At 44.5% G+C, this 144,179-nt stretch overlaps 1 protein-coding gene across 1 annotated transcript; it reads left to right on the top strand.

Moving 5' to 3' along the window:
* Positions 1-43,632: 43,632 nt before the first annotated feature.
* Positions 43,633-135,046, top strand: LOC140719310 (arf-GAP with dual PH domain-containing protein 1). The gene is made up of 11 exons (XM_073033850.1): positions 43,633-44,042; positions 72,982-73,112; positions 81,668-81,759; positions 82,997-83,079; positions 89,209-89,321; positions 96,277-96,423; positions 116,270-116,353; positions 118,223-118,285; positions 126,804-126,875; positions 128,909-129,140; positions 133,719-135,046. Exons 1-11 carry the CDS (start codon positions 43,952-43,954, stop codon positions 133,745-133,747), a joined length of 1,137 nt encoding a protein of 378 aa, XP_072889951.1. The 5' UTR covers positions 43,633-43,951; the 3' UTR covers positions 133,748-135,046.
* Positions 135,047-144,179: the final 9,133 nt, after the last annotated feature.

Genomic DNA, 144,179 nt, shown 5'->3' with positions numbered 1-144,179 from the left:
TTTGCAGGGGAAACTGAAGCCCAATGTCTGCAAGTTCATCTCCACTGGAAGCTGGGGAGGCTGGAGGCTGAAGGCCTGTCCTGGGGTTAAAGAGCTGTTCATGTGCATGAGTGGGAGGGAACAGGGTTTGTTTTGCTCTTGTTGCTTTGTTGCCTGCTGTGTCCCCTGTTGTACTACTGAGCATTGTGGGCTTGCGATGTTGGCACTGACACTTGTGGGCTGCCCCCAGCTCACCCTCGGGTGTGTTGGTTGTTAACGCAACAACGCATTTCACTGCACATGATGAAAATAACCATGAATCTTGAATCGAAATCTGGGGGGTCTACATAGAGCAGATAGAGGCAGCTTTCCTAGCAGCATAAGGATCAGTAACACATATTTAAAATAACCCACAGAAGAACCATGGGGAAAAAGAGATTATTTTCGCACCCAGGGAATTTCAGTGATCAAGAACAAACTGCTTGAAAGAACGCTGGAAGCAGTTTTAATGGGAGCTCCCAAAAGGGTGATTGGACATGTAAGAGAAATGTCTGCTGTCTTGTGGAGACAGTGTGAAGGCTCAAAGTTCAAAGTAAATTTATTATCAAAGTACATATATCTCACCATGTACAACCCAAGATTCATATTCTTCTGGGCATATTCAACAAATCTATAGAATAGTAACCACAACAGAATCAATGAAAGGCCACCCAACTAGGATGTTCAACTAGAAAGCAAAGGACAACAAACTCTGCAGATGCAAAAATGAAGAAAAAATAATAATAAATAAATAAGCAAAAACATTGAGAACATAAGATGAAGAATCCTTGAAAGTAAAGGATTGGGTCATGATCTTAAGAAACCAGCATAGCGACAATGGCGTGATTAAATTTGCATAGGATCGCAGAATCATAGAAGCAAACCATTCAACCCAATACACCCAGGCAGACCAATGGACGTCCTTCCATATTAACTCCATCACCCAACATTGGTCTACACCAGGGGTTCACAACCTTTTTTTGCGCCATGGACGAATACCATTAGGCAAGGGGTCCATGGTCCCCAGATTGGGAACCCCTGGTCGAGAACCTTCAATACCTAAAGAATACAGTTGTTCATCTAGGCAGTTCCTAAACGCTGCTAGCAACCCAGATTTCTAAGAATCCACCCACAACAAGTGGCTACCTATTTTAATTTGACTTCCCATTCGAACATGTCAGCCCATGGATTCCCCTACTGCCACGATGAGGCCACTCTCAGGTTGAAGGAGCAACACGTCATATTCCATCTGGGTAGCCTTCAACCTAGCGGCACAAACATCAGCTTCTCAAATTTCCAGTAATTTCTCTTCACCCTTCTTTCCTTTTTTATTCCCTGTTGTAGCTCAGCTCTCACCCCTTTTCTTCTGCTCACCTGCCCATCAGTCACCGCCTTCTGGTATCCCTCTTCCATTTCTCCTACCTCTCCTCTCCTATCAGATTCCTCCTTCTTCAGGTCTTTACCTCTTCCACCAATCACCTCTCAGATTCTCACTTCATCCCCTATACCACCCCCCCCCCCCCCACCATCTTCATTATCTGGCTTCTGCTCCCTTCCTTTCCAGACCTGGTGATGGGTCGCAGCCCAAAATGTCTACTGCTAATTCCCAAGCAACACACACAAAACGCTGGAAGAACCCAGCAGCTCAGGCAACATCTGTGGAGATAAATAAACAGACGACATTTTGGGCCGAGACCCTTCGTCAAGACTCACAAGAGGTGGTGCTTGACCTGCTGAATTCCTCCAGCATTTGATGTGTGTTTCCAAGAATACCTTTAATTAAGCAGTCTGCTAAACTGTCCTCCAAGCCCCTGCATGAAGCTCAGAGATGAACCAACAAGTAGGTGAGCTGGTGGAGGCAGTTGAGGATCACTGTCTACCCAGGTGGGCCAGGTGATGTTGTCACTGAGGTTCCAAAACTCTTTCGTATTACATTGTTTGTTTACACTGTCACCTCTGGGAAGAGCAAGTGAGCAGCGGGGATGGGAAGAGAAAATGGAATGTCACAAGTGATATTAGTTAAGCTACCCGGAGAGCAGCAGAGTCTGATTAAAGGAGACAACCAGAGAGAACCGAGCTCGGTCTCACTGCACTCACAGTCTCAGTGACCGGACATCGGAGTGGACGACCCACAGGACACAGCCAGAGGTCCTTTGCTCCAAGCCTCCCCTCTCCTTCGCATTTTCCTCCTCTCTCTTTTACCAGGCACTCCATCCTCTGCCCCAGCGTGAGATTCCCCCCTCCTCCAAAGAGGGATCGCTTTCCCAGCCCCACCCTGTCCAAACTTTTTGCAGTGATCATTCTCCTCTCCTTCCTTTATTCCATGTTCCACTTCCTCTCCTACTAAATTCTGTCACCTTCAGCCATTTTGACACTTCTACCTATCACGTCTGGCTTCTGACACCCTTCGCACCCTATCGTTCCATCACCCCCCCCCCCCTCACCTGGATCCATCTAGCACCTGACAGCTCTTGCTTCAAACCCCTTCCCTTTCTCTGAAGAGTATTGACAATGGCTGGGTTCACCCACCTTGTAAAGACACTGCCCAGAAGGAGAAAATTGCCACTCACTTCTGCGAAGAAATATGCCAATCATGGTTTTGGAAAAGCCATGATTGTCCACATCATGCGACACGGTGCACAATGAGCGAATTAACCTCTCCTCTATCATTTAGATTAGGTGAAGGGTCTCAATGCAAAACATTGACTGTCCATAGATGCCGCTAAGCTCCTCCAGGATGTTCGTGTCTCACCATGTCCTGCCTCCTCTCCGCCCTTCCCTACTCTAGGTTCTCCCTTCATCACTTTCCGCTACTTTACCATGCTGCTGACCCGCTCTTCCCTTCATTGCTTGTTCCATCACCTTTCCCAAAGAAAGGTGCTTTCTGTGCTGACTGTGCTTTCCACATGGACGTGGCATGGAAACCATGACTCCATCCAGATTCGGGTGAGGGGTTCTAATCCCATCCCTGAAACTTCCACAAATTGGGTTGACAAGTCTATAGGAAGTTCTACATTATCAGTGCAATGAGATGTTAAACTAAGATCATTTCTACCTCCTTGGATTGATGTTAAACATCCCTTAAGATGATCAAGTCTCTGCCATTTCATCAGGGCTGATCCATTTTCCCTCTCAGCCCCATTTCCCCTGCCTTCTCCCCATAACTCTTCACACCCTGACTCGTCAAGAATCCGTCAACCTCTGCCTGAAATGCACCCAGTGACCTGGCCTCCACAGCCACCTGCAGCAAGGAATTCCTTTGGATCTCTTTGGAGATGTTCTCTCTGGGGCTCCTGGTCAATACCAATCCAGCAATCAACAGCTCTGAAACAGCTCAAGGGAGCTTGGTAGGAAATGACTGGCAACAAGACTTAATTTGGAGTGGAGAACATTGGGATCTCTTGAGTAGGGTATTTTAGAAATGAAAGTCTTTCACAGTACCACTGTGTCACAGCTGGTAGAGCAGCAGCCTCCCAGCACTACAGATCCTGACGCTATCTCTCTGGAGTTTGCATGTTCTTATGGTGACCATATGATTCATCTGGTTGATCTGATTTCCTCCCACAACCACTGTACATTGCCACTAATGTATGTTCAACTGGTAGAATCTGGTGGGCGCTGATGATAATGTAATAAATACGGCTAATTTGGGATTCGTGTAATTGGGTGGCTGATGCTCAGTGTAGACTCGATGGGCTGAAGGGCCTTTTTGCCTGTTGTATCACTCCCTGACTATCTTCAGCCCTAATTTAGCTCAGCAATGGATCAGCCAGTCTATTACCTCAGTCACTGCACAGTAAACACTTCAAACTGCTTTTTATAAAGCTGTTTACATTGTAAATACATGGTGGCATTTATGTATTTATGCACATTTTATTCCATATCTGTACTTCTTACACTATTTTTAGATCATTCTCTATTCTGTATAATTGTTGAATGTTGACGTTTTTTTGTTACATGTCACGCCAACACACTACAGTAATTTCTTAATACAGTGGATTCCAGCTAGCTGGGACACATTGGGACCATAACAGCTTAGTCCAATTAAACAGCTGCCCCAATTAACCAAAGTCTCATGAAAAAGTTTAATAAGTTATAAAAAAGACAAATGACTGTTGAATTGAGCAACAATTTATGTATTTAAATTAAATACAGAACAAATTAGAACACTACCAATACTACTACAGTTCTATGAAACTGTGTACCAGTTCCTAATAATTATCAACCGGATGCTGTCGTGTTTTTTTTTTATTGACCATAAATTAACAAAGTCAGCACAGAGAATGGACTATCTTCATATAATGCATCCTCCAAATCTTCATCATCATTGCAGCATTCAAGATGATGGTTGATACCTTCAAATTCTCATAGTTCCTAACTTGATGAAATAGTGAAATCATTTCATTTTTATTCTTGTCCATTTTTCTGGCATCTCCAAGCCTGAATGCTTGAAACCACAGTGAACAAAACGGTTCTGAATTGTCTTACAGCTTATTTCTCACCAACTATCAGTGACAAAAATCACTGCTTTTTGAACATAAATACATGCTACTGATGCTATTTAAAGCTGTTCACTCTAAGCACAGTGTAATGTTTAATGGGTACACAAGTCCACACAAATGACCCAAGTTGGGCAAGTCTCCTGTCCCAATTAAGTAGCATATTGGCCCAAATAAACAATGGGAATCCTGGCTATTTTCTTGATCAGTTTTTGTTCTTTAAGAGATGCCCCCAAATAAGCGAATCCCTTGATTAAACGATCTCCCAACTAACCAGAGTCCACTGTACATGCAAATGTACAGTCAGTGGCCACTTTAAAAAGTACACCGGTAGACCTGCTCGTTCATGCAAATATCTAATCAACCAATCATGTGACAGCAACTCAATGCATAAAAGCATGCAGACAGGGCCATGAGGTTCGGTTGTTTTTTCCAGACCAAACATCAGAATGGGGAAGAAATTTGATTTAAGTTACTTTGACTGAAATAATTGTGGCTGCCAGACAGGGATGGTTTGAGTATTTCAGAAACTGCTGATCTCCTGGAATTTCCATGCACAACAGACTCTAGAGTTTATAGAGAATGGTGTTGAAAACAAAAAAAAAACATCCAGTGAGCAGCAGTTCTGTGGGTGAAAATGCCTTGTTAATGAGAGTTCAGAGGAGAATGGCCAGACTGTTACAAGCTGACAGGAAGGTGACAGTAACTCAAATGACCACGTGTTACAACAGTAGTGTGCAGAACAGCAACTCCGAACACACAATACGTCAAACCTTGAAGTGGATGGGCTCCAGCCGCGGAAGACCACACCAGGTTCCATTCCTGTCCCTAGTAAAGTGGCCACTGAATATATCACAAACATGAGAAAGTCTGCAAATGCTGGAAATCCAAAGCAACACACACAAAATGCTGGAGAAACTCAGCAGGCCAGGCAGCATCTATAAAAAAGAGTAAACAGTCGACTTTTTGGGGTGAGACCCTTCATCAGGACTAGGAACAGTCCCTTCCTGGGAACAGTCCTGATCAAAGGTCTCGGCCCAAAATCTCGACCATTTATTCATTTCCATAGATGCTGCCTGACCTGCTGAGATCCCCCAGCATTTTGTATGGTCACAGAATATGTATTAAAATCTAGCCAAATGTTGCTTTTCTTCTGAAAATGTTGGCAGCAACCCCAACAAAGCATCACAACCTGGGCTCCGCTCTGTAAGATCAGCCTGGGTTTATCTGTAGAGTAGGGGCCTGAGTCCACAACCCAGCTACTCCAGGGTCCAGTGTGTGCGAAATCAGGCAAGCGACTGGCTTTCGTCCGCATCACAGCAAATTCATCAGCAGTAAAATTCTTTGCTGTTATTAAGGGAAAAGGCGCCATCTGCTGGTGGCCAATGTAAGAACTAATTCACATGGAAAAATACATTGCAAGTGAAACCACCTGGTTTCCTTGACTAGGGGATACACACTCCAGTCCCGCCAAACCTTCGAGATTGAGGTGGATCTCCCACCCCAAACCCTGGTTTGTGTGGATGCTGTGTAGTTTGCTACCCTGTTACAACTCAATACCAAGAAATAACACAACACACTGCATATGATTCAAGGAATTATATTTATGAATCTTAACTAATGGTTTAGTAAAGAAAGAAAAATCAAAAAGGGCCCATAATAATTAAACAATCAAATGTGCACAAGTTGGAGCTCAACTCCTCCAAATGTCATACATAGTCACTGATCCCCAGCAGACCTCAGCACCTTGCTCCATCGAATCACGGTCCCCCACTGGGTCGAACCCTACGACTGGTTCTCTCAGTGCCTTCGCTCTTCATCTCCCACTCAATAAAGGACCCGCGCTCACACCGCTGTCAGGCACACAACACAAAAAAACACACTGTCCTCATTGGACGGCTCACATTCCAAAGCACCCTTTATCTCTAACCATAACCCAAACACTGCTTCTGCAGACAGACCATTACGTTAGCAGTGAAACCTTTCCCAGGGCATTACACAAGAACGTATCAGTCTCTAATCTGATGGCATGAACGTCGAGTTCTCCAACTTAAGGTAATTACTCCCCCTCCTCTTCTTTCCTTTTCTGTTCCCCACTCTGGCTGCCATCTCGCCCCTTCCCTTCTCCTCACCTGCCCATCACCTCCCTTCAGTGTGCCGTTCCTTCTCCCATGGTCAACTCACCTCTTCTATCAGATTCCTTTTGCTTCAGCCCATTTCCCTCCACCCACCTTCCCTCTCCACAAAATGACTCCAACCGTCACCTTCCAGCACATACTCCTTCCCCTCCTCCCACCTTCTTACTCTAGCTCCTTCCCCCTTCCATTCCAGTCCTGTTGATGTGGATGGCCATGGTCTCAACTATGATTGTTCTTGGCAGATATTTTCTAGAGCGACTGAGATCCCTGGAAGAGCGAAGATGGTGGAAAGATCCTTGTGAAAGATTTTGAGGATTATCTGGAAGAATAGACACACTAACACTTAGCCTACGTGAGTAGAACCTCCACCACAATAAGGCAACACCAACTCCAATGGGCAGGTCATGCCATCCAGATACCGAACTCACATCTCCCCAAACAGATCCTTTACTACCAACAAGCCCCTGGTGGGCAAAGAAAACACTTCAAAGATAATATCAAAATCAGCCTGAAGAAATACAACGTGACATCTAAAAACTGGGAAGACTTTTCACTCAGTAGATACACCTGGAGGAAATCTGTTCAGGATGGAGCTGCAGTACTTGAGAGAAACCTTGGTGATTTCATGTTCATTAATTACATGTTGAACTAAATCTAAATTCCTCATTGGTGAACTCAAACTCATGTCTAGAGGTCTCTGAATGTTAGTCCAGTCAAGAGCTATTTCATACCAAGCTTCCAATTTGCCCAATATTTGATTCTAATCTAAAAGCTGACTTCATCAATTCTCTCACTTCTATTCTTTGTTATATTGATGAGGACCTCCTATTGGTCACCCTTTGCTGTGAGTGACAATGAGTTGCTTAATATCCTCCAGGAACGGGAACCAATCAATGAGCCATAGCTTGGCAGATTGGGGGTGGGGGCAACAGGTATTGCTGAACATTTATTGCTCACCCCTAAGTGTCCCTCAGAAGATGCCAGAGAGCAACTACGTGGAACTACAGACATTTGAATAGCGAAAGTTCTCCCGTGAAGTTCCAGCTTCAGATCCATTTGTGTATTTTGTGTATAATGTTTCTCCAGCAGGGAGGGTGGGGGGGGGGGTGTATTGGTGGGTGCGGAGCTGAAGCACACCAAGCCTGTGCTCTCTGGAGTTTGAAGAAAGAGATGAGAATTTATTCGAAACATGTAAAACTCTTATAAGACAAGTTCTGATTTTCTTCTGGCTGTAGTGTCCAGAACTAAAGCTCACAGTCTCAAAGTTGTCCTACAGCACCTTCAAATCATGCAGTTCCTGCCACCAAAATAGAAAAGAACAACTAATATGGAGATATTTCCTTCCTTTCTACATAAAATACTTGGAGAAGTATTGTCTGTCCTTCATCGGAGTTGGATATAAACCTGGAACTCCCTGGCAGTTTTTCCTCCACCATCTTCCCAAGGACAACTTGACAATAAATGCCAGCTCTTGCCAACAATGCCTTGAAAAGAAATTTATACAACTGCCACAAGTCAGTGATTTCAATAGAGAAGAAAAATGTGTTAAATTTAAGAGGCAGTGTTGGATCAATGTAAAGACATCCTCTGAACTTTCAACTCGGTCTTTTAAGTGACAAACGCTTAGAAAAAGAAATTCAAGTTTGTGTTTAATTATATTTCTTTTTCTGAAAGGAACGTCCATCGCACAAAAGGACTGATAACATTTTATCAGTCCTGGATAAAAAACCAGGCAATCTTAATTGCACTTGGTATATTTAGCTGGGAACAATATATCTGGATGATCGTTAAGATTAAAGTTTAAATAATTTACCAGCTGATTGTCTGAGAAGTTTAAAGGCGAGTTAGAGATATGGTGTGGTTGGGACCTCGTGCTGAGCAATTAATGTGAAAAGCTCTAGCAACAGTGTCTTGAAATGTTTATAGTTTTCCCAAGCCTTGATGTTTTAAGAATTGAGAATCACTTGAGTTTTAACTCATTAGTTGTAATATATTACAGTTCTGTTGAGTTAAAATGAACTTTATAGATCATGTATTGGAGAGAGATCTAAAGGTTCAAAGGTTCATTCATTGTAAAAGTATACAACTCTGAAGTTCTTCTTCTCCAAATAGTCACAAAACCAAGAAAGAAAAGAATGGCAGCACGATCTGCAACCCCCAAATCCCTCCTCCCTGCACAAAAAATGAACAAAAATGGAACAGGCACATTGACCTCCAAATCCCCCTCCCCTGCAAGAAAGATTGGGTGAAAAACAGTGAATATAAAAAGCTATGTCTAAAAGAAAGTGTATAGTCTGTCTATACCCAAAATGTAGAAAACCTGGGTAATATTCTCCGGGCAGAGTGGCTGACCTTTCCCTCTCCGGGAAGACTGCCTTTTGATTGCTGGTGGCATTGCTCTGCTACGGAGAGAGAAGACTGACTTTTGATCGATGGAGGATCTCTCTGCTATGTGAAGGAGAGACTGCTTTTTGATCACTGTTGTGATCGCTCTGGTATGGAGAGGGGAGACTGTCTTTTGATAGCTCACTGGTGCGACTACCTTTTGATCGATGGGGGATCTGGAGGAATGTTGTCTCATTTTTTAATTGCATTGCATTTATGGTTTCTAAATGACAATAAATTGAAACTGAACTGAACTGAACTCTGCTATGTGAAGGAGAGACTGATGGGACTGTCTTTTGATCACTGGTGGGATCGCTCTGCTAAGGAGAGTTTTCCCTCTCCGTAGCAAGAGTGATACACCAGTGATCAAAAGGCAGTCACCCTATATGATTATAAGAGACAAGAAGTGAGCAATGCTTACTAAGATGGAGATATATGTATGGCTTTTATTGACCTAGAGATAGATACTTTAACTTCCAACAGAATTCTTCCATCATCCAGTTCTATTCATTTCTGTTGTGTATTTAGTATTTCAGTAATATTTTACAAATATTGTAAATATATTCTAAACATGAGAAAGTCTGCAGATTTTGGAAATCCAGAGTAACACATACAAAATGCTGGAGGAACTCAGCAGGCCAGAGAGCATCGATGGAAAAGAGTTTTGGGCTGAGGCTCTTCTTCAGAACTGGAAAGGAAGAGGAGAAGTCAGAGTCAGAAGGGTGGAGTGAAGGTACCTTCACTCCAGCCACAAGAAAAAGTGGGATCACTCAGTGGCCACCTATTTCAATTTTACTTCCTGTTCCTATTCTGACATGTCCGTTCATGGCCTCTGGTCCTGTCATGATGAGGCCATGCTCAGGATGGGGGAGCAACACCTTACATTCCATTTGGGTAGCCTCCAACCTGATGGCATGAACATTGATTTCTCGAACTTCCAGAAATTGCCCCCACTTCACCATTATCAATTCCTGTTTCCTTCTCACCTACTTTTCTTACATACCCATCACCTCCCTCAGGTGTTCCTACCCTTCCCTCTTTTCCATGGTCTGCTGTCCTTCCTGATCAGATTCCCCCTTCTCCAGCCTTTTATCTCTTTCACTAATCAACTTTCCAGCTCTTTACTTCATCTCACCCCCACTTCCAGTTTCACCTATCACCTTGTGCTTCTTCCTCACCTCCCCTCATCTTCTTACTCTGACTTCTCCTCTTCCTGTCCAGAGCTGATAAAGGGTCTCAGCCCAAAACATCAACAGTTTATTCTTTTCCATAGACGCTGCCTGGTCTATTGAGTTCCTCCAGCATTTTGTGTGTGTTGCCTTGTTTGATTAAGCATTGAATTGACTTTGACTTTATTATTTACATCCTTCATATACATGAGGAGTAGAAATCTTCGTTACATCTCCATCTATGTGCAATTTATAGTCATTTGTAATAAATAGTATGTACAACAGGACAGTCAATATAACATAGAAATACAATTGTATCAGCATGAATTAATCAGTCTGATGGCCTGGTGGAAGAAACTGTCCCGGAGCCTGTTGGTCCTGGTTTTTATGCTGCGGTAGCGTTTCCTGGATGGTAGCAGCTGGAACAGTTTGTGGTTGAGGTGTCTTGGGTCCCCAATGATCCTTCGGGTCCTTTTTACACAGCTGTCTTTGCAAATGTCCTGAATAGTGGGAAGCTCACATCTACAGATGCGCTGGGCTGTCCGCACCACTCTCTGCAGAGTCCTGCCATTGAGAGAGGTACAGTTCCCATACCAGGCGGTGATGCAGCCAGTCAGGATGCTCTCAATTGTGCTCCAGTTTGCTTGTTTTAAGTAATTTATTATGGGTGATATATAAAAGTACATGAATAGCATACATCATTATGTCACCACATCATAAGTGCGCACCTCTCTAAAGAAAAAATGCAAGTACATGCATTGTTTATTTTATTTATTCATTTATTTATTGACACCCACCTCCTCCCCCCCATTGTCTTGGTGTTAAGTATTGTCAGCAACAAAATATCAGCTGGAAGAACTCAGTGAGTCGAGCAGCATAAACGGGCAGGGAGCACAGTCCTTACTAATCAGGAACCTATCAATCTCTGCTTTAAAGATACCCAATAACTTGGTCTCTGCAGTTGTTTGTGACAATTAATTCCATGGAGTCATTAATCTCTGGCTAAAGAAGTTCCTCCTCCTCATTCTAAAGGGACGTCCCTCTATTCCTAGATTCCCCCACCATCAGAAGCATTCTTTCCACATCCTTTTAATATTCAGTAGGATTCAATGCAAACCTCACCTCCCCCCCCCCCCCCACTTCTTCTGTTTCTATTTTCTGTAAAGAAAAGACAGCAAAGAAATTTCTAGAAGGACATTGGAATGTCACTAACACAAGAAAATCTGCAGATTCTGGAAATCAAAGGCACCACACACAAAATGCTGGAGGAACTCAGCATGCCAGGCAGCATCTATGGAAAAGAGTCACAGTCGACATTTCAGGTTGAGACCTTTCTCCAGGACTGAGAAAGATGCCAAAATAAAAAGGTGGAGTGGGGGGGGAAGAGGAAAGAGGGTAGATGGAAGGTGATTGGTGAAGCCAGGTGGGTGGGAAAGGTCAAGGGCTGGAGAAGAAAGAATCTGGAAGGAGGGGAGAGTGGACAATAGGAGAAAGGGAAGGCCTTATGAGGCCATCCTCAGGGTACAGCAGCATTATAGTCCATCTTGGTACCCTCCAACCTGATGGCATGAACATCAATTTCTCCTTCAGGTGAACAAAAATTACCCCCCACCCCCGCCCTCCTCTATTCCCCTTTCTGACCTTTCACTACTTCTCACCTGCCTTACTTCCTCCAGGGTCCCCTCCCTCTTCCCTATTAACTTTTCCGCGGATGCTACCTGACCGGCTGGGCTCCTCCTGCATTTTGTGTGTGTTGCTCTGGATTGTCGCTGTTTCACTGCGCTCAACGCCAGCATGCACAAAGGCTGCACCCTTTCTTCTCACTACTACCATCGGGCGGGAGGTCCTGGGTCCCTCACCGCCAGGTTCAGGAGCAGTTATTGCACTCCAGCCACCGGGCTCCTGGACTGATGTGGACGGCTTCACTCACCTCGGCTCTGAACTGACTCCACATCCTGGAGACTCACTTTCAGGGACTCTGTCTTTATGAACGGTTTCTCATTGGTTCTTTTACATTTCTTTATTTTCGGGTATATGGAGCTCGTCAGCCTGGGAAAATCTAAGAGAGGGAAAACTCTGATTTCAAACCTCCGCTGCCTTGCGCCCATACCCGCTCATGAGAAAGGTTTTGGGAGTAAACCCTGAGGCCAAATCCGGAGCTGGAGTCCCTAAGGCAGTCCAACGTTGCCTTCAACCTCGTTCTGGCAACTCCCACGACGTCACTGGTACCAAGCTGCATCAGCCCTTGCCCTTCCCTTGGACAACATCGATTGCGTGGAGAGGGGAGACTTGCTGCATGGGCAACAGCCGGTCTTCCATACAACCTTGCCCAGGCCTGCGCCCTGGAGAGGTTGAAGCAAGACTTTCCAGGCACAGATCCATGGTCTTGCGAGACTAACGGATGCCATCCAATTTTCCAGTGAGTGTCAGCAAGAAAGTGAATCTCATAGTATAAATACTCTCTGGTTGGCAGGGTGGAGATAAGTTTCTACCAAGGGAAGTGTAAGAAACTCCTTCCCTCTGCTAGCTTGCAGGTCACCCTTGGACAAGTTTACACCTATCCCCCCCCCTCACCCGATCAGGGTCATGTGAAGCCATGGTAGAGGTGGTGGATGGTCATGTGAGCAGCAGGTGTATTTACCATTTTTGTATGTGCACAATTTGCTGTCTCTTGCACATTGGTTGATTGTCCTTTTTTGCTGTGTAAGGCTTTACATCGATCTCATTCTGCTTCTTCGTGTTGGCGGTGAATGCCTACAGGAAAATAAACCTTGGGGTTGTATTTGGCGACTTGTATGTACTTTGATAATAAGTTTACTTTGAACTTTGAACCCCAGTGGACCAATCAGCTGCAGATCATTCACCACAGATCATAAAATCCATTGCATCCCATTATACAGTGAGTGCTTGCACATTAATGAAGCTTTGCGATATGTGAACTATGGACATGCCAGATGGCTGAGATTAAATTACCAAAGCCTACGTAGATGTTCACGATGTACTCCTCAAGTGCACAGCAGCAACCAATGAACCCGGCCCAGCATGTCACATTTTAATATCTTTCCCACCAGCTGCTGCCAATCTGTAATATAGGCAGGCTGTTCTTTCACTTGGTGAAGTTAGTCAAGCTGAGCACCTTGCTGGCATTCTTCACTTCCAAACATCAAACCATAAGACATAGGAGCAGAATTAGGCCTTTCAGCCCATCAAGTCTGCTCTCCCATTCCATTATGGCTGATTTATTATCAGAATCTGGTTTAATATCACTTGCATATGTCGTGAAATTTGTTAACTTTACAGCAGCAGTACAATGAAATACATGAAAAATAAGTATACAGAAAACAAAAATGAGTTACATTAAATATATATTTAAGGTTGTCATAACCGGAGGGAGGTAGTGGGGATAAGCTCCCACTACCTATAAATTGCTCCAAATGGCGTGCGTCTGTAGCAACCTCTGACAACCAAGTCCAACTCTTGGCCTTCACATGAGGCTTAGCTACTGTGGAACTGCTTCTACTGACAAGCGGCAAAGGTGGACCACTGGCACCTCAAAACCAGTTGCTTCAGTCAGGTGGGCAGCCTGCCTGGGAGAAGGAAAACTCTGATTTTAAACTCCCGCTGCCTTGCGTCCGTGCCCACCCATGGGAAAGGCTTCGGGAGTAAACCCTGAGGACAAATCTGGAGCCGGGGTCCCTAAAGCAGTTTGATGTTGTTTACAACTTCACTCTGGCAACCTCTGCGATGACACTGGTGCCAAGCTGTATCAGCGCTTGCCCTTCCCTTGGACTACATCAGTGATGTGGAGGGGGGAACCCACTGTATGGGGCAACAGGCAGTTCTTCAAATCTTCCCTCCCTGGAGAGGACACCGTCCACCAGAGGCGCAAACCCATGATCCCTGGGATTGACTACTGCTATGTCTTTTAAATAGTTAAGTTAAAATAAGTAGAGCAAAAAACAGAAATTAAAAGAAGTAGTGAGGTAGTATTCATGGGTTCAATGTCCATTCAGAAATTGGATGGCAGAGGGGCAAAAGCTGTCCCTGAGCTGCTGAATGTGTGCCTTTTGGCTTCTCTACCTCCTTCCTGATGGCAGTAATGAGAAGCAGGCATGTCCAGGGTGGCTGGGGTCCTTAACGATGGACTCTGCCTTCCTAAGCTACCACTCCTTGAAGATGTCTCTGGTACTACGGAGGCTAGTACCTGTGATGGAGCTGACTAACTTTACAAGTGTCTGCAACTTACTACCATCTTATGCAGTAGTCCCCTCTCTTCCCTCCCCCAATACCAGGCAGCGATGCAGCCAGTTAGAATGCTGTACATGGTACATTTGTAGAAGTTTTTGAGTGTTTTTGTTGACAAACTAAATCTCCTCAAACTCCTAATGAAATGTCGCCATTGTCTTGCCTTCTTTATAGCTGCAACCAGGTTAGGTCCTCGGAGATATTGATACCCAGGAACCTGAAATTACTCATTCTCGCCACTTCTGATCCCTCTGTGAGGACTGGTGTGTGTTCCCCGTCTTACCCTTCCTGAAGTCCACAATCAGTTCTTTGGCCTTACTGATGTTGAGTGCGAGGTTATTGTTGCAACACCACTCAACTAACTGGTATTATCCCTCTCAACCCCATTCTCCTGCCTTCTCTCCATAATCTTTGATGCAATAACTAATCAAGAACCTAGCAATCTCCACTTCAAATCTGCACTGATTTTGTTCATTTACTGTCAAAAGAATGCAACGTGGATGAATTCCTTTGACAGTAACTATTAGGAAATAATACATAGTTTTATAGTACTGCAGTAGTATTGATAGTGTACTAATTTGTTCTGTATTTCATTTAACCACATAATTTACACCCAGTTTGTCTTTTTGATTCCTTTTTTACTATTTCCATGAATTTCCGTCTGATTGGAGCAGCCACTTAATTGAGCCAAAATGTACCGGTCCCGACGTGACTCAATTAACCAGAATCTACTGTATGTACTTAGACAACTAAATGTACTTTAACTTTTGAACTTTAATTCATTTAAGTTTTTTCACATTCACAGGATATGGGTAGTATTGGCAGAAGATTGTTCCATGCCTGAATAGCTCTGATGACCTTGCAACTTATTGTCAACCCACACTGCACTTTCTCTGTGGCTGTTACACTTTATTCTGCATTCTGTTACTGTTTTACCTTGTTCTACCCCAATGCACTGTGTAATGAATTGCTCTCTATGAACAATATGCAAGACAAGCTTTTCAATATATCTCAGTAGATGCAGCAATAATTAAACCAATTCAAATTCCAGTTCAATTGATGAGTGTGTTGTACAGACGCCAAGCTGGATAGGAGCACTGGAATTCCTTCTGTGAAGGGCATTAGTAGTCCCTGCAATAAGCTAATAGTTACTTCAAAAGTTTATCCTTGACTGGAAAGCAGTTCAAACTATCCTGTAAGGGACAGCACCCAAAAAAAACCATATTGAGAAAGAACATAGGAGGCCCTTCAGCCCATCAAGACTGTACAACCACCCATTAAAACTAATTCTACCCCAAGACATTTTATTTTCCCTCTACTCTCGTCGACACTACAGGGGACATTGACTGCGGCCAATTAACCCTCCAGCTGCACACCTTTGGAATGACCTGGAGGAAACACGCATGGTCACAGAGAATGTGTGTGAAACTCCACACAGATGGTAACCAAGAACATACACTCGGTGGTCACTTTATTAGGTACACCTGTACACCTGCTCATTAAATCAAGTTTCTAATCAGCCAATCATGTGGCAGCAACTCAATGCATAAAAGCATGCAGACACGGTCAAGAGGTTCAGTTGTGGTTTAGACCAAACATCAGAATGGGGGAAAAATATGATCTAAGTGACTTTGACCGTGGAATGATTACTGGTGCCTGATGGGGTGGTTTGAGTATCTCAGAAACTGCTGATCCCCTTGGATTTTCATGCACAACAGTCTCTAGAGTTTGCAGAACATGCCAAGAAAATTTTCAACAACATCCGTGAATGTCTTCCATGTGATTTTCTCCAGTCCCACTAGAAGTTCTTTGAATTCCGTCATTGATGACCTGTTTGACTTGCAGACCATCAAAAATGCCTTCCTTAATCTTGTCATCAGTTATTCTGACTTGAATTATGAATTGAAATAACAAATATAGGTGAATTTTTAAAAAAAGGTATGTGATAGAGAAATTTCATGGCGATTTTCACGATCAGCAACCCAAAATCCTAAGATTCAACCAAATGTGCTCAGGAAGTAAAATCTTTGTTGTGCAGCGTAAACTGCAGCAGATTATAGGATGCAAGGCCATAATGAGGTAGATTGTGAGGTTAAGAGTTCATCTTAATAATAGCCTTATAACAGTGGGATAGAAGCTGTCCTTAAGTTTGGTGTCTTGAACCCTTTGGACCAGCAAGGGCCACTGGCTAGTGACAGGTCTTGAAAGTCATTTATTTGAATTTATTAGAGTTGCTTGGAGTGTATGGGGTGTGCTCTGGTGAAGGGTCTTGTTGTGTCCATTCTGGGGCACCTCAATCACCTTCAGTCTGTTCTGAACACTCAGCTCTCACCTGTGGCTCCGAGTAGCTTTCTCCATGGGACAGCGGCCACACACCGGTAAACCTCTTCGACGGGTGGGCTACACCAGGTGAGATAGGGACAAAGCTGCCCTAACATGCTAAGCCAGCTCCAGCAGTCTGGGTGGATGAGATCTACAGTGAGATCCAACAGATAGGAAGGTGGTTCTGCAACACTCTTTGGAGAGCAAAGGACATGATGAGGCACAGAGGACATCATGGTCATCCACTGCAACCACGGAAGACCCCAGTTTGTGAGGCTTGTTTGTACCCGGACTTCTGAGGTCGAGAGAGTGGAACTGCCCCAGTGCAATGGCCTTCACATTTCAAATACTCTCCCGCACTGGTCTCCTGTCATCATCGGATACGGCAGACAAACAGAGTTGTTTAATGACTAGTTTTACCCTTAAGCTCTCACTGTGTTTTTTATGATGCTCGTTATGTGTATACAATTTCCTTACACTTCTCATTCTTTCTTAAGTGATTACAGACTGTATGTCTTTTCTGTGTTTCATGATCTTTTAAAGTTTATTCTGGACCAGCGCTCATACTGAGTCGTGGATTCGAGTTCGGTGTGAGCAACCATTCTGTGCGCTCTTGATTTGATTATTCGCTGTCTTACTCTCCGAATAAATCTTCTTCGTTAATTTCTACTATCAAGTCCTGAGTTTGTTCTCCACCTGGGTCAGCTCATCTGAAGAACATTACACCAGGTGATAATGTCCTTTCAGGCTTTTGTACCCTCTGCCCGTTGGGAGGTGGGAGAACGCCTGGTGTGGAAAGTGTCCTTGATTATGCCAGTTGCTTGTCCGAGGCAACAGAGGTTCATTTAATATAGGAGAATGTATACAGCATACAACTCTTACTCATCACAGACATCCACGAAACAAGAAACCCCATAGAATGAAGGATAGAAACATCGAAGCCCCAAAGCCTCCTTTCCCGTGCAAAAGCATCGACAGAGTTTGTTGAAGAGAAGCTGGTTTCCATGATGTACTGACCTGCGTCCACAGCTCCCTGCAGTGTCTTGTGATCTTGGGGAGAGCAGTGCTGGATTATAACATATGGACTGGCCAGATTTGTGTGATGCAGCATGCAAATTGGCTGTCATCCAGACATCAGCAACAATTCCTTTATTGCAAACATCCTGAGAACGTGACCAGGTCAAGTTATGTTCATCACCGTCTGCACAAGCACAATGAAGTCCAGGTAGAGTGAAAAACTTGCTCTCACAGAATACAAATTATACAGAAACTATTCTCTTTCGTTCTGAGATGGGTCATATGACTTCATCATTATGTGCCGGGTCATATGACATCATCATTATGTGCCGTGTTGTATGACATGGGTGAAATTTACTGTGCCTAACAACCAGTACATCTTTGGACTGTGGGAGGAAACCTGAGCACCCAGAGGAAACCCACACAGTCACGGGGAGTATGTAGAAACTCCTTACAGGTAAGTCCTTTCCAACCCTTTCAGCTGTGCTGCCAAGCAGTCCTAATCCTAATTTAATCCTAATTTACAATGATAATTAACCTGTGTGAGGAAACTAGAGCACTTGAATGGGGAGAATTGAACCCGGGTCGCCTGTACTGTAAACTGTTGTGCTAACCACTACACTACCATGCCAACCCAGTGGAACAGCAAATCATAAACACAAGAGATTCTGCAAATTCAGAACAACACTTACAAAATGCTGGAGGAACTCTGAAGATCGGGGAGCATCCATTCCTCTCTATAGATGCTGACTGACCTGCTGAGCTCCCCCAGTATTCTGCACATGTGCCTGGGTGTGTGGGGCAGTGTGTGGCAGAAAATCAGTTACTGAGTTTATTATCTGTTAACTCTCTCAGTCATTCCATGATTGTCACTTTAGCATTTCCCTTTCACACTGCACGCCAATCTTTATACCACTCTGCTGCTTTATTCCCATTATTGTATTTATTACTGCCTATGACCATAACACTGTTTACTCAGTGAGATTCATGCAAGCAATGAGTTTCACTGCACCCTGGTGTATATGACAATAATCTAAACTGAAGCCGATAAAAAGCGTGTTAGTTTTTATTACAAGAGGATTTACGAGTAATGTAACGATATGCTACTACAGTGATGTTTAATGAGATCTCACCTGGCATCTACAGCTCCTCTTTGGTCTCTTTACAGGATGCATTTGCAACTGAGTGGCTGTCATGAAGAATCGCCAGACTGCTCCTCAGGTGAGCAGTTCTGAAATAGATGCTGCTCCTCAGATGAGGAGAGATTGAGTAGACTCGGCCAGCCTTGGTGCCAGCTTACATAAATCTACTCAGCCATCAGTCTAACCAGTTCCTCCTTAACCCAAAACATCGGCAGATTATTAATTTCCATAGATGCTGCCTGACCTGGTAAGTTCCCCCAGCATTTTTTGGGTGTTGCTTTAGAGTAGCTCTTTGTTCTCTGGAGTTGAAAAGAATGAGTGAATCTGACTGAAGTATTTAAAACTCTTTGAGGACTCGATAGAGTGATTGTGGAATGGAGGTTTAGAAGATGAAAAATGACAGTCACAGTCTCAAAGGGAGTGGTCGACCATTCAAGAATGGAATGAGGATACATTTCTCAATAGGTGACAAACCTTTGATATTCTCTACTCCGGAGAGCCACAAAGACTCAATTGTTAACTATATTCAAACCAGAGAAATACTTCTGGATGTTGGAACAATCAATCTAACCATTCCCTCCTACACAACTCATAACCTTCCATTTTTCATACTTCCATTGCCTCTTAAATGTTCATTTTGGATCAGCGTCTACCAAAGTTCAAAGTACATTTATGATCAAAGTATGTATATGTTATACAACCTTGAGATTTGTCTACTTACAGGCAGCCACAAAGCAAGGAAACCCCGGAAGAATCCATTGGGAAAAAAAAGACTGGCAGACACCAAATCTGCAGAGAGAGAAAAAAAAACAAATTGTGCAAACAATAAGAGTAAGCAAATAGCACTTAGAACAGAAGTGAATCCTCGGGCATGGAGCCCGGAGCAGCCAGAGCAGGCCTCAGCCTCAGTTCAGCAAAGAGCGTGGGGCAACATTCAGAGCAGCGAGCAAAACCGTCCCCCAGAAGTGCGTTCCAGGCACCCACCACCCCCATGTGTAAAAACCCTACCTCTGACATCTCCACTAAACCTACATCCACTCACCTTAAACGGACGTCCTCTGGTACTGGTCATGGCTTCAGTGGGAAAAAGGTGCTGCCTGTCCATGCTATCTATGCCTCTCATAATCCCTATCAGTTCACCCCTCATCCTCCATCGCTCCAAAGTGTAAAGCACACGTTATCCTTGTTATATGCGTCTTCTGACTATGCGGATTCACGGTTATGCCAGGAACCTGTTTCTACCAACGTCTCCTTATATGCGTCCAAACCTCACAGTTATGCGAGGAATGCTGCTTTCCCACCAATACAAGTCAGGTGAGCACGCCTCACGGTCTCACTCCCGCCAGTCTCGCATTGGTTTTGACAAGGTATGGATGTGCGATCTTGCACTCTTAAACTTTTGTTGGTTTTATGTATGGTACAGTGATTTTGTGCTTGAAATATTTAACTATGCCTCTTAAACATCCGATGTCATGTCCTGGGCCATCAGCCGAGCGGCAGAGAACCGCTTTAACACTTGAAAAAAAGTTGGAAATTATAAACAGCGGCATCAGCTAAAGGTAACACAGCTCTGGGACGCTACTACTGGGAACAGAATCTTGCCTTTAAAGTTCTTTTGTTGCTTTCCTAAACACTTGGACAGCACTCATCCTAACATAACGGTGCGTTTCCTGCCGCATAACACAACATCGCTGATTCAGCCACTCGACCAAAGTGTGATCCATATTCAAGGCATTTTTTTTTATAGTGAACTATCTCTCAGATGCTGCAAGCAACAGACAATTTTCAAAATCCCGAGAGTTTACCAACAGTGAGGAAATGGTGGGAGTCAGAACATTTGGCACAAATGGCGATGGACGTGGAACCAAGTTTAGAACGGAGTCAGCATTTCCTTAATTCCCTGCCATCAACCCTTCTTCCCTACAAGCAAATTTATGCTGAAAACCAAAATGCTGCCAAGCAAACAACCTTCACCACTTTATTCAAACCGGTGTCATCTCCTGCTGCCAGGAGTTCTAAGAGTTCTGTGAGTCTTCCTTCACCCCTTGATACGATCCTGACACCACAACAACCACTCATCTCCCTGAGCGAACACACCTGCCACTGTTGGTGAGTACTGTACACCCTAGTATGTTAACTTTCTATGATTTATTATGTTGAATATTACCTTAAATTGGTGAAATATACGAACATTGCCTTGTGGTACTGCTTTTGTGTCGTATTGAAATGAAAATGTGAATAAATTACAGATAAAACATATTTAAGAAGCCCTCGGGAACACATCCCTATTTTGCTCATTTAAATAATTATTCACATTACGCATTTTCACATTATGCATCGACTGCAAGGAATGTATCCCCCGCATATAACGAGGATAGGGTGCACTTCAGTAGGTTCAACAGGTACATTTAATGTCAGAGAAATGTATACAACATACATCCTGAAATTCTTGTTCTTCGCAAGCATCCACGAAAATAGAGGAGTGCTCCAAAGAATGAATGACAGTTAAATGTTAGATTCTCAAAAAACCCCCACAGCTCCCCCTCCCATGCATAAGCAGCAGCAAGCAATGATCCTTTCTAAAAGCCCTATAAATGTCTTTTCTTCATGATACATGAGAATGAACCTTTCCTCATAGGACATATTTCTTAATTCAGGCAGCATCCTGGAAAATCTCCTCTGCACCCTCTCTAAAGTTTCCACATCCTTCCTATTATGTGACTAGACCTGAACACAGTACACAAATGTGGTCTAAACAAAGTTGCAGAGCTATAACATTAATTTGCAGCTCTTCAACATTCAAAGTATGTATACATTACACACCCTTGAGATTTGTCTCCTAATAGTCAGCCACAAAACAAGAAAGCAAAAAGGACCCATTAAAAAAGACTATCAAACACGTAATGTGCAGAGAGAGGGAAAAAATCATGGAGACAATAAACGCAAGCAAATGACACCGTAGAGGGAGCTTTACAGTGTCTAACCCACACTGTCTCTGCCCTGGGACTATTTGATGGGATAATATAAAGGGAGTTTCACTCTGCATCTAACCCACACCATCCCTGCCCTGGGACCATTTGATGGGATATTGTAGAGGGAGTTTCACTCTGTGTCTAACCCACACCGTCCCTGCCCTGGGACCGCTTGATGGGATAATGTAGAGGGAGTTTCACTCTGCGTCTAACTCACACTGTCCCTGCCCTGAGACCGTTTGATGGGATATTGTAGAGAGAGCTTGACTCTGTATCTAATCCACACTGTTCCTGCCCCGGGACCATTTGATGGGATATTGTAGAGGGAGTTTCACTGCGTCTAACCCACACCGTCCCTGCCCTGGGACCATTTGATGGGATATTGTAGAGGGAGTTTCACTCTGTGTCTAACCCACACCGTCCCTGCCCTGGGTCCGTTTGATGGAATATTGTAGAGAGAGCTTGACTCTGTATCTAACCCATGCTGCTCTTACCCTGAGAGTGACTGAAAGAACAGTGTAGTTGAGGAAGGTTTATAGTTTGTGCTGTTGTGGAACTGAGAAGGTTTAATATTAGTTTTAGGATCATTGAATGAAATAGTTGGTTTTCCACCACATCTTATCAGAAGAAAATAATAATCAAGAAACGCACTAAACCAAGACTTTTCTTTTGAGTGCACAGCATGGCAGAACAGTATTATTTTCCAGTCACTAACAGTGGCTTTTCACCTCACGAAATGAGCTCAGGTGATTTTAATAAGTAGTTTCATCATGATTTCTTTTTGTAACCTTGTGCACTCAACCTTGCTGTATAGGTTTCAGCCGCTGAGACTCTAATCTTCCCATTACCACAGAACAAACAGTGCTAAGAGATAATTAATATGATGGTGTAACCTTGTTGTACTCCCTGGCCGCTTCCAGCTGGATGGTACAGTGTAGGTGCAGTGAGTGTCTCCATCACAACCTTGTCAGGGGAGGGGATATTCCACCAAGACTTCAGCACGATCACCCCCCCCCCCCATTGGTCTGACTGCTCCCTTCTGCTGTTTATACTCCACTCCGCTCAAGTTCAAAGTTCAATGGTTCCATTTACTATCGGAGAATGTATACAGTATATAACCTGAACTTTGTACTCTTCACGGACGTCCAGGTAACAGAAGAAAACTCCCACAGAGTGAATGACAAAAAACATTAGAACCCCCAAAGCTCCCCTACCCCTCTCGCACACGAGCAACAGCAAAAGCATCAGCCCCTCCCCACTACCCACCATGCAAACAAAGCCCCCAAAGAGACCATGATCTGGAATCCGTCAAAAAAACACCGTTCACCCCAACATCCCACAGGCTCCCTCCCTCTCCCACTGATAAGGGAGAGAGAGAGATATCACTTCTGCCACAGCGAGGGGAGACCAACAACTCGCTGCTTCGATGTTACCGTCTGCAGTGCAACTTACCTCGACCGCAGCATGCACTGTTCCCTTGAGGTTCCAATCTCCCACGACGCTTCGGTCGGTGACACCGGTGGGGAATCGGGTTGTCCGCACCCTCAAGGCACAGGTCTTCCAGGCTGCTCCCGGAGATATCAAAATCACTGGGCCGCTCAGCGAGTCCGGGAGCTGGGAACGCACCGCCTTGAGTGCAGCTGTAGATCACCGACTCCAACAGGACCCCAGCCACCTTGAAAAGGAAAGAAGATATATTAAAGAGAAGAAATTAAACTTTATGCGGAAGAACTGGAAGAAGTCGCCCTCTGGTGCCAACTTTAGCTCCTCCTCCATCCTCCTCCAATGTTCAAAGTAAATTTATTATCAAAAAACCAGACACTACCTTGAGTTTAATTTTCTTGCAGGCATTTACAGGAAGAAAGAAATACAAAATACAAAATTGGGTTCAGTCCACTGAGACTGCTCTGCCATTCCATCGGAGCTGATTTATTATCCCTCTGTAACGGGCTGGGGTGATCAGACCCAAAAGACGTGAACAATTCAAGTGACCAGGAAATATTGTAATAAGCTTACAGGCAAAACTTAAACATTACTTATTATCATAAATAAGAAAGCACAAATAGACCATGCAAACTACTATGTGGTAGGTTACAAAGATTTCAGGCCTCACGGTTCGTAGTCTCCACTTGATTGTTGCTGTTGTCGGGGGAGCTCTGGTGTGTTATGGTAACTGCTCTGCTCAAGGTTACAGAAAACCGCAGAAAGTTGTGGACATAGTTCGGCTCGTGGACGGCACGGTAACGTGGTGGTTAGCACAATGCCTTACAGGACAGGCTACCCAGGCTCAATTCCCGCTGCTCTCTGTAAAGAGTTTGTACGTTCCCCCCCACCCCACATGACTGCATGGGTTTCGTCCGGGCGCTCCGGTTTCCTCCCACAAGTCAAAGACGTACCGGTTGTTAGGTTAATTGATCTTTGTAAATTATCCTGTGATTAGGCTAGGGTTAAATCAGGTGCTTTTAGGTGGCGTAGCTCGAAATGCCAGAACCGCCTATTACACGCTGTATCTGAATAAACAAAAATCAAAGAAAACAACCTCCCCTCCAAGAACTCTATCTGCACTTCTTGCTGCCTCAGGATAGCAGCCAACATAATCAGACTTCTCCTAACCTGGACATTCTCTCTTCTCCCAGGTAGAAGATACAAAACTCTAAAAGACTATACCACAGACTCAAGGACAGTTTCTATCCCACTGCTATAATTGAATTAAATTGGCTTTACATCCTCCATATGCATGAGGAGTGAAAATCTTTGTTACGTCTCCTTTTAATAAATAGAATGTACAACAGGGTAGTCAATATAACGTAGAAATACAATTGTATCAGCATTAATTAATCAGTCTGATGGCCTGGACTGGTGGACCTCTGAATGGACCTCCTTCAGTCCACCTTCTCATGTTCTTGCACCATATTTTCAGCCTGCACTGCACTTCCTCTGCAACTGTAACACTTTATTCTGCATTCCCTTGAACCACTTCAATGTACTGATGTGATGGAATGATCGATATGAATGGCGTACAAAACAGAATTTTTCACTTTACCTCAGTACTCTTGATAATAAAAAAATATATAATTTGCCGACTTATCAGTAATCCCAGCTTCCAACCAGTCTAACTTTGGAGCCAAACTCACTTATCCCTGGAACCATTCCAAAAAATCTCTACTGCATTTGCTTTGCAACCTTCAAATTCTTTCTGAAGTGTGGTGACCAGAATTCAAGACTATACTCCTGGCTGGATGAAGTTTCAATAAGATTGCAGCCTAATTTTCAAGCTTCTGTCCACATTCTATACCCCCTTGTCCCCACCTCAACCCACAATCACCCACACCCACTTTACAGTCAGTTATAACCATTTAGATCTGCTTTCTTTACAAAAGAGTAGATGTGGAGAGGATGTGGAGCAGTCTAGGACCAGAGGGCACAGCCTCAGAATAGCAGGATGTCCCTTTAGAACAGAGATGAGGAGTAATTTCTCAGGCCAGAGGGTGATGAATCTGTGGAATTCACTGCCACAGATGTCACTGGAGGCATAGTCATTGGGTGTACTTAAAGCAAAGGTTGATAAGTTCTCAATTAGCAAGAGTAGGCAGAAGGCTGGAGAATGGGGTTGAGAGGGATAATAACTCAGTCATGTTGGAATGTTGGAGCAATCTCGATGGGGCAAATGGACTAATTCTGCTCCTATAAAAGTAAATTGATTTTCAAAGTATGTATACAGTATACAACCCTGAGATTCGTCTTCACACAGACAGCCACAAAACAAAGAAAACCACAGAACCTGTTCAAAGAAAAGCATCTAACCCGCACCCCCAATGTGCAATAAAAAAACAAATCATGCAAATGGCAAAAAAAAACAGGTGAAAAACGCAGAATATGAAGCACAAAATTGAAAGAGTCCAGGCATATTCCTTTCAGCTCAGCTCAGATCAATCTAGTCTTGTGTTGTTCATTATCTCATGCCTCATCAACACAAATTGCACAAAACAGGAGGGACCAGAAACCAGAAACAGATCATAATGTGAACTACAGAGTCTGATCCACAAACTGCCTGATTAAACCCTTCCCAAGACCCAGAACGCCTGCAGCATTGAGTGAGAAGCTGGTAGATGGCGCTGAGCACTCACTCAGCTTCCACCCTCGCTTCTATAATTCCAGCCTTCCTTGACACTTCAATCGGCAAGCAATGGAGTCGATCATGGGCTCACACCCCGCCTTCAGGCTTCTTGGCCTCGAGGCCGTATGCTTCACTCGAAACCTCACCGAACCCCCTCAGACAGCAAAGCCTACGCCTTATGGTTTAAAGTTTCACACTGAGACTAGTTTTCCATTAAACCTGTCAACCCACGGAGTTTGCCCCCAAGGTATGAAAGGTAAGAAAAATTAAATTAAACCCCAAGCAGCATGAAATGTATTTGTAGCAAGGAGATTTGATAAACAATTTTTCGATTAGTTTCAAGCACTCCCTTAGGAAATCTATCTCGGCAAGATCTCTAGTCTTTTATAATTTAAATTATATTAACCACTTATGTCCAAAGATACATAATGCATATTAATATTGTATTTTTTCATTATCACACCATGTTACAATAGACTTCAAGTGCCTCTTGTTGGTCATGTTAGAAATCCTGGCAAGGTCAGGCAGAGTCAGGAACAGTAAAGTCAGCTGTGAGTTAACTTTGGAGCTGATGTAATGAATTTTCTTTGTGCTTCATTCCAGAGTTAGACCACACTCAGTAGGCACGTTATTAGGTACACCTGTAAACCTGCTCGTCAATGTAAATATCTAATCAGCCAATCATCAAAAGTTTCAAAGTACATTAATTATCAAAGTATGTTTACATTATACAACCTTGAGCTTTGTTTGCTTACAGGCAGCCACGATGCAAGGAACCTGAAATAACCCAATTAAAGAAAAGTAATATGAAGATCAATACCCGGTACGCAGAGAAAGGAAAAAAAATCAAATCATACAAACAATAGAAGCAAGCAACAACATTCAGAACCAAATTGTGTCCTCAGATCCGAATCCTGGAGCAGCTGAGAGTAGGCCCAAAGCCTGAGTATCAGTCATCATATTAGCAGGCACGGCAGCCGGGACAGTCTTCACAGCCTCAGCGCCATGGAGAGAGGAGTGAACATTGCGGGAGAGCGGGAGAAATCGGCTCTGGCCTCTAATCCCAATACCCTGTCTTTCCAATATATCATTTAAATTGTCCAAACAGTGTATCGTACCTCACACTAGGACCTGGGCGCTGCTGCAGCAAAAGGCTCCAGGCCTAGAAAATGCCTCCCAGCGACTTCCTCATATGGTAGCAACTCAATGCAAGACCAAGGAGATGGTGGTGGACTTTAGGAGATCTAGGCCTCATATGGAGCCAGTGATCATTAATGGAGAATGTGTGGAGCAGGTTAAGACCTACAAGTATCTGGGAGTACAGTTGGACGAGAAGCTAGACTGGACTGCCAACACAGATGCCTTGTGCAGGAAGGCACAGAGTCGACTGTACTTCCTTAGAAGGTTGGCGTCATTCAATGTCTGCAGTGAGATGCTGAAGATGTTCTATAGGTCAGTTGTTGAGAGCGCCCTCTTCTTTGTGGTGGCGTTTTGGGGAGGAAGCATTAAGAAGAAGGACGCCTCACGTCTTAATAAGCTGATAAGGAAGGCGGGCTCTGTCGTGGGCAAAGTACTGGAGAGTTTAACATCGGTAGCTGAGCGAAGGGCGCTGAGTAGGCTACGGTCAATTATGGAAAACCCTGAACATCCTCTACATAGCACCATCCAGAGACAGAGAAGCAGTTTCAGCGACAGGTTACTGTCGATGCAATGCTCCTCAGACAGGATGAAGAGGTCAATACTCCCCAATGCCATTAGGCTTTACAATTCAACTGCCAGGACTTAAGAACTTTTTTTAAAGCTATTATTAATGCTTTTTGAGTTAGTGATTTAGATGCATATCATATTATTACTGAGTTAAGTATTGTATGTAATGAGTTTTTGCTACAACAAGTGTATGGGACATTGGAAAAAATGTTGAATTTCCCCATGGGGATGAATAAAGTATCTATCTATCTATCTATCTATCTAAAAGCATGCAGACATGATCAAGAGGTTCAGACCAAACATCAGAATGGGAATAAAATGTGACCTAAGTGACTTTGACCATGGAATAATTGTTGGTGCCAGACAGGGTGGATTGAGTATCTCAGAAACTGCTGATCCCCTGGGATTTTCATGCACAACCATCTTAGAGTTTACAGAGAATGGTGTAAAAAACAAAAAAATAAACCATCTAGTGAGCGGTAGTTCTGTGGGTGAAAATGACTTGTTAATGAGAGAGGTCAGAGGTGAATAGCCAGACTGGTTCAAGCTGACAGGAAGATGACAGTAACTCAAATAACCACACCTTACAACAGTGGCGTGCAGAAGAGCATCTCTGAACACACAACACGTCAAACCTTGAAGTGGATGGGCTACAGTAGAAGACCATGAACATACACTCAGTGGCTATTTTATTAGTATCAGACCGCAAGACCTTACAGAGTATTAGGCACAGGAGGTACCTAATAAAGTGGCCACTCAGTGTGATGGTGGGGTGGAGATACAACTCCACCAAAGGAGGTGGAAGGTAGTCCTTCCTTCCGCTAGCCTGCAGGTCACCCTTGGGGAAGGTGTATCACCTGCTGAGCCCCCCCCCCCCCGCCCCGATCAGGGTCATGTGATACCATGGGAACTGGTGGTGGATGTTGTATGAGCAGCTGGTGCATATCACAAGTTCTGGTTATGTGACCACTGACGCCAGGCGGACAGTCTCTGAAGAGTATTGATATTGATTGGAGACACCTATCTTGTAAAGACACTGTCCAGAAGGCAATGGCAAACTACTTCTGTTGAAAAATTTGACGAGAACATTCACCAACTCTTCCAATATCATGAAGGTCGTGAGGTGCACAAATTCAACTGGGCATCAGTGAAAGTCATGGCGCAAGCAAACACAGAGCATGCAACAGAATTCCTAGAAGTGTGGTTTTCCATGAACAATTCTATAAACAAACATATAGACCTTGATCCGATTTATGAGCTGATGTGGGCAAAATTCCAGAGCACAGTGCACAAAGTTCGCTACACAGCCAATCAGTGACAGGATTTCCTCCCCACATCACAACTGAGTTTCTGTAATGACGACCAGTCAGCTGATTGATAAGTATATAAAGGCCAAGCATTCAGAGGACAAATGACAATTTTATCAGCACACTGATCAGCACTCCTCGTACGGTGACGACATGTTTGCAAAGTAAGTCGCCAAGATCGGAGAACAACTCGTCCCAGCCGTCGAACACCCAAGCCACCCATTTTCCAAGTTATTGCCAAAGAACAGTCGTGGTCAAAAGACCATGATCACCCATGTATCACGACACAGCACGTATTGATGGTGACTGTGGTATGAGATTGTCAGAATGCAAACATCAATCAAAAATACGGGCAGAAAGAGCTCGCGAAATCCAGAGCAACACACACAGAATGCTGGAGAGCCTCGGGTGGCACCTGTGATAATGTCGACATTTTGGGCCGAGAGCCTTCTTCAGGACTGAGAAGGAATGGGAAAGATGCCAGAATCAACAGCCGGGAACAAGGGGAATGAGCTCGGCACCCAGAGCAATCTAACCTCACCAGGGTGAGCTGAAAAAGCATCGGATCTCCTCTGCCCCAACTTCTCCACGGCACCCGGTCCAGTTGTACGGGTCTCGAATTTCCTCTGTCACGGCCCTGACTTCTCATCTCTAAATGACTCACTTGATCTGCATTGAACACAAAGTACACTGCAGATGCTGTGGTCAAATCAACACGTACAAACAATAAACTTGAATGTTGACCTTGAGAAGTCCCCCCTGAGACACTGGCACAACAGGAAGTTCAGGTCTGGGGCTTAAGGCAAGTGAGAAATAAAACAGGAGCAAGGGGAGGATAAGAGAGAAGTTCTGCCATTTCAAAATTGAGATTATTCAGTGAAGCGGACCCAATGGAAACAGGAAATGCAAACAAGGTGGATAATTTTAGAGTGTGAAGTGCAGCAATTTCTGTAACCTGGGTCAAGTGAGAGAGAGTTCAGTCCATCAGAATACATATCACAGCTCATCCATCTCCACCCAGCAGATGACATAACTTTGGTCGGCCTTATTTCCAGTCATTACAAGACAGCATACAGAGGAGAAGTTAACACCCTAACACAGTGGTGCCAAGTTAACAACCTCTCCTCAATGTCCAAAAAACAAAAGAGCTAACAGTGGATTACAGGAGAAATAGAGACAGGCTCGGCCCAATCAACATCAATGGGTCTGCAGTTGAGAGGGTGAGTAGTTTCAAGTTCCTCAGTATACACATCACCAAAAATCTCACCTGGACTGTACACACCGGCTGTGTGGCAAAAAGAGTACAATAGCATCTCTTCCACCTCAGGTGACTGAAGATGATCAGCTTGAGCCCCAAATCCTCAAGAGTTTCTACAGGGGCACCATTGAGAGCATCTTGACTGGCTGGTATAGGAACTGCACCAACCTTGATCGCTGGGCACTGCAGAGAGTGGTACCGACAGCCCAGCGCATCTGGGGATGTGAACTTCCCTCCAGTGAGGACATTTATAGCAGCAGGTGTGTAAAGAAGCCTGGAAGATCATTGGGGACACCAGTCACCCCAACTATAAACTGTTTCAGGTGCTTCCATCTGGCAAATGATACTGCAGCATTAAAGCCAGGAACAACAGGCTACGGGACAGCTTCTTTCTACAAGCCATTAGACTTTTAAATTCACATGTCCGTACAATGTGATGGAGTCATAATGCAAAGATTTTTACTCCCTCACATTGTGGGATGAGAGTGTGGAGTGTGGCCAAGTAGTTAAGGCGTTGGACTAGCGATCTGAAGGTTGTGAGTTTGAGCCCCGGCCGAGGCAGCATGTTGTGTCCTTCAGCAAGGCACTTAACCACACATTGCTCCAGTCCACCCAGCTGAAAATGGGTACCGGCAAAATGCCGGGGGTTAACCTCTTGATGGTGTCCTATCCGGTGCGGGGGGGGGGGGGGGGGAGCCTCGTACTCTCAGTCGCTTCACGCCGCGGAAACAGGCATAAGCACCAGCCTGACGAGCCTATAAGGCTCGGGACAGAATTTAACTTTTAACTTTAACATTGTGGGATGGTTGTAAGATTTAAATAAATTCAATTCAATTCAGTTCAGTTCAAAAAGGAAACAACCGTTAGAATTCCTTCTTTCTTCCCCTCCCTATCTGGACGGCACTGACTATTTAATTTATTTATTCCATTTAAAGAGCAGGCCCTTCCAACCCTTTGAGCCATGTTGCTCCAGCAACCCTGACGAACCCAATTAACCCTGGCCTAATCACAGAACAACTTACAACGACCAATTAACCTATCAAACAGCTCGTCTTTGGACGGTGGAAGGAATCTGGTGCACCCCGAAGAAAACCCTCACATTCTCTGGGGGGAAGAGGCGAACATACTATAGACGGCATCAAAATTGAACTCCAAACTCTGGAAGACCCCAAGTTGTAAAAACGTCGTACTAACCACCACATTACCATGGCGCCGAGTAGTTCCAACAAGTCTCTACAAGTCAAATGCCCAACAACCCTCAGGTAGTGATTCTTTATGCAGATATCCCACCTCTCCCAGAAGTTTTGGGAGTCTCCCGCATATTGATAGCGGCTTCCTGATGCCTGCAAATTATATACAATATCCCAGAAACTGATTTTTTTGAGAGCAAGCAAGCAAGAGAGAGAGAGAGAGAGAGAGAAAGAGAGCGTGAGAGAGCATGCAAGAGAGAGGAGGGAGGGGGAGAGAGAGCGAGAGAGTGCGCCACATGGCAGAGTGTTCCAAAAAAAAAGAAAATATAAAACGTACTTCACCCCAGACCACACTAAAGTGTACCCCTGCCTAACAGGGGTCAAAAATAATGGCAGTGTTGCTCGCTGCACTGTTTGCAACAGTGACTTTTCTATTGCCCATGGTGGGTTAAATGACTGTAAAAGGCATGTTGAGCTGAGTTTAACAGATGTCATTCATTCATTAGCATAGCTAACGTTATTTACACTAGCTGGCTAGAGCTACTCTATTGCAGACATCCCACCTCTCCCGGGAGTCTCCCATAAATTGATGGTGCTACCTCACTGAAATGAGTTTTTGCAGGCTGGGATGTCTGTTTACGTGGAATACTAAAGACAGGCGTGATCGACAGTAAATCAGCTGTAGCCACCTTTTACAGTCTATGGTAAGTATGCTTCCCTTCAAGACACAAGTACTGGACGGGAGAAAGTAGTAGCAGTACAACGCCAGTAACTCAGGTTCAATTCCCGCCCCTGCCTGTAAGGATAGACACAAAAGGTTCTATAGATGCTGGAAATCCTGAGCAAAGCACACAAAGTGCTGGAGGAACTCAACAGGTCAGGCAGCATCTATGGAGAAGAATAAATAGTCAATGTTTCAGGGCGGGACTCTTCATCAGCACTGGGCCTCAGCTCGAAACGCAACTGTTTATTTCTTTCCATAGATGCAGCTGGATTTTTTCACAGAGCTAGGGCGGGTGCCTGGAGTGCCCTGTCAGGGATAGTGATGGGAACAGATATAAGAGGCTGTTAGATAGACAAGTGAATATACTGGGATTGGAGACATGTGGATCATGAGCAGAAAGAAGAGATTTAGTTGAATCTGGCATCAGGTGGACAGAGTTAAGATAGCACTGTGGCTGCCTGTTTGAGCTCATCTGTGAAAAATGGCTTAATTTCTCTCTTTAAAATCTTTTTTTTTCCTTTTCAGGGTGGCTGGGGTCCTATCGAAGTCCTAATCTGCAAGTGGCGCTCAAACTGCATTTTTTTTACAGTGGACGAGCTCCTGTTCTCCGACATTCTCCAAGTGCAGCTCGGAAAATGTCACCTCCGGGGTGCGGCCCTGCAGATGACTGATTCCAGGCTGGTGTTGCTGACTGAGGATAGAGAGTTGGTTGGCAGACAGGAAGCAAAGAGTGGGAGTAAACGGGACCTTTTCAGAATGGCAGGCAGTGACTAGTGGGGTACCGCAAGGCTCAGTGCTGGGACCCCAGTTGTTTACAATATATATTAATGATTTAGACGAGGGAATTAAATGCAGCATCTCCAAGTTTGCGGATGACACCAAGCTGGGTGGCGGTGTTAGCTGTGAGGAGGATGCTAAGAGGATGCAGGGTGACTTGGATAGGTTAGGTGAGTGGGCAAATTCATGGCAGATGCAATTTAATGTGGATAAATGTGAGGTTATCCACTTTGGTTGCAAGAACAGGAAAACAGATTATTATCTGAACGGTGGCCGATTAGGAAAAGGAGAGATGCAACGAGACCTGGGTGTCATTGTACACCAGTCATTGAAAGTGGGCATGCAGGTACAGCAGGCGGTGAAAAAGGCAAATGGTATGTTGGCATTCATAGCAAAAGGATTTGAGTACAGGAGCAGGGAGGTTCTACTGTAGTTGTACAAGGCCTTGGTGAGACCGCACCTAGAATATTGTGTGCAGTTTTGGTCCCCTAATCTGAGGAAAGACATTCTTGCCATAAAGGGAGTACAGAGAAGGTTCACCAGATTGATTCCTGGGAAGGCAGGACTTTCATATGAAGAAAGACTGGATCGACTAGGCTTATACTCACTGGAATTTAGAAGATTGAAGAGGGATCTTATTGAAACGTATAAAATTCTAAAGGGATTGGACAGGCTAGATGCAGGAAGATTGTTTCCGATGTTGGGGAAGTCCAGAACGAGGGGTCACAGTTTAAGGATAAAGGGGAAGCCTTTTAGGACCGAGATGAGGAAAAACTTCTTCACACAGAGAGTGGTGAATCTGTGGAATTCTCTGCCACAGGAAACAGTTGAGGCCAGTTCATTGGCTATATTTAACAGGAAGTTAGATATGGCCCTTGTGGCTAAAGGGATCAGGGGATATGGAGAGAAAGCAGGTACAGGGTTCTGAGTTGGATGATCAGCCATGATCGTACTGAATGGCTCGAAGGGCCGAATGGCCTACTCCTGCACCTATTTTCTATGTTTCTATGACTGAGGCTGCGCGAGAGATGGAACATCAGGATTTCACTGCGGAAGATGTATGCAAAAGTGACACAGCAGGCTGTAAACGTCATAACGGCAACTGTCAGTCTCCCCTTTCGCTGTGAAATGGGTGTCATCTCTCTGTCCCTTGTTAGTGAGAGAAAGAGCCTGCGGTATGTCGAACTGTCGGGTAAACTACAGTATTTGCTGACCACTGACCATGGTCTCCCTCTGCGTGCTTTGCTGTTTCTTGGTGGGTGGTGGGCATGGATGCATTTTTGCTGGGATGAGTGGGGGAAGGGGGAGGTTGATGCTTTGCTTTGGGCAGGGGAGGGGGGGAAGAGGGACTTTGGGGTGGGATTCTAACATTTTATTGTTGCTCATTCTTTTGGGGTTCCTTTGTTATTTGTGGACATCTTTGAAGACAAGTATTTCAGGTTGCTTACTGAATTGAATTGATTTTATTACTTACATCCTTCACAGACATGAGGAGAACTTGAAATACTGTCCCAGGACAGACAACAACGAGCTGCTGTCAGAGGCCTATGCTCTAGCAGGGCTGATGGGCTGAAGGGATGTGGGGGGGACAGGAATGTAGGACGAGGGTAAAGGATCAACCAGACAGAATTCTCCTGTTCCCAAGAGTGGAATCAGGATCACGTTTTTAAAATCTCAGCCCTCCCACAGTGCAGTGTTCCCTCGGCGCTGCACTTGTGAGTGTCAGCCGGGACATTCCTACTTCGGTCTCTGGAATGGAATCTGAACCTATCTGATCCAACTTTCTGACTGAGCCCCGTGAAGAGCAAAGGTGGACTATAACATAACTGTGCCCTGCTCATCCTAACGCACCGCAGAGCAAAAGCCCCAGCCCCTTGGTCATTTGAAGAGTGGAACGATCTTGTCAAAGTGCTCATGAATATCTATTCAAATCGCAACGTGTTTCTCAAGAATCAGAAGTAGATGGTTCATTTAAAATACAGGATTTATTATTTTTAAAGCTGAATCATCATACAGCAAAGCCAGAACAATTTATAAATGTGAAATGGAATATTTCACTGACTGTCAAATGATACGAAAGCACTTTATATTATCAACCGCTCTAAAATAACCACTGACTCCAAGGTATGACTTGGAAATTGAAAGCAGGTGCTCAGGTGGTCTAAGACCAATATGTAGTGTATCTTTTAACAGGGAAAGTGAAACTCATTTTGAGTTTCATTTAGATATCCAATTCCGACCTGACACTCACTCGTATTAAGTCACAACCCAGTCTCCTTTCTGAAATCAGATCTCCAGACAGCCAATGCAAAAGAGACGTCCCATTATAAAATCATTACTCTGGTGTCAATTTTCCGAATGTTTGGCTGTTGATGGACAGCTGGAGGTGGGGATGCACATTATTTCAAGGGAAATATTAATATTTGTTTGGAAAAAAACAGCAGAGAAGAAGTTATACGTGATGGAGCTACTCCAGTGTACATTACGCATCAGAAACTTGAACTTACGTTCAGCGGCCACTTTATTAGGTACACTGGTACACCAGCTCGTTAATGCAGATATCTAATCAGCCAATCATGCGGCAGCATCTCAGTGTATAAAAGCATGCAGACATAGTCAAGAGGTTCAGTTGTTGTTCAGACCAAACATCAGATTGGGGAATAAATGTGATCTATTCAATTTCAATTTCCAAGTCATACCTTGGAGTTGGTGGTTATTTTAGAGTGGTTGACTTTGACTGTGGAATAATTGTTGGTGCCAGATGGGGAGGTTTGAGTATCTCAGAAACTGCTGATCTCCTGGGATTTTCATACACAACAGTCTCTGAGTTTACAGGGAATGGTGTGAAAAACAAAAAAAAAATCCAGTGAGCAATTCTGTGGGTGAAAATACCTTGTTAATGAGAGCACTCAGAGGAAAATGGCCAAACTGGTTCAAGCTGACAGTAAGGTGACAGTAACTCAAATAACCACACTTTACAACAGTGGTGTGCAGAAGAGCATCTCTGAATGCACAACATATCGAACCTTGAAATGGATGGGTTACAGAAGCAGAAGACCATGAACATACACTCAGTGGCCTCTTGATTAGGTACCTGAGGTAACTAATAAAGTGGCCACTAAGTGAATAATCTATACAGACAAGGCAATGCAGAGGGAGTACTGCATTGTTGAAGGAGCTGTCTTTTGGCTGAAACTATTCCCATCACAGGCAGACTCGGAACATAGAACAGTACCGCAAAGGAACAAGCCCTTCAGCTTACATTGTTGTTCCAAAGTAATTGACTGATTGGTTGTCCACTGCATCCGATGATGGCAGTTAGATTTGTGCAGTTTTTCTTTGAACTGCGTGAAGAAATCTGAGCAAAAGAGGGTTTAAAGTGCAAAAGTCCTAGAAAGAGTGCAGAGGAGATTTGTCTTGTCTTGTCCATACTACACCAACCACTGCCACTGTTAAACGTGCAGGAGCAGTGTGGTTAAGTGCCTTGCTCAAGGACACACATGCTCCCTCGGCTGAGGCTCGATCTAACGACCTTCAGATCGCTAGTCCAAAGCCTTAACCACTTGACCATGCACCAACACAAGGATTTACAAGGATGTTGCCTGGATTGGAGAGCATGCCTTATGAGAATAGGTTGAGTGAATTGGGCCTTTTCTCCTTGGAGCAACAGAGGACGAGAGGTGACCTGATAGAGGTATATAAGATGATGAGAGACATTGGTTGTATGGACAGCCAGAGGCTTTTTCTCAGGGCTGAAATGCTAACACTAAGGGACACAATTTTAAGGTGCATGGAATTAGGTACGGAGGGGATGTCAGGGGTAAGATTTAACACAGGGAGTGGTGGGTGTGTGGAATGCACTGCCAGTGATGGTGGTGGAAGTGGATACAATAGGGTCTTTTAAGAGCCTCTTAGACAGATACATGGAGCTTAGAAAAGTAGAGGGTGATGCGCTAGGGAAATTCTAGGCAGTTTCTAGAGTAGGAAACATGGTCGTCACAAAATTGTGAGCCGAAGGGCTTGTAATGTGCTGTAGGTTTTTATGTTCTATGAACCGAAGTATGCAAAGAAAGTCCGAGACCCACAGTGTCATGCAGAGCCATGCAGAAACAAGGGAACGTCGTGGAGCAGCGATCTGAACCAGCCGGTCCCTCGCCTCGAGCCCTGGCACCCTGGCCTTTTCAATCTGGCCCAGCACCAAAATTGATCTGAACATTGGGTTCTGTTGCTTCAATATGCTCTGGGGCCAAGACCCCGTCGCCTAGATTCAGCCTGAGGCAGACCTTTCTGATTCTGCAAGGCGCTCTAATCTCCGTCCAAACACCAACAGCCCTGGAAAAGAATCTTACCCCGAGAAACATTATTTAAAAGCTTATTTACACAGGATGCAAAGTGGCCATTTACTGACAGTGTCTAACCATCCTTGAGAAGGTGGGGATAAGCTTCCTTCTTCAACACCTGCCATTCCTCTGATACCGCAGATCCCCCAGTGTTAGGAGTTCAGCATTCTGCCCCAACAGTGTCACATTTGCAAGTTTTGGGTTTAGAAATGAAGGTCAACCCAAATGCACCGGCAAGTAAAGCAACGACACAAAGAACTGGAGAAGGACAGGGTTAGCAACTTCAAATTCCTGGGTGCTACCATTTCAGAGGACCTGTCCTAGGCCCAGCACATAATTGCAATTCCAAAGAAAGCCCAGCAGCACCTCTGCTTCCTTATGAGTCTACGGAGATTCAGCATGACATCTAAAACTTTGACAAATTTCTGTAGCTGTGTGGTGGAGAGAGTGTTGACTGGCTGCATCACAGTCTGATAAAGAAACACCAATGCCTTTGAACAGAAAATCCTACAAAAAGTAGTGGATTTGGCCCAATAAAGCCCTCCCAACCATCAAACACATCTACGTGAAAAGCTGTCAGAGGAAAACAGCATCCATCATCAGAGACCCTCGTCACCCTGCCATGCTCTTTTCTCGTTGCTGCCATCAGGTAGAAGGTACAAGAGTCTCAGGACTCACACCATCAGGTTCAAAAACAACTACCAGGCTCTTGAACAAAGTGGGGTAACTACACTTACCTGCTCCATCACTGAGCTGTTCCCACAACCAATAATCTCACTTTAAGGACTCTTTATCTCATTATCTCATGTTCTCTTGACTTTGAGAACTGGCTCTAACCAGACCGAACTGAACTAAACCAGACAAAGCATGGACACATAACTAGACTTGTTCACTTCTACCGCGCTCCAGCCACATGATATAATTAACGCTCAATACAGACAGACAGAAAATAGCTACTTGGCCCCTACTTCCCAGCCCCTATAATGATTACAATTACACACTACTAAAAATAGGAGACAAGAAATTTTCAAGGATAAGCATCTTAATATTCATACAAATGTCCTCTTTCTTCTTCCAAAGAATTCATGCAGCAATCATCTACAGCAGAGGTTACCAGCAGTTAGTGTGATCTTTACCTCCACTCTCTATCAATCAGTAACTCAAGTCAAAGTCATGAAGCTTTCAGAGCTGCAGGTCCTCAAACTTCTGATCTTGGTTATAGGCCTGTCCAGACAGTTGGTCTTAGTCTTGATGAGCACCTGCCATGCATATGCTCTTCTGTCTGGAAAAACTTGAATGACTCTTCCCATGACCCCAGAAGGCGCTGGTTCATCAACTACAATCACAATGTTTCCTGGGAGGAAATCGTGTTTTATACCTAACCATTTCTGATGTTCTTGTAACTCTGGTAAATACTCTTTGACACACCATTTCCAAAATAACTTTGACATGTATAGGACCTGCTTCCATCTACGATGAGAATCCTTTTGGAACTCTCCTGGTGGTAAAGATGATGAGGTCTTCAGAAGCAACAGATGGTTGGGTGTTAGTGTCCCAAATCATTGGGATTAGATGATGCTTTAGTAATTGGATAACCGTTGATAATAGCCTCACAAAGAACAGTGTGGAAACCCTCTTTGTCAAGATGCTGTACCTTCATGGTGGAATTGAGGACCTTTCAGACAGCCCTTATCAGTTTCTCCCATGTTCCTCCATGACGTAAACCAGGGGTGGGTGGGTGGTAAAATCCACTTAATTTCCAATTGCAAACTTGAGAATTCATCTGGAAACCTCTTTCTTTGGCAAAGCCCAATGATCTCCATTTCAGTCCTTCTGAGCTCCTCCACTGAGAGCCAACCTCAGCTGATCTGACATTTGGCCTTCTCAATCTCTCTCTCCAAAGAATCTTTTTGTTCTTCATCCAAGTCAGGCTGAACAAGAGCAATCTTCATGTGCTTCCTCCTCTGACTAAGATACAAGAGCTGGTTCTCAAATCTAAGAATCAAGGCCACCGTCTTCAACAAAAGGGTCCAAGATGAGAAATGATCTATTACATGTGTTACTGTGTCCACCTCCTCGTCAATCTGCCCGGCATTCATTGTAACACTCCTCTCGACTTCTGGATCATCTAGCAGAACAGTTGGGATTCACAGGCCATTCTCTTTCAGGCTGAAGAAGATACTGAGGCCCTGATACCATGTTTCATCCTTCAGGAATGCTTTCACCTTCAACTCTCTAGAGGCCACATCTGCTAGGTTGCTTGAAGTGTTTCCATACCTCCATCGAGATGCTTATGAGACCTTAAGAGTTTCTGAAACTCTGTTTGCAGTGAACCCTGCAAGTTTCATTCTGGATATACTTCAGTACAGATGAACTATCAGTCCAAAAAGCTGAATCCTGAAGCTGCAGGTACAACTCTTTCCTCCGTAATGTGTCCATATGACTTACCATTGTATCAGTGGTGAGCTCCATAAGAGGGGTGGATACTGACTTCATTGGAGCTACCTGAGATTTACACATGATAAACGCACTGTGCACCTGAGAGCACAAGTTTTGCAACAATTGGTAGGCCACTGCTCCGTAGCCATCTTCACTTGCATCTATAAAGTAGTGTAACTGTGCAGTAGTAACTTCTCCAAAATCCAGGGGTTTCAAACATCTAACAACTTTAAACTCTTCCAACTGGCAGAATTCTTTCAGCCAGCTTGTCCACTGGTAAGCAACTGATGTTGGTATAGTGTCATCCCAGCTAAGCCCTTTCTTACATAGATCTTATAGAATCTTCTTATCAGATAACAAGATTCCTAGGCGGAACATAGATTAAACTAATTGTGGAGAGGATCTGTCTTCTGGTAAATGGTCTATCCTGGATCATAATCTTAAACCTGAAAGTATCAGACTGAATGCACCATTTCACACCCAGTCCGCTCTCCACCAAAGGAATATATTGATTCAAATCTAAATCCTTTCGCTCTTCATTCTTATGGTATAACAGTTAGCACACTATGTCTGTTGCTTATCCACTTTGTGAGTCAAAAACCACCCCTAACATAAATGGATACAAGGTCATGCTAGAGAGACATCGCTTCTTCCTCAGAGGACACTGACACAAGGCAGTTGTCAACATGGCATAAATGCAAAACCTTGTCCACTGTCTCGCGGCTGAACTGTTCTTCATTGTCTTCTGCACATTTCCTAAGAGCAAATTGGCACAGTTCAGTGATTAAGTTGATTCAAAGAGATGCACCCCGATTCTAAAGCATATGATATCTTGGCTGAGGTCACTGCCAGGCCATCAAAGGAACCTCAGCAGATCTACATCTTCCACTAGTACTTTAACCTGATGAAATATTGACTCAATATCTGCCATGGTCAACACAGGTTCCTTTCTGGATTTGGTTATGACTCCAATCAGTGAGCTAGTAAGATCTGATCCTGTAAAAGCTGAGCATTAATTGATATTCCATGAAAGTCGCTCCACAGTCAAACACAACACAGAGTTCCCCTTTTCTGGGGTGGTAAGCACCATGATGCGGAATATACCAAACATTTCCATCACTGCATTCCAGATCTTCTGCTGGCACTCTTTTAGTACACCCTTGGAGCACAAAGATTTGACGCACTGTCGCTCGGGTTTATGTCATCCTGTGGGTCCTACTATGTCCCAATAGCACGACAGATTACCCATAATAAACATGCAACACAAATACAATACAGGCAAACAGAAAGTAGATACATGGTCCCTACACGTGAGATTCATTTTCTTGCCGGGATACTCAATAATTCCATTAACAATAATGGAATCAATGAAAGAAACACCAACAGGATGGACTAATAACCAGTGTCAAAAGATGCCAAACTGTGCAAATACAAAAATAAATAATAATAATAAATAAACAATAAATATTGAGAACATAAGATGAAAAGTCCTTGAAAGTGAGGCCATAGGTTGTGGGAACAGCTCAGTAACGGGACAAGTGAAGTTATCCCCTCTGTTCAAGGGCAATAACTGTTCTCGAACCTGACAGTGTGAGTCCTGAGGCTCCCATACCTTCTTCCCAATGGCAGCAGTGAGAAGAAAGCTGGGTGATGGCTGTCCCTGATGATGGATGCTGATTTGCTACAACACTCCATGTAGATGTGCAAATGGTGGGGATGGTTTACCCATGATGGACTGGGCTGTATCCACTACTTTTTTCAGGGTTTTCCATTCAAGGGATTGGTGCTTCCATACCAGATCTGCTCTGCTTCCTTCATAATTGCACTTAAGTGCTGGGCCCAAGGCAGGTCCTCTGAAATGAGAACACCGAGGAATTTAAAGTTGCTGATCCTCTCCACCTTTGATCTCCTGATGAGGACTGACTCATGGACCTCTGATTTCCTGCTCCTGAACTCAATAATCAGCTCCTTGGTCTTGCTGATGTTGAGTGAGCAGACCCCATTGGTTATTCTTGTGGCATCATTCAGCCAAATTTTCAATCTTCCTCCTATATGCTGATTCATCACCAGATTTGATTTGGCCAACGACTGGTGTTATCAACAAACTTGAATATGGCATTGGAGTTGTACTTAACCACACAGTCATAAGTGTAAAACGAGTAGAGCAGGGGGCTAAGCACACAGTCCTGTGGTGCACCTGTACTGATGGAGATTGTGGAGGAGATGCTGCTGCCATCCAAAATGACTTGAGATCTTTTAAATAAAGGGTATAATTTGCTACAGTACAACAAAGAAAGCATTTTGTAAACATTTTGAAAACATTTTGTAAACTTTGTCTAGCTGTGTCCAATTCCAGCTGTGTGGCAACAAAGGCTATGTGCATGGGAGCACTTAGTTACGGTGCAGCCATGCACCCACTCAGCTTAGAGGGATCAGTGGATGATGCTGTGTGTCTGTGATGCATAGGGCAATAAACTCAAGTTTGACTTTAAAACATGGACAATTCTTCTCCCATTCCAACCCTTCCCCGCAGAAGCTGCTCAACCCATTGATTTTCTCCAGCAGATTGTTTGTTGCTACAGATTCTGACATCAGGAGTCTCCCTGCATTCCCACTTCATTTATTCTCCCCACATCAATTCCCCGCAAGTTCTACCACTTGCCTATATTCTAGAGGCAATTTACAGTGGCCAAGGAAACAGAAGCACCCGGAGGAAACCCACACGATGCACACGGAGAGCCTGCAAACTCCACATGGAAAGCACCTGAGGTCCGGATTGAACCCTGGTCTCTGGCGTTGTGAAGGCAACTGCTCTGCTAACAGTGCTAAGAAACTCAGCCACTGACATTTACCCAGAGCAAGTTCCAACAGAAATTCAACAAAGCTAATTGAACGCTTGGCTGTTCAGCAGTAAATATGGAACTTTGTAAGGTATTATTGTACAGAGATAATATGCTTTTCATTACAGCACAGTACAGGCCCTTCAGCCCACAATGTTGTGCTGACCTATTAACCCACTCGAATATCAATCTACTCCCTTCCCTCCTACACCGCCCTCCATTTTTCAATCATCCATGTGCTTATCTAAGAGTTTCTTAAAGACCATATTGGTTCTGCCTCAACCACCACCACTTTTCCTTCTAAGCTCTGCAGGTGCACAGCCGCGCAATAACTGAAACACCCCCACACACTAGCCTTTGTTGCCACGCACCTGGGATAAAGACAAACGAGAAAAAGTTCATGAAACATGAAAGATTTTCTTTGTTGTACTTTATTTCATTATACCCTTTAATTAATATATAAAATCAAAAGAATAAGTTTTCAATTTTCATTTTAAATATTCATAGCACACATATTACAAAAAAAACATTTAAAGTGCCACACAGTTTTCAGGCTGTGTAAAAATTTCCTGCTCGGAGCAATACAGCTCAACGCAGCTGTAAAAAATTTAATGAGAGGGTATATTGTTACCCTTGGCAGGGTGTCCCATGCATCCATCACTATTTGTATTTAAATAAAACTAACCCCCCCCCCCCCCCGTACTTCCTTCAATCATCTTAAAATGATGTCTCCCTCATTTTTGCCATTTCAATCTAGGAAAAAAAGTCTCTGGCTGTCCACTCTATTTATGCCTCTTATCTTGTACACCTCTGTCAAGTCACCTCGCATCCTCTTTCCATAAGACGTAGGAGTAGAATTATAGGACACCAAAGAGAAAAGTCTCTAAGACCTGCCGCATCAAAAAGCATCTAGGAACCTTTCCAGAAACGCTGGAAACTCTTTGAGCGAGAAGGTGTTTGTCGCACCCGTGGCGGCCACGGGGAGGCGCTCTCTGCTCCATTACAGACCGAAAGTGACGGTTCTGTGCAATTGAGGAATGCGGAAAAACAGCTCCTAGCAGGTTTTTTTTGCTTCTCACCTCGCCTGCTTCTTCCGATAATCTGCTTTTCATTAATGCACACCATTTTGTTTTTCTTCTATTTTACAAACAACCGAACAGAGAGAGAGAGAAAAAATAAGTAGCCGTTCTTGGATTGACGAGACTGGGAACCCACAGAGCGGTGTAAATAAAGCGACGAGGAATCTGAGTTTACCGGAGTTTTAGAGCCGGTGCTTGAAGTGCTCTCGCTGTATTCAACCTCTGCATATCAGCCGCTTCTGCGATTTACACTGGGAGGAAAAATAATGTCAGCCGAGAAGGAGAGGATTTTTAGAGCATTGAAGGAGATAGTACAGAGACCCGGGAATGGGGTCTGCGCCGACTGTGGATTGCCAGGTAATGGTGCAACTTTTCACTTACGCGGGAGAGGGTCTGTGGGATGTTTTTTGGGTGGGACACTGAGTGTCAGCCCTACCTCGAGGGCACAGATCTCCAGCCAGGTACCCACCGTGGTGTGAGAAGAGGCGCGGTCTTTAACTCCTGGCTGATTGCAAAAGTTCCCGCGCTATCTAAAGCGTGCAATATCTTGATCGTTTGTTGGAGTTTACTGGGCATAAATTGATAGTTTGGATTAGCACGTAGATGGAAGGGGTACGGGAAATGCTCCTGCTGTAGGCAGAATAGTTCGGCACGGACTAGATGGGCCGAAGGGCTGCTTCGGTGGTGTAGCGCTCTAGCACTGTAGCAGGAGTGACACTGAAAGTACAGTATAACTCTAACATATAATTTAACAGATGAAATGTTGAACGGCCTAGGTTAGTGGACGTGGTGAGGATGTTTCCGATAGTGGAGGAGTCTATATAATCAGAGGACAGAGCCTCCGAATGGAAGATTATCCCTTTAGAACGGAGATGAGGGGGAATTGAGCGAGGAGGCGGTGAATCTGTGGATTTCATTGTCACAGACGGCTGTGCTGTGGAGGCCAAGTCGTTGGGTATATTTAAAGCAGAATTTGATAGGTTCTTGATTTGTAAGGGCATTAAAGATTACGGGGAGAAGGCAAGAGAATGGGGTTGAGAGGGATAATAAATCAGCCATGATAGAATGGCGGAGCAGACTCCATGGGCAGCACTGCCAAATTCTGTTCCTATGTCTTATGGTCTTAACTTTAACAGCTCTCTCTCTCTCAAATTGGCACTAGTTCAATGGAAACTTTATTAGAAAGGATTTCTGCCACAGTACCTTTCACTCTGAGGGTCCAGGCTGAGGATTTCCTTTAGGACATCCCAAAGCTCCTCAGGAGCAATTGAAAAGTTTTTTTAAAAGTTATGTCGGAAGAGACTTGAGGGAAATTGCACACATCAACCCCCCCCCCCCCCCCACAATCCGTTGATTGTATTATGAACCAGAGAGATTTATATATTGGTGAACCACTTCAGGTGGGATCTTGGCAGTATTTTCAGGTTCAAGTTTAAGTTATCATGTACATAGAAACACAGTGAATTATCAACACACCCGAGAGTGCGCTGGGGGGGGGGGGAGGCAGCCCACTAGTGTCGCCAGGCACTCCAGCACTAACATATGAGGGGTGATTGATAAGTCTGTGGCCTAAGATAGAAGGAGTCGATTTTAGAAAACCTAGCACATTTATTTTTCAACATAGACTCCTCCTACATTTACACACTTAGTCCAGCGGTGGAGGAGCATACGGATCTTGGACCTCCAGAAAGTGTCCACAGATGGGTGATTGATAGATTCGTGGCCTAAGGCAGAAGGAAATGGGTTATACAGCTCTCGTTACATGCACATGCAGTTCAACTCTTTGAGTGATTAGGCAGAAAGTTTGAAGTTAATAACTCATTTCCTTCTACCTTAGGTCAAGAACTTATCAATCACCCCGATGAGTTATTAACTGATGAGTTATTAATTTCAAACTTTCTGCATAATCACTCAGAGTTGAACTGCATGTGCATGTAACGAGAGCTGTATAACTCATCTCCTTCTACCTTAGGCCACAAACTTACCAATCACCCATCTGTGGACACTTTCTGGAGGTCCAAGATCCGTATGCTCCACGACCGCTGGACTAAGTGTGTAACTGTAGGAGGGGACTATGTTGAAAAATAACTGTACTAGGTTTTCTATAACTAATTCCTTCTACCTTGGGCCACGAACTTATCAATCGCCCCTCGTAGTATATTCTCAAAGCTCGGCAGGGCATGGTGAGATGTGACACATCAAGATGGGGCACAATAAAACAAGCCCCTGTTCCTCCTTCCAAACCACGTGCATACACAGTCCCCTAACCCAAGGGCAGGCTGTGTTCTTCAGCCCCCGCTGGAGGTTACATCAAACCAAGAGGGCAGGAGAAGCTACATTCTAACATCTCATCCGACAGCATTTCATTGTTACACCGGGGAGTCAACATCAGCCCAGATATTTACGCCTAAGCCTCTGGGCATGGATTTGAAACCAATATGCAATGACTCAGAATTGGGAAATGCCCGCAGCTTATTCACACCGAGTACATTATGTTTCCAAATCATTGGAATGGACCATTTGGCCCCTTAAGCCTGCACTGCCAATCAGCCTGATCGTGACTGGTGCTCACTGGTGGAGAAATTGAAAGACTTGGTGCAGACCACGAGCTGCCTGCGTCAGGGGTCAGAGGAGTCTGTGTGCAAAGGCTGAGGGCAGTCTAACAGTGGGTGATTGTCTTGGTCGCTTTTCTTGTAATCACAAGACCCTGTTGGATGCTGGTAATGTGGAAAGCCACAAGACTGAGTCACTGACTTAGTGGCAGACAGCAGCGGCGGGGGAACTGCGTGGCCTTGTTTGTAGTGAGGACTAGGCCTCAAGCTGTGGTGTCACCTGTTTACAGCTGCCCAGGAGAGAGGCTTTGGAGTCGCTATACTCCACCGGGGGCGCTGTGCTGCAGCATCCAAACTGGTGTTGGTGCTGCCCCCAGTGTTCGCTCAGCAGAAAACAAGCTGAATTGTGTTCGACTGCAGACTGCTGCAATATTCGTGGATTCAGGGACTTGGACTATATATTTTTTGTGACTGCATTTCACTGATATCTTTTATGTGCTGTATGTGATTGTTGGCATTGTGTTGTGCGCCTTGGCCCCAGAGTAACACTCTTTTTGTTTGGCTGTATTCATGTACGGTTGAATGACAATTGACCTTGAATTTGTTCTGAGAGTGTGCCTCCTCATTCTAGACTAATCGGGGGGAATGTCCTCCCAATATCTGCTCGTTTTGTGCAGCTTTGGTCATCATATTCTAGGGAAAATGTCATTAAGCTGGAGAGAGTACAGAGAAGATTTAAAGAACAAGAAAAGATTAATTTTATTTGCCATGTGTACATCAAAACACCCAGTGAATTGCATCGTTTGCGTTAGTGACCAGCACAGTCCACCAATGTGCTGGGGGCAGCCCGCAAGTGTTGCCATGCTTCTGGTGCCAACGTAACATGCCCACACAACTTACTAACCCCAACCAACTGGTACGTCTTTGGAATATAGGAGAAAACCCACATGATCACAGGGAGAAGGTACAAACTCCTTACAGGCAGAGGCAGGAACTGAACCCTGCTGACTGGTGCTCTAAAGTATTATGCTGCTAAGTTACAGTGTCACCCCTTTATGAGGGCACTGCCAGGCCTGGAGGGTCTTGAGTTACAGGGAGAGGTTGGGTAGGCAAGGACTTTATCCCTTGGTACGTAGGAGATTGTGAGGTGACATTACAGAGGTGTATAAAATCATGGGGGTATTGATAAGGGGAATGCACACAGTCTTCCCCCACCCCCAAGATTGAGAATTCAAAAACTAGAGGGCATAGGTTTGAGGTGAAGAGTGAAAGATTTGAAAAGGCCTGAGGGCAGACTTCTTCACACAGAGGGTGGAGAAAGTGGTTCAGGCTGGTATAATGACAACATTTAAAAGGTATTTGGGTAAGTACATTGATAGAATGGATTTGGAGGTAAATGGGCCAAACATGTACAAATGGGACTAGTTTGGTGGGCACCATGGGCATCGTGGTCGGCATGGAAGAGGTGGGCCAAAAAGCCTTTTTCTGTACTGTATTACCCTGTGACTCTAAACACAAGAGACTCTGCAGATGTGGAAATATTGAGGAATGCACAAAACACTGGAGGTACTCAGCAAGTCACACGGCATCTATGGAGGGGAATAAATAGACAATGTTTTGGGCCGAGACCCTTCATCTGGATGAAGTGACCACCTGCTATAGATCATTAGGAGTTTGAGGAGATTTGATATGTCACCAAAGACTCCAGCAAATTTTTACAAATGTACCGTGGAGAGCATTCTAACTGGTTGCATCACCTTCTAGCATGCATAGGATCATGGAAAAACTGCAGGAAGTTGTAAACTCAGCCAGCTCCATCATGGGGAAAAAAAGCCTCCCCACCATCGAGGACATCTTCAAAAGGTGATACCTCAGAAAGATGGCATCCAAAATTAAAGACCACCATCACATGCCCTCCTCTTGATACTACCATCAGGTAGGAGGTACAGGAGCCAAAAGTCACACACTCAACGTCTTAAGAGCAACTTCTTCCCTTCTGTCATCAGATTTCTGAATGGACAATGAACCCATGAACTATTTTTACACTACTTATTTTTTATATTTATATAAAAAATAATAAAATAATAAAAATAATATATTTATTTTTTAATATATATTTTATGTATTCCACTGCACTGCAACAAATTTAACAATATTCTGTATGTCAGTGATAATAAACCTGATCTGATTCTGAGCACAGTTGGAACAGGAGGGAGATGTTCAGCTTCAGACTTGTATCGCCCAATGTTCTCTCAACCCCAGGTTCGGCACTCCTCCCTTCTGAGGGTCGGTCTCAGGAACTCATGCTGCTCGGGGTACAGGAAGAAGTAACTTCCATCTCAAAGTTCAAAGTAAATTTGTCATCAGAGTACGTGAGATTAATTTCTACCTGAGATTCATTTTCCTGGAGGCATTCACAGTAGAACAAAAAATACAATAGATTCAATAAAAGATTACACATAAAAAAGATTAACAAACAGCCAACTTGCAAGAGACAAACTGTGCAAATACAAAAAAATGTTACTACTACGAATAATAAATAAATATTACTGAGAACATGAGTTGTAGAGTCCCTGAAAGTGAGTCCATAGATTGTGGAATAAGTTCTTTGTTGAGGTGAGTAAAGTTATCCATGTCAGTTCAGGAGCCTGATGCTTGAGGGGTAATATCTGTTCCTGAACCTGGCTGTGCAGGTTCTAAGGCTCCTATCCCTGCCTGATGGTAGCAGTGAGAAGAAGGTATGGCCTGGGTGGTGGGGGGTATTTGATGATGGATGCTATTTTCTTGTGGAAGTATTCCTTGTAAATGTGCTCAATTATGGGGAGGGATTTTCCTGTGATGGACCACACTGTATCCACCACTTTTTTTATAAGCTTTTCCATTCCTGGGCATTGGTGTTTCCATACCAGGCCACGATACGACCAGTCAGGACACTCTCCACTGTGCACCTATCGAAGTTTGCCTAAGTTTTAGCTGACTTGCCGAAACTTCTAAAAATGTAGTGGCACTGTAGTACCTTCTTTGAAATGGCACTTCCATGCTGGACCTGAGACAGATCCTCTGAAATAACACCAAGGAGGTTAAAGTTACAGATCCTCTCCTATTCCTTTTGTTCTTCAATGAGACGGTCCCAAGTTGATAGTCCTGGTCAAGTCTGACCCAATTCATCCTCATCCCCTTGCGACTACTTCCATTGAGATAATTAGATCCAGAGAAGGTGGAATAGATTGTTCCTGACAGCTAATACAAACGCCCCATCCCCTTGGGACTCTTGTGACCAAGAGCCATCATTTAGATACGTATCTATCTTCGCCCGGTCCTCTCATTATTTCTTATTGCTGTAGTAGCAGCCATCCTATTAAGTCCTCAGATGCCACGGGAGATGTCTTGGAGTAAACCTATTATTTTTTTATCTCTCTATAACCCGATGGCCTCTTCCCAATTAATTAGGTCTCTGGGACCTTGGGTCTTCGTAGGGCAAGTAAACTTCCCAATTCATCTTCGTCACTTTGGGAAACAAAGGGAAAGTTACAGTAAGCAGCAACGAGAACTCTTAACTCAAATGGTTCTGGTTTCAGCCTGTATTATATTGATTTTTTAGTTTTAAATGAGACCAATGGTTTCTCAAGGCAGTTCCTGGCTCAGAGAAAAACAAAGAATTCCTGGGGATCAATCAGATTCACTCATTTAATAAATCAGTTACATTTCATTAATGTTTACAAGGAACTTCACAGATCATTAACCATCCTTGTGTATGTCATCATCTCAAAATGGAAATACTGTCCCTCTTCTGGGATTGTTGCTTCTAACTGTTTAACAACCACTCCTCACCTGCTTAAAATGGTGACACTCTTCCTCCCGTTTCTGAGTCATATAATTCGGAGTTCAAGACCCATCCCAGGGCATATCATCCCATAACGTTAATCTCCTTGGTGCTATCGTATCAGAAGACTTGTTCTGGGACCTCACAAAGGAGGCACAAAAGTGCCTCTACTGTCTTAAAAGTCTGCGCAGATTCGGCATGTCATCTAAAACTTTGACAAATTTCTAGAGAGTATCCTGACTGGTTGTATCATGGCCTGGTAAGGAAGGACTTGAATAAAAAAATCTACAAAAAGTGGTGGATACGGACCAGTCCGTCACAGGCAAAGCCATCCCCAGCATTGAGCACATCTACGAGGAGCCACAAGGAAGCAGCGTCCATTACCAAGGGCCCTACCATCCAGGCGATGCTCTCTTCCCACTGCTGCATTCTTAAGGGAGGTACAGGAGGTCTCGTATCAACAGGTTCAGGAACAGTTATTACCCTTCAACCATTAAGTACCTGAACCCGTGCAGATAACTTCACTCAGCTCAACTCTGATCGATTCCATAACCCATGGACTCACTTTCAAGGACTCTACATCTCATGTTCTCAGTATTATTTATTTACTTATTTTTTATTGACGCGGTTTCTCTTCTTTTGCGCATTGACTGTTTATCAGTCTGTGTGTAGTTTTTCCATTGATTTGATTGTTTTTCTTAGTTCTGCAAGAAAATGAATCTCAAGGTGACGTATACAGTACGTGTTTTGATAATAAATTTTACCTTGATGCTAAAATCTGTGCTGATGGGGATACCTGTGTGTAACTCTGAGACATTCTCTGGGCAGGATGATAAGCTGAAGACCCTTCTAGGTGTAAAATACTCCGAAGGTCTCATTCTGAAACTAGAATCAGAATCAGATTTATTATCTCTAACTTAGATGACATGAAGCTTCTTCCCTTACAGCAGCAGGACAGAGCAATGGCATAAAATTACTATAAATTACAAAAATAAAAGGTGAGGTAAACACTACCTCATCGTTCCTTTTTTGGACCGGTCAGAAATCTGATGTGAAGGGAGAGAAGCTGTTTCTGAATCCTGTACCTCCTGCATGATGGTAGCAATGAGAAGGGTTACTACTGATATCCTTGACATTCCCTTCACAGCAAAGATTTCCACAGTCGTTTTTTGTTTCTGTAATAATGAAGGACATTCTGTAGCTAATTTACAGGCTTCAATAAACAGCAATATCGTGCCGTTATATTGGAGGAGAGGTTAAATATAGCCAAAGATATTAACTGGATTAATCTCTCTGACATAATTGCATGAGATTGCTATTTATTGAAGCTTGCAATCTAGTTACTGGATTTCCTCAATTATTGCAGAAAAACTTTTGCTCTGAAAGGAATCTAGCAAGAACTATAGAAATGCCAACATTTCACCCCCTCTTGTTTGTGTCCAGGCCTCCAAGAGGACCACAACCTTGTCATAAGGTTTGGAGGCTTATGTATCTCCATGCTATGTTGGCTGGAGCCGGGGCCTTGTGCTTTGCTTCTTGGTAGGGTCACCCATGCCAACCAGGTCAAAGGGTAGAAGCCAGACTAAGAGTGGTCCAGCGGTCCTCCAGGGTCGGGGGTTCAGCTCAGGATTTACAGCCCTGACTGGTCAGAAACAGCAATGAAGAATCCTCCTATACAGGCAGAGAAGGAGAACCTTTATCGCTGTCCTAAATGCTAGCAGTGTAACAGGTGGCAAGTAGGTTAGTGTTAGTGTCGAGGAGACTTCCGGTGGTGAGTCTGAGAGATCGGCGGCCAATGTTCCGGGTTCAATCCGGACCTCAGGTGCAGAGTGTTTGGTGTTTGAGTGTTCACTCTGAGACTACCTGAGTTTTCCCCTGATGTACTGATTTCCTCCCACATCCCAACATCAGTTGCCCCCAGTGTAAGGAAGGGGGCATTAGAATTTGTCAGGGGGAGTTCAAGGTTCAAAGCAATTTTTATTATCAAAGTACATAGATGTCACCATATACAACCCTGAGATTTATTTTCTCGTGGGCATACTCAACAAATCTATAGACTGCCAAAGGCTGCCAAACTAGAGCATTCAACCAGAATGCAGAAAACATCAAACTGCAAATTCAACAGGAAACCAATAATAATAAATAAATAAGCAATAAATATTGAGAGCATAAGTTGAAAAGTAGTCCTTTAGACAATCGAGAGATCTATAGATCATTAAGTTGATTTAAAAGTACGTTGCTTAGGGGGAAGTTTCATGCTGCAAATTCCTGAGCATAATTTGAAAGAGGTGGATTGAAAAGGATATCTGAACTATTGTCTACAGCTCACAGAACGTCACTGTTGATCACTGACACCATCTTGTCTCGTACCTTTTGGTGAATGTGGGGAAAATATAACGTTAAAGTAGGACGAGTTGTAGGGTAATGTAATGGGTGACAGGTGATATATATTGTTCATAATAGAAACTGTTCTTCATAATACAGTCCATCCACCTACACCAGGAACAAGGTCTCATCAGTCTAAGCACTAGGCCGATTTTGAATGACCGGGGACAGGCTGGAATGTGGCAGTGGGCGCCAGGCCGACAGCATATCAAAATGACAGGACTCGGGTCCAAGTGAAGGGAGTGCCCCGAGGTTTGGATGATTTAAATGTGGGGCCAGATGGATTGAAAAGGCAGCGTGTCAGGACTGGAGGGGTTGGGGAGGGATTGGATCCGTTCTGCTCGCCTCTCAGCCATGTTTGCTCCACTCTCTGTGGCGCTGTGGCCCAGGCAGTAAGCCCGCTCCGGGTTTAGGGTCTGTAAGTTCCGCGATGTTTTGCTTTGCTGTGTGGTGAACTGAGGCTGAGGTTGAGGCTGTGGGCCTGGCCCAGCTGCTCTGAGCTTCGCGTCGGAGGACTCACTTCCATTCTTGCGCAATCTATGTTTTTTTTCCTCTCTCTCTCTCTCTGCGCGTTTGGTGTTTGTTGGTGTTTGCCTTGTAAGGAGACAAATCTCAAGGTTGTATAATGTATACATACTTAGATAATAAATTTACTTTGAACTTTTGAACTTTAATTTACAGACACCGTAATTCAGTTGTGTTCACTTTAGGAGACATTGTTTGACATAATAGACAATAGACAATAGGTGCAGAAGTAGACCATCCGGCCCTTCGAGCCTGCACCGCCATTTTGAGATCATGGCTGATCAATTCCTATCAATACCCGGTTCCTGCCTTGTCCCCATATCCCTTGATTCCCCTATCCATAAGATACCTATCTAGCTCCTTCTTGAAAGCATCCAGAGAATTGGCCTACACTACCTTCCGAGGCAGTGCATTCCAGACCCCCACAACTCCCTGGGAGAAGAAGTTTTTCCTTAACTCTGTCCTAAATGACCTACCCCTTATTCTCAAACCATGCCCTCTGGTACTGGACTCTCCCAGCATCTGGAACATATTTCCTGCCTCTATCTTGTCCAATCCCTTAATAATCTTATATGTTTCAATCAGATCCCCTCTCAATCTCCTTAATTCCAGCGTGTACAAGCCCAGTCTCTCTAACCTCTCTGCGTAAGACAGTCCAGACATCCCAGGAATTAACCTCGTGAATCTACGCTGCACTTCCTCTACAGCCAGGATGTCCTTCCTTAACCCTGGAGACCAAAACTGTACACAATACTCCAGGTGGGGTCTCACCAGGGCTCTGTACAAATGCAAGAGGATTTCCTTGCTCCTGTACTCAATTCCCTTTGTAATAAAGGCCAACATTCCATTAGCCTTCTTCACTGCCTGCTGCACTTGCTCATTCACCTTCAGTGACTGATGAACAAGGACTCCGAGATCTCTTTGTATTACTCCCTTACCCAACTCTATACCGTTCAGATAATAATCTGCCTTCCTGTTCTTACTCCCAAAGTAGATACCTCACACTTATATAATGATGTCAGTGTAAAGCGACTGCCTTTGGTTGGCTCATAATGGAAGTGAAGGGCTGTAGCTTTTATTAAGCACATTAAAACGACTCTCGCATGTTTTATTCACAAGATCCTACATAGTGTGGAAGGCAGCTTGTTGATCATCGTGGACGAGGTTGGTTCCCATGCTGTGTGTCCACGAATTATCAGTGACATGGGGCAAGACATTTGACCGGTTTTCCTCCCCCCCCCCCCTCGCTCGCTGCTGTCAGAGGAAAATGCAGGGATCTTGGGATCCACGTTAGCAGAATTGAGACTGTGGGCTTGTTTTGAGGGACTTTGAGGTCCATGTTCGATGAGTTTCTGAATTCTGTTTGCTTTTTTTTTTGTTGTTTTTGAGCGGTTTGATCAGGGCGATCGATGCAGACTGGGGTGCTTCGGCGAAGAATGGCTCTGTGTCCTGCATTGGCTAGCAGTGCAGTGCTCAACGGAACTAATCTGGATTCCTCTAGTTTGACGTTTGATATTCTATGTGTAGTTCGCTCGCCTTTTGTTTCGCACAGTTTTTCTTTTCACGCTTTGGGTGTTTAATGTTTCCTTGAACGGGTTGATTGGTGTTTGTTTTGTGGATGCCTGCGCGAGGACAAATCTCAGATTTGTACTCTGTATGCACATTTTGATAAGAAATGTACTTTGAACTTCAAAAACAAGGCAACAAAGACAGAAAATGATGGAAGCACACAGTAGTATCAAGTCGAAGACATCAGTCCAGTTCTAATAAAAGGTCAACAACCTGATACATTCACACTGTCGCTTTCCCCACAGCTGCCTCCTGGCCTGCCGAGCATTGCCAGCAGGTCTCTTCTTTTATTTAGGACCTATAGCATTGCTGGTTTCTCCTCTTGCTTTTCAAACTAGGACAAAGTCTCAAGTGGTCTACCGAACAGTTCTGCGGATGAACAGTTCAATTACCAGTTGAACAGAAGGTGATGATCCTTGAATCACCACCTTATTGTGGTGGAGAGACTTGTGCGTTCCTGAGACCCTGAAAGCAAAGCTGTCTGGAGCTTGGCTGTTGGTAGGGTCACCCATGTTGTTAAGGTCAAAGGAGAGGTCCAAACAAAGAGCGATCCAGCCAAGATCTCAACACTGAGGCTGGAGGAAGATGATGACACATCATAATGGCAATGAAGGGGGAGGAAGGCTGCAGCAGTGGAGGGTCCCCAACTGTCCTGCATTCCATGCCACTGGACCCAGACACTGATCAGTCATGGACTGTGTGGTGGCTGCCCATGCATCAGCCCCCCAATGTTAAGCAAAATCTCACATATGCATTCTCCATTAAGGGAATCCACCCTTGGGAGAACATCATACTCGACTTTAGAGATTGCATTGCTACTGCTACTAATAGGCCACCCTCAGGGTGGAGGAGCTTCATATTCCATCTGTGTAGTCTCTAACCTGATGGCGTGAATATCGATTTCTCATTTTTTCCCCTTCCCACTTCCCTCATCTGTTCCCCACTCTAGCCTCGTACCTCTTTTCCTCACTTGCCTATAACTTCCCCCTGGTGCCCCTCCTTCTCCCATTTCTCCTATGGTCCACTCTCCTCTCCTATGAAACTCCTTCCTCTCCAGCCCTTTACCTTTCCCACCCACCTGGCTTCACCTATCACCTTCTAGCTATCCTCCTTCCCCTCTCCCCACCTTTTTATTCTGACATCTTTCCCTTTCTCAGCCCTGAAGAAGGATCCCAACCCAAAACGTGGGCTGTTTATTCAGTTCCATAGATGCTGCCGGACCTGTTGAGTCCCACCAGCATCTTGTGTGTGATACTCTAGAAGGACAGCTCAATGAGACACCTTGTACATCTCAGAAGCACTTAACAAAACACAACTTCTCTTTTTAGTAGTGTGCATTAATAGCGATAGAGGGCTGAGTTCAAAATAACTCCCGACTCTGCCGTTGGGGTTATAGATGAATGCACCAAATGATAAAGAGACACTATGCTGTTAAATATAAGTGCAAGATTTCTTGCAAGATGAAAAGCAGTTGTATTGTGCAGTATTTCACAGGATGTAGACATTGCAGGCAGAGGCCATATTTAAAGGACGTTCCTTCTTACCTCAAGTAATTAGAAATTCCCCGTCCTCTCCTGGTTCCATTCCAAACATTTTAACTACCAGGTCACCTCGCTCCTCTCAATTCCCTCTGTCCCTTGAATCCCCAAAACACTGGACAACAAAAATTTTCCTTCCTGAATACTTTTGGGTGTATCTTACAGATTAGGGGCTGTTGATCATGAAAATCACCATGAAATTTCCCTATCACACACCTTTTTTTGTTTATTGCCCATATTTGTAATTTCAGTTCATAATTCAAGTCAGAATAATTGACGCCAAGATTAAGGAAGGCACTTCTGTTAGTCCACAAATCAAACAGGTCACCAATAATAGGCAACTTGAAGAATTTCTAGTGGGACTGGAGAAAATTGCATGGAAGTCATTCAAGAATGTTTCTGAAAATCTTCTTAGCAACTACAGAGTACTAATCTACGTGCAGCTGGTTGACAACATGCCTCCGACTATCAGCCTCTCAAATCCACCCCTCACCTTTCCCCACTGACCTCAATCTGCCCATCACCCTTCACTCCTCCTTTCACCACCTATCACTTGCTGGCCTGTTCCAGCCCCTCCCTCTCCCCTCCTCTCTTAGAACATAGATCATAAAACAGTTCAGCACAGGAACAGGCCCTTCAGCCCACAATGTTGTGCCAAACCAATTAAATTAATGGCCAACTAAATATTCTCTTCTGTCTACACAATGTCCATATCCGTCCGTTTACCTCTCATTTATGTGTCCATCTAAGCATCTGTTGAAAGCCCCTTATGTACCTTACCAGCTATCTTCCCACTCTTAAGTCCTGACCTATCCTCCAACAAACCCCCCACATACACAGATTCTTCTCAACCTGCTGAGGTCCTTTAACCGTTTGTAGATGTTTTCTTGGCCTCAATTCTGTTAAGGTCCTCCCCGGTTCTGTTCTGGTGAACTCCTCATTAGCCACACCGTTCTTAAGTCCGTAATGAGGACGTGAACCAATTCCCATCCAGCAGAAGATGTCTGCAGCCAGGAATCCCATCCCATCAGCCTCCCAAAGCTACAACTGTACATAAGGGCTGAACATGCACTCAGTGTCCACTTTATCATGTAGCTCCCGTACCTAATAAAGTGGCCACTGAGTGTATGCTCATGGTCTTCTGCCACTGTAGCCCAACCACTTCAAGGTTCGACATGTTGTGTGTTCAGAATGCTCTTCTGCACACCACTGTTGTAATGGGTGCTCATTTGAGTCACTGTCGCCTTCCTGTCAGCTTGAACCAGTCTGGCCATTCCCCTCTAATTTCTCATTAACAAGGCGTTTTCACCCACAGAGCTGCGGCTCACTGATGTTTTTTTGTTTTTCGCACCATTCTCTGTAAACTAAGAGACATTTGTGTGTGAAAGTCCCAGAAGATCAGCAGCTTCTGAGATATTCAAACCACCCTGTCTAGCACCAACCATCATTCCACAATCAAAGTCACTCAGATCACATTTCTTTTGCCATTCTGAAGTTTGATTTGAACTACAACTGAACCTCTTCCATGTCTGCATGCTTTTACGCATTGAGTTGCTGCCACATGATTGACTAAATAAGGGTTTGAATTCACAATTAGGTGTGCTGGTGCACGCTTAATGAAGTGGACACTGAGTACATGCTGAAACCTTTTATACAGCTGAAGCTTTGGGAGACCAATGGGATGGGGTTCCTGACTGCAGACATCTTCTACCGATTTGGGAATCGATCCACGACCAAATTATAGACGTGAACAGAGTAGCTAATCAGTCAGGGGTTCACAAGCTGGAGGGAAGTTTGGGATGGATGTGAGAGGTAGGTTGGAAGGGAACCTGCAAGGTGGTGCTTTTCTGCACCCTCTCTAAATCTTCCACATCCTTTCTATAGTGAGACAACTAGAACTAAACACAACACTCCAAGTGTGGTCTAACCAGGGTTTTATAGAGCTGCAACATTACCTCAGGGCTCGTGAACTCATTCCCCATTACTAATGAAGGCCAACACCCCATATGTCCTCCTAACCACCCTATCATAATGACTGTTTGAACAAAAGACCTGCACTTATACAGCAGCTTTCATATACCCTGTCCGACCATTTCAATGTAATGTGTTCAGTATTGGCTACCTTATTTAATTAATAATGTGCATGCATCAGAACCATTTCAGATGCAGTTTATTAGACTCAAACCCAAAATGGCAAAATTATCTCTTGAGGAAAGGGTTGGAGCTGAATGCTGTCTTCTAGAGTTTCAAAGAGAGAGGGCTCGACTGAGCATTCTAAGGGCTCTTAATCTTGTTATTTCATGCTTGTTATTTATTGCTATTTATTTATATCTGCACTTGCTGTTTGTTGTTATTGATCCCGTTATAGCTACTATTGCTGAGTATGCCTGCTGGGAAATGATTCTCAGGGTTGTATATGGTGACATATACATACTTTGATAATAAAATTTACTTTCTACTTTGAACTTCCAGCTTTGGGAGGACCATGTTCACGATGTGGGTTGCTAGGACTAGGTAGAATAACAGTTTTGCTCCCACCAGATGGGCCAAAGGGCCTGTTTCTACGCTGTAGTGCTCTATTGTCTGTCTCACACTGCTTCCACTACCCTGTGAGAAAGAGAGTTCCAAACATCCATCACGATCTGAGAAAGAAAAGTTTTGAATCGTCACTGCCTTAAATGGGTGGCTCATTTTTAAAAACAGACGCCTAGCTCTAGATTCTCCCCCAAGAATGATCAGCTACACACCCACTGCTAGAAGATTTGGTTCAGGAATTGGGAAGTTATGCTGCAGTTATATAAGACTGAGATGAGGCTGCACTTGAGACCAGTGTAGAGTTTTGGTCACTCTGAGAGCAGAAAAGACTTACCAGGACGTTGAATGGACTTGGGGGGCCCTGAGGTAAAAGGAAAAGTTGTAGAGATTAGGATTTTATTCCCTGGATTTTAGAAGACTGAAGGGCGAACGAGTAGAGGTATATACAACCATGAGAGGTATGGACATGTTGAAAGCTCAGAGTCTTTTTCCCAGGGAGGGGGAGCTAAAAACAAGAAGGTTTAAGACCAGAGGCTAGAGTTTTAAAAGAAACATCAGGATGACTTGTTCTCACATTATGTGTCTGGAATGATCTGCCAAAAGTACTGGTTGAGTTGGGCACATTAGAACCATTGAAAGAACATGTACGAGGGGTGATTGATAAGTTCGTGGCCTAGGGTAGAAGGAGTCAATTTTAGAAAACCTTGCACATTTATTTTTCAACATTGTCCCCTCCTACATTTACACACTTAGCCCAGAGGTTGTGGAGCATACGGATCTTGGACCTCCAGAAAGTGTCCACAGATGGGTGATTGATAAGTTTGTGGCCTAAGGTAGAAGGAGATGAGTTATACAGCTCTCATTACATTCACATGCAGGCCAACTCTTTGAGTGATTATGCAGAAAGTTTGAAGTTAATAACTCATCTCCTTCTACTTTAGGCCACAAACCTATCAATCACCCCTGCTGTGGACACTTTCTAGAGGTCCAAGATCCGCATGCTCCACAACCGCTGGACTAAGTGTGTAAATGTAGGAGGGACTGTGTTGAAAAATAAATGTGCTAGGTTTTCCAAAATTGACTCCTTCTACCTTAGGCCATGAACTTATCAATCACCCCTCCTATATAAGCACATTGATAGTCACGAGGCTCTGCAGAAGCTGGAAGTCCAGAGCAACACACACAAATTGCTGGAGAAACTCAGCAAGTCAGGCAGTATCTATGGAGAAGTATAAATTATTATCGTTTCAGGCTGAAATGTCAACTGTTTATTCCTCTCCACAGAGGTTTAGAAGCCAAGCGAGTGCAGATATGACCAGCTCTCTGGGAAACACAATGAGTTGGGCTGAAGGGCCTGTTTCCGTGCTGCATGACTCCAAAACTTCAGAATCGGAATCAGGTTTAATATCACCAGCATATGTCATGAAATTTGTTGTCTTTGCAGCAGCAGTACAATGTAATGCGTAATAATCAGGAAAAAAATGTGAATTACAGTAACCAGAAATATAAACATGAATTATATATAAAATAGTTAAATTAAATAAGTAGTGCAAAAATAGAAATTAAAGAGTAGTGAGGTGGTGTTCATGGGTTCAATGTCCATTCAGAAATCTGATGGCAGAGGGGTAGAAGCTGTTCCTGAATGGATGAGTGTTTGCCTTCAGACAAATGATGATCATTTAAACCTCTTTATAAATGTTGGCTGACCTCCTTCCTGATGGTAACAATGAGAACAAGGCATGACCTGGATGATGGGGGTCTTAACAATGGACGCCGCCTTATTGAGACATCGCTCCTTGAAGATACCACGGAGGCTGGTGCCCATGATGGAGCTGACTGAGTTTACAACTCTCTGCAGCTTACTTTGATCCTGTGCAGTAGCACCCCCCGCCCCCCCCCCCCCCGGTACCAGCCAGTTAGAATGCTCAGTCTAACCATCTTAAAACTCACACCATCTTAAAAGTTCCTTCCCCCAGGTAGTTAATCTGATCAACCATTCTAGTTAGCACCCCACCAACCCCTTTATTGTCTCAAGTTCAAAGTTTGAAGTAAGTTTTATGATCAAAGTACATATACGTCATCATATACAACCCTGAGATTCATTTTCTTGTGGGCATGCTCAACAAATCTAGAGCATAGTAACTATAACAGGATCAGTGAAAGATCAACCAGAGTGCAGAAGACAACAAATGCAAATGCTGTACAAATGCAAATAAATAACAAGAACATGAGATAATGAGATAAAGAGTCCTTAAAGTGAGATTATTGGTTGTAGAAACATCTCAATGATGGGGCGTGTGAGTATAATTTATCTCCTTTTCAGGGGTAGTAACTGTGCTTGAACCTGATGGTGCGAGTCCTGAGGCTCTTGTATCTTCTACCTGATGACAGCAGTGAGAAAAGGTGGTGAGGATATCTGAAGATGTATTTATCCAACCCAATCCTAAATGTTGAAATTGGAACATTTGAATAAGTGACGTGTTTAAATATTTCTTTCAGCCAGAGGCAAAAAGGTCCTTGATAAAGCAAGGAGTGAAAAGTTGTGGCAGCTAGACAAAAATGTGAGGGTTGTGGTCATAATTAATTGAAACATAATACCATTGAAAAGAGAAGAGGCATTTGAGTCAAGTGACCAGCTCCTCCTGTTAATTTACTAGCTTGTAAGTATACAGTCAGTGGCCACTTTACCTCCTGTACCTAATAAAGTGGCCACTGAGTGTATGTTCGTGATCTTCTGCTGCTGTAGCCCATCCACTTCAAGGTTTGATGTGTTGAGAGATGCTCTTCTGCACACCAGTGTTGTAACGTGTGGTTATTTGAGTTACTGTCACCTTCCTGTCAGCTTGGCCATTCTCCTCTGACCTCCCTCATTAACAAGGAGTTTACACCCACAGAACTGTTGCTGAATGGATTTTTTTTTTGTTTTTTGCACATGGTCTGCTGGAGGAAGTTGGAGTCGAGCAGGAAAGGAATTGCTGAAACCCTTTATTTCTACCGTGCACAATCTGCTTGTCATCTTTTACCCCTCCTCAGTCCATCACGGACTCCTCTCTCACCATAACCCCACTTTATACTAACTAACTCACCTCTCCACTTTCAGTCCCATTGCAGCTGATGATTCCTGTCCTCCCACAGACCCTCTTCAGCCGACCGACTTCCTCCAGCAGATACCTTGAGGCTTCATACAATAATCCTGGTCCCCATTAGCAAAGCTGCCTCTACGACTCTGCATTCAGGCATTTACTTGAGTTTAAGCTCCCAGCTTGATGGGCTCTGAATGTGTCTATCAATGTCACTGGGCAGCCTGACAGTATCATGGTTAGCACAATCATTTTACAGTGCCTGCCATCAGGGTTCGAACCCCATCTCTGTAAGGAGTTTCTACATTATCACTGTGAGCACACGGGTATCCTCCAGGTGCTCTGGTTTCCTCCTACACTCCAAAGATGTCCTGTTGGGGTAAGTGAGTTGTCGGTATGCGATGTTGGCACCTGATGTGTAGCGACACTTGTGGGCTGCCTCCAGCACATCCTCAGACTGTTTTGGTCATAAGCAAGAACAACACATTTCACTTTACAATATGTTTCAATATTTCAAAGTGAATTTATCATCAAAGTACAAGTAAATTTATTATCAAAGAATTTCAGGATGTATGTTGTATACATTTCTGTGACATTAAATTGAACCCATTGAACATGTATGTCACCAAAAACAACCCTGAGTTTCGATTTCCTGCGGGCATACTCAATAAATCCAAAATAGAATAATAACCATAATAGAATCAATGAAAGACTGCACTAACTTGAGAGTTCAACCAGTGTGTAAAAGACAACAAATGGTGCAAATACAAAAAGAAAGAAATAATAAATAAACAAGCAATAAATATCAAGAACAAGAGATAAAGAGTCCTTGAAAGTGAGTCTATAGGTTTTGGGAACATTTCAATGATGGGAGCATGTTCCCACAACCTTTGGACTCAATGTGTGTGTGTGAGAGACAAATAAAGCTAATCTATCTTTAGTCTTTATACCTCTCTTACACAACATAAATATATGTTTCACCTAGACAACTGTGGTTTCCACCCTATCAAAAGAGTTTGTACACTCTCCCTGTGACTGCATGGGTTTCCTCCAGGTGCTCGAGTTTCTTCCCACGTTCCAAAGACATACAACTAGGGTTAGTGAGTTGTGGGCATACTATGTTGGTACCACAAGAGTGGCAACACTTGCAGTTGTCCCTTGCACAATCCTCAGACTCTGGTGGCCATTGACACACGAGACACATTTCACTGTATGGTTTGCTGCTTTGATATACATAGACAAATAAAGCTAGTCTTTAATCCGCCAGTGTTGCCACACTTCTGGCAGCAACAAAGCATGCCCACAACTTGGTAACCCTAATCCTAACAGCCTTTGGAATGTGGAGGGAAACTGGAGCACTTGGAGGAAACCCGCATGGTGATGGGGAGAACATACAGTCTCTGTACAGACAGCAGCAGAAATTGAACCCTGGTCGCTGGCACTATAAAGCATTACAGTAGCTGCTCTGTTCAGTGCCTAGTTCCAAACTTAAGAGAAAGTAATAGGGAAAACCCAGGGAAAGTGCAAGAGATACTCAGCAAGTCAGGCAACATCTGCAGAGAAGGGAATTGCCGTATACCATTCAGCTAAGTCTTCTAAATATACAGTAACAGACTACTACAAACTCAGAGTGGATCAAATTATAATCATATTCATTACTTGCAAGGGAAGTCTACCTCCATAAGTCCTGTCTTTAGAAAGCTTTGATCTTACAGCTCAAAACAGATCATTTATATGTTCAGAGTCCAGTGAGCTTCATACCTTTGAGGTTGTTCCATCCTCTAATTGCATTCCTGCCTTTTCTCGCATCTGTCTTATATGAGCCACATTTCTCTTTTAGGCTCCCCCCACCGCACTCCCCAACAGACATGTCCTGGTTTTCTCTGCTTTCAATCATGCAATGTCAAAACACTCCCTACTATAAATCACATAGCCTGCAAGCTTCCCATCCAAACACATCTACAAACCAGCAAAGCACTCTGGGGTCACACAGATTCCATTTTGTCACATTACATTTTACAACAGTTATAAATTCCTAGTCTTCAGGGTTACAGATGTATTTCCACAAAATGTAGCATTTAAAGAAAAATTCAAAGCTTGAAAGTACATTTATTATCAATGTATACAGTATAAAACTGTGATATTCTTCTCGCAGGCAACTGCAAAACAAAGAAACACAATAGAACCTGTTTAACAAAAAAAACCCACTCAACAAGACTGTCAAACACACAATATGCAAAACAAAAGGAGAAAGAACACATTGTGCAAACAATAAAAATAAACAAATAACATTAACCTCAGCACTGTGCTGATGGCCACAGGCCATAGCTGCACTCAGTTCAGTTCAGCACTGAAGCGCCCTGATCAAATCACGCAAATAACAAAAAAAAAGTAAACAAAGACATGAGGAACGTGAACTGTGGGGTTCCTGAAAGTGAATCGACAGCTGCGAAGCCAGTTCATCACTGAGGCGAGTGACGCTTGCACAGAAGCCAGATAGCTACAAGGCATCAGCCACACCCGAGCCCCAGCAGCATGGGACCCAAGACTCCTGCACCTTCTGCCCGCTGGCTGCAGTGAGTAAGGACTGGTCAAATGCAGGCAGACAGCACTGATTACCAATTCATTTTCCGCCTCCTACTCGATGATTTTAACCTTGGTCGACATTTAATCAGTGCGGAGCAATGAAGACATCCTTGGGTTAGTGGACTGCCATTAGGAACTGATGCAGTGTAAACCCCAATGTAGCTGTAGCAAATCCCCTGGAAGATGGCAGAAGTACCATGTCTTTCAGTCGATCCAAAAATACATTCTTAGAAGAATAATTACAGGCTGCAATCAATCGTAGTTCAGAAGAAATATAGCTAGAAGAAGAAGAGTTTCTAGTAGTTTTGTAAGCTGTATGCAAGATGTCACCATTGGTCACTGGTGCTATCTTGCCAGAAAATGGAGGGCTATGTGGGAGAGAAGGGGAAGTTTGATCTTGGATTAGGATAAAAAGGGCAACACAACATTGGGAGCCAAAGAAGCTGTACTTTGCTGTACTGGTCTATGTTCTATGTTAACTTCTGGCTTGTCAACCTCCCACCAGAACAGGAGAAAACAATTGTGCTAGAAGTGCGGAGAGGGACAGAGGGGTGGCTAGGACAAAGAGAAGGTCGATGAGAGGGTGGAGAGCACAGTTGTCCACGTGACACATGTTGGTGCTGTGTAGAAAAGCGTGATGAATGTCAATTCATTGGAGCTGATCTCTCTGAGGCGGGTGAATGAAGGCAGTGGAGAGAGGGAGATAAGACATACAACAGCTGAGGGAATTTAACGTAGCAGTAATTGTAACACTCTTACAGAGCTAGTGACCGAGTTCAATTCCTCCCTCGGCTGTAAGGAGTTTGTACATTCTCCACATGTCCACGTGGGTTTCCTCCAGATGCTCTGGTTTCCTCCCACATTCCAAAGTTAGTATATTAATTGATCACATGGGTGTAATTGGGTGGTGCAAGTTCATCGGGCTGGAGTGGCCTGTTAGCCTGCTGTATCTCTAAGCCCAGTGGAGAGTTTCCTGACTGGCTACATCACGGGCCCCCTATGGAAACACAAATTCCCAGGAATAGAGATGTCTACAGAAAGTGGTGGACTGAGTTCATCCCGTCACAGCAAAGGCCTCCCCCCATCATTGAGCAAGGAACACGCCAACGCATCCATCACCAAGCAGCCCAACGTCCAGTCTTTGCTCTCTTCGCGCTACTGCCTTCGGGCAGGATGTACAGGAGCATTGGGTGCCACACCACCAGGTTCAGGAACAGTTATTACCCTCTAACCATCAGGCTCCATAACTTCATTCACCACCACACCAAACTGATTCCACAACCTCTCATGTTTTGTAACTTCAAAACATGCAATTAATTCAAAAGAAGACACGGAAGTCTGGGAAGGTGGGTCTAACTTTGTGTTTACTTTAAGTAGGATACACAAGTATCACATGGTGGTGTGATGACATATGCAATTCACGTATTCACACATATAACCGGTAGTGTGTGTGCGCGCGCGTGCGTGCGCGTGTGTGTGTAAATAAATATATATACGATTACTGGAATATTAAATACACAACACAACCTACAGACTCACTTTCAAGGACATTTTATAGCTCATGTTCTCAGTATTCTTTTTATTCACACAGTTCGTCTTCTTTTGCACATTGGTTGTTTGTCAGTCTTTGTTTATGTATAGTTTTTCATAAATCCTATAGTATTCCTTTATTTTCCAGTAAATACCTGTGCGAAAATGAATCTCAGCATAATATGTGGTAACATCCATCATCAGAGATCCCCACCACCCAGGCCATGCTCCTTTCTCACTGCTCCATCAGGTAGAAGGTACAGGTGCCTCAGGACTCACACCACCAGGTTCAAGAACAGTTACTACCCCTCAACCATCAGGCTCTTGAACAAAGGGGGGGGGGTAACTTCACTCACTTGCCCATCTATTGAGATGTTCCCACAACCAATGATCTCACTTTAAGGACTCTTCAAATGTTCATGTATTATCAAAGTGTACAACTCGAAATTCTTCTCCCGGTAGCCATGAAACCAAGAAAGAAAGGAAAGGCAGCGTGATCTTCAAACCCCCCCCCCCCCGCCCCCACCAAAATGTCCTCTCCAAAAAATGAACAAAGACGGAACAAATTGACCCCCAAATCCCTCCTCCCACACAAAAAAGCAAACAAAGCAGAACAGGCACATCAAACCCCAAACGCCTCCTCCTGCACAAAAAAAAAACAAGAAAGATTGGGTGAAAAACACAGAATATAAAAAACTATAAGGCTGGAAAAAAATGTCCACATCCAAAATGCAGAAAACCTGGACAATAGTCTTCGGGCCCAGCGGCAGAACTTTCTCTCTCCATAGCAGAGCCATCAAGACAGGCAGCTGGCGCTCACCCTCTGCACTCGCCTCAACGTTTCAATCTCCCTCGTCACTTTCATCAGTGAGCCGAGCAGAAGCTTAAGCCGCATCCTGCAGGCTTCTCGCCACGAGGTTCGCGTATGCTGTCTCTGCCTCCTGGAATCCTGTGGGAGACTGCAGAGCACTGGAACACCCTAACGGTAAATCACTGGCTCCAACAGTCCCAGAATCACATCCAAGGCAAAAACATAAACGTAAAAGACATAAAGATGAGTGAAATATATGGTTTCATGACCTATCCAGGAGATGTTGCCTGAAGAAGCATTCATTGTATGTAGGTGCCATCTTGACTGAATGACCGAGTTGAAGGTCTCTATCTCATTATCTCATGTTCTCATTCTTTATTGCTATTTATTTATAATTTGCACAGTTTGATGTCTTCTGCACTCTGGTTGATCTTTCACTGATCCTGTTATAGTTACTATTCTATAGATTTATTGAGTATGCCTGCAGGAAAATTATATATGGTGATACATATGAACTTCCATAATAGAGTTTACTTTGAACTTTGAATCACATGTTGATAATAAATTTTGCTTTGACTATGACTTTGAAATAAATAATTAATTAAATTCGAAGAGGGTTGCTGAATCTACTCAGCAAATCAGGCAGTATCTGCAGAGAGGGAAATACCAAATAGTGTTACAGTTGGATGGCCATACATCAGAACTGCCCATTTCTAGCATAAACAGGAAAGAATGGTTACCATATTCTAAATTGGTTTTGACCCAATGCACTCTTGCAGATTATGTCCCACTACAGAAAGCTGACAGCTGTATTAAGATCTGTTAAGAGGCTCATAAAATTAAGAGAGGCATAACAGAGTAAAAAGGGTGGAAATGTCGAATACTAAGTGATATATTAACATAGTAGGAGGAAAGTTTAAGGGAGATATGCAGGGCAATCTTTTTTAACAAAAAAGAGGTACATGCTTGCACAGCCTACCAGAGGATATTCATAGTTCAAAATACATATCAAAGTACTAAGTTGATGTTCTTGTTTGAATGTCTTCCATAGTTTTCTTTGTTTCATGGCTATCTTCTGGAGAAGGTGAATCTCGGAGTTGTATGCTGCCACACTCTTATAATAAATGAAGCTTTGAACCTTGCACATGTTGCCATATTTTACTCTGAGATTCATTTGCCTGCAGACATTCAAAGCAGAAAAATAAATCTAATATTTACAGAAGGCGCAGTGAAATGTGTTATCTGTGTCAATGACTAACACAGTTCAAGGATGTGCTAGGGGCAGCCCACAAGAGTCGCCAACATAGCATACCTATCCAACATAGTGAGTTTAAGAAACTTTTAGGTAGACGTCTTGAACCCTACCACATATTGAGAGGTCTAAATAGAGTGATTTTTACAGTAGTGGGAGTCTAGGACCAGAGCAAACAGCCTCCAGAGTTGAAAAGGAATTTCTTGAGCCAGAGGGTGATGAAGCTGTAGAATTCGTTCCCACAGATGGCAGTGAAGGCCAAGTCACTGGGTGCATTTAAAGCAGAGGTTGACAGGTTTTTGATTAGTCAGGGTGCCAAGATTATGGGGAGAAGGCAGGAGAACGGGGTTGAGAGGGATAATAAATCAGCCATGATGAAATGGCAGAGCAGATTCAATGGGCCAAATGACCGAATTCTGCTCCTATGTCTTACAGTATTATAGACTGGAGGGGGTTGGATCACGTGCAAACAGAAGAGATTATTTAGAATTGGAATTGTACTTATTATTACTGACTTAGATGTTGTGATATTAGTTGTTTTAGAACAGCTGTACAGTGTGAAGAAGGTGTTATATTCGATACGAAAACGTGAACTGTTGGAGGTGCCATCTTTTAAATGAGTTTTTAAACAGTGAACCCTGCATGACTTTTCGAACATAAAGCGTTCAATTCCCCTCTGGGGCAACAAAGAGCAGGAGCCACGATTTGTCCCTGTCTGAAACAATTGTGAATGAGTGAGGCCCCCGTCGGTCAGGATCGACCGTGGACGTTGCTGTGCACAGACAGGCAAATGCATTCCCTGCATTGCAACAGTCACTTCAGAAGTATTTGGTGGGGTGTATACATTGAAGATGCCCGGGGCTATAAAAAATGCAAGCGTTTTTAAATATAATACTGTTGGGTGTGTCAATGTGCAGCCTGGAGGCAGCAAATACTTTTTGAGTGCCAGGTGCTTTTTAACATTCCTCTGCTCACTCGGTGCAGATTTAAGCTTGTGCTGCCCTGCTTTTTCCGCCTGCCTTTCGTACTTGCAGTGGTTAATGACTGGGTTCCAACCTGCCTGGACTTGGCCAGGTTCCGACAGAGCCGCCCCACCCTCCGCATGCTGCTGGGACTCATTCTTCACTGGATCAAAGCGCCCAGGCAGCTAAAACTGCAAAACCTGCACCCCACCCCTGACTGCTGGCTGAGTTACGTTATTTGTTATACCCCAAGAAGACTGGGACTGTTTCACAGCGTTTTCAGCATTAGAAAATGAAGAGCATAGTGTGGTGTTTGGTATTATTAAAGTAGCAAAATGGCGGAAGGTTCCATGATATCGTAGCATTTTGTGCTACGTTATTACAACTTGAGGCTTCAGAATTCAGAGTTCAATTCCAGCATCCTCTGTAAGAAGTCTTGTACAACCTCCCCGTGGTTTTCTCTGAGTCCTCCGGTTTCCTCCCACAGTTCAGAGGGTAGACGGAATTTCACTCCATATTTAACCAATACTGTCCTTGATCCTGGAATGTGTGATGGGACAGCGTAGAGGGAAATCCACTCTGTATCAAACATGTGCCGTCACTGCCCTGGGAGTGTGTGATGGGACAGTGCAGAGTGAGTTTTACTCTGTGTTAGTAGGTTAATTGGTCATTGTAAATCATCCTGTGATTGCGCCAGGGTTAAATCAGGGCTGTCGAGGGTTGCTGGACGGTATGGCTCAAAGGGCAGGAAGGGTTAATTCTGTGTTATATCTCTAAATAAATACAAAATTTTAAAAACGCTCTTGGATCACGTCAGACTTTCCAAGAGCAGGGATACTGTGGGTCAGATACAGAGTAAAACTCCCTCCACAGGGACAGTATGGGTTACATAGATAGCAAAACTCCTTCTATACCAAGGGTTCCCACCTTTAGGAAAGGTGCCAGGTGTGTCGAGCTGCAGCTCCTTAAGGACCGGGTTAAGGAACTGGAGATGGAGCTCGATGACCTTCATCTAGTCAGGGAAAGTGAGGAGGTGATAGAAAAGAGCTATAGGCAGGTAGTCACACCGGGGCCTCGGGAGACAAATAAGTGGGTAACAGCCAGGAGAGGAAAAGGCAAGAGTCAGATACTAGAGAGTACCCCTGTGGCTGTACTCCTTAGCAATAAGTACTCCTGTTTGAGTACTGTTGGGGGGACAGCCTACCCGGAGGAAGCAACAGTGGCCATGCCTCTGGTACAGAGTCTGGCCCTGTGGCTCAGAAGGGGAGGGAAAGGAAGAAGGCAACAGTGATAGGGGACTCTATAGTTAGGGGGTCAGACAGGTGATATTGTGGACACAGGAAATAAACACGGATGGTAGTTTGCCTCCCAGGTTCCATTGTCCAGGATGTTTTTGATTGTGTCCACAATATCCTGAAGTGGGGAAGTGGGAAAGTGAACACCCAGAGATTGTGGTACATATTGGTACCAACGACATAGGTAGGAAAAGGGAGGAGGTCCTGAAAACAGACTACAGGGAGTTAGGAGGGAAGTTGAGAAGCAGGACTTCAAAGGTGGTAAGCTCGGGATTACTGCCTGTGCCACGCAACACTGAGTATAGGAATAGAGTGAGGTGGAGGATAACTGCATGGCTGAGGGACTGGAGCAGGGGGCAGGGATTCAGATTTCTGGATCATTGGGACCTCTTTTGGGGCATGTGTGACCTGCACAAAAAGGACGGGTTGCACTTGAATCCGAGGGGGACCAATATCCTGGCAGGGAGGTTTGCGAAGGCTATTGGGGAGAGTTTAAATTGCTGGGGGGTGGGAACCGAACTGAAGAGACAGAGGAAGGCTGTTGAGTAAACTGACAATGGGACTTTGGAATTCAGTGTTAGCCAATGGAAGAGATGTTAATTTTTCTGTCTGTGTGAAAGCTATTAGTTTGCGTGGGCTTCGGGGAGAAGGTACGAGGAGGTGAAGAGAGAAGACATGGCTTGAGGAGATGGTGGGTTGCGAGACCCTCTGGGTCCTGGGCCCGGGGCGGGAGTCCAGAGTCAGCGATTATTGGAGGAGGATCAGTGAAGAGAAAAATCCATGAGCTCCAACGATTTGTGCACTGGACTGTCTAATGAGATTATTGGCGCCCTTTTATTTTATATTTTGTTTCTCTACTAACCCCATAGTCAAATATAAAATCTTAATCATTTAACTGCACGTGGTGACCTGCTGGTTATTTCGGGGTACTGATTTTACACAGGGGACACCACGCAGCATCCACCCAAACGAGAGTGCTAAGGTTTGGCCGGGCAGGGGGGTTATCACCCTGCGATCATGCCACTAGGCAAAACAAGTGTTACACATGTATCAATTAAAAAAAGCACAAAACTAAAGTTTGGAAGACTGGTGGACTGAGGTCTGTGGGGAACTGGCACAGAGGAGGAGCTGGGGCCTAGGGCACATCGGCGAATACATTGGAGGGAAGGGAAGGCCTGAGGGGCAGAATGGCCTTCTCCTCCTCCTCTTCGTGTTCTTGAAGTACAAAGGCCACAGGAGGTTAGATGCAGAGTAAATCTCCAAACTTGCCTCATGATAGACTTCAGCCCAGAATCTCATCCTTAACCTCTTGTCTGGGTTCGGACTGTGGTCAATACATCACAAGACACATCGGCCACAAGTACATGACTGCACCCATTTCATAGTGACATCACTTGGTCAAATTTGGCAGCAGTTTTTCAGACAATGGGTGTGAGCTGGATGGGGAGTTGAGGACAGCAACGTGCCATCTCATCTCCCCACCTCTAGATCAGTGGTTCTCAGCGTGGGTCATTCAGCTTCACAGAGGGCGTCGCCAGACTTCATAGGGCCCACATGTAAAAAAAACAATAACTCGGGGCAGCGGGAGCTTCTGAATGGGCCTTGATAAGTTTACTGTTGTAATGAAATATTACTCAAATATATAAATAAAAAAATTAAGATATGTAATTTAATTGAATGAAGAGAATGGGAAAATATGCAGGATTATGCAAATGAGGCAACAAAAGAGCTTAGCGTGTGTGTGTGTGTGTGTGTATGAGGGAGGGGGTTGGGGATGGGGATGGGGGTAATGGTATGGCAGGCACATCAATCGTTATCTGTCGCTCCCACTTGACCACACACAATCACCATTCACATTCTGCTGGACAGTCCGCTGAGCCCTGCTCCACATTCATCCCCCAAATCACAAACTGCAGATGGGGCAGGGCTGTCTCCAGCAAGGTCGAACAGCAACCATTCAGCAGGAGGCTGGTTTGTTTGCCTTCCACTGACCCATGCGTTTTGTATTAACAGCTTTGAAATAGTTTTGTTTTTCATATACACAGGAAACATTATATTTAACATATAAAAATACAGATAACATAAATATTAATTGTATATAAGAACAATAAAGGTTCAAAGGTTCATTTATTATCAAAGTATATATGCAGTTTACAACTCTTAAGATTTACCTTCTCCAGATAGCCACAAAACAAAGAAAAACCATGGAGGTGGTTTAAAGAAAAACATCAAACGCACCCTCCTCCCCACAAAAAAAGAATACCAACATGATTATCAAGCCCCAAACCCCCCTCCCCTCGCAGAAAATGTAACAAGAACGTCAACACCTAAACCCTCTGCCCTTCACAGAAAACCAACAGAATGCAACAAGAAGAGTGACCAGCAAACCACCCCTTGCAAAAAGCACAACAAGAACATCAACCCCCCAAACCCCCTGCCCTCACACAACAAAACAGAAAGGAATGGGTGAAAAACACGGAATATAAAAACCATACATCTGAAAAAATGCACAATCCATAAATTAGTACAAAGTAAATTTATTATCAAAGTGTCACCATATACAACCCTCGGATTCATTTGACCAAAAACCACTTTAACAGCTAACTAACAGAGACTATGTAGGGTGGAGGCCACAGAGTTAAGTGAAAGTCACAAGTGGCCCATAAGCAGAAGAAGTTTGAGAAACACTGCTCTAGGTAACAAGTAACTCAGAGTTCTCAAGAGCCCATCATTGGGAAGTTTGACTGATTCAGGTCAGGTGCATCCAAGGGGGAGGGGTCTCCTGAGTTCACCCCCACTGACCTTGTAAACTTCCGATTTGTTCTGTGAGCTCACGCTGATTCTCTTCCACAGAACCTGAATGGGCTTCGACCACGCTCGGAATCTTCATTTGCCTCAACTGTTCGGGGATCCATCGGAACATTCCGGATGTTAGTGTCATCAAATCACTCCTCCTGGACCCTTGGAATGATTCCCAAATTCAGGTAAGATATAACAGGACAATGTTCGCAGAAAGGGGGGAGAAATCTCTGTTGCCTCCCACTTCCCTTTTGAAGCCCCCTGTGTGTTCATTTACAGGGTGTGGGCTTCACAGCCAAGACCAGCATTTATTACACACCCCTAATTACCCTTAAAGCCAACTGGTGGCGTAGTGGCATCAGCTGGATTTCAGGGTGAGAGATCCCGAGTTCGAATCTGGCCGGCTCCCTTGCATGCTCTCCATCCGTGCTGGGTTAAGAGCTAGTGATCTCTTATAAAAAACTCACCTGGCAGAAGGCAAAGGCAACCACTGCTGTAACTTGCCATGTACACAATTTTCCAATATGTCAGAGCAGTGTGGAGGGAAATCATACGCCAACTGGAAATTCCAGATGCAACCTACCGACGATGAATTACCATTAGAAAGGTGGTGGTGGCGACATCCTTCTCAAACCACTGCAGTCCTTCTGGTAAACTTGTTCCCAGGGTATAAAATCGGGGAGGGAATTCTAGAATTTAGATGCCCAACCATCAAAGGAGCAGAATATTTCCAAGACAGGATGATGTGTGACTTGGAGAGGATTGTGTAGTCAATGGTATTCCCCTGCCCCAGCAGCTCTTGCCTTCCCCAGTGACAGAGGTCACAGGTTTGGAAATGGTTGCCTCAGACGTCAGTCATTGGGCATCGCTTCCCTATCAACTGCTAAGCGTTGTCGAGCTTCTTGAGGATTATCGAAGTTGAATGGAGGAAGTGGAGGACCTTCCTGTCTTCCTCTGTTTTATTTGATTGCATTTCTAAGCACTGTTCCCTTGAAGCTGCGTGGGTGTGTGGCCGCACAGTAAGTGAAAGGCTCCTGCACACATAGTCTATATTACCGTGCAGCTTTTATATAATATTAATATAATTTTCAAATTATGCTAATATTATTTTGAAATCTATGTTCATATAATTGTGCAATAATTATTTATATGTTAATGAATATAATCCATAAATTTCTAAATAATAAACATCACAATCTTTACTTTGAAATATTTTAAAACTTCGATGTATTTGCATTGTCAGTGTTTCAAGTAGTCCGTTGGGGGGGGGGGATTAATGTTATATTTGAATGGATTCCATGGTTTTCTTTGTTTCTTGGCTGTCTGTGGGAAGCAGAATCTCAGGGTCGTATACTGCATACAGCCGGTCGGTGGTGTAGTGGCATCCCCACCTGTCTTTGAGACATGTGGTCTTGAGTTCAAATCCGGCAGGTTCCTTGCACGCTTTCCATCCGTGCTGGGTTGAGCTTTGAGCCAGCAACTCTGCCTCGTAAAAAACAGACAAATGCTAAAGAAACAGCAAGTTTGCCACCCGATGCGCCACAAGGCACAGAGAGGAGCAACAGTACTGCATAAATGAGAGAAAATCTACAGACGCTGGAAATCAAAGAAACACACACAAAATGCTGGAGGAACTCAGCAGGCTAGGCAGCATCTATGGAAAAGAGTAAACAGTCGAGGTTTTGGGCCAGGACAAATTCTGCATACGTTCTTTGGTAATAATTGTACTTTGCATCATTGAATCTTTGCATGTTTGAATCTCGAATCTTGTGATACCGTGCAGTATCTCTAAATAAAATAAAAATAGCAGCAGAGACTCAAACAATCAAAAGGCCTGTTTCCCTTGTACAGCACAGGAACTTCAGTCCACAGTGTCTGCATTAAGCAGTTTGTCACGTTAAGCTATTTAGTTCTGCCCGCACATAAACCATATCCCTCCATTTCCTGTCCATTTACATGTTTGTCTAAAAGTCTCTTAAACACCAATTTCATATCTGCTTCTTCCGCTACCCCAACAGCCTGTTCCAGACACCTATCATAAGTGTAAAATCCACTCCCCCTTAAACTTTACCCCTCTCACCTTTAAACCTTGCCCTACAGTATTTGATATTTCTACCCTGGGGAGGGGGTTCCAACTGCCTGCACTATCTACACCACACATAAAGCTACGTTGTCTGGGCAGTGTGTGTTGCAGACGGTGGTCAGTACAGTCGGCCCTCCTTATCCGCGGATTCAACCAACCGCGGATCGGGAAAACCCACAAGTTCTCTCTCCAGCACTCGTTGCTTGAGCATGTACAGACTATTTTTCCTTGTCATTATTCCCTAAACAATACAGTATAACAACTATTTACATAGCATTGACATTGTATTAGGTATTATAAGTAATCTAGAAATGCCTTAGAAGTACAGGCAGTCCCTGGGTTATCAATGAGTTCCGTTCCTGAGTCCATCTTTAAATCAGATTTGAAGTCGGAACAGGTACATCCGGTACTATTTAGTGTCAGTTAGTCAAACGTTTTCCTAGTATATAGTACATATTTTACCTTTCTATGCATATAAAACACTTAAGAAACATATGTATTTCAATAATTTAACCACTGCGTTGCTTAGTAATAATTATAGCTTTCATCGGAGCAGTGCCTTTCATATGCTCCATTAAAGTTGTTCCGATCGTTGACCGATTGTAGCCTAACGCTTTTCCAATGACCGATGGCGTCTCACCTCTTTCTGATCGCGTTATTACTTCCACCTTATTTTCAATTGCGATCGTGATTATTTTCATGAACAGAAACACTGCCGATTCAGAGCTGCACCGCCAGGTTCTAATGTCCAGCACACAGAGACACATTAAATAAAGTCCGGGGTTCCGCTGGGTCCTAAAGACCACTGCACTGATACATGTTAAATAAGGGACTTGAGCATCTGCAAATTTTGGTATCCGCAGGGGGTCCCGGAACCAATCCCCTGTGGATAAGGAGGGCCGGCTGTATATGGAACGAGCTGCCAGAGGAGGTGATGGAGGCAGGTGGAATAAAACTGCTTTTACATTTGTACAGGTGCATGGAAAGGGGAGGTTTTGAGGATATGGGCCAAGCACAAGAAGGCATCTTTGGGAGTCTCATTTGCCTACCTGAGGCCGAGAGCCCAGTGCCATTAAGCTAAAAGAAACCGAATCTGAATCAGGTTTAATATCACAAGCATATGTTGTGAAATTTGTTAGCAGTACAGTGCAACGTGATAAATATAGAAAAAGACTGAATTTCACTAAGTGTATATATGTACATTAAATTGTTAAATTAAAAATAGTACCAAAACAGGAAAAAAAGTCAGGTGGTGTTCATGGGTTCAATGTCCATTTGGAAATCAGATGGCAGAGGGGAAGAAGCTGTTCCTGAATCACTGAGTGTGTGCCTTCAGGCTTCTGTACCTCCTCCCTGATGGTAGCAATGAGAAGAGGGCATGTCCTGGGTGATGGGGGTCCTTAATAATAGCTGTGAGGCACCGCTTCTTGATGATGTCTTGCATACTACAGAGGCTAGTACCCATGATGCAGCTAATTTTACAACTCCCTGTAGTTTCTTGCGATATTGTGCAGTACCCCATACCAGAAGGTAATTCAGCCTGTCAGAAGGTTAGCTTTATTTGAAGCCTGTACATCGAGACAGAGAGTGAAATGTGCCATTTATGACAAACCAAATCATCAAGGGTTGTGCTGGGCAGTGTGCGAGTGTCACCACACTTCCGACACCAATATAGCATGGCCACTACTCACCCACCCTAACTCACACGTCTTCAAAATATGTGATGAAACTGGAGCACCCACATGGCCATAGAAAGAATGTCCTTACACACAGCAGCAGGATGAGAATCCCGATCTTACAGCTATCACTGTAAAGTAATTACACTAACCACTATGCTTGCCACCATAATGGGATGGTATCATGATAACAACCTTCCCACAATATTGACAAAACAAAAGAGCTAGTCCTCCAAGGGGACCACAATCTTATCGTGGTTTGGAGGCTTTCATGCCTCAGTGACCCGGAGAGCTGTGTTGGCTGGAGTCAAGGCTGTATCCTTCTGCTGTTGGTCGGGTCACCCATGCCAAACAGGTGAAAGGGTAGAGGCCAGACTAAGAGTGATTCACTGGTCCTCCAGGTTCATCTGAGGGCTAACAACCCTGACTGGTCAAACAAAATTATTATGGAAACAGCAATGAAAAATCCTTCTACATCTGAGTGCGATGGTATTCCTGAGTCTCCACCTGGGACTTGCGTGACTGATGGTAGTGAAAACCGAGAGGAAGCTACTGACATGAAGAAGGAAGCCCTGAACACCATCAGAGATGGAGGACCTTCATTAATGCCCTAAATGTCAGTGGTGTAATGGACAGTAAGTATAAGAGCTGGTCATTGACTTCAGGAAGCAAAGTGGGTTACACACTCCTGTGTACATCCATGGTGCTGAGGTTGAAAGGGAGGACAGCTTCACGTTTCTGGGAGTGAACACCACCAATAGTGCGACCAGGTAGATGCCCAAGCCAAGAAAGCTCAACAGCTCCTCTACTTCCCCAGGAGGCTGAAGAAATTTGTTACGTCCCATCGGAGCCCACCAGTCTTTCCAGATGCACCACAGAAAGCATCCTATCCAGATGTGTTACGACTTTTTACGGTAACTGCTCAGCCTGCGACCGCAAGAAACTGCAGTGGGTTGTGAACACATCTCAGCGCTTCACAGAAACCGGACCCCCTCCGCTTCTTGGACTCTGCAGTTCTTGCTAGCAACAACCACCACCCCCCCCCCCCCAACTCCCACGCTCCCTGGACATTCTCTCTTCTCCCCTCTCCCATCGGGCAGAAGGTACAAAAGCTGAAAAACACATGCCTTCCGGCTCAAGGACAGCTTCTGTCCCATTGTTTTAAGAACACTGCTGTCTCAATTTACCTTGTCATTCCCTTGCACCTTATTGCCTGCTCCTTCCCTGTCACTTGTAGCACTTTATTTCCGCATTCTCTTATTGCTTTCCCTTATACTACCTCAATCTTCTGATGTGAGGAAGCAATTTCTATAGATGACATGCAAAACATGAAAAATAATAAACCAATTTAGTATGGATGAGTTAGGCTCAACATCCCCTCTATTTCTGTACAACCATTGCCAACCAACCATTGCTCTGAGCGGGATATTTTTACACAGCCTGAAAACTGTGCACACTTTAAGTGGTTTTTTTTTGCAATATACACATCAAACAAACACAAACCACAACTCACAACACAAGTAAACGACATCAGGCAGTTAAAACAACTGACAGGCACAATGGCAAAAGTAAAATGTTTGACTAGACGGCGTCAGCATTCAGTGGGCCAGCGGTTTATTAACAATGAGCTACCAGCTTCCAATCTGTGTTTATTGTTACAATTTGTAACTCCGAACACTGACAGTGTAAATACATTGAAGTTCTAAAATGTTTATTTAGAAAATGTATGGATTATATTCACTAACACAATTAATTACAGGATATTTCACAATTGTATTAGCATGGATTTGGAAATTATGTTGGCGTAATTTCAAAATTATATAGGCGTAATTTCAAAATTATATTAACATAATTTCTAACATTAACATTATATAAAAGCAACTTTTAGCTGCACAGCAACAAAGCTATGTGTGTGAGAGCATTTCAGTCACTATATGGCCAAGCACCTACGCAGCTTAGAGGAAACAGCAGTTGGGCTGAAGGGCCTGTGCCTGTTGCTTGGATATATGTAACAACCTTCTTCTGTTGTTGCTGGGTCAGACTCCAGGTTCTTCCCCCCCACCCCAACAGCAGTATGGGAGCACCTTCAACACACAGACTGCAGTAGGCAGAAACCTAGCTCGCCGTCCCATTCTCAGGGGTAACACTGAAAGGTTAATAAATGCTGGCCTTGCCCATGATGTCCATGTGCAGGACTGTGTTACACCCATCCAGAGGTTAAGCAGATTCTGACAATCCCTGCCACAAATGTACACCCTCCGTTGGTCAGAGTTGACCATAGACGCTGCGACCTAGCTCTCTTTGTGTCAGTACGCAATCCTGGGCGGTACAATATAGAGAGCAAGCTCCCGCTCTCTGTGAATCTCATAAACCCGAAGGAATGGCTGAGACCGGTACAGTTTGGTACCAGTGGCATTGCAGGAGCTGTCAGTCAACATTGAACTCAACCTAGCACTGCCTTAGAGACTCCAGCTCTGGAATTTTCTCCTCGGGGTTTAATCCCGAAGCATTCCCCATGAGTGGGTATAGCCACAAGGCAGCAGAGGTTTGAAGTCAGAGCTTTCCCTCTGCTAGGTGAGTTGCCAGCCATAGCTGACAAGCGCCATCTGCCTGAAGCAACTAGTTTTAAGGCACCAGTAACCCGCTTTTGCCCATTCTCCTTTCAGTAGAAATAGTTCCGTCGGGTTTAGTAGCTAAACCACACGTGAAGGCCAGGAGCTGGACTTGGTTGTCAGAGGCTATTTGAGACACACACCATTGGGAGCATTCAATAGGTAGTGGGGGTTTAACCCCACTAACCCCTCCCTGAGTATTTAATAGGCAATGGGAGCTTATCCACACTACCCTAACCTCCCCAGTTATGACAATTTTAAGGAACAAATGTACAAATTGTACATTTGTACGACGTGAGCATTAATGCAGCACATTGTTGAAATCATCGTCCAGAGTTTCCTGTCAGGAAGTTCTGTGTCAGCTTGGTTGAACGCTCTTGACAGAAGGTTGAGTTGCACGTTCTGCTGCAGAGACTCTAGCTCAGGGGCCCAGGCCGCCGACGCAGCGCCACAACACACTGAAGTGCATTCCACAATGTGGGAGTCCCCACACTGCCAGTGGTGCAGCCTTTCAGTTGAGGCATTGAACTGAGCTGCCATATTTGCCCTGCTCTAAAGATTACCAGCTCATTATCATGTCATCTGCAGGAGCTCTCCAAGCAGAGGACGGCTAAGGCCAAATTAATGGGTAGATTTAACACTGAGGTTGGCAGGTCCTTAATTAGTAAGGCGACAAAAATTAGAGGGAAAAGGCAGGAGAATGGGATTGAGAGGGACAGTAGATCAGCCATGAAGGAATGGTGGAACAGACCCAATGGGCCAAATGGCCTAATTCTCCTCCCATGTCTTATGGCTGCCAGGCTGGAACTGGATTTGGTTCATTATTGGTTTTTTCTGGGCTGAGATACAGTGAAAAGCTTATTGATGGATCTGGTGATGTTGATCCAGAGGTTCTTCAGAAGTCAAGACTGAAACATAAAACTTGTTGTTCACAGCCGTTTGATTAAAGTGTTACGATATCAAAGAACAAACAAGGGAGACGAAGAAAAAGAAGTGGTCATCTCACCTTCAGACTAGAGATAAACAACATTCTAGTAATAACATTTAACCTATGAAACAGCCAAAACCATAAAGGCCATAAGATATAGGAGCAGATTTAGGCCATTTGGCCCATCAAGTCTACTCCACCTTTTCGTCATTGCTGATCTATTTTTCCCCTCAGACCCAATCTTCTCCCTGTATCCCTTCATGCCTTGTCCAATCAAGAATCTATCAATCTCGGCCTTAAATATTCGTGAAGACTTGGCCTCCACAGCTGCCTGTGGCAATGAGTTCCTCAGATTCACCACTCTCTGGCTAATTAAATTCTTCTTCATCTCCGTTCTAAAAAGACATCTCTCTATTCTGAGGCTGTCCCCTCTGGTCCTCAACTCTCCCAGTATAGGAAACATGCTCTCCACATCTACATTATCAAGACCTTTCACCATTCAGTAGGTCACCCCCCCCACTCCATTTTTCTGTATTCTAGTGAATTCAGGCCCACAGCCATCAAATGCTCTTCATATAACAAGCCGTTCAATCCTGGAATCATTTTCGTGAATCTCCTTTTGAAAAAAGAGTGTGGCATGTGCTGCAGAAAAACTGAGAAGCTTCTAGAAAAATACAGAATCAGCCATACTACAATTACTGGAAAATTTACTGAACAATTACACATACAGTATATAGGTGATTGTATAAAAACTTTACGCAAATATTAGAGAATTAAAACTACAAGTAAAATACTAGAAAATAATAATTCTACACCCTAATCCACCATAGTCTGGTACACTGTTCATATAGATCAAAACATTGCACAGTGTAGTGAGGTAGAACAAGGTAAAGCAATAACAGAATCATGTGTAACAGCTATAGTGAAAATGCCATGCATGTAAGCAGTAAGATGAAAGATCATAACGAGGTTGATTGTGAGGTCAAGAGTCCAACTTATCATACTAAGGGCCATCAAGAGTCTGATAACAGTGGGATAGAAGCTACCCTTGAGCCTGGTGATATGTGCTTTCAGGCTTTTGTACCTTCTGCCCAGTGGGAGAGGGGAGAAAGGGGAATGTCTGGGGTCAGTGGGATCTTTGGTTATCCTGTCTACTAAAGCAGCAAGAAGGTCAGACCAGAAACCAAGGCATTCTAGTGAGGTGATTCCAGAATCCCAGCCCTATAGATGTGCCTCAGGTGTTGTTGGAGGGTTCTGGACAGAAGGTTGAAGGTAGTAGGATTTGATTCTCGAGACCATCTTGGGTTCCTGTCCTCTACGTCTTCTTAACAAGGTCTGTGCCTGCAGCTCCCTGAGCCACCTACGAAAATTCTGGAAGGATTTGTATGTCCATCTTGTCCTTTGTCCTATCCTAGTAACGAACGACTTCTTTTCCTTCCAGCACATGGCCATTCATGGAAATGAAGCAGCCAAGAACAAGTATGAAGCATTTGTTCCTGCCTATTATTACATTCCAACATACAAGGACTGCCAGTAAGTACAGAGCTCCACCCAGAGCTGCCTCTGTGTGCATCCTGATTGGATTGGGGACTAACTGGAGATGTAGAGAAAGACTCAGAGATATGTCAGAGTTGTGTGATGATCAGGAGAGTCAAGTCAAATTTATTGGCACCTTGGTATCGTAGCAGCTGGCGTGACACTGTTACAGCTCTAGAGTTCAGAGTTCAATTCCAATATCATCTGTAAGCAATCTGTACATTCTCCTCATGAAATGAGTAGGATTTTTCCAGGCAGTCAGGTTTCTTCCCATGGTCTGAATGCTTACCGGTTGGTAGGTTAATTGGTCATTGTAAATTGTCCCATGATTAGGTTGGGGTTAAATCTGGGCTTGCTGGATGTTGTGGCTCAAAGGGCCGGAAAGGCCTATTCTGCGCTGTATTTCAATAAATAAATGTTGTGATGTACACAAGTGGTGTAGGGAAAGACTTGAAGACGTGTCTGAGTTGTTGGTTCATCAACAGAGTTAAGCTAATTTCATTGTGATGTTCACATGTTCTGTCTGGTACAGTACAATGAAAATCTTGTGTGTACAGACAACACAATATAAATTGTACCTAAAACTATCCCATTCAAAGACACAGTCAAAGTACTGGAGGAACTCAGCAGGTCAGGCGGCATCTATGGTGGTGGGGGGGATGAAGAGGTGGTATTTTGGGCCGAGATTCCTCAACAGGACTCAGAAGTAAAAGCAAGACCCTGGTACAAAAGAAAATAAAGGCACAGTTGAAGACATGTCGATTATAGTGCAAGAGGTTGTCTGTATTTTCCATTGCTGACGTGCAGGTAATTTTCTCTTCTTGTGACCCTTTCACTGAGATCCCCACACTGGGCAACTTGGAGAACTCAGATGTTCACCATATTCCCAATGGGATGGATTGACAGAGTGAGGGGGAGGTGAGGGGCAACAATGAGTGGTAAATCTGTGGTGGGCGGAGATCGAGAGCAGTGATTGGAGAATTCATGCTGCATGGAGATTGAGAACAGTGATTGGTGAATTTATGCTGGCCGGAAATCAAGAGCAGTGATTGGAGAATTTATGGTGGGTGGAGATTAAGAGAAAACTGAAGATGTAATTAAGATTTGAGATTGGACTTGTGTGAGGAGAGGGTGAGAAAGAATAAATATCTCTATGTAGCAGAGGCAGTGGGAATGGGGGCACAGCTGAGCTCTGGAATCAAGGGAGAGAATTACTGATCCTTGTCTGTTTCAGGGTGCTGAGGGAACAATGGATACGAGCAAAGTATGAACGCAAGGACTTCAGCGAAGAGAACAAGAAACTGGCTTACGCCACTGGTACGTAGATTAATTTGTCTCGTCCCTCTTTATTTCCTCTGGAAAAAGCAAAATCCAGCAGATACAGGGCAGCTGAAATAAAAGAAAACACCACATGTTGGAAATTCCCAGCAGGTTAGGCAGCACCTGTGGGGAATGTAACAGAGTTAACGTATCAGATCTTTGATCTTTCACTCCAGAACTGGGAAAGTTGGTGATAAAATGAGTTTTAAGATGCTGAGAAGAGCTGAAGAAGAGAAGGAAATGGATAGAGCATGAACGATAAAAAAGCGATGGACCATCTGAAAGAGGCTAGTAATAGAAACAAAAGATCAATCTTAAAGGCAGAAGCATTGTTTGAAATTGCAAAAATGCTGCAGATGCCGGAAAGCTGCAACAAATACTTTATTATGTGAAACGGTTAAACTCATTGTTGAGGTTGGAAAGCTGTAGTGGACCCAGTCAGAAGATGAGGTGCTGTTGCTTCAGTTCATGTAGGGCTTCATTCAGTCATGTAGGGAAATAAGGACGGCGTGATCAGAACTCAATCTCTATCAAGTCCTCCTGGGCTTTGGAACATCCACAAAATGCTGGAGGAACTCAGCAGGCCAGGGAGCATCCATGGGAAAGAGTAAACAGTCGAGGTTTTGGGCCGAGATTCTTCATACGGTCCTGATCAAGGATCTCAGCCCAAAACGTCGACTGTTTATTCTTTTCCATAGATGCTGCCTGGCCTGATGAGTTCCTCCAGTATTTTGTGTGCATTGCTTTAGATTTCCAGCATCTGCAGATTTTCTCTTGTTTGGAACATCCACTTTGAGCAGCAGTTACAGCCATGTGGGTGGTGTAGAGTATTTTCTAAATCGGGAGTGCATTCAGAAATCAGAGGTGCAAAAGGACTTGGGAGTTCTCGAAAGGTTAACTTGCAGGTTGAATTGGTGGTAAGGGAGGCAAATGCAATGTTAGCATTCATTTTGTGGACTGGAAAAGCTAGGATACAATGCTGAGCCGATATAGTTTAGACCACATTTAGAGTATTGTGAGCAGTTTTGGACCACATATCTAAGAAAGGATATGCTGGCATTGGAGAACATCCAGAGGAGGTTCATGAGAATAATCACAGAAGTGAAACGGTTAATATATGAGGAGCGATTGATGGCTCTGGGCCTGTACTTGTTGGAGTTTAGAAGAATTAGGGGGAGATCTTATTAAAAACTTCTGAATATTGAAAGGTCTAGACAGAGTGCGACTGGTGAGGATGTTTCCATTAGTGGGAGAGTCAAGGACTAGAGGGCACAGCTCAATCAGAAGCCTGTCCCTTCAGAACAGAAGAATGTCCCTTTAGAATTTTTTAGCCAGAGGATGGGGAATCTGTGGAATTCATTGCCACAGATGGCTATGGAGGCCAAGTCATTGGGTATATTTAAAGCACAGGTTGATAGGTTCTTGATTAGTCAGAATGCTAAAGGTTACGGAGAGAAGGCAGGAGAGTGGGGTTGAGAAGGAAAATAAATTAGCCATGGTCATATGGGGGAGCAAACTTGATGGGCCAAATGCCCTAATTCTAATCCTATATTTTATGGTGACATCACTGAGGCAGGAAACTTCATCCATCTGCTGGTCATATAGACCAGCGTGCAGAAATGAGCAAGTATGCTGGCGTCCAGTGGTTCAGTACTCTGATCAGTGATCTGGAAGAGAATCACTTGTGGGTGCAGAGTAACAGAGGGAAGGCAGTAAAGAATTGACGCAGACATAAAACGAGAGACTTTCTCAGCCAATCACTATGAATCCTGTTGACCAGCTGGACCCCAGAAGCTTCCTTTGCTCTTTACAACAGAGAAGGCCATCAAGCAATGCCAGTCCCACTGTGGTGGAAAGGCTCTACAACACATAGTCAAAACTGCCCAACAAATCACCAGAATCAGCCTACCTTCCATCAAGGATGTATATACAGAAAAACTGCCAGAAAAGAGCCAGTAACATCGTGAAGGATCCCACCCTGCTCATGGACTGTTTGTCTCACTCCCATCGGGGGGTTAGGCTACACACCACCAGGACCAGGACCACCAGACTCAAAAACAGTTACTGTCTCCAAACAGTAAGGCTGACCAACACCTCCACACAACCACCACTACTTTATCACCTGATGCACAACACTCCTGTGCCTAGCATCACTTTACGGACAGACAATCAACCTGTGTACCTAAGCTGCACAATGCTGGAGGAAACTCAGCAGCATCTACGGAAAAGAGTAAACAGTCAATGTTTTGGGCCAAGACCTTTCTTCAGGACTTTCTTCTGTTTATGTACATAAGCCATCTTGTGTGTTTATATTTATTGTGGGGGTTTTTTTTTAACTATTGTGTTCTTTATCTTACTGTAAAGATAAGATCTTGTGCAGCATCAGATCCAGAGTAGCAATTGTTTCGTTCGCCTTTACACTTGGGTACAGGAAATGACATTAAACAAGTGCAAGCATGGTAGTGAAATGGTTAGCACAACGCATTACAGCACAGGAGTCTTGAGCTCAATACCCGCCGCTTCCTGTAAGGAGTTTGTACGACCTCCTCGTGACCGCGAGAGTTTCCTCAGAGTGCTCCGGTTTCCTCCCACAGTCCAAAGACGTACCGGTTGGTAGATTAATTAGTCATTGTAAATTGTCCTGTGATTTTTTTTATTGTGCCGCACCAGACAGTCAGCCATTCTCGTCTGGCGCGTGGTATCAGGATTGGTCTCCTTTCAGATTAACCGGGTCACAATATGAACATTCCTGACTCGACCCTTGTTTTTTATGAGGCCGAGTGGCTAGCTCGACGCTCAACCCAGCATGCATGGAAATGTGCTCAGTGGTGGCCCGACTTGGATTCGAACTCGGGAGCCTTCGCTCCGGAGTCCGGCGCTGAAGCCATTGTGCCACCAGCCACCAGCTACAGTTAAATCGGGGGTTGCTGGGGCAACTCCGCGCTGTATATCAATAAATAAATATAAATAACATCTTGAATCTGAAAGAAACTGTTCTCCCTTATCTGTCCCATCGCCTGCTTGCCATTAACTTGCGTTAAGAGGTGATTTACGACAGGCAGTCAGCCTCCCCGTGCGTCTTTTCGATGTGCAAGGAAACCAGAGCGCCCAGTGGGTGTCTGCGCCATCACGAGGAGGACATGTGGACTCCACGCAGCCAGCACCCGAGGTCAGATGTGAACCTGGTTCATTGGAGCCAAGCAGCAACAGCACTACCCGCTGATCCCAGCCCGCTTCCCAACGAGTCTGGCCTCAGTGTGGATTGCTCCAAATGTCAGAAGAAAATGGATCTGGGCTACGACAAGTCTTGCTGGACTGAAACCGGGACCTCATAGAGTCATTAACTAATGCAGCAGGGAAACAGGCCCTTCGTCCCAGCTTGTCCATGCTAGCCCAGGTGCCTATCTGAGCTAGTCCCATTTGGCTTCATTTGGCCTGCCACTCTCTAAACCTTTCCTATCCACGTACCTATCTAAATGTCTTTTCAAACTCAGTTTTTGGATCTAAGAGGGTCTCCTGTGCCGGGGAGGGGGGGCTTGCTGAATATGGTAGTGTGAGTCTATTGAGTGTCAGATGTTACTCTCCCCATCACTCTCCTCTGTTCTTCTCAGCCATCGAGGAGGGCTTGGCTTCACACTGACTTTGTAGATTACAGGTAGTCAGTGTGGGAAACTCTGCTCCCTCCACAAATACGGCAGTTAGTGGGTGACTAGACAGGAAGGTGAGTGGTTAGTGATCTGGAACGCATCAGTAGACACACAGAAGTCACCTCTCTGATCTTGGGCCACACACACAAAATGCTGGAGGAACTCAGAAGGTCGGGTAGCATCTATGGTGAGGAACAAAGAGTCGATATCTCAGGCCAAGACTGTTCATCGGTCCAGAATGTCCACTCTTTATTTCTCTGCATAGATGAATAAACCCACTGCGCTTTGTGTGTGTGAGTTACTCTGGATTTCCTGCATCTGCAGAATCTCGAGCGTCTTTAGTCCCATGCCAGGTTCAGTCTGGTGTTGGATTGGAGACCCCTGTCATTCCACTGGGTCTGCAGGTCCAAGGAACGGGTCAGTCATTTTAAAGTTACATCCCTTCAATTTAATGTTTTTTAAAATTATTTTTAATGCTTTAATTGAATTTATTTAATGTTTTAAATTATTTTTATGTTTCTAATTAATTTTTTTGAATGCTTTCCAAATTAGAACACAGGATGGGAACAGGTCCATCAACCCAAAAATGTCTATACTGAACATGATGTGCACCCCCCCTTCAGCCCATCAGCCCATCACCCCTATTGGGGCATATGCCACCCCCAGCAGCTCTCCAGAGTCCTCTGTCCTGGACCAGTCCTTTAAATTGTCCCCATATGTAGATCATCGAAGATCCTTCTTCTCCCAGGGATGAGGTGTTTCAGAGCCTCTGTTGGTGTTTCTGTAGCTTTGGGTTTTTTACGGGGTGGGGTTGCTAGCACCATGCCCAACCCTCCTCCTTTTGCAACTGAGCTTTGGACTGGCCAAGGCAAAATTGAACACAAGGCCAACTTAAACCAAACTTATTTTATCTCCACACAGTCCACTTCCTTCCATTCTCTACATAAAAGCCTCTTAGATGTCACGATTGTATCTGCTTCATCTCTGCCCTTGCAAACCCCTTCTCGGCACCTAACACCTACCATATAATTTTTCTTTTTTTGTAATTTATTTTTTATTGAAGTTCATCAAACAAACATTTCCATAAGATGTATTTCAAACATTGTACATATACATCATATAATCATATATATCACAAATCTCCACAAAGTATTTATCTGAGGTATACACTTATAGAGAAGATTTCGGAGTTCAACAAGCCCCAACTCAGTTGGTTACTTGTTGACTTCCATGGACAGCAGCCCCTAGCCAATTTTGGATTATTTTTAAGTCCAGCCTCCACACCAAGTAAAGAGGTCAGCTACACCTAAATGTTCTTATTTTATTGCAGTGTAAAAGGAGGCCATTCTTCCCATCAAATCTATGCCAGCTCAACAGCACCTCTCACACTGATATCAATATAACCCTGTCTCTCTCTCAAATGCCCTTTCAAGTGGTTCAAGAAGGTGCCCTCACCAGAGGCAGATCTACAGACAGATAAATATTGGCCTCCCAGAGAAGGCAGTAGGAAAAGTGTAACTTGTGATTGAAAACTGGGAATATCATCTGACTGCTCACAAGATCTTAGAAGCTCAATTTGTGTTATTTATTATTGTTTCAGGCTTTTCTTTTCTGAATCAATTCTCCTTGCCTGATTGAACTGACACAGTGTGGCTCAATATTTTTAGCCACAGCTTTTAAAAGCTGCAGCCTTTATCAGAAAATCAGCCTACCCAGCGTGTCTGAAATTAGCTCAGTTTTTGTAAAGAGGAACTGCATTCCCAAGAATTACCACATGATCTTTTCAAAAAAAAAATGCGATCTGCAGACTAGGAACTGCCTCACCAACAGGCTTTGGCCTGACCTTGGTGGTTTCCATCCCACTGAGGAGCTTGCAAATCTAACATTCCTAAATCTGATGAGGAATTCACACATGTGTTTCTTGTTTCTCAATGAACACTATCACTAATGTAGCAACAAGGAGAAACACAAGTTCACAGCAGATGCAGAAGGGGTTAATGTACGGGTCCTACATCAACTGCCTCTCTGTACCCCTCCCTCTTTGCTCCCCTCCCTCCCTTTGTACTTCCCTCCATCTATCAACCCACCCTCTGTACCCCCCTCAGTACCCCGCTCTCCCTTTACCCCTCTTCTATATCTCCCTCAACCCCAATTCTTTTCCCCTTCCCATTCTGTCCCCTCCCTCACCCCCTTTCCAAATGTGCTTCCCACACATCCAATGGTGTGAAGGAACCCCGATCTCTGAATTGGTGAGATGTCAATACTCCTGATTACACCTCTCTGCCCTCTCCAACCCTCAACTGTCCTTGAAATGGGCCATTTCAGGACCAATAGCCAGTGGATGCCAACACCAGTGATGGAAAGAAACATCAGTTGTAGCCAGGACATCCCACAGCTGGTGGCCAATGTGCTGTGTAGACACAACTAGTTTTCTCTCCTGTGAAGTTATATTCCTTCTGTCTTGTGTTTCCTTCTCCAGGCTACAGAGAAGGGTTTCTATGGAAGCGTGGCAGGGATAACGGGCAGTTCCTGAACAGGAAGTTTGTCCTGTCGGAGGCTGATGGTGTCCTGAAGTATTTCACGAAGAATGACGTAAGTCAAGATCTGTCCAGAGTTGTTCCTTGGGCATTGAGACAGATGTGGGGCGGGGACAATTCCATTCATTGGTCCCAGCATGTGCTGTTACTCTGGAAACACTCAGAGGGTCTTAGGGAAGAGAAACATTTCAGGTCAAAGATCCTCAGCCAGCATTGAAACTAAACGTTACCTCAGTCTATTTCCACAGAGGCTGCCAACCTGTTGAGTGTTTCCAGCATTTTCTGTTTCCGTTGTAGATTTTCACCATACGCAGTATTTTTATGATTTCCAGGCAGGGAATGTTCCCAGGACCAGTAACCCAGGTCCAGTTCCTGCCATTGTCTGTAAGGAGTTAATGCATTCTCCGCATTCTCTCCAGTAGGTTTCCTCCAGGTGTTCCAGTTTCCTCCCACTTTCCAAAGATGTGTGGGTTATTGGGAAGTGGTTGCATCCTCATTCGGCCAGAATGATGTGACGTCTTGATAAATAAAATAAAGTACCAGACAGGGAACGTAACACAAACGGGACATCTCACAGGTTATAAACATAAGAAAGTCTGCTGTTGCTCGACCTCCTAAGCAACACACACAAAATGCTGGAGGAACTCAGCAGGCCAGGCAGCATCTCTGGAAATGAATAAACAGTCAACATTTCGGGCTGAGAACTTTCTTCTGGACTGAGAAGGAAGGGGGAAGATGCCAGAATAAAGAGTAGGGGTAGAGGGAAAGAGGCTAGCTGTGGAAGGTGATAGGTGAAGCCAGGTGGGTGGGAAAGGTTAGGGGCTGGAGAAGAAGTAATCTGATAGAAGAGGAAAGTGGACAATAGGAGAAAGGGAAGGAAGAGGGGACCCAGGGATAAGTAATAGGCAGGTGAGAAAAAGTAAAAGGTCAGAGTGGGGAACAGAGGAAGTCAGGTGGGGGGAAATCTGTTTATCAGATGGAGAAGTCATTATTCATGCCACGAAGGGTACCAAGACACTTCACTCTTCACGTCACACTGAGGTACTTTATGCATAATCTTCCGAAAAGGTTCATCGGGCACCTCTCAGGGTGTCCAGTCTGAGTCCAAAGGGCTCAAGTTTGGGTTTCATTCCAGAGAGGTGAAATCTGCTCCGAGATGACGCCCTCACTGCAGGGGTGGGGGAGTACTACACTGTTAGAGATGTGGTTTTTTGGACTGTGCATTAACTCAAGGTCCTGCCTGCTGTGAAGGAGGGTGAAGGGCCATGGAGCGCTGTTTCGACGAAGGATTGGAGGAGTCTTTTCCCTTCTACCCTACTTCCCCCTAACCACCACCACAGCAAACTAGAGATTGTTTATCTCTCTGCCAATGTGACAGAACGGATTGTCAAGTCATTGAAAGGGTACAGGCACAGAAGGAGAGCATCCACACAGCCTAGTCCCACCCTCCAGTACTGCTGTGTATAAACATAGATTTTGGCTAATCAAGTATCACCCTATAAACATACAATCAATCTATGAATATAAGCTATTTTATGTATTTATAATTACTGTATTTTTTGTGCAGTATCAGATCTGGAGTAACAATTATTTCATTTTTTTTACACTTGTGTACTGGAAATGACATTAAACAACCTTGAATCTTGAAATTTAGCAAAGGGTTCTGCCTCCTAACCCTTTTAGGGTTGTCGGAGTGGAGATATGCCTCTACCAAAGGAGGTGCAAGGAGGTTCCCTCCGCTAGCCTGCAGGCCATCACCCTTGGGCAAGGTGTAGCACCTGCTTACTCCACCCCCCCCCCGTGAAAGTTAGGTGAAGCCAAGGGGACAGGTGGTCGTATGAGCAGCTGGTGCAGATCACAGGTCCTGGTTATGTGACCACTGACACCAGGCAGACAATCTCTGAAGAGTATTGATAATGGCTGGGGTCACCGGTCTTGGAAAGACACTGACTAGAAGAAGGCAAAGGCAAACCACTTCTGTAGAAAAATTTGCCAAGAACAATCATGTTCAAAGAATATGATTGCCTACATCATACAACATGGCACATAATGAAGGAATCCTTTCAGGCAGTGTGTTCTGGACCTGACATCGTCTGGGTGAGGGAGGAGGGTGCGGGAAGAATATTCCCCATCTCCTCTTTAAATTCCATCATTTACTATAGCCACTAAGATAGAGGAGCAGAATTAGGCCATTCAGCCCATCGCGTCTACTCTGCTATTCATTCAATAAGACCATGGCTGATCTGGCCATGGACTCATCTCCACCTGCCTTTTTCCCATAACCCTTAATTCCCCTACTTTACAAAAATCTATCCAACCTTGGACAAGGAAAACACACAAACGCTCACAGGACTGATTTGAATTGGTGGACTGGATGAGTATGCCACAGTTATTACCAACTTCATTAAAACATGTGTGAATGAGTGTGTGCCAATGAGAACTTGCTGTGCATTCCCAAACCAAAAGCCGTGGATGAACCAGGAGGTACATCATCTGCTGAGGGCTAGATCTGTGGTAGTTAAGTCTGGTGATCCAAGTCTGTACAAGAAAGCCAGGTTTAACTTGCGAAGGGCTAGTCCAAGAGTGAAGAGAGAATTCTGAGCGAAGTTGGAGGCAACATCAGATACATGTCATCTCTGGCAGGGTTTGCAGGACATTACTTCCTAAAAAGCAAACTCCAATAGCATGACTGGCAGAAATGTTTCACTACCAGATGAGCTCAAACCTTCTATGTCAGCTTTGAAAGGAAGACTATAACTACAGCTGTGAAGATCCCTACTGCACTGGGTGGCCCTGTGATCTCTGTCTCGAGGCCAATATCAGGATGAACCCTCACAAGCCAGAAGGCCCCGACAGAGTACCCAGTAAGGTTCTGAAAACTTGTGCCAACTAATTAGCAGAGTATTCAAGGACATTTTCAACCTCTCACTGCTACGGGCGCAAGTTCCCACCTGCTTCAAAAAGGCGACAATTATAACCAGTGCCCAAGAAGAGTAGTGTGAGCTGCCTTAATGCCAGTAGCAGTCACATCTACGGTGATGAAATACTTTGACAGATTGATCATAGCTAGAATGAACTCCTGCCTCTGGACCCACTGCAATTTTCCTATCACCACAATAGGTCTATGGCAGACACAATCTCAATGGCTCTTCACACAACCTTAGACCACCTGATCAATACAAAACACACTATTTTTAATCAATTCAAAATACATATATATACTTTTTTACTTATTTTTATGTTCTCTTTTTTTCTACATTATCATGTATTGCATTGTACTGCTGCTTCTAAGTTAACAAATTTCACAACACATGCTGGTGATAATAAACCTGGTTCTGATTCTGAACTACAGTCCATAGCCCAGCATGTCGGTATCTCAGACAGGCTTTCTCACACCAGTGAGGCAGAGAGTTTTATAGATGACAATTAATTCACCTTCAGCAACATCTTTTCGAAGGAATTCAATCCTAAATCACCCAGTTCCTCTCTCCACCCATTATGTTCCTCTGGAATCTGGAGATTAGATGCCACGCTTCAAAAGTAAGAACACATCTGTAAGTATTTATTAACACGAGGTCCTGCAGATGCTGGAAATCTAGGGAAGCACACCCAAAATGTGGAGAAACTCATCAGGTCAGGCAGCAGCTATGGAGAGGAGTAAACAGTAGACGCTCCAGGCCAAGGCCTCCTGATGAAGGGTCTTGGCCTGAAATGTTGGCTCTTTATTCAGACCCAATTTCTGTGTGAGTTGCTGAGGGAGTATTCATTTGGCTAACGGCTATGACTTAGCATCATGGGCTCGTTCCTGTACTGAATGACTTCAAGGGTTCTATCAAATTGACTTCCCTTTTAGGAAGGTAAAAGGATGAGTCATTGTTCCTCAAACCAGTGAGGTCAGAATACAGGAAGTCGTGGGCCCACAGTTCGAGTTACAGGCTTTTCTCTGTCTTCTCCCCAACCCCTGTCCCTATCACGTTATTCTCAATGAGTCATGGAGTCTTGGAGAGTGAAACAGATCCATAGGCCTATTGAGTCCACCTAACCATTAACCTCTTATTTTTATGCTAGTACACCAATCTAGTTTTATTCCCCTTGCATTCCCATCAAAGTTAAGTCCAAAATCAAAATTAGTTTGTTAACAAAGTACATCCCCAAACCTTTCAGCATAATTAAACAGCACTCAAGGGTGTTTTTGAAGAGCTATGATCTGTGGGGTTAGACACTGTGTTGGAAGGCGGGACTAGGCCACGTTGTCTAAGTTGAATGACCTTATGTGTTGTAACCTTCCAGTGGCTCATTGACCTGTTTTGCCTCACTGGTGGAGAGATAACGAACTCCTGAACACCGGTTTGCAGTGGTGGTTAGGGGAAAGTACAAAGTAAATCTATCATCAAAGTTCATAGAGTACTGTGCAAAAGTCATAGGCACATACTGTAGATATGCTGTAGCAAGGGTGCCTAAGACTTTTGCACGGTACTGTATTTCTCAACAAGGAGCGGAGAGCAAGTCTGTAAATCTGGTGAGGGCAAAGGATGTTGGGAATGGTGAGGGTGGAGTGTGGGACAGGTGGCAAAGAAGAGTGCCAGGGATGGGGGGGTGTGGTGTGGGTGCAGATACACCCAGCCCTGAGGCACCAGGCAAGGTCATTTGTTTCCAAATAATCGGTTTATAGATCTTTACAGAATATCTCTCTGATGCTTCCCTTTCCCTTCCCCTATTCCCAACCACGATTCCCCTCTCCCTACCCCCTTCCCACTCTCAGTCCACAATATAGACCCATATCAGAATCAGGTTTATCATCACTCACATACGTCAAGAAAGCTGTGGGTTTTTTGTGACAGCAGTACAGTGCAATACATAAAATTACTTCAGCACTGTGCAAAAGTCTCAGGAACCCTAGCTTCATAGACTTGCCTAAGACTTTTGCACAGTACTGTATATATCACCATATATAACACTGAGATTCATTTTCTTGCAGGCATACTCAATAAATTCATAATAGTATAATAACCAAAATGACCAATGATCAATAAAAGACCATACCAACTTGGGCATTCAACCAGTGTGAAAAAGACAGCAAATTGTGCAAATACAAAAATAAAGAACTAATAATAATAATAAATAAGCAATAAATATCAAGAACATAAGATGAAGAGTCCTTGAAAGTGAGTCGATAGGTTGTGATGGGGCAAGTAAAGTTCAGTAAAGTTATCTTCTTTGGTTCAAGAGCCTAAAGGAAAGGACTTGTCCAACGCTTCGTTGGAACAGTGACCTGCATCCTCGCTCCTTGAGATTGTAGACAGGGCTTTGAGTTAATGGTCATTTTAAAGGACCACATCTCTAACTATGCAACATTCCCCCATGTCTATGGTGTGGATGTCAGCATGGAGTACACATTCACCTCTCTGGCACAAGGTTGCAATTCAAGCCATTTGGATTCAGACCGGACACTCTGAGAGGTCAAGCCAAGTCAAGTTTATTGTCATTTAACTACATACATGTGTACCATCAAACGAGACAGTGTTTCTCCAAACCAGGGTGTAAAGCACGGTAGTACACATAACACACATATAACACAAAATAACTTATCAAAGTAAGGATCAAATGCATTACGCATAGATAAACAAAGTAAGATGCATAAATTTAATATTGTAGGGTACAGAACAGATTAACCAGCTCAGCAGTTCAGAAGCATAATAGCTTGAGAGAAAAAACTGTTTTCCTATCCTGACCATCTGGAGTCTCCTGCCTGATGGTGGAAAGTCAAAGAAGATGCTGGATGAATGGGTTGGGTCCTTGATAATACTAAGGACTCTGTGTATGCAGCACTCCTGATAAATAACCCTGAATAATGGTAGAGAGACTCCTATGGCCCTCTCAAACATTCTCACAGTCCTTTGTAGTGACTTCTGGTCTGATGCTTGATTGCTCCCATACCAGATGGAGATGCAACTTATCAGGACGTTTTCAATGGTATTCCTATAAAATGCAGTTAAGATGGTGCCTCAATCTTCTCAGGAAGTGGAGGTACTGCTGTGCCTTTTTTTTCAGGGAGGTGATATTGAGAGACCAGGTGATGCTATCCAATGTGCAGGATATACAACAGAATTTATGAAAAGCTATGCATAAACAAAGATTGACAAACAACCAATGAGTAAAAGAAAAAAAGACAAATTGTGTAAATATAAAATAAAAAATACTAAGAACAGGAGTTGTAGGATCCTTAAAAGTGAGTCGGTAGGTTGTGGAATCAGTTCAGAGTCGTGAAGAATGAAGTTATCCATGCTGGTTCAGGAGTCTGATGGCTGTAGGATCAGGTAACACAACCCCCTCCCACATATCTATATGGCAGTGATGCCCTACAGTAGCCAGTTAATCCAGCAACTTGTTCATCTTTGAGATGTGGGAGGAAAGGGAGACAGCAGGAAGAAACCTAAACAGTCAGAGGGAGAACGTGCAAACTCCGCACAGTCAGTACCCGAGGTCAATACCGAACCTGGCTCGCAGGGGGCTCTGAGACAGAATCTCTATATTCTCCTTGCCTGAGTCTAGCTTCCCCATCTCTGGGTAGCCATCGGTGGCCTCCCAAGGGCCCAATCCCAATACCGTGCACTGGATTGTACTGTACAGCCAGCCTCAAAGCATCCATGACCACAGGCAATTTTCTGACGTTGCCAATAGGGTGGGCAGTGATGGATTAACAGAGACAAAACCAGAGGGCTTAAAGCGAGGGGCTACAAGATATGAGGAAGAATATTTTCACCCAGAGGACAGTTGCAATCTGGTTGGAACACTGTCTGAGAAGTCGGTAAGGCAGAGACTCTCACAACATGGAAAGGGAAGTACTGAGACGAGCACTTGAATCACAAAGGCAATGAAGCCAATAAACTAGCAACAGTTCCCATACACTAACGGAGTGGTCCTCCCTTCATTCTGATGGTATACTCTTTGAGTCTTTGGTTAACATTGCGAATCAAGCTGAAATTCTCATGCACTGCCTTCTCCAACAGGCTAAAGAGCCCAAGGCTGTGATTAGAGTGGACAAAATCAACGCTACATTCCAACCGATCAAAATTGGAAATCCTAACGGCCTTCAGCTCACGTACCTGAAGGATAATAGCACGCGGAATATTTTTGTTTACCACGAAGAGGGAAAGGTAAGTTCCAAAGACCTACAGCACAGATATGAGCCCTTCCACCCACCAACCAACAGACACCGAGGTACACTAATTCCATTTTAAGCTCAGTAACTTTTTTAGGTACACCTGTACACCTGCTCATTAATGCAAATATCTAATCAGCCAACCATGTGGCAGTAACTCAATGCATAAAAGCATGCAGACGTGGTCAAGAAGTTCAGTTGTTGTTCAGACCAAATATCAGAATGGGGAAGAAATGTGATCTAAGTGACTTTGACCGTGGATTGATTGTTGGTGCCAGATGAGGTGGTTTGAGTATCTCAGAAACTGCTGATCTCCTGGGATTTTCACACACAACAATCTCTAGAATTTACAGAGAATGTAGCAAAACACAAAACTCACCAAGCGAGTGGCAGTTCCATGGGTGAAAATGCCTGGTTAATGAGAGAGGTCAGAGGAGAATGGCCAGACCTGTTCAACCTGACAAGAACTCAAATAACTCGGTGGTCAGTGGCGTGCAGAAGAGCATCTTTAAACCCACAACATGTTGAACCTTGAAGTGGATGGGCTACATCAACAGAAGACCACGAACACATCATCAGTGGCCACTTTATTAGGTACAGGAGATACCTTATAAAATGCCCACTGAGTCTGTTGTCTTCACGTCACAATCAACTCTCCCACCCATCCCCACCCCCAGTTCTATTGTTCACCCAACACACCAAGGGCAATTTACAACAGTCAATTAACTGACTAACTACCTCCCCACCATCTTTGGAATGTGGGAGAAAATTCACATGGTCTCAAGGAGAACATGCATACTCCACTCAGACAATGCCTGAGGTCAGGATTGAACCTGGGACTCTGGAATCGTGAGGCAGCAGCTCTACCCATTGTGCCAATCTCCAACAAGTGGGAATTCCCATTAGCCAAATATTTTAATTACGATTCCTATTCCCGTTCCAAATTGTCAGACCATGGCCTCCTCTTTTGTCAAGGTGAAGCCACCCTCAGTGGAGGAGCGACACCATGTATTCCATCTGGGTACCCTCCAACCTGATGGTATGAATATCGATTTCTCCTGCCGGTTAACAAATCCCCCTCCCACCACCCACCTCCTTTTATTTCCTCTCACCTGCCTATTTCTTACCCCAGGGTTGTCCCCTGCTCCTTCCCTTTCTCCTATGGTCCACTCTCCTCTCCTATCAGATTCCTCCTTATTCAGCCCTTGACCTTTCCCACCCACCTGGCTTCACCTATCACATTCTAGCAAGCCTCCTTCCCCTCCCCCCCCCAACCTTTTTATTCTGACATCTTCCCCCTTCCTTCTCTGTCACAGCATGAAACATCGACTCTTTATTCTTTGCCTTAAAGGTTGCCTGGCCTGCTGAGTTCCTCTAGCATTTTGTGTGTGTTGCTTTGGGTTTCCAGCATCTGCAGAATCTCTCATTCCTGGGGTGCGTAGGGTGTGGGGATGTAGAGAGCAGAGACACTGGGGATTGTCATTTAGAAGTTTAGAAGGAGTTGGACAAGGAGGGAGTGGATGGATCTTGGAATTGGATTCAGGAAGCAGAAGTTCAGTAGATGAGTAGCACGATAACAGGCCTTTTAGTCCGTCTCATCCATGCTGATCAAGATACCCGTTCAAGCTAGTCCCATTTCCCTGCACTTGGTTCATTTTCTTACAAACCTTTCCCATCCATGTACCTGTCAAAATGTCTTTCCAACATGGCTTCATCCACCTCTACCCATACAATATAGGAGCAGAATTGGGCCATTCAGCCCATCGAGTCTGCTCTGCCATTCCATCATGTCTGATTTCTTTTCCCTCTCAACCCCATTCTCCTGCCTTCCCCCCATCATCTTTGTTGGCCTTACTAATCGAGAACCTCTGCTTTAAATACACCCAATGACTTGGCCTCCACTGTGGTCTGTGGCAAGGGATTCCACAGATTCCTCACCTCTAGCTGAAGTAATTCTCCCTCATCTCTATTATAACCATATAACAATTACAGCACAGAAACAGGCCATCTCGGCCCTTCTAGTCCGTGCCAAACACTTACTCTCACCTAGTCCCACTGACCTGCACTCAGCCCATAACCCTCCATTCCTTTCCTGTCCATATACCTATCCAATTTTTTTAAAATGACAATATTGAACCTGCCTCTACCACTTCTGCTGGAAGCTCATTCCACACAGCTACCACTCTCTGAGTAAAGAAATTCCCCCTCATGTTACCCCTAACTCTCAACTCATGTCCTCTTGTTTGAATCTCCCCTACTCTCAATGGAAAAAGCCTATCCACGTCAACTCTATCTATCCCCCTCATAATTTTAAATACCTCTATCAAGTCCCCCCTCAACCTTCTACACTCCAAAGAATAAAGACCTAACGATCAACCTTTCTCTGTAACTTAGGTGCTGAAACCCAGGTTTCAAATGGACACCCTTGCTTTCTGAGGCTGTGTTTTCTGGTCCTAGACTCACCCGCTATTGGAAAATATTCTTTCCACACCCATTCTATCTATACAATACAATATTCAATTGGTTTCAAGGATATCCCCTCTCATTCTTCTGAACTCCAGAGTGAATACAGGGGCCCCTCCTGGGATCATTCTCATAGACCTCCTCTGACTCCTCTCCAATGCCAGTGGCTGTCCAAATGTCTTTTCAAGATGGTTGCATCCATCTTTACCAACAGCAGCTTAACCCTACATAGCCAATGTTTTCTTTCTTAGAAAGGGGCCCAAAACCGCTTGCAAAACTCCAAATGCGGTCTGAGCAGTGCCTTGTACAGCCTCAAATTTACATCCATGATTTATATTCCAGTCTTCTCAAAATGAATCTCCAAACCACCCCCCATGAGGAAAAGATGTTTCCGCTAAGAACCCCACAAATCTTTCATCTCTTGGCCTTAAACCAATGCCTTTGGATTCTCCTGCCCTGGTTCCTAATAGTTTTGAAGCAGCATTCCTACTGAAATATTCATGAAGAACTTGTGCTGATTGAACTCATTTGCATCAGCCCTCCAGGTCCGCTAAAAAACAAAGTTAGAGGCTGCAAACGAGATACAACCCCACATGGGGGGGGGGGGGGGGGGGGGAGAGTGAAATGCATATTAAACAGCCGATTAATTCCTCCAGCATAGTATTAATATAGTGATTCTCCCCTGCCAGTTTCCCTGCAATTTAAGTTAATTACATTTCCCTCTCTCCACCCACTTACATCCCTTCAAGGGCTATATATAAGTTGAGAGTACTGTAGTTAAACTGTAAACATGCGCAAAGCCACACTGGACTATCTGGGCTAGTTTCGTGTTGTATGCTCTAGACGCTCTGTACCATCACTCGTGTCGAGTATGGTGTTCTCCTAAAGCAGGAGTTCCCAACCTTTTTTAAGCCATGGACCCCTACCATTAACCGAGGTGTCCGTGGACCCAAAGGTTGAATACCCCTGTCCTAAGGGGTAGTCTATTTGTGCCCTCTCAGGTGGCTGGTCATCCATGTAGTCTGGTGCAGTGTGGGCAAGGGTAATGGTTGGGTCTTTTGCTTGTTCAGTCTCTCCTTTCACAGCTGCCACTTGTTCTCTGCGGCCCAGCAGAGGTCGTTCTCTTGTAGCGCGTCACCCTCTTGAACAGATTTCCTCCAGGTGTATCTATCGAGTGAAACATCCTTCCAGTTTTTAGATGTCATGCTAAATTTCTTCAGGCTGATTCTGATATTATAAGGCCATAAGGTATACATAGGAGCAGAATTAGAGCATTTGGCCCTTTGAGTCTGCTCCGCCATTTCATCAAATTTTTCCTCTCAGCCCCAATCTCCTGCTTTATCCCTTCATGCCCTGACCGATCAAGAATCTATCAACCTCTGCCTTAAGTATACCCAATGGCTTGGTCTCCACTGCTACCTGTGGCAACAAATTCCACAGATTCACCACTCTGGCTGAAGAAATCTTTTTTCATTCTAAAAGGATGCCTCTGTATTCTGAGGCTGTGTCCTCTGGTCTTAGACTCCCCCACATCCTCTTCACATCCACTCTATTGAGGCCTTTTTACATCCAATAAGGTTCAATGAGGTCACCCCTCATTCTTCTGAATTCCAGTGAATAGACGCCCAAAACCACCAAACACTTCTCATATGACCAATCTTTCAATCCCAGAATTGTTTTTGTGAACCTCCTTTCAAACCTCTCCAATGTCAGCACATTCTTTCTTAGTTAAGGGGCCCCAAAGCTGTTCACAATGCTCCAAGTGAGGCCTCACCAGTGCCTTATAAAGCCTCAACATTACATCCTTGCTTTTATATTCTAGTCCTCTTGAAATGAATGCTAACATTGCATTTGCCTTCCTCACCACCAACTCAACCTGCAAATTAACCTTTAGGGAATCCTGCACAAGAACTCTCAAGTCCCTTTGCACCTACAGATATCTTTGAAGCATTTCCTTTGCCCACCAGGGACTTGCTGTCTTTCCCTCAACTGTGAGTAAAGAATCTACTTGAGGATGTCTAGAAATGTTATCGAATAATACAGAGGTGAATACAGGCCCTTCAGCCCATCTCATTCACGCCAACCATGGTGCCCACAACACTAGTCCCAATTGTACATATTTGCCCCATATTCCTCTTAATTGCCCCTATCCATACACCTATCCAAGTTTTAAATACAAGTCTTTTAAATTTAGTTATTTTATTTGCCTGAAACACTTCCTCATTCCATGTGCACATTGCCCTCTGGTCTCTTTGAAATCTTTCACTTCTCACCTTAAACCTTAGACACAAGAGGTGATGCAGGTGCTGGAAATCTAGAGCAATACACACAACGTGCTGGAGGAGCTCAGCAGCTCAGGCAACATGTGTGGATGGAAATAAACCGTTGACTTTTAGGGCTTAGACCTTTCGTCCGGACCTTAAGCCTTTGCCTCAGTTTCCTTTTCCTGGGAAAGAGGCTGTGTGCATCTGACCTACCTACACCCTTCGAGATTATATATATCTCTGTAAGATCACCCCTCGGTCTCCAATATTCCAAGGAACTTAGTCCCAACCTGTCCAAGCATTTCCATGCAAAACAGGCCCTCAAGTCCTGGCAAAGAATGTTGCTGCATCTGCTATTGCACAGAAGAGATGATAACTGTAAACACGTCTAGCTTCATCTGAAGATTTAACATTAGACTCGGCACGACAGCCTAAAGGTCAGCACAGCGCTTTACAGTACCAGCGACCGGGGTTCAATTCCCACTGCTGCCTGCAAGGAGTTTGTACATCCTCCCTGTGATCACATGGATTTCCTCCGGATGCTCCAGTTTCCTCCCACATTCCAAAGATGTACTGGTTGGTAGGTTAATTGGTCATTGTAAATTGTGTGATTAGGCTAGGGTTAAATCAGGGGATTGCTGGGCAGCATGGATCGAAAGGTCGGGAGGGCCTATTTCATGCAGTATCCTAATAAAAAAAATTTTTAATAATCCAGGGAAGCATTGTTAGAAGTTTGTTCTAAAGTCACCACTTCCCTGTTTATCCAGGTGGGATTGGTGAAAGTGATTGGGGGAAGTCATGTTTGGATAATCCATTGGAGCTTTCCTTTTCGCCATGAAGAATCCTAAATAGAGATGAACTGATTGATGGGCATTGAAGGTGAGCTGGGGAGGGGAGGGAAATGTTCCTGGCATGTCATAAACCACTAGAACTAGGGGACATAGCCTCAAGATTTGGGGGAGTAGATTTAGCATGGAGATGAGGTGAGGAGGAACTGCTTTTCCCACAGAGTGGTGGATCTATGGAATTCTCTGCCCAATGAAGCAGTGGAGGCTACCTCAGTACATATATTTAAGACAAGGTTAGATAGATTTTTGCATAGTAGCGGAACGAAGGGTTATGGGGAAAAGGCAGGTAGGTGGAGATGAGTCCAGGGCCAGATCAGCCATGATCTTGAACGGCAGAGCAGCCTCGATGGGCCAGATGGGCAACTCCTGCTCCTATTTCTTATGTCCTTATGATCGCGGAACAGCAAAGCAGGAAAGTGCGGCCAAATGGCCTGCAACTCCTAATACCTCTGTTGTCATCAAGCTCCATCAATAACCTCATCCTGATCCAGACCTGAGATGAGGAAAGAGATGGGGGCGGAGACCCGTGGGAAGGAATCCACAACCGTAGGGCATCACGGTTAATATCATGCTTTACAGCGCCAGCAACCCCCGGTTCAATTCCTTGCCACTGAGTGTAAGGAGTTATACGTTCTCTCGGGTTTCCTCCCACAGTCCAGATACGTGCAGGTTAGCAGGTTAATTGGTCACACGGGTAGCGCAGGCTCTTTGGGCCGGAAGGGCCTGTTATCGTGCTGTGTCGCTAAATAAAATGAAATTTCTCTCATGAACTTTGGTGCTCCGTCTGGACAACCTCTCAGTTAGATACTGGCTGATTTGTGACCACAATTTGTACACCCAGATTTCACCCACATCCGTAAGTTCAGTTATTGATTTCTGGGTATTAGAATGGAGCTCATTTAAGGAGCTCTGTAAGGAGTTTGTACATTCTCCCCATGACTGCCTGGATTTCCTCCGAGTGCTCCGGTTTCCTCCCACAGTCCAAAGATGTACCGGTTGGTCGATTAGTTGGTCATTGTAATTGTCCCGTGATTAGGCTCGGGTTAAGAAGCTGGGTTTCTGGGTGGTGTGGCTGGTTGGGCCGGAAGGGACTGTCCCACACTGTATCTCGAAATAACAACAAGTGACATGAGCACAGGAGGGAAATGTTATTGTCAGCCACAGTAGTATGCAACGATGAAGTGGGCATAAGGAGCCGAATGGCCTACAGAGTTTAGTTAACAAAAATCTCTCAATTTCAGACTTAAGGGTGACTCATAACCCTGCTTCAAGGGAAGAGTATTCAAATATTTGCACTGTGGTTGTTCCCAACTTGTTAGAAGACTTGGGCACCATTTAATGTTCAACATTTCATGGTAGAGTATTCCAACTACTGAGTTGCTGAATGGCTAGGTTCTGATTATTGGGCCGCATTCCCTGATCCTACTCTCAGCCCCAGGAAACACTTCCTTCCTCAAAATTAACCAAAAACCATGAACCAACCACAACTCATGTTCCCAGAACCATACACCTTTCAGTTTCCATTCAAGCATATCTTGATTGATTTCCCTTGATACAAATCTTCCTAAGATTAAATGATGCCCAAATTTTCTAACAGTTTGGGAACAACCTCAGTTCAAATAGTCAAGTCCAGGTGGCATTCTGGTAAGCCTGGACTGTGCTCCCCACCGTGCCCCCCACATTCCCTCCCCCCTCCCCATGACCAATTTATCTTCCCAAATGTGTGATGTCCAGAACTGACCACAATGCACCAGGAGAGTTTAAAAGGGCTTTGTAAGTTGTGGCATAATCAGTGGTGTTGTAGCCCTGGACAGGCCAGTCTTTAACTCTCTTAATACCAAGTGGAAATGAATTCTTAAGTTTGTTTGGACTTCCTCCTTATTTGAGGAAGGATATACTGGCTTTGGAGGTGGTGCAGAGAGGGTTCAAACAGGTTGATTCCAAAGATGAGGGGGTTAGACTCTGAGGAGAGATTGAGTCGCCTGGGACTGTACTTGCAGGAATTCAGAAGGATGAGAGGAGATCTTATAGAAGCATATAAAATTATGAAAGCAATACATAAGATAGAGCCAGGACCCAGATCTCTGGTACTATAAAGCACTGGGCTAACCACTACGCTACCGTGCTATCTCGCAGTCAGTTGTCTTACATTTCCCAAACCAAAATTAGATGCAGTTGCTCAGGACTCTCTCAGTGGTGCTCCTGGAAAAAAAATATTTCGAATGTGGGGAACAATACAGGAACAGGCCCTTCGGCCCATGAGTTTTGGGCTGAACATGATGCTGAATTAAACTGAATCTCTTCTGTCTGCCTGTGGTCCGAATCTCTCTATTCCTTGTGTGTTCATATGTCCACCTAACAGCCTCTTTTAACCTTTCCCAGACACCAAGATTCACCCATCACCTTCCAGCTAGGCTCCTTCCCCTCCCCCCCCCCCCCCCCACCTTTTTATTCTGGCATCTTCCTCCTTCCCTCTCAGTGCTGAAGAAGGGTCTCAGGCCGAAACGTCAACTGTTACTTTGGATCTCCAGCATCTGCAGACTTTCTTGTTTTTATGTGTGGAGCAATTTTTTTTTAAACCATCAGCCTAGTATTTGACCTTTCTACCTTGGGAAAAAGATTCTGATTGTCAACTTTACCTCAATCAGATTTAATAACAAAATATGTTGCTTACTGAAGTACAGAATGGCTGTGTGAATGTGGATTTCAACTGTGGTAGTCCTAACCAGGAATATTTGAGGATTCCCTCTGGAGCTACATGCAAACTATTGCCACTTTCTGGCACCATCTTATGCCACCTGTGCCTCTCTAAATTTGATAAATTTGTTCTGTAGTTGGCACCAGAAAAGGATTTGTGTGCAGGTGAGCTGCTAACTAAATTTGCCTCATTACTCAATCCATTGGCTCTTTGACTACCATCTTAAACATTCAGACTCTCCACTACCCATGCCATCTCCATCATCCAAAGTCAATGGTATGGCTGGAGTTCATCAATGTTTCTGTAATCCGTTGTGTCCTCGGTGCAGGGAATTGGACTGTGCAGCTTCGCCAGAGCCCTGTTGCCTGGTCTTACCCGTTTCCACCTTTCATTTCGGGGATGCAGAGTTGAACTTTGAGAGGCATGATCAGTGTGTACCATCCACAAAACGTACTGTAGTCACTTTGCCAGCTAATTGGCCGACACCTCCCACGTAGTCTTCACTTTTCTATCATCCATCTGCTATCTAAGAGTCTCTAAAACGTTGCTAATGTATCTGTCTCTACCGCCACCCTGGCAGTGCATTCCACCTACTTATCACTCTCTGTAACAAAAAGCTACCTCTGACATCTCCCCTACACTATCCTCCAATAACTTTGAAATTACTCCCTCTTGTATTAGCTGTTTCTGCCCTGGGAAAAACCACCTCTATCCTGCAAGATGAAAGATACCATACTGTGCAAAAATCTTGGGCACATATATATATATAGCTAGGGTGCCTTTTGCACAGTAGTAATTTTATGTATTACTCTGTACTGCTATCCAAAAAAAAGCAAATTTCATGACATATATGAGCGATGATAAACCTGATTCTGTTATGGGTCTCTATTGTGGACTGCAGGGCAAGGGGGAATCATGGTTGGGAAAAGGAGAAGGGAGAGAGTGGGAAGGACCAGAGAGGCATTCTCTTAAGATCAATAAACCAATTGTTTGGAGTTAAATGATCTTGCCTGGCGTCTCAGGGTTGTCAGTGTCTGCACTCACTCACCTGTACCCCTGGCAGTCCTTCTCTGCCACCTGTCCCACACCCCTCCATCACCATTCCCAACATCCTTTGCTCCTATCAGATTTACAAACTCGCTCTCTGCTCCATGTTAGTGGTGTGGAGGAGCAGAGGAATCTTGGGGTCCAAGTCCATGGATCCCCCAAAGTTGCTGCACAAGTGGATGGAGTGGTTAAGAAGGCATACGGTATGTTAATTTGTCAGTTGATTGAGTCCAAGGGTGCGAGGTAACGTTGCAGCTCTATAAAACCTGGTTTGACCACACTTGGAGTACAGTATTGTGTTTAGTTCTGGTGGCCTCATTATAGGAAGGATGTGGAAGCTTTAGAGAGGGTGCAAAGGAGATTTACCAGGATATTGCTTGGGTTAGAGGTCATTATGAGGATAGGTTGACCTAGGGTTCTTCTCTTTGGAGCAAAAGAGGATAAGAGGTGACTTGATAGAGGTGTATAGGATGATTAAAAAGCATAGATAGAGTGGACAGCCAACACCTTTCTCCTTGGACATATACAAGAGAGGATACTTTTAAGGTGACTGGAGGAAAGTATAGGGGACTAATGTCAGAGGTTTTCTTTACACAGAGAGTGGTGGGTGCATGGAATGTGCTGCCAGGGTTGGCGGTAAAGGCAAATGCATTAAGTGACATTTAAGAGACAGTTAGGCATAAATTTACTTATTGCTGATTACACCGCTGGCATTTAGGGCAGCAATAAAGGTCCTCCATCTCTGTCTGTCCTCGGCTTCTCAGATGTAATAGCATTCTTCATTGCTATTTCCTGCAACAGTTTTGTTTGACCAGTCAGGGTTGTTAACCTTGAGTTGAACCCCCAAACCTGGGCCGCTCTTAGTCTAACCTCTACCCCTTGACCTGTTTGGCATGGTTGACCCTACCAAGAGCCAAAGCATAAAGCTCTGACTCCAGCCAACATAGCTCTCTGAGTCATCGAGGCACACAAGCCTCCAAACCCTACCACAAGGTTGCGGTCCTCGTGGAGGCTTAGAGGCACATGGAAGAAGGAAAAATGGCGGGATATGTTGGGGGAAAGGGTTAGATTTATCTTAGAGTAAGTTGGCACAACATTGTACTCCGCAGAACCTGTACAGTGCAATGGTGTTCCATCTTGTATGAGAGCTAACTACTCCCTGCCTCCGCTCGAGGAGACTCTTTCATGAACTGTGCTCACGGGGGTGTTTTTACAGACTTTTAGTTGAACATTATTGCCCTGAAAGGAACATGAAACATCTTGTTTTGTCTGTAGTTAGCCAGCCCGAGAGGCAGCCTCTGCCAGAGACGACATGCCCAGTCTGCACCCAATTGCTTGTCAGAAAGGACTCCACCCTGCTCACTAAGTGAGTCAGTCTAACCCTGGAGTTAGCTGCAGGCGGAGTGTGATCCGATTGGTTTGATCCAAGAGTTTGTGATTACTGGTTATTTTGTTCAGTGTGAACTTTAAGACGGGGGAGGAGGGGAGAAAACTTCGGCTTGGAGAATCAATTTTATAAGGCGTTGGTCAGACCGCACTTACAGTCTTGTGAGCAATTTTGAGCCCCTTATCTCAGAAAGCATGTGATGGCATTGGAGAGGGTCCAGAGGGGATTCACGAGTATGATACTGAGAAGGAAAGGATTAACATATAAGAAATATTTGAGGGCTCTGGGCTTGTACTCACTGGATTTTAGAAGAATGAAGAGGGTGGGGGGAGAATCTCATTGAAACCTATTGAATATTGAAAGGAGAGGATATTCCCAATAGTGAATGGCTCTAGGACCAGAGGGCACAGACTCAGAATAGGAGGAGGAATTGCTTTAGCCGGACGGTGATGGATCTTTGGAATCCATTGCCGCTGATGGATTTGGAGGCAAAGGCATTGGATATATTTAAAATAGAGGTTGTTAAGATTTTGATTAGTAAGGATGTCAAAGATTCTGGGATAAGGCAGGAGAATGAGGTTAAGAGGGAGAATTTAATGTAATTCTGCAGTACAGAGTGGATTGGCCCTGAAACCCCACAACTCTGATTAACCCTAACCTAATCACGGGACAATTTACAGTGACCAATTAACCTACCCGGTACGTCTTTGGACTGTGGGAGAAAACCCACCCACTCCATGGAGAGGATGTGCCCCGCGGGACTCCTTCAGCAGTTCAACAGTTGAACTCCGAAATCCAGAAAAACCTGAGCTTTAATAATGTCACACTAACCGCTAGGTTACTGTATAATAAATCGGCCATGACCGGATGGCTAAGAAACTTGATGGAACTAATGGCCTAATTCTGCTCCTATGTCTGATGGTCTTAATTTAAAAATTGGTTGTGATTAGCTGAAAGTTCAAAGTTAAATTATTATCGCAGTACACATGTGTCACCATATACAAACCCTAGATTCATTTTCTTGCGGGCATACTCAATAAATCCAATAGGCAATGAAAGACCACACCAACAGGGTGGACAAACAGTGTGCAAAAGACAATTAACTGTGTAAATACAAAAATAAAAAAAGGAAATTGAGTTATTATAATAATTAATTAATTAATGGATGAATGAATGAATAAATAGATAGATAGATAAACAAGCCAGCAAGCAAGCAAGCAATAAATATCAAGAATATGAGATGAAGAGTCACTGAAAGTGAGTCCATACATTTTGGGAACAGTTCAGTGATGGGGAAAGTGAAGTTGAGTGAAGTTATCCCCTCTGGTTCAAGAGCCTTTGATGTTTGAAGAGTAATAACTGTTCCTCAACCTGATGGTGTGAGTCTTGAGGCTCCTTTACCTTCTTCCCAATGCCAATAGCAAGAAGAGAGCATGACTTGGGTCCCTCATGAGGGATGCAGCTTTCTTGCAACAGCACTGCATGTAGATGTGCACAATGGTGGGGAGTGCCTTACCCGTGATGGACTTGACTGTATCCATTACTTTTGCAGCATTTTCCATTGAAGGGTATGGTGTTTGCATACCAGGCTGTGAAACAGCCAGTCAATAAACTCTCCACCACACATATGTACATGTTTGTCAAAGTTTTAGATGTCATGCCGAATCTTCACAAACTTCTATGAAAGTAGAGGCTCTGCCGTGCTTTCTTCGTAAGTCAATAATCAGGTCCTTGGTCTTGCTGGCGCTGAGTAAAAGGTTGTTGTTGTGGCACCACTCAGCCAGATTTTCAATCTCCCTCCTATATGCTGATTCATTGCCACAATTGATCTGGCCAGCGACAGTGGTGTCATCAGCAAACTTGAATATGGCATTGGAGCTGTGCTTAGCCACACAGTCATAAGTGTAAAGCGAGCAGAGCAGGAGGCCAAGCACACAGCCTTGTGGTGCTCCTGTGCTGATGGAGATCGTGGAGGAGGTGCTGTTGCCAATCCGAACTGACTGGGGGAGTTTGTGATGGTTCCTCTGTGGTTTGACAGTCAAAACGAGCGTAGAAGGCATTGAGCTCATCTGGAAGCGAAGCCCTGTTGTCAGCTTTGTTGCTCGATTTCACTTTGAAAGAGGTGATAGCATTCAAGCCCTGCCACAGCTTCATTGTTTCACCCGTGAGATGAGTTTTCGGAGATTGTGCCTGGACCTCTTGTAACCTTGTGGTTACACACTTCCAACCCAAGACCACAAAGCCCTCCGACTTAAATTGGCAGCAACTTAAAAATAAAACTGCAGTGCATACATACAAGGTGGATGGAGAACTGGTGCCTAGTCAGGCAGTGTGCACAGACTGGACTCTGAGGCTCCAGGAAGCAAAGTTTGCCAGACCCTTGATGAGATATTCCTTGTCAAAATCTTTATGACTGCCAGCGTTCTCTTGATTTATCTTAACAAGCTTTTCATCCTCTGCTGCATGATCTTCTCAACACCCTGTGCAACTAGATAGTCCAGAAGACCATAAGATATAGAAGCAGAATTAGACCATTTGGCCCAGTGAGTTTGCTTTGCCATTTCATCATGGCTGATCCATTTTGATCTATAGCAGAGAAGCAGGCCCTTTGGCCCATTGTGACGATACTAACCATTACCTATCGACATTAATCCCAGTTATCAGTACTTCATCCATAGCCTGCCCTTCCTCAGCAATTCAAATGATGTGAGAAGACCAGCCTCCACTGCCACCACCACCTCAGGCAGTGTGTTTGCCCCTGTGGGGGGAAAAGATTCTTCCTCGGGTCCCCTCTAAATCTTTTGCTCCTCAACTTAAACCTTTACACTCTGACCCTATGGTTATGGTGGAAGTTTCCTGCTGTTCACAGACAGTCTGTCTCTCATGATTCCGCTAAACCTTTACCAGGTCACCCTCAAACCTTTGCTTCTCGGTAACTGCAACACTTTATTCTACCTTCTGTTAGTGTTTTTCCCTTGTATTAGTTCAATACACTGACGAGATTAGATTATCTATGTGCATGCTAAACAACGTTCTCCACTGTACCTCAATACTTTTATTTTTTTTATCCAGAGATACAGCTTGGAATACAAATTTCCAGCCCTTTTGAGCTGTGTTGCCCAGCAACCCCCGATGACCCCAAACTAACCCTAACCTAACCACAAGACATTTTACAGTGACCATTTGCCAGTGGGTGCCATGGTCGCGTAGCGGTTACAGCTCGGAGTTCGGTTCTAGGTTTCGGGGTTCATTTCCAATGCCATCCTGTAAGGAGTCTCTGTACGTCCTCTCTGCGAAAAGCGCGGGTTTTCCCCGGGCGCTCCAGTTTCCTCCTGCAGTCTAACGGCATACCAGCTAGGTTCATTGGTCATTGTAAATTGTCCCATGATTAGGTTAGGGTTAATCATGGTTGTCAGGGATTGCTAGGGCACCATGACTTGAAGGTCTGGAAGGGCCTACTCCACACTGTATAGCTAATTGTTTAATTAAGCTACTAATTGGTTTGTCTTTGGAGTGTGGGAGGGAACTGGAGCACCTGGAGAAAACCTAAGCATTCCACGGGAAAGACGTACAGAGGATGCCAGGAGTGAATTCTGAACTCAAAGCCCCAAACTGTAATAGCGTTGTGCGAGCCACTAGCCTACCATAGCACAATGATAAATAATAATAAACCAATATGTGACAATATAAACCAATTTCCCAAATTTATTTGCTCAAGGAAGACATATCCTGCCTAAGCAGTGTCTCCTCAATTGAAGCATTGAACAAGTGAGCCCTCAACCATCAGGCTCTTGAACAAAAGTGGATAACTACACTCACTTGCCCCATCATTGAGATGTTCCCACAACCAATGATCTCACTTTGAGGACTCTTTACCTCATGTTCTCATTATTTATTGCTATTTATTTATATTTGTAGTTGCACAGTTTGTTGTCTTCTGCACTCTGGTTAATCTTTCATTGATCCTGTTACAGTTACTATTCTATAGATTTGCTGAGTATGCCCGCAGGAAAATGAATCTCAGGGTTGTTTGTGGTGACATATATCATAATAGCATTTACTTTGAACTTTAAACTTTCAACAGCTTGGTGACTCCGTTTGGTAATTCTTTCCACTACTGTACATCCCTTTACAACATAAAATTCCCATTATCATCATCTCTCTGTTGTATTGTCCACACCACTCCATATCCCCGTGAACATGATCCAGCCCTGTACCCTGTGATATCTCTGTGGTCTTCCAGTGCTGGCCTCTCAGACATCACTGAATGCTCCACCATTGGCGGCTGTGCCCCAATCTGCCAAGATGCTGAGCTCCGGAGCACCCTCTCTGCTGCGCTCTCCTCCTCTTCAGAACCGTCTGTCTCACCAAGGGGTTTGGTCATCCATGTGAACTACCTCTGCAATGGTTCAGGGTGAAATTTTGTTTGTTAATGGTTTCAGTTGTGAGACGTGAACCAATTTTTGGTTGTTGCATTTACAAGAAAGATATCATCAACCCAGGCAGGGTGCAGAGGGGATTAATGAGGATGATACTATAATTTATTTATTTATTTATTGAGATAGACTGTGGAATTGACCTTCCAGTCCTTCAAGCCGTGCCACCTAGCAACCTGTGATTTAATCCTAGCATAATCACAGGACAATTTACAATGACCAATTAACCTAATAAACAGTGCTTCTTTTGACTGTGGGAGGAAACCAGAGCACCTGAAGGAAACCCACGCATTCCACGGGGAGGACGTACAGATTCCTCACAGAGAATGTCGGAATTGAACTCTGAACTCTGACACCCCACGCTGTAATAATGCCATGAAGGTTACAGCAATGAGGAAAGATTGGATATGCTTAGGTTGTTTTCTTTGTAACAGAAGAGTCTAAAGGGAGGTGCGGACAACTATACCAGACCTAGATGATGGAGATAGAAGGACTTTATCGTCTTAGCATGGAGGTTAAAAATCAGGAGGCATAGATTTAGAGTGGGGAATTGAGGGAACGTGAATTCAACAAAGGAGCTGGTTGTGGATTACAGGAGGAATGGAGACAGGCTAATCCCCTATTGACATCAATGGATCTGGAGTTGAGAGGGTGAACAGCTTCAAGTTCTTTGGCATCCACATCACTGAGGACTCAAGTGGTCTTTACATACCAGCTGTGACATACCTCAGACAGTTGAAGAAGTTTGGTATGGGGCCCCAAATCCTTTCTACAAAGGCACAATTGAGAGCATCCTGACTGGCTGCATCATTGCCTGGTATGGGAACTGTACCTCCCTCAATCGCAGGACTCTGCAGAGACTGGTGCGGACAGCCCAGCGCGTCTGTAGGTGTGAACTTCCCACTATTCATGACATTTACAAATACAGGTTTGTAAAAAGGACCCAGAGGATCACTGGGGACCCGAGTCACCCCAACCACAAACCGTTCCAGCTGCTACCATCCGGGAAACGGTACCGCAGCATAAAAGCCAGGACCAACAGGCTCCGGGACAGCTTCTTCCACCAGGCCATCAGACTGATACAATTGTATTTCTATGTTATATTGACTGTTCTGTTGTTCATACTATTCATTATAAATTACTATAAATTGCATATTGCACATTTAGACGGAGATGCGACGTGAAGATTTTTACTCCTCATGTATATGAAGGATGTAAGAAATAAAGTCAATTCAGTTCATGGTGTGAAGGCAGACATGGTCAACAGACTGAAGCACAACTTGGATGTGGGCTCAGAGCTGCAGGAACACACCCAGCGCGATGAAGCTCTTTTTTGACTGGCACCGATAAGATAGGCTGAAAGGCCTCATCCTGTACCATACTACTGTAGAAGCCCCTGTGCATACACACAGCTCCCACCTGTCCGCAGTGAGCAATGGAGGTGGGACACGCAGGCAGGAAGACCTCCTCTGCTCTGACACATGGAGTTTATTTATTTACACTTAGACATACCGCACGGCGACTACGGGAGTGTAGCAATTAACGTGATGCTATTCTGGCCTGGGGCGTCGGAGATCAAAGTTCAATCCCGGCATCCTCTGTAAGGAGTCTCTGTATGTCCTTCCTGTGGTTTACCCTGGGTGCTCAGGTTTCCCCCCACAGTCCAGTGACGTACTGGTTAGGTTAATTGATCATTGTAAATCATCCTGCGATTAGGTTAGGGTCAATCGGTGTTGTTGGGGGGGGGGGGGGGGTTGCTGGGGCGATGTGACTCAGAGGGCCGGAAGGGCCTACTCCTTATGGTATTGCTAAATAAATAGGTAACTGGCCCAATGAGCCCGTGCCCCCTAATTGCACCCATGTGACCAATTAACCTATGACCCGTACATCTTTGGAATGTGGGAGGAAACAGCTGTAATATTTTGTCTAGTTAGTGACCTATCCAGGGTGTATGGGGGGAAAACCTCAGCCTTTGAGCAGTTTAGGGAGAGCTTTGAGGGGTGAGACAATTGTTTAGTATGTTCCAGTATTTTCTCGTTTTGCTGAGCGTCCATCACGAATCAATCCCAGTCGCAGAGCTTGTTCTTGTGTAAAGTGAGGCATCTGAGTTTATTCCCAGTAAGCTCCATACAATCTGCGGCATTCCATCATCAAGCAATTAAGAACAGAACAGACTTTAGTTGCAGACGAACAGTGTGACGAGCTCTGGATGAAACCCTCCATTGAACATAAAAATGGGACTCATTAAACCCCTGGATTGTCTCCCATTGTTCAACTCACGTTCTCCAACTTTCCCAGTGACCTGTAACCTTCCATTGTCTATCTTAGACACTTTCAGGAACAACATCACAGGTCAAGGGACCTGGTGTTCCCTGGGCTTCCAATGAATTTCAGAATTCCAAAGGGTTTCTTGCCCAAGAGACGACCCCGATGCCTCTTGTGCTCCATTCTCCATCATGAGGGAACACTGACATTGATCCTATCATCCCACCCTCAAACTTTCAAGTTTCAAATATGTCACCAGTTCTTCCTCTAAACTCCAGAGAGCACCAGTCTTAACAGTTTTGTCACAGGGCATCACAATCAGAACAGTAGGAATTATTGTGTTAAATGCTGAGCTGCAGTCAGTAAGCAGGATCCTGACATGAATATCATCCAGCTGATCCAAGGTCAAGTAAAGAGCCAGTGAGATAAGAACATAAGAAATAGGAACAGGAGTCGGCCATCTGGTCCGTTGAGCCTGCTCCGCCATTCAATAAGATCATGGCTGATCTATCCATGGACTCATCTCCAACTACCTGCCTTTGAACTTTTCTTAAGTATATTTACTGAGGTAGCCTCCACTCCTTTCGCCGTGTCTATACCTATTGTGGTAATAGGCAAATTGCAGTGGGTCCAGCTCCTTACAGAGATAGGAGGTAACTCTAGCCATAACCATCCCCTCAAAGCACTTCATCACCATAGATGTGAGTGCTACTGGATGATAGTCATTAAGGCAGCTCACCCTGCTCTTGAGCACTGGTATAATGGTCACCCTTTTGAAGCAGGTGGGAACTTCCGATGCAGCAAGGATTGAAAATGTCTTTGAGCTCACCTCCCAGTCAGTTGGCACAGGTTTTCAGAGTGCTACCAGCTACTCCACACTGGGGCCTGAACCTTGCGAGGGTTCACTCTGTCGAAAGGCAGTCTGACTTGGCCTCCGAGACGAGAGATCACGGGGTCACTGGGTGCTGCAGGGCTCCTCCCAGCTGTAGTTTTATTCTCCATTTCAAAATGAGCGTAAAAGACATTGAGCTCATCTGGGAGTAACGCATCGCTGTCATTCATGATGTTGGGTTTCACCTTATAGGAAGTAAAGGCCATCAACTCTGCCAGAGCTAAGGGAGATCCAATTCCTACTCTAACCCCGTTCAGAATTGCTCCTTTGCTCTTCAAACAGCCCTCCATGCCTGGTTTTCATGAATAGTGCTGGGTTACCAGACTTGCACAGCACATGTCTAGCCCCCAGCACATTACAAACCTCCTGGTTCATCCACAGCTTTTGATTTGGGTATGTACAGTTCATTCTCGTAGGCACACACTCATCCACACAGGTTTTAATGAAGCCAGTGACAACTGTGGCAAGATATGAGATTCTGCAGAAAGGTATCTCCAAGAGTTATACTATACATTCACCTTAGGTCTCACATCACAGTCCTTCTCCACTTTTATAACTTAGCTGTGGTTATTAACTGCCTTCTAATCCCTAATCAGGATGAGAATCTTGATTGATATGGGCAAGTTAGTTTGACAACCCGTTTCTGTTCTGCATGACTCTATGACTACAGAAATTGGTGATATCTTGAGCAACACACATACACAATACTGGAGGAACTCAGCAGGTCAGGCAGCATCTATGATAGATAGATAGATAGATAGATACTTTATTCATCCCCATGGGGAAATTCAACTTTTTTTCCAATGTCCCATACACTTGTCGCAGCAAAACTAATAACATACAATACTCAACTCAGTAAAAAATATGATATGCATCTAAATCACTATCTCAAAAAGCATTAATAATAGCTTTTAAAGTTCTTAAGTCCTGGCGGTTGAATTGTAAAGCCTAATGGCATTGGGGAGTATTATGGGGAAGAATAAACAGTTGATGTGTGGGGCCGAGACCTGCTGTCCTGATGAAGGGTCTCAACCCAAAACATTTTTCCATAGACGCCACCTGGCCTGCTGATTTCCTCCAACATTTTGAGTGTGCTGCAAGGAGAACATGCAAAAATCCACAGTGGAGGTCAGATTGAACTGGGGTAGCTGTCATTAACCCTGTCAGTTGCCAATGGCAGAGGGATATTTTTCTGGAAGGGTTGTAAATGTGCCCATCCAATTGCCCCACCCACTCTCGTAGCCATTGGCCGATTCCGATTCTCAGAAGGACTGCCTTCTGCAACCAATGGAAAAGGAGTTTTTGTTCCCAATTGTATTAATCCTGACTGTTTGTCCTTCTCTTGGACTCCAGGGACAACATACGAAAAGTATTCTAATGAAATGAGAAAGCACACACTGCTTTGTCCCAGCCTGTGATCAGTGGTGTCCGACAAATCCATCTCTGGTTCCCAGAGACTAGTCCAGGAGAGCTGACAGTCACCTTCCACACGAGGTTCAGGGCTCAACTCCAACAATCACGACTTTTGTTTCCCCCAACAGGAGATTGTGGACTGGTTCAATGCCATCCGAGCCATCCAGTTCCACTACTTAAAGGTGGCTTTCCCAGGGGCGAGTGACCATGAGGTAGGTGAGACACGGGAAGTACAGGTATGGCATGGACACACCTTCCTTCAGACTTCCTGATAACTAGCCCCGTGTGCGTGCCTGTGTGTGAATGTGTGCGTGAGATAGATTGGTACAACACAGAAACAACCCAACTTGTCCATGCTGACCCAAGTTGCCTTCTTGTGCCAGCTTAGAACACTAATGGCCCTTCAACCCTTGATCTTGTGCTGACCTTTTAACCTACTCTGAGTTCTATCATGCCATTCTGATTGCCCCACTATAGGAACGATATTGAAGCTTTGGAGAGGGTGCAGGAGAGGTTTACCAGGATGCTGCCAGGTTTAGAGGGCATGTGCTATCACAAGAGGCTCGATAAACTTTTGGGTTGCTTTCTGTGGAGTGCCGGAGGCTGAGGGAAGATTTGATAGAGATATAAGATTATGAGAGGCATAGATAAAGTGGACAGAGAGTACCTGTTTCTCAGGGTTGAAATGTCTAATGCCAGAGGGCATGACTATAGGTTAGAGGGGGTAGTTCAAGGGGGATATGAGGGGTAAGAGTGGTGGATGCCTGGAATGCACTGCTTGGTATCATGGTAGAAGCAAATACAATAGAGGCTTTTAAGAGATGTTTGGATAGGCACATGGATGTGAAGATGGCGGGAAATGGATATTGTGTAGGTAGGAGGGATTAATTTCTAGTAGTTTTTGATTTACTTTTTAGCTGGTACAGCACAACATTATGGGCCGAAGGGCCTGTTCCTGTGCTGTAGTGTTCTGTGTTGTATATTCTTTGATTGTTTATTCATTTCCATTGATGTTTATGAGAGAGAGAGAGAGTGTGTGTGAGAGGGGAAGAGAGAGAGAGAGAGAGAGAGAGAGAGAAATAGGGAGTGGGGAGGGGCATAGGGAAAGAGAGGAGGAGGGGTGGAAGACAGAGGGGGGAGAGAGAGAGTGAGAAAAAGAGTAAGAGTGAGAAAGAGAGAGTGAGTCAGAGAGAGAGAAAGAGGAAAGGGGAGAGCAATAATGAATCCCTAAGGCTGGAGGCATGTGAATGGCCATTTGCAATCTACATGTTCATACACGTCAGTGTGTACAATATACATATAGTGAGTGAGTGAGTGTGTGTGTGTGTGTGTGTGTGTGTGTGTGTGTGTGTGTGTGTGTGTGTGTGTGTGTGTGTGTGTGTGTGTGTGTGTGTGTGTGTGTGTGTGTGTGTGTGTGTGTGGTGAGAATGTGGAGAGACTGATATTGTGAACATTTTTTGAACAAATATACATAAGTTTATTCACAAAACATACAATAAACTTCTGACAATTTCAAATGAAAATACGCTTACTATTACGAATTAACTCTTCTTGGGCTTCAGCTGGGTACTGGTATCGATTATAACCAACGTTTCAGTGATCCTTGATGAAGATGGCAGAGTTTGCTATCAAAAGGTCAGTTATTATTGATACCTGTACCCGGCTGGTAGCCCAAGAAGAGTTCATTCATCACACACGCCAGGAAAGCACGAGATCCTTTTTCACGCTTTCCATTATCTTTCAAACCCTTCTCTGCGAGGTCCACCATTCCGGAACTCTCCCACTATGCCCATAGAAACCGTGGGCTCCTTCTCCAAGGACACCCAGGCACAGACATAAGTGGGACAGGCATTAAAGAGTGGTGAGGGGGTAGGGGTCCAGTGCCTACGTGGAGATCAGATGAAGAGCGACAGGTGCCTAGAGTGGCGAATGGCTCTGCACGGAGATGGTATGAACACAGACCATTTGGACTGAAGTGATTGCTGTATGTAGCAGCTACAGGGGCTGTGTTGGGACCTGATGCAGCAAAGGTCAGATTTATTTCTTCCTGGGGAGGCTAACACTTCTCTCATGTGTTCCAGCTGACGCACAAACTGACCCGAAATTTCCTAAAGGAAGGTTACATGGAGAAGACTGGGCCCAAGGTAAGAAAACGCCATGGAATCAATCGGTTTGTCATCTCTGAGCAGTCATACATCTCTCACTCAATGCCCGGGGCTAGGGTGTGAGCACCGAGCTCAGCCTGTTCCTGTAATCTGAACTGTGTGCTCATAACTTCTGCCAACATCCCTCACTGAGTGTTCTGGTGGTACAAGAGGCAACGTGTAGTGTATCAAGGACATTTCTTGCGAATTTCTGCAAACAGTGTGGTGGTCAATCACATGACACAGTCTTGAGAGGAATGGCAGCCTTAAAGTGACAATGATTGGTCTTCAGGGACAGGTTCATTCTTGTAGTTGGCTTTGCAGTCCTACTGAACATGAACCTTGGGCCACTTTCCAGAGTGCTCACTAATCTTCAAGAGCTAGGGCAGCAGGGTAGCGTAGTGGTTAGCACAACGCTCCACAGCACTAGTGACCCAGATTCAATTCCTACCACTGTCCATAAGGAGTTTGTACGTTCTCCCCATGACCACGTGGGATTCCTCCAGGTGCTCTGGTTTCCTCACACTTTCCAAAGATGTTTGTAGATAAATTGCTCATTGTAAATTGTCCTATGATTAGGCAAGGATTTAATTGGGGGTTTGATGGGTAGCACAGCTTGAAGGGCCCAAAGGGCCTATTCCATTCTGTATCTCAATAAAGAAATAAAGAAGGAAATAATATCTGGAAGCATACAAGGAAACATTGACAACATAGACCTCGGGGAAAATGATCCACTTCCCAATGTTCTCACCAATCTTCAGGACATAATATCTGAAAACATACAAGGAGAAGACATTGAAAACATGGACCTCAGGGAAAGTGATCCACTTCCTAATGTGGTCATTAATCTTCAGGAGATAATATCTAGAAACATACAAGGAGACATTGAGAACTTAATACAATTGAATGTCTAGAAGAGTATAGAAAGTCTAGATTAGAACGGACAGCTTCAGAGTGAAATGAAAGGGAACTTAGATAAACAAAAGATGTGGGGAAAAAAATCAGAAACTCCAGGGGTATTTTATAGGTACATAAAAAGTGAGTGGATAACTCGGGAACAAATAAGGCCAGTTAGGGATCATAAGCAACCTAGAGGCAGAGGATGGGGTGAAGGTTTGTAATGAATATCTTGTGAATATCTTGAGTAATTTGATGTTGTAATTAAGGCAAATGAGTGTGCGATGGGATAAACCCAATGAGAGGTGATATTTATAAATGTATCGATCACCATGAAATAAATTGCAGGCTGTTAAACGAAGCTAGAATAAACAAATTTCATGACATATGTGAGTGATGATAAACCTGATTCTGATATGGGTCTCTATTGTAGACTGAGAGAGGGAAGGGGGCAGGGAGAGGGAAGTCATTGTTGGGAAAAGGGGAAGGGAGAGGGAAGCACCAGAGAGACATTCTGTAATGATCAGTAAACCAATTGCTTAGAATCAAATGACCTTGCCTGCTGTTTAAAGGCTGGGTGTGTCTGCACCCACACAATCCCCCCCCCAAACCTTGGCTCTCCCTCTCTGCCACTTGTCCCACAACCCTCGCACGGCACTCCACCCTCACCATTCACAACATCCTTTGCTCCCACCAGATTTACAAACTCGCTCTCCACTCCAATTAGACAAATTCAGAACTGTGCAAAAGTCTTAGGCACCCTAGCTATATATGTATCTCTGTACCTAAGACTTTTGCACAGTACTATGTGTACTTTGCTAATGCATTTGCTTTAATTTCAAACTTCAACACGTGCAGATTGTGTGTAAAAAGTTTTCCAGAGTGAAATGTTTAATAATTTTTAATAATAAAATTAGTTAAATTAATTTTAAAATTATTTTTATTATTAAAATTAATAAGCCAATTTACCAATCTATTTACCTGAACTCGGTATTGATTCCAAAAGACCACAACATAACCACACAGGTGATAAAGCTTTGTTCTTCAAGCACAGGAGATCACAAATAAGTCAGTTGGATTGGGAAGGAGAATTAAAGTAGTGGGCAAACATTTCTCTGCGTTACCTCGGTGGACTGAACTCAGCAATCACTGAAGCTGCATCCACACACATGGGCAATTCGAGCTCCTTGGTTCCCCTGCCCCTGCCATGGTATGTAGTGGAATAGACACACCAGTCCACATGAGAGATGAAGAACTCGCTCACAGGGAACATGTTTACTCCCTGAACAGACTGTGTTTTTCAGAACCTTCTACAAACATTGTCGCGGGTCAAAGAGCAGTTGGTCACATGACATGATCTCAAATTGTTGACAGGCTTGGAAGTGAGAGCTCCTGTTCATAATCGCCCCATGGCCCCCTAACTGCTTCTCATTTTCCCCTTGAAAGCTTTGGTCATCAGCAAAACTTTTACATCTGGAAGTCTGCAGTTCTGAAGGGGAATTCTGGTGACTTCTTCCCATTAGTGAAGTCACTTCCCTATATAATTGGCAACTTGTTTCTTTTAGCATAAGAGGCAGGTGGTGGTTGCAACGTTCTTCATTTAGAAGGGAATGTGAGCATCCCTGCATAAGGTTCTAGCTCCAAGGTGACTTTCAGTGAACTAAGAGGTCAACTGTCTGAACTACTCTAGTCAGGGCTAGCCCAGACTCCAGTGCACAACTCAGGCAAGCAAGATGGAGAGACTCAGTGGGGGAATAGACACCGCACAGAGATCGTGGAAAAGACACTCAATCATAAACACAAATCTGCCAGGTACTGGAAATCCAGATCAACACACACAAAATGATGGAGGAACTCAGCAGGTCATACAGTACCTACCCATGGAGAGGAATAGACAGTCGAAGGTTCGGGTCAAGACCCTTCCTCAGGGCTGGGAAGGGGAAGATGCCAGAATGGCAGCAGGGTAGACGGCACCCAATTCCCCGCTTAATGCAAGTATACATCGTGGAGGTGATGGTCAGACCACATTTGGAGTGTCGTGAGAAATTTTGGGCCCTGTATCTTAGGAAAGATATGCTGACCCTGAAGAGGTGCCAGAGGAAGTTTGCAGAATGATCCAAGGAAAGAAAAGCTTATTAGCTGAGGAGCATTTAATGTCTCTGGGCCTATACTCAGTGGAATTTATTTAATTAATTAATTTATTGACCTACAGAGCGGAACAGGTCCTCTCCGGCCCTTCGAGACACACTGCCAGCGACCCCCCCCCCCCCCCCCCCGCTCCCTGATTTAATCCTAGCTTAATTACAGGACAGTTTACAATCACCAACTAACCTACTAACCGGTACGTCTTTGGACTCTGGGAGGAAACCAGAGCACCCAGAGGAAACCTACGCGGTCTCGGGGAGAACATATAAACTCCTTACAGGCAGCGGTGGGAATTTGGAAAGATGAGGTGGGATCTCACTGAAACATGCCATGGTTTTGTGGAGAGGATGTTTCTAATAGTGGGAGGGTCTAGGACCAGAACGCCCAGCCTCAAAACAAAGGGACACACCTTTAGAACTGAGATGAGGAGTAATTTCTGCAACAAGAAGGTAGTGAACCTGCAGAATTTGTCACTACAGATGCCTGTGGGTGCCTTTGAGGCAGAGAATGGTAGGTAACGGGAGGGGGGGGGGTTAAGGGTTACAGAGAGAAGTTGGGAGAATGACGTTGGGAAAAAATATCAGTTATAACTAAATGGCAGAACAGACGCGAGGGGCTGAATGGCCTCATTCTGCTTCCCCATCTTATAATCTTGTGGTCTTTCCAAATATAGGTTGGCATGCCCAATATCTGGGACTGTCGGCTTTTCCACTCCTCACCTCTCCCCCAGCCCCTTCCTTCAGCCACACTTGTTCACTCACTGGCTCCCTCACTCACCTGCTCTCACCCTCGGACTCACTCACTCTTTTTCACACTCAAACAATTATGTTCCAAAGAAAAATCGTTGTAGTTCAAACACTCAGGAGCAAATGGAGCGTGCACCACTACAACCCAAACTGCCGCGTGTTCCCACTGATTGTAGGTTCGATTCTGGCCTCAGGTATTCGGGCACTGTTCCCCGGTTCTCTCCCGTATCCACTGTGGGCAGTATGGTGGAATAGCAGTTAATGTCACACCATTACTGGGCAGTATGGTGGGGTAGCAGTTAGCGTCACACCATTGCAGAGCCATTGGCCTGGGTTCAATTTCCGCCACTGTCTGTAAGGAGCTTACACCTTCTCCCATAACTGTGTAGGTTTCCTCCAGGTGCTCCAATTTCCTCCCACATTCCAAATACGTACCAGTTAGTAGTTTAAGCAACACACACAAAATGTTGGTGGAACACAGCAGGCCAGGCAGCATCTATAAGGAGAAGCACTGTCGACGTTGATGGGTCTCGGCCCGAAACGTCGACAGTGCTTCTCCTTATAGATGCTGCTTGGCCTGCTGTGTTCCACCAGCATTTTGTGTGTGTTGTTTGAATTTCCAGCATCTGCAGATTTCCTCGTGTTTGCCAATTAGTAGTTTGTTCGGTCATGTAGGTGTGATTGGGCAGGGCGGGTTCATTAGGCTGGAAGGACCTGTTACCAAGCTGAATCTCCAAAATAAATTAAAGTCTTTTAGACTAATTGGTCGCTGTGAATTACCTTTCCGGGGGATAGTGGCAGTTGATGAGAAAGTGAGAGAGAAGAGGTCACGGGGATATAGTGGGAGAATGGGACTGATGGGTTTGGTTTGAGGACCAGCATAATGCAATGGGCCAAGAGGTCTCAGTCATTAATCAATATGAGAATAAAAATAACAATACAATCCTCTGCCTTACTCACTAGCTCCATCTAGTGATACATAATCAAATTACATAACCTACAACCTTAAGACAGACACACTTGATTGATCGCGAGGGAAATTGAGTTTCGTTACAGCCGCGCCAACCAAGAATAATGAAGAAATATAGCAATATAAAACCATAAATGATTAAATAAAAATAAGTTAATCATGCCAAGTGGAAATTAGTCCAGGACCAGCCTATTGGCTCAGGGTGTCCGACACTCCGAGGGAGGAGTTGTAAAGTTTGATGGCACTTCATTCTCCATATTTATGCAAAGTTCAGGTATAGGGTCTCAGGCCAAAATATCGCCTCTTTATTCCTCTGCATAGGTGCCGCCTAATCTGCTGAGTTCCTCCAACATTTTGTGTGTGATGCTCTCCTTTTCACTAAGCTTCATAGAACACTGTAGGGTGGTGGTTAGCATGACGCTTTACAGTACCAGGAACCTGGGTTCAATTCCCACCACTGCTTGTATGTTCTCCCCTTGGCCACAGTCCAAAGACAAAACTGGTTAGTGGCTTAATGGGTGGTTAATGGGTCCTGTGAATCGGCTAGGGTTAAATCGGGGTATTGCTGTGTGGCATGACTCGACGGGCCAGAAGGGCCTTTTCTGTTATTCTGTTATGTCTGTCTATTTATCTATCTATCTTGACTTCACCACCAGATTCCTAAATGTATATGCTGTGGTGTGACGTACAACAAAAAAACATTCAATAATATTCAACAACAATAAAGAAAGTGAATATATTTAAAAACTGTTAGACCTTAAATCAGATATGAAATAAAATGGCATAAATACACACAGTAAATACCAATGTGTATACACAATGTAACCAGCATTATAAAAAGTGGCACTTACAAAATGCAGGAGGAAATCAGCAAGTCATGCAGCATCTACGGAAATGGTTTAAAGTCTTTACTGTGTGGTGAGGAGGGGTCATAGAAAGAGGGGGCCAGGGAGACTAACAAGAATGGTTAGATTAGCTGCCTGAGGGAACGAAACTTCCACAATGAACACTTGAATCTGACCCACGTCTCCAATGTCCCAGCCCAATTCCACTTGTTTTAGGGCTGTGAGAGTGAATGTGTCTGAGGCCTGCCTTGCAGAAGTCAGGATGGGACTGAAAAGGACCGAGAAGTGACACCTTCGGGTAGTCCAGAGACAAGTGCTAAACCAGCAATGTCGGTTCAGTCTCCAGCGCAAGCCACACCACTACCTTTAACACTGAGGAGAAATGTGTGAGTTGGTTAATGCTGTAAATGTTGTCAAAAATATCTCACTTGCTTAGAGGAGAAGGGCTGTAGCATGTGTGGCTGCTGTACTGTTTATCAGTATGCATGGAAAGCACCCATACCTTCTGGGCCGTGCTGCCCCCAATGCTTAGAATTTACTGATGCCTGTATACCACCTAGATTTTATTTACTCTCTATGTGGGACGCTGGAGCTCTCACTAAAACCCAAAGTTTGAAATAAATGTATTGAGTGCCTCTTCTTCTAAAACATTTTCCCTCCCCGTCTCCTTTTCTAATTTTTTTCCCTCCACCTCTCCTCTTCTTCTATTCCCCACTCTGGCCTTTTACCTCCTCACCTACCTATCATCTCCCCCTGGTGTCCTTCCTCCTTCCCTTTCTCCTATGGTCTACACTCCTATCCTATTTCTTCCCCTCCAGCCCTTTACCTTTCCCACCCACCTGGCTTCACCTATCACCTTCTAGCTATCCTCCTTCCCTTCTGCCCCATCTTTTTATTCTGGCATCTTCCCCCATTCCTTCTCAGTCCTGAAGAAGGGACAGCCCAAAACATTGACTGTTTATTCCCTTCCATAGATGCTGCCTGTCCTGCTGAGTTCCTCCAGTGTGTGGTGTGTGTCGCTGAACTGCATATATGTCACTGTATACTATCCTAAGATTTAGTTTCTTGCAGGCATTGACAGTAGATACAAAGAAACACACTAAAATCAGTGAAAACAATGGTCACCAAGATGGACAAGCAACCAATTTACAAAAGAATACAAGCTATAAAATTTACAAATCAGTAAAATAATTTTGAGAACTTGAGTTGTCAAGTCCTTGAAAGTGAGTCCATAGGTTGTGGAGTCAGTTCAGGGTTGAAGTGAGTGAAGTTATCTACGCTGGTTCAGGAGCCTGATGGTTGAGGGGTATTGGCTGTTCCTGAATCTGGTGGTGTGGGACCTAAGGCTCCTGTACCTCCTTCCCGATGGCAGCTGAGGGAAGAGAGCATGGCCTGGATGGTGGTGGGCCTTGTTGATGGATGCTGCTTTCTTGTAGCAGCACTCCTTATGGATGTGCTCGGTGGCAGTGTGGCTTCCGTGTTCTGCATCAGTGGGTGTGGGAAGTACCCACACCTTCTGGACCATGCAGTGTTGGACACATAAACCCTACACACGCATTGCTGTCCCCAAGATGCAAACAGAACCTATACCTCATCCACCCACTTCTGAAGGACCCCAGGAGCCCTCAGTAAGACCCATTTATAATCAACTTTTACTCTCAGCCCACTCACTATCTCACTATCTACTTAAGGAAGAAAAACTTACAAGTAAGACAGTCTGTAACATTCATGACCCAAAGTGCTTTAGAACCAATGACATTTGGAAGTGTAGCTTCTGTTGTAAAATTAGAATCATGGCTGCCCATCCATGCAGAGCAAGATCCCACTGGCAATAAGGTCCATATCGCTGCTTTACATTGATTGAGGGATACATCTTAGCCAAGCATGCAAGGGAGAACAGCCTGCCACTCTTCAAAGTGGTGGTTAGGGGGATTTTTTTAAACTTCCCAAGTTCACGTCCATTATTGTGAAAGGCATGCATGCATGCACAAGGTACAAATGCCACGAAGGTAAGTTTATTGCAGAGGACAAGATGAGCATGGACAAGTCAGTCAATATTAAATTAACAAATTATGCATCATTTACATGGGTGCAAAATAATCAACAACAAAACATAATGATATTAACGTCATGAAAAAATAGGTAGGGTCTCATCTTAACATATTGTCTGAAACGGTGTGGCCTCCCCTGGTTCTTCACTAGCATTGTTTCTCCACTGGTATCACAGCACAAAATCACTCCCTATCTTTTGGTTTTCTGCCCGTTACACCGCTGGCATTTAGGACAGCAATGAAGCTCCTCCATCTCTGACGGCATTTACAGCTTCCTTCATCGTGTCAATGGCATCCTCTCAGTTTTCACTACTGTCAGTCATTCAGATCCCAGGTGGAGACTCAGGAATACCATCACGCTCCAGATGTAGCAGGATTCTTCATTGCTGTTTCCATAACAATTTTGTTTTACCGGGTCAGGGTTGTTAGCCCTGAGCTGAACCCCCAAACCTGGAGGACCAGTGGACCACTCTTAGTCTGGCCTCTACCCTTTGACCTGTTTGGTGTGGGTGACCCAACCGAGAGCCAAAACATAAACCCTGACTCCAGCCAACACAGCTCTCCAGGTCACTGAGGCACGCAAGCCTCCAAACCCTATGACAAGGTTGTGGTCCTCGTAGAGGATCTCTCCCCTAATACCGAGCGTCCAGCTCGAATTTTGCCCTCAGTTTCTGGAATGGGTCTTAAACTCACGACTTTCCCATTTGTCGTGTGTATTTTATTGGGACGTCACAAACCCTTCACCCTCCTAATGTTGACTCCAGGGGCTGACCTCCTCGCAGTGGCTGCGAGCCCTGCGTAGGCAACCCGACAGCTCCAGCAACAGACAATGAGCTACGACTCATTCAGTTTGTTCTCTTTCAGCAAACTGAAGGCTTCAAGAAGCGATGGTTCACACTCGATCATCGGCGCCTGATGTACTACAAGGATCCCCTGGTACGTATGTCCTCAAGATACGCAAACAGGCTTTCAGTATAGAAGTTATCTTTCCCTCACCTCTCTGTCTGTCTATCCCTCTCCATCCCCCCTCTTTCTTCCCACCTCCCCCCACCCTAGTCAGCCCATCTCTCCCTCCCCTCTCCATTCTCTCTCCCACCCTTTCCTCCTCTCTCTCCCTCCCCTTTACTCCCCTCTTCCCTTCTCTCTCCTCCTCCAATCTCTCCCTACCCCGCTTTCTGTCTGCCCTCTCTCCCTCTCGTTTCCTCTCTCTGTCCCCTCTTGCTCTCTCTCTTTCCCCTTCTTTCCTCACTCTCCTCTCTCCTTCACCTCCTCTCACTCTGTCTACCTCTCTCTCTTTCTCCCTCTCCCTTTCTCTTCCCCTATCTCTCCCCATTGCTGCCCCTCTTTGCCACACACACACACACACACTCTCTCTCTTTCTTTCTCTCTCTCTCCCTCCTCCCCCTGAGTGAGCTGGGCCTCTGGGCCTATACCCGTGCTGAGTAAACCTGTGACCCTTTGCCTCACGTTCCATTTCTACTCTCCCACCTCCATTCAGCTCCCACTCTCCCAATCTCACACACCCCTCTCTCTCTATGTATCTCTCTATTTCATGTGCACCCACTGACCCTCTGGATGGTCAGTATAGGGAGACTATATACTTCTTGGATTAGAGAGCATGCCTTATGAGGAAAGGTTGAGCAAGCTAGGGCTTTGGAGTGGAGGAGGATGAGAAGAGACTTGATAGAGGTGTACAAGATGATAAGAGGCATAGATAGAGTGGACGGCCAGGGCGGAAATAACTACTGCAAGAGGACATACTCAAGGTGATTGGAGGGAAGTATAAGGGTAAGTTTTTTGCACCGAGATTGGTAGGAGTGTAGAACACCCTGCCAGGGGTGGTGTTAGAGGCAGACACATTAGGGAGATTTAAGAAACTCTTAGGTAGGCACATTTTTTGATAGAAAAATAGTGGACTAAGTAAGAGAGAAGGGTTAGGTTGTTCTTAGAGTAGGTTAGACAGTGTACATGTCATAGGACAAAGGGCCAGTAGCAAAGGAGAATGAGAGGTGACTTGATAGAGGTGTACAAGATGAAAAAAGGCATATATGTGGACAGCCAGAGACTTTCTTCCAGAGCAGAAATATCTAATACAAGGGGAAAAGACTTTAAGGTGATTGGAGGAAATTATAGGGGGATTTCAGAGATAAGTTCTTTACAGAGAGTGGTGAGTTATATTCTATGTTCTATGATTGGGGCAAGGACTGTAGTATGAAAGCAAGCATATTGAAAAAGGGAAACCTTCCAACAATACGATAGTGTAGCCAGCAGGTCCAGCCCTTGCTGAGCGAAAGTGGAAGTTACATTGCTTCCGATGTTGGTTCACTGATTTCACAACAGATTGTGTGACTTTTCACCCATTGCATAGAGCGCCCAGGAGATCAGAGACATCACACAGGGTTGCCGCCCAAGTCCCTAGGCGTACAGTAAGTTAGCCTTCAGTAGTTAAGCGATTAAGCCCAAGAGCCATGTTGCCTCTCTGTAGAAGTCTAGTCAGACTGCACTTGGAGGATTGTGCTCAGTTCTGGCCACTCTATTAAAGAAAGGATGCGGAAACTTTAGAGAGGGTGCAGAGGAGATTTACCAGGATACTGCCTGGATTAGGAAACATGTATTATGAGGAAAGGTTGAGTGAGCTAGGGCTTTAGAGCCAAAAACATTTAGGTGTAAGGGTCTTGGCCCGAAATGTCAACTGTTTATACATTTCCATAGATGCTGCCTGACCTGCTGAGTTCCTCCAGCACTTTATGTGTGTTGCTTTGGATTTCCAGCATCTGCAGATTTTCTCGTGTTTGAAGGCAAATATTTTCTTTGGCATGGGGAGCGCTGCCTTAAAGCAGGTTCAGGAAGAAATTTCAAAGAGGACATGGACGCAGGGCTGCAGAAAGTGGGAGTATTCTTAGAGGTCGCTGATCGAGGAGCCACTGGCAGCAAGTGTTAAAGGGCCACTGTGCACATTATCCCCGTAGGATGCATTCGCCAGGGGTGAGGTCTTCATCGGCAGCAGCGACAATGGGTACATGGTCAAAGAGGGACTGCCGCCTGGCACACAGGGCAACGGGAGCTGGCAGTTCGGCATCACCATAGTAACACCGGACCGGAACTTCCTGTTCACCTGTGAGACGGAAAGAGATCGCCGGGACTGGATAGCGGCCTTCAATGGAGTGATGAATCAGCAAATGTCACCGCAAGAATACACAGGTATTCTCACTCAGTTCCTACGTCACAGCCATCTCCCCTTTTCCATCCCCCCTTACCTTTATCTGTTTATATCAGTGTCAGCCCACCTCACAGTTTTCTTCCCCATTCTCTTCTCACATCACTGTCTCTGCCTCCCAGATACTGACCTCCCTTTGTTCTATTTCCTCCTCCAACCCCTGGCCTCTTCCCCCTCCAGCCTCACCTCATTCGCTCTGCCCCACAAATATTCTTACTTCCATTTTCTTTTACCCCTCTATCTCTCACTCTCTCCCCTCAAAGCAGACCTAGCTCTTTCTCTCTCTGCCTCAAATATTCCCCTCTCTGCCCTTCACCCTCCAGCCTCACCTCATTCTCCTCCCCCTCAAGTATCCATTCCTGTGGGCATATTCACCAAATCTATAGAATAGTAACTATAACAGGAGCAATGAAAGATCAACCAGAGTACAGAAGACAACAAACTGTGCAAATGTAAATATAAATAAATAGCAATAAATAATGAGAACATAATGAGGGAGTCCACAGGTTGTGGGAACATTTCATAAGACTATAAGATATAGGAGCAGAAGCAGGCTATTAGGCACATCAAGTCTGTTCTGCCATTCAATCATGAGCTGATCCAATTCTTCCAGTCATCCCCACTCCCCTACTTTCATCCCATACCCTTTGATGCCTGGCTAATCAAGAACCTATCTATCTCTGCCTTAAGTATACCCAATGACTTGGCCTCCACAGCTGCTCGTGGCAACGTTCCATAGATTTACCACCCTCTGACTAAAGTAATTTTTCCGCATCTCAGTTCTAAAAGGACGTCCTTCAATCTTGAAGTTGTGCACTCTTGTCCTAGAATCCCCTACCATGGGAAATAACTTTGCCATTATCTAATCGGTTCAGGCCTTTTAACATTCAGAATGTTTCTATGAGATTCCCCCTCATTCTCCTGAACTCCAGGGAATACAGCCCAAGAGCTACCAGACGTTCCTCATACGGTAACCCTCTCATTCCTGGAATCATTCTCGTGAATCTTCTCTGAACCCTCTCTAATGTCAATTATGGGGCAAGTGAAGCTATCTCCATTGTTCAAGAGCCTGATAGTAACTGTACCTGAACCTAGTGGTGCGAGTCCTGAGGCTCCTGTGTCTTCTTCCTGATAGCAACAGCAAGAAAAGAGCACGACCTGGGTGGTGGGGGTCCCTGATGATGGATGCTGCTTTCCTACCAAAGCATTTCATGTAGATATGCTCAATGGAGGGGAGGGCTTTACCCATGATGGACTGGACCTAATCCACTGCTTTTTGTAGGATTTTCCGTTCAAGGGCATTGGTGTTTCCATACCAGGTTCATTTCACAGCCCACTACGTCCACACCAACCATCAGTCATTTCCAATAATAATCTAATTTTATTCTCAAATTCCCAACAAATTGCCCCAGACTCTGCCACTCAACCACACACTCGGGGAAATCTACAGCAGCCAGTCGGCCTACCTTTGGGACGATGGAGGAAACTGGAGAACGTTAGGGAAGCCCACACAGTCACAGGGAGAATGAGCAAACTCCACAGAGACAGCACCTGAGGTCAGGATTGAACTAGGGTCTCTGGTGCTGTGAGGCAGTGGTCCTACCCGCTGCACCACCACAGGGAGGAAAAAAAGATCTGTGGAAAGCAGGACACAGCAAGAGTCCAGGAACCGGGGGGAAGAGGGGAGGACCTACGATAAGGAGGAGATGGGGGCTAATCTGGGAGCGGAACTGAACCAAAGTAAACTGTTATATCCTGCAGATGATATCAAGTCTTATCCTTGATTTAACCAAGAGATTAACATTTAATTAACTGAATTCAGGGGCCAGCTGTGAAGATCCAGTGATGAGAACATAGAGAGATGTAAATTCAATTCATAGAATGGACTAGGAGACCATTCAGCCCATCTTGTCCATTCCCAGAGAACTTCATTGGTTCCATACCCTGTCTCTTTCGAACAAGGTGAATTCTGGAATTAAGCTCCCACAGAGTTGACAGTGGGAAGCAATTTGGAATTCTGTAGGAAACTGGAGCATCCAGGGCAAAACTACATGGTCAGAGGGTGGACGTGCAAACTCCGCACAGACAGTGCCAGAGCTCAGCATTGAACCCGGATCATTGGGGCTGGGAGGCGACAACTCTACCCGTTGCTCAGGTGCACTGCCATATCAGGGCCTGAATCATAGACACAGGAGATCCCTGCAGGTGCTGGAAATCCCAAAGTAACACACACAAAATGCTGGAGGAACTCAGCAGGTCAGGCAGCCTCCATGGAGCAGCTGGCACTTCAGGAATGAAGAAGGGCCTTGGCCCAAAGCGTCAACTGTTTATTTCCCTCCATAGATGCTGCCTGACCTGCTGAGTTCCTGGAGCGTTTTGTGTGTGTTGCTCGGGACCCGAGTCAGGAGGTTTCCCAGAGTCACTGCTTATTGAAGGCAGTGAGAAGAGAGGGCAAGGCAAAGGAGGGAGACAATGGGGACCAATAAAGAGTTTTTGTGTCCATTACTTCCTTGATTTAGACCATGAAACCATAAGATATGATGACGATGATGACATCCGTCTGTCTCAAAAGATAATGAAGTTATGTGACCTCTCCAGGGCACAAGCCTGGGCAGAAGGTGTAGAGATCCTGATATGCCCAGTTGTCAAGGTCCCCCTCTCAACCTCACCGGTGTAGTCCAGAGGAAAGTGAAGCAATACATTTGGCATCACCTTGGCTGCAGGAGCTGCCAGGACGATTTTTGGTCTGGGTTTACTCCCGTAGCCTTTGTCTATCTCCCGAGGCTGCCCACGTGGAGCTACTTACCCACAGCTGGGGATCTGGTTCACGTGCACCAGAGCGTGTGCACACACCAGTGGGCCTCTGTAGTTCAGCCTGAGTCTGAAAGGAGTTCAGTTTCTATGTGGAGAACACGAAGGAGGAGGCACGACATGAGACTTGCTGTTGGAGAGGCTATGTACTGGCAGGGAGAGACTTACGCATTCAGCTCTCCTTTTTGAAAGACTGTTAGCCACTGGTGGAAGCTGAAACAAGAGTAACGTGCTCTACCCTCTATCTATCACAACAACCACTTGATACCAACCATAAAACATAGGAGCAGAATTAGGTCATTTGGCCTATCGAGTCTGCTCTGCCATTTATCAGTATCTGGTCCATTTTCCCTCTCAGCCCCAATCTCCTGATTTCTCCCTGTTTCCCTTCACATGCCCTGACTCATCAAAAATCTATCAACCCCTGCCTTAAACTTACATAAAGGCTTGACTTCCACAGATGCCTGTAGCAACGAATTCCACAGAGTCACCGGTCTCTGGCTAAAGAAATTCCTCCTCATCCCTGTTCTGAAAGGATGCCCCTCTATTCTGAGGCTGTGTCCTCTATTCTTAGATCAAGTCAAATCAAGTCAACTTTTATTGTCATTTCGACCATAACTGCTGTACAGTGCATAGTAAAAATGCGACAACGTTTTTCAGGACCATGGTGTTACATGACACAGTACAAAAAACTAGACTGAACTGCGTAATAATGAAAATACAACACAGAGAAAGCTACACTAGACTACAGACCTACACTGGACTGCATAAATTGTACAAAAGCAGTGCAGGCATTACAATAAATAATAAACAGGACAGTAGGGCAAGGTGTCAGTCCAGGCTTCGGGTATTGAGGAGTCTGATAGCTTGGGGGAAGGAACTGTTACATAGTCTTGTCGTAAGAGTCCGAATGCTTCAGAGCCTTTTCCCAGACAGCAGGAGGGAGAAGAGCTTGTATGATGGGTGCATGGGGTCCTTCATAATGCTGTTTCCTTTGCGGATGCAGCGTGTAGTGTAAATGTCCGTGATGGCGGGAAGAGAGACCCCGATGATCTTCTCAGCTGACCTCACTATCCGCTGCAGGGTCTTGCGATCCGAGATGGTGCAATTTCCGAACCAGGCAGTGACGCAGCTGCTCAGGATGCTCTTAATACAACCCCTGTAGAATGTGATGAGGATGGGGGGGTGGGAGATGGCCTTTCCTCAACCTTCGCAAAAAGTAGAGACGCTGCTGGGCTTTCTTTGCTATGGAGCTGGTGTTGAGGGACCAGGTGAGATTTTCCATCAGGTGAACACCAAGAAATTTGGTGCTCTTTACGATCTCTACGAGGAGCTGTCGATGTTCAGCGGGGAGTGGTCGCTCCGTGCACTCCTGAAGTCAACAACCATCTCTTTTGTTTTGTTCACATTTAGAGACAGAGTAAGATTCACCCAACATAGGACACATCCTCTCCACATCCATTTTATCAAGGCTTTTCAACATTCAATAGGTTTCAAAGAGGTCACCCCTCATTCTTCTGAATTCCAGTGAGTAGAGGCCCAGAGCCATCAAATGCTCCTCATGAAACAAGCCTTTCAATCCCAGAATAATTTTCGTGAAGCTCCTTTGAACCTTCTCCAATGTCAGCTCATCTTTTCTTAGATAAGGGGCCCAAAACTACTCATAATACTCTGAGGGAGGCCTCACCAGTGCGTTATAAAGCCTCAGCATTACGTCATTGCTTAGTGAATTATTCTCGTCTCTCTTTCAGTGGAAGCTTACTTCAAGCACAGACGGTAGACGACGCTGGCCAACCTCTGACTTCCTACCCACCTTTACAGACAGACCACACAATGCTGCTGGAAGACATGGCGCCAACCCCTCAAACCATTACTGATGGAAGCAGATGCCCAGAATCCTGGCTCCTCCTATGGGCTGGCAGATGGGAATAGCCTGGGGACTGAAGAGGGACAAATACACTAGGCCTCATTAAGGGTTTCATTAACTGACTTACCAGAAGTGACCGCTCCTCTGCCTCTGACGTGGCAATGCTGTGATTGGCTCTTGGGGAACACAGTCAACAAGTCAGGTTCTCCAGCTGCCTATTCCTGGTGGGGAGCTCTTCAGAAGCTGGAATTGCATGCTGTGAGGCACAGTTCACTGAGATCAGAAAACCCTAGCAGAATTATATGCCCCGTTTAATTAATTAGGGAACAAAATAGAATAGGAAAAGGGGGAAATGATCAACAGAAGAAGAGAAGGGCATTCTTCAGAGGCTGAATGATAGGACAAGTGCAGACAGAGTACTCCAACCTATACACAGAAGAGCATAAGACCTAGGAGTAGAACTGGGCCATTTGGCTAATCAAGTTCACTCCATCATTCCATCATGGCCAAGTTATTATCCCTTTTAACCCCATTCTCCTCCCTTCCTCCTGATACCCTGATTAATTAAGACCCTACCAACCTTCATATATCCAATAACTTGGCTTGCACAGCCGTTTGTGGCAAAGAATTCCTCGGATTCACCACCCTCTGTATTTAACCAATACTCTAGCTCCCTGGAAGGCTTAGATTGGACAGTGTAAAGGAGTTTTCCTTTGTACTTAACCCTCAGCTAACCACCCTGGGAGCAAAAGGTGGGTCAGTATAGAAGGAGTTTTCCTCTGCATTTAATCGTTGCTCAACTTCCCTGGAAGAGATTAATGGGACCTGGTAGAGGGATTGATCAATCCTCATATTCTAAATTGTATTTAATTCACTGTGGAACAAGAAAACAGGGTACCCGAAACATGAAAATGTTCGATTCCTCAGTACTGACATCCCTAATTTGTTCAGCCCTCAAAACTTCAATGAAATTTCTCCTCTCAGTTCAGAGACTCTTGCAGCCACTCAAGAAGAACCAGGGCTTTAGGCCGTTTGAATACCCACCCCATCGGTGGTCCCACCACGGTCTGAAGGCCTGTTTCAGATTCAGTAAGGCAACTGCTGATCAGCGATGGTGAAACATTCCTCAATGCATTAAATAATTTGACCGGGAAAATATAAGGAAAAAAAAAGACATGTAAACCTTTCAATAAAATGGTGCAATTTTCCTGATATTTCCAAAACAGTTTCTCAACACACACTCTGGTATAAATACCGAAACGTTCAGTACGCAACTAGTATTTTTTTACAGAGACTCCACGATAACGGACAAAGAATATTGTGTTCAGTTGTGGTCACCTCATTATGGGAAGGATGTGGAAGCTTTCAAGAGGGTGCAGAGGAGAATTATCAGGATGTTGCCTGGATTAGAGAGCATAGAGGATGAGCGGTGACTTGATAGAGATATGTAAGATGATAAGAGGTATGGATTGAGTGAACAACCAGAGCCTTTTTCGACAAAAATGGCTAATACAAGAGGGCACAACTTTAAGGAGATTGGAGGAAAATGTAGATGGAATGTCAAGAGGTAGATTTTTATAGAGAGGCGTGTGCATGAAACGCACTGCTGGAGTGGTGGTAGAGGCAGATACATTAGGAATATTTAAAGAAATCTTAGATGCGCACATAGATGATAGTGTTAGCCAAAAAGAACTACAGTCTACAAATCAGTGAATTTGAATGAATGAAGAACAGTAGAAGTAGGCAAACTGATCATCTTTGTTCTTGACATGTGCATGAAGGAGATGGAGGTGGCCATTTTGTGAGGTTGTCCTTGCAGCCCCCAATTTTGTGAACTCCTTGAGCTGATTCTTGCTCTGGGACAACGTGATCAGAGCAATTCAATGCAGACACAAGGAGCTTCAGCTAATGACCTGCTAAACTCTCAGACCAACAGGTTTGCAGGAGAAGCAATCTGTAATCTCATTGACTCAGTGTCTGGGTCACCTGTTTTGAACCAGTTAAAGTTGAAAAGAACAAAGACACAAGGTTGAGAGCAGAGACCATAGAACAATGCTGGTTGTAGCCCTGGACAAGAGCCAGTAAGAAGGTAACCCAGGTAGGTCAGGTGACATTGAGTCAGTGGGATGGAAATGCATCACTTGAACTGATGAGAAACACTATAAAAGTCAGGAACTTCAAATACCAGGGAGCAAATAACTCTCCAGAGACCAACCATTATGGACGTGGATGACCCCAGGGACACGTGGAGATTGGAATGGGACTGCAAAGAATGCCTGGCCAGTGTAGACCCCTTCCCCAGATAATACATTTTTCTCTGCATTGACTGTTCATGGAGGGTCAGGGATTCTAGCGGGGTGCAACACAGGTAGCTAGTTTGTGAACCCACATGTATTTTAGTTGAGATAAAGGTTACTTGACGGTAATTCCAGATTCTCTCTGTCCTACTCTGATCTTTGTTACAAAGGGGTAGATCCTTATAACAATAGAAAAGTGGAAGGCTATGGAGAAGGGAAGAGTTAGATTGACCTTAGAGTAGGTTAAAAAGGTCAGCACAACATTGTGGGCCAAAGGGCCTGTACTGTGCTATCATTAATATGTTATATAATGTGCTGTGTGACGTGGGCAATCATGGTCTTTCCATGATCATGATTGTTCTTGGGAAATTTTTCTACAGAAGTGGTTTGCCATTGCTATCTTCCGGACAGATGGATGACCCCAGCCATTATCAATACACTTCAGAGGATGCCTGGCATCAAAGGTCGCAGGACCAGAAATCATGATATACACCAGCTGCTCAATCAAACATCCACCACCTGCCCCCATGGCTTCATGTGACCCTGATATGGGGTGGGGGGGAGGTGTGCTAAGCAGGTGCTACACCTTACCCAAGAGTGATGTGCAGGATAGAGGAGGGAAGGAGTGCCTTACACCTCTTTTGGTAGAGACAGATCTCCACCCTCGCCACCCACTGTGCTGTGCTGTCCTATATTCTGTGTATAATCTGATACCAGAGCGTTGCAATATATTGGGGGTCACACGAAAGATAGCCATAATATAATGGGCAGAAGGGCCTGTACTATGCTGTGATGTTCACCCACGTGACCCATTAAGCTACTGGCCCATATATCTTTGGAATATGGGAGGAAACCAGAGCACTGAGAGGAAACCCACACGGTCACAGGGAGAACATATGAGCTCCTTACAGATTGTAGCAGAATTGAACCCCTGTCATGGTGCTGTAATAGCATAGCACTAACCACCATACTACCATGCCGCCCTTAACCGTAGCAGAAATAAAGAGTAATCAGCAGGTCAGGCAGCATCCATGAAGAGAGAACCAATGCTAGTTCTTCAGGTCAAAGATCAAAGCACATTTATTGTCAAAGTATGTATATATGAGATTTGTCTCCCTACAGGCAGCCACAAAACAAAGAAACCTCAAAAGAACCCTTAAAAAACCATCAAACGCCCAATGCACAGAGAGAAAAAAAATCATGCAAACAATGAAAGTAAGCAAATAGCATTCAGAACTGAAGTTTTATGAAAGACACAAAGCCAGGCGTCACTACAGCCGGAGCAGACCGTAGCCTCAGTTCAGCGCAGAGCCAAGTAAACGTTGCAGGACCACAGACGTGAAACCAGGCATCACTGCAGACAGAGCAGGCCATGGGCTCAGTTCAGCGCAGACCCAAGCTAACATTGCGGAGGGGTAAGTTAAACCAAGCAGAACTGGCCCTCACCCCAACACCCTGACCTTTTCAATCTGGCCCAGCGCTTAATTCATCCAAACATCAGGACTTTCCTCACTCCTGTCTCCGCCTCCTCCCACCTCAGCTTGCCTAGCCTTACCACTGCATGCCTCCCCTTTGTTAGCAGTGATCACTGACAATGGAGTGGAGGTGAAAGTTTGACCTCAATCAAAACAGTGAACAGAGAGATGGACTCTAATGAGTATAAAAGTTCAGAGTTTGTACAGGAAACTGGTAAGGCTGCACTTAGAGTTTAGTGTTCAGTTTTAGTTCACCCATTTTAGGTGTTAATAAGCAACACACACAAAATGCTGGAGGAACTCAGCAGGTCAGGCAGCATCTATGGAAATGAATATACAGTCAATGTTTTGGGCTGACACCCTTCTTCAGGACTGAGATGAAAAGGGGAAGATGCCGGAATAAAAAAGCAGGGAGAGGGGAAGGAGGCTAGCTGGAAGGTGACAGGTAAGGCCAAGTGGGTGGGAAAGGTCAAGAGCTGGAGAATAGGAAGGGAGAGTGGACCATAGGAGAAGGGGAAGGAGGAGGGGAGCTCTGGGGGAAGTGATAGGTAGGTGAGAAGAGATAAGAGACCAGAGTGGGGAATAGAGAAGGGGAATAGAATTTGCTCACAAGAAGGAGAAATTGCTATTCATGCCATTAGGTAGGAGGGTATCCAGACAGAATATAAGGTGTTGCTCCTCCATTTTGAGGGTGCCCTCATCTTGGCACAAGAGGAGGCCATGGACCGGCATGTCAGAACGGGAATGGGAATCAGAATTAAAATATTTGGTCACCAGGAAGCCCTGCGTGTGGCGGATGATGCGAAGGTGCTCAACGAAGCAGTCCCCCAATTTATGACAGGTAGCAATAAATTGGAAGGAGCTGCAGAATAGATTTGCAAAGATATTGCCAGGTCATGAAGAGAGAATGAACAGGCTAGGACCTTATTCCCTAGGAGACTGAGAGACATTGAAATGTATAAAATAACGAGGGGCATAGATGGGTGAATACACAAGTTTTCCCAGGTCTCCGGAATGTTGATCCTGAGCGCATGAGAAAATGGGGGAGACAAAAGATGAGGAACAGAAAGGAGATCGTTAAAATCCTTGGAAATGAGAGGAAGGAAAAAAATAAGAGCCTAAAAGAAAATGAGCAAAGGGTTTCCGCTGATCCAGGCGGGATTCTCACAGGCGAGGAGGTACGGAATATCACACATAGATGTTGGAAATCATGCCTGAGACAGGAATGAGCTGACGGGTCAGCAACCGGGCTGAAGGAAGTGGGGGGGGGGGGGCAAGAGAGAAGCTCAAGCGCCAGAGAGGGAGGAGAGTGTGAGGAAAAGGTGGTAGCAGGAGGAAGGAGAGAGAGAGAAGGGAAGGATCAAGAGCGGAAGAGGAGAGGAGAAGGGGAGTAAACAGGGTGAGGGAGGGAAGGGAAGAGAGAAAGAATGAGGAGGGAAGGAGCATGGAGAGGGAGAGAATGGGGAATAGAATGAGAAGGGAGAACAGGAAAGGAGGAAGGGTGAACGGGGAGAGGGGTGAATTGGGAAGGGTGGAGGGAGAATAGGAAAGGATGGAATGAATGGGGAGGGAGAGATTCACAAAGGAACGCAGAAGGGAAAATGAGAGAGCAACTGAGGAAAGGCAAGGAAGATGAAAAAGGGTGGAAGATGTGATTGAAAAGAGGGGGTGTACCAGTAAGTGAATGAAATGGAGGGAGAGAGGGAGATGAAAATGAAAAGAAACAATTGAAGAACAGAGAGAGCCTGAGAGATAGAGAGGCAGCAGAAGTAGGTGGGAGAGTGAAAGAGATTCAGGAAGTTAGAAAGGAGGGTATAGAAACCCATTTTCTGTCACCTGTGTGAGGCCCTCCACCCAGCAAGTGAGATGCTGGATTGCACGACTACAGAAAACCCACTTGATTGATGGCACAAAATTCACGCACTGAGCTGCAGTGGGAAGAGACAAAAGAATCAACCCGTTGACAGGAGGTAAGGCTGACAACCCAAGCCCCAGCTCTGGGACCAGAGAAAGCAACACTGTTTTATTTTGGATGAAGCGAAGAAGAATGTGGGAATTCCTCTGAAGCCTGCACAGGTGGACAGGATGAAGGGAGAGCAGGAGTCTCTACCACCCTGGATCAGTGTAAGCTCAAAGCAGTATTTTTCTACTTTGTATTTACATACCTAGTTCCATGTCTTCTTTGAATGTCCTGTATTTTAGCTAGACTCTGGAAGACTAACGGGACTACTTGGCATCACTCAGGACATAAGGCATCACTCAGGACCCAGGACTGACTCCATCTGGGGGGGTGGGGGAGAGAGGGAATAAGGGGGTAATCACAGCACTTCTCCTCCCAGCTCTGACAGGTGTTTAGCAAGGATAAGAAGGAGTGTATTTTAACGATCTTTCCCCCTGCCTGCCTGAGCACACTTCTCTAAGCCAGCCTTTAACTCAGAGGCTGAAAGACAAAGTTTCTACAGAACCCTGGTCAGCATCAGTGTTCAAGCCGATCATGTCTGCAGACAAAGTAAGAAGGCTGTGAAGTGTTGAAAATATTAACCTATTTTTTTGAAGATCTTTGAAAAGTTTTCAATAGGGTGGACACACACTCAGTGGCCACTTTATTAGCTAGGAGCCCATCTACAAAGTTCAACATGTTATGAGTTCAGAGATGCTCTCTGCAGACCGCTGTTGTAACATATAGTTATTTGAGTTACTGTCACCTTCCTGTCGGCTTGAACCAGTCTGGCCATTCTCCCCAACCTCTGACATTAACAAAGCATTTTCACTGACAGAACTGGATGTTGTTTTGTTTTCGGTAAACTCTAGGATTTTTTTTATGCCATGGACCCTTACCATTAACCGAGAGGTCTGTAGAGCCCAGGTTGGGAACCCCTGTTCTGGAGACTGTTGTGCATGAAAATCCCATAAGATCAGCAGTGTCTGAGATACTCACACCACCCCATACGGCACTAACGATCTTTCCTTGATCAAAGTCACTTAGATCATATCTCGTACATGTATCTCAGTATATGTGACAATAATAACCCAATATTAATGCCAATGCCAGTACTAAGTAAATGGCAAGTGAAAAACCCATTTTGAATGCCATCCATACAGATCAGTTCACAATATATTGCGATAGCATTTGGGAAGAGCAATACCAATCTGTTCTAGAGAAAGCAGAGTGCAGGCATAAAGGTCACGACAAGGTAGATTATGAGGTTAGGAGTTCATCTTTCTCATCCAATAGTCTGATAACAGTGGGATAGAAGCTGTCCTTGAGCCAGGTGAGGTGTTCTTTCAGGCATTTGTATCTTCAACCCAACGGAGGAAAGAATGCCCGGAGTGGGAGAGGTCTTTGATTACGCTAGCTGCTTTACTGAAGCAGCGAGAAGTGTCGACGGGTGTCTTTGAAGGAGAGAGATGTATCCAGAACTCTCTGCAATTTCTGAATGTCTTGCTTTGATAATGTATTGATAAAGATTGCTGTGGGATAATGGCGACAAGTCAAATTTCCATGAGACCGTAAGACACAGGAGAAAAATAAGGCCATTCAGCCCATCAAGTCTGCTCCACCATGGCTGCTTGTTAACTCTCTCAGCCCCATTTTCCTGCCTTCTCCCCATTTTATTTAATGCCCTTACTAATCAAGAACCTATCAACCTCTGCTTTAAATATACCCAAAGACTTGGCCTCCACAGTCATCTGTGGCAATGAATTCCACAGACTCACTACCCTCTGACTAAAGAAATTCTTTTTCATCCCTGTTCTAAAGGGACCTCCTTGTATTTTGAGGCTGTGCCTTCTGGTCCTAGACTCTTCACACCCTTGCCACTATAGGAAATATCCTCTCCCCATCCACTCTATCTATGCCTTTCAATATTCGATAGGTTTCAATGAGATCTCCCCTCGTTCGTCTAAACTCCAGCAAGCACAGGCCCTGCACCCTCTCCAATGTCAGCACATTTTTTTCTTAGATAAAACTGCTCACAATACTCCAAGTGTGGTCTAACCAATATTAGAGTTTCCTCGCTGAGGTGGCCTGTCTTCTGAGGAAGCTGCACTCTTTCCTGAGCATGGCCATCAACATAATTGGACCAGGACAGGCTATTGGAGATTTTTGCATCAAGGAACTTGAGTATCTCAACCATCTCCACGCCAGCACCATTGGTGCACTGGGTGGCGTGTGGTCTGCATGCTGCACCCCACCACCTTCCTGAAGTCAATGACCAACAGTTCTGTTTTGCTGACATTCAGGTGCAAGTTCAAAAGAAGTTCAAAATCCATTTATAATCAAAGTACAGATATGTCATTTTCATGCAGGCATGCTCAATAAATCCATAATAGAATAATAACCATAATAGAATCAATGAAAGACTGCACCAACTTTGGCATTCAATCAGTGTTCAAAAGACAACAAATTGTGCAAATACAAAATAATAATAAATAAATAAGCAATAAGTATAAAAAACATGAGATGAGGAGTCCTAAAAAAAACTGAGTCCATAGATTGTGAGAACATTTCAGTGATGGGACAAGTGAAGTTGAGCGAAGTTATTCTAGAGCCTGGTGGTTGAAGGGAAATAATTGTTCTTGAACCTGGTGGTGTGAGTCCTGAGGTTCCTGTCCCTTCTTTCTGATGGCAGCAGTGATAAGAGAGCATGTCCTGGGTGGTGGAGATCCCTGATGATAGATGCTGCTTTCCTGAAACAACACTCCATTTAAACATGCTCAATGTTGGGGAGGGTTTACCCATGACGGACTTGGCCGTGTCCACTGCTTTTTGTAGGGTTTTCTGTTCAAGGCTGGAAGTTCCATTGCAGATAACATTTCCATCGAACTACAGACCAGAAAGAAAATGTTCAATGGACTAGGCTTGAAGCCACTAGAGTTTAGAAGAGTGAGGCGACTTGATTGAAACACAATTGGATTCTGAGGAATCTTAATAGGCTGAATGTGGAGAGGGTGATTTCCTTCGAGAGAGAATTGAGAATTGGTGGACACTGTTTAGAAATAATGGTTGACCTTATAGATCAATGGTCTATTGACTGGCTGCTTCACAACCTGGTATGGAGATACCAATGACTTTGAGCGGAAAAACCAACAAAAGGTGGTGGATTCAGCCCAAGTACATCACAGGCAAAGCCCTCCCAACCGTTCAGCACATCTACATGAAACCTTGGCGACAAGAAAAGAGCATCCATCTTAGAGATCCTTATCACCCAGGCCAGGCTCTTTTCTCACTGCTACCTTCAGATAGAAGGTACAAGAGTCTCAGGATTCACACCACCAGGCTCGGGAACAGTTACCACCCCTTAACACCAGGCTCTTGAACAAGAGTGGATAACTACACTCACTTGCCCCATCATTGAGATGTTCCCACATCCAATTATCTCACATCAAGGACTCTTTTATCTTGTTATTTCATGTTCTTGTTATTTATTACTATTTATTTATATTTGCATTTGCACAGTTTGTTATCTTCTGCATTCTGGTTGATCTGATTAGGTGGGCAGGCATCAGGAAACCCGAGAAAAGATACTGCCAGCATTCGAAGTTGCCCACCAACACCACAGGCTGCGACTGCTGCAGGTGTTACTTAGGGGAGCAGTCGACTTACAACTGAGACCGCTCAAGCAGTTAAGGGAAGACAGACACGCATGACATGGTTGTTAGAAGTAAACACATTCATGATGCGTGCGTTTTATCGAGTAACGAAACTTGAAACTGACATGACAGAATAGAGGGACAAATTTAGTCAACAGCTTATCGCTCCGTGCAAGTAAATGCACAACGAATAACTGATCAATGTATAGAGCGATAGTAAAAAATAGCTTAATCCCTATAGACATGTTCAACCAATTAAAACAAGGTTGCACAAGAGCTAGAAAGAAACCAAGCTAAAGATCACAATGCTATACAAGAAAATAAAGATGTCACATGTTCCCCTCCCCCTGAAGCACTGATGAAAATAAAATTATTTCAACAACTGCTCCACAACCTGTCAGTAATAGGAACAACACAGATGTAGAGCCCCCGCAGAATGCTGATGATGAAGCTGAGCTTACAGACAAAATTATCCACAGTTAACATCACTCTAACAGAACAGATGGGCACTGACCCAACAAAAAGACCCTACATACCAAAACAAAACACATCATCAAAATTTGCAAAACTACATCATCAGAATACATAATCAAAATTTGCAAAACTTGTTGATACTCTCAACAATATTATACTTCCACAACACTTAGGAAAACTTGAAACATTCGAAGAACTACACACAACAACATACTACACAGCAGTGTAGTGGAATGGCTCCAAAATAGAGGTACTCATTAATAGAAACCCAAAACTGAGTAATGAAATGAGAACACTGAAATGGCAGAAGAGATTGAGAAACAAAATTTAAACCGCCTATTGGAGTATAAAATGGAAAGCCCAAGCAAAAAAAAATTAAGAGAATAGTTTAGGAACTCCTAAGGAAATATAGGCTCCACACAAGATACAATCAAACTAACAAAAACAATGAGAATTTATAGATACACTAAAACAAAAGCTCGGTGCATACACAGCCAGACTAAATGG

Source organism: Hemitrygon akajei, chromosome 31 (genome assembly GCF_048418815.1).
Source record: "Hemitrygon akajei chromosome 31, sHemAka1.3, whole genome shotgun sequence".
Taxonomy (NCBI): domain Eukaryota; kingdom Metazoa; phylum Chordata; class Chondrichthyes; order Myliobatiformes; family Dasyatidae; genus Hemitrygon; species Hemitrygon akajei.
Note: the sequence above shows the minus strand (reverse complement) of the source record. Positions and strands in the feature narration are given on the sequence as shown.

What these genes read in the sequence shown, in the direction of transcription:
- LOC140719310 (XM_073033850.1), top strand. Translation starts at nt 43,952, where the DNA reads ATGTCAGCCGAGAAGGAGAGGATTTTTAGAGCATTGAAGGAGATAGTA. An exon ending in TGTACTACAAGGATCCCCTG is followed by an intron (nt 126,876 to 128,908) that starts GTACGTATGTCC and finishes TTATCCCCGTAG; the next exon opens with GATGCATTCGCCAGGGGTGA. An exon ending in GTCACCGCAAGAATACACAG is followed by an intron (nt 129,141 to 133,718) that starts GTATTCTCACTC and finishes TCTCTCTTTCAG; the next exon opens with TGGAAGCTTACTTCAAGCAC.